General features: G+C 37.7%; 1 protein-coding gene across 12 annotated transcripts; it reads right to left on the bottom strand.

Moving 5' to 3' along the window:
- Positions 1-4,059: 4,059 nt before the first annotated feature.
- LOC131037288 (sterol 3-beta-glucosyltransferase UGT80A2) lies at positions 4,060-120,956 on the bottom strand. 12 transcript variants are annotated; one of them, XM_057969358.2, is made up of 17 exons: positions 120,797-120,864; positions 120,395-120,463; positions 119,893-119,964; positions 119,657-119,810; positions 89,613-89,712; positions 89,277-89,416; positions 89,025-89,095; positions 84,283-84,364; positions 51,857-51,958; positions 51,561-51,616; positions 35,471-35,505; positions 35,120-35,357; positions 31,967-32,215; positions 31,762-31,821; positions 31,611-31,650; positions 5,017-5,235; positions 4,060-4,839 (listed from the first exon to the last, which is right to left on the bottom strand). In XM_057969358.2, exons 3-17 carry the CDS (start codon positions 119,904-119,906, stop codon positions 4,765-4,767), a joined length of 1,635 nt encoding a protein of 544 aa, XP_057825341.1. In that variant the 5' UTR covers positions 119,907-119,964; positions 120,395-120,463; positions 120,797-120,864; the 3' UTR covers positions 4,060-4,764. The 12 variants fall into 12 exon arrangements, with proteins under 12 accessions (XP_057825341.1, XP_057825339.1, XP_057825349.1 ...); XM_057969356.2 differs by lacking the exon at positions 120,395-120,463 and having other exon boundaries at positions 120,797-120,933; XM_057969366.2 differs by lacking the exon at positions 119,657-119,810 and having other exon boundaries at positions 120,797-120,861.
- Between the last annotated feature and the right edge of the window lie 23,223 nt (positions 120,957-144,179).

A 144,179-nucleotide genomic window follows, 5' to 3' on the forward strand; every position in this document is an offset into this window, starting at 1 on the left:
GTCTTATCAACAAACCTTTAATCTGGTGTCTGGTGAATTTGGAGGATTTTAAGTGTGTCGAACTTCTCAATTGGTCCTTCCAAACCCTTGGAATACTTTGCTATGTGAATTTTGGATCAGTTTGTTGACATTTCTCTCTTCAATCTGCTGCCTTCTCCTTGCTTTGATCAATTCGAACCCTGCTTGGTAAATAATGAAATCTTTGTTGAAGCAACACCTTGTTTTATAGCTTCCTAAGCGGTTTCTAGAAGCTTTGTGCTTTATTCCATACTTGAGAAGTTCAAACTCTTTGCTTGGCAAATAAAGAATTAAAACCTTGTCTTATAGCTCCTTAGGTGGTTTCTAGAAGCTTTTAATTTTGAGAAAGTTTTATTGTTTTATTCTATCCTTAAGGAATTCGAACTTAGAAGAGTTTTTATTGGTCTTCAAAGGACATGTCAACATGTTTTATTTGCTTTCTTTTATCTCTTTGCCTTCTCATAGAGTGCAAACTTAAAGAGCTTCTAGAATGTGAGTTTTAGAAGGAAAGCTTTATTTATTTTATTGTTTTATTGCTTTCTTCTTGAAAATTTGAACTCTTTACTTTGTTCTAAAAGAAATCCATTCAATCCTTGCAAATTTAGAAAGTTTCTCAAACATGTTACTTGCTTCTAGAAGGCGAACTTGGGAAATATCTTTATTTATTTTATTGCCATGTAATATTTCCACTTCAAACTTCAAGTGAACCCTATGCCATGTCATAGCTTTATTGTCAACTTGGAAGGCTTCTTAGGTGAGCTTTATACTTGTTATGACAACTTCAATTTTGCCTAGGTCGACCCTACATTGCCTTAGACATCCTTTCTTAGCCTTGGCAGACTTTGCTCAAGCTTGGACATGTTGCCTTGTACCTAGGGCAAACTTGGAAGACACGATGCCAACTTCGTTTGCTTGACCATAACCAAGGCTAGGAGTTTGCTTGACCCTCACCATGAGTTAGCTAATTGGAGGTAGGAGTTTACTTAGTGTCAGACAACTTCCCTAGTGCATGAGGCGACTTTGAAGATGCTTGCTGAACATGTCCAAGGTGAGATTGGAATGTAATATCCCTTGGCTAATCTGACCCTGTTTTGCTTATATGAACACCAAGGAATATTGTCAAACATTTGGCATACAATGTTTGAAGCCGCTGTAGTGAATTCTTTATTTGTCTTCTTTGGGTTTGTAGGCTGGTATTTCAATGGCTGCCTTGATATATTGGTTTGATTCTCCTCACATGCAAATCCCTTGTCAAATATATATAGCTATTCAACCTTTTTAAATCCCCTTCTATAGAACTCAAACTATTGTAGTGCACTGTTCACGGCACTGTTCATGCGCACTGTTCACAGCACTGTAGCAGCAAGAACAAACTTGCAATCTGCTCTTAAAACCTTGAATAATTTGTTGATAATCTCTCCCAACAAGAATGATATAACTCCATGTGCCAAAGAAGGATGATTCACAACCAACTATAAATGTTCTTCAACAATAAACTTCAAACCCTTGTAGAAAACTTCACCAGTTTGCACAAATGAAAGAACTGAAGTATTCTTTCCCACAACTGCAATAATTCAGGTGTTATTTCACACCTTCAAAATTGCTATCAATAGGAAGTTTTCGTTTCCTATGATCAAAAAAGAAAATTGCGAAAGCCCTAGGCTCCACAATAAAAATCAATCAAAATACTATTCATCAACTGGATGCCGAGAATGAACTCTTGCCTTTCCTTTTATTCTTTCCTTAAGAGAGCTCAAACACCTTCCTGGCCAATGTGGGATAAAAGATTTATTCCCACATTAAATTATTCACTTAACGCACTTTATTATATTAAAGTGACTTTATTATTATAAAGTTACTTTAGAACTTTATAATAATATTAAAATATTAAATAAATCACTTGAGTCACTTAAACTTTAATATCTCTTGATGTACTTGTCTGATTGCTAAGCCGTCTGAGCCAGGAGTCGACTCTCCCTGTTCTCCATGTGATTGGATGCCTGTGTAAAAATAGAAACCCTGAATAGTGACTTACTATAAATAGTAAGTATGTGGAATTGAGTCTAGAAATAGCTGCAAAGGCCCAATCAAGGTCGATACTGCCAATAAGCTCTGCTCAGGTGTCTTTCTATTAATAGGAACCCTGACTCTCCCAAAATAGTAACTTACTATAAATAGTAAGTGTGCCAATCTGAGTCAAAAAACCAGTGCAAAGGCCAAAACCTGAATCCAGCTGAAGAGTAATGTCTCTAATCACCAAGTAACTGCCACACGAAGCCCTCTATCAATAATTGTTAGCCTACGAGGGTCAAATGATAGGCTAATTCTTACAAACTCTGATGCTCACAAAATGGGGACATTACATGGAAGGTCTGATGCTATGTATGCTAGGGTGGACTTCATGTCTTGCCTGCCATCCTCCTAGACAAACTTGACATCCTTGGGCAAATCTATTTGACCATCTACCTTTCTACTTGTTTGACTTTGAGCTTGGGCGAACTTGTCTAAGCATCTGCGATTTTTACTTCTCCAACTTGTGCGAAATTTTCAATGTGCCATATCTAAATTTTTCCTCCATACTTGATCAACAATATTCATGGCTTGTTGATGCCATGCTGGTTCATCTAGAACAAAAACCCTAATTTGGATTTCCGTTTTGCTTTTTGCACTTGGAGACCTCATTTTCGAAATCTGGGAACATGGGCACTAATAATATGGCTGATGTTTTGGAACAAAACCCTAACTAGGGTTTGCATTTTGCTTTTTCCCCTTAAAGACAATTTTCAAAATTTGAGAACATGGGCACTAATAATATGGCTGATCTTTTGGAACAAAACCCTAATTAGGGTTTGAATTTTGCTTTTTGCCCTTAAACACATAATTTTCAAAATTTGAGAACATGGGTAGTAATAATTTGGCATGGAGATCAAAACTCTAATTCTACAAAAAATAAAAAATTTCAATCCCTTACTTTTTATACTCGAAGGCAAAATTTCTCGAATTTGAAGACATAGGCAAGATTAAAATGACCTAAAGAACAAAACCCTAATCTTAGATTTTTTTTTTTTTTTGCATTTAGAGACAAAATTTTCAAATTCAGACAAAATGGGTAGTAATGAAATCATTCAAGGAACAAAACCCATATGCCACTTTCAAAAAATCAATTTTTTTTTTCTAGTTGTCAAAAATGACCCAAAGAAATTGCGATCCTCGTCCTTCAAACCTTCTAAGCACTTTGACAATATTCACACGACTCTAAGCATGATTTCTCAATTTGGCTTGAGATGACCTCAAAAACTCCAACTTAAAACTCTCTCAGAAAATGGACTTATGAAAATGCAAAGCTCAAGACAAAACTCTAGAAAAAGCAAAAACAGGGGGTCCCCATCTGCGATGGGGTGATGTGTGAATTAGGTCACAACAGGTCTCTTATTTTCCTAGGTTTAAATCTGCATGCTGTTGCTTTATTGCTACTCTTGATTCCATAGAAGGTTTGATCTCGTAAATATTATTAAAATATTTCTTTCATTCATTCAATATTCCACAATTTGAAAATGAGCACAAGTGCTAGCATTGGTAATAAATTCCCCTAAGAATAAGAAACCTCTTGTCCCCTCCCCCTCATGATCATTTCCCGCCCTTGATATAGGAGGAGCCCACCCTCCCTATTTAGTAGAGAAGCATACAAGACAAGCATAGATGACACACCTCTCCAACCACAATTACATGATTGCCATGATTGTTAGGGCCATCATTCTAAATAAAAGTAAAATTTTATATTGAGGTTTTTGTTTTAGACCATATTCAAGTAGGAATTTCTGATAAGCTTAAATTCATGTGAATTTGGACGAGAACTGCATAATTAGGCTTAAAGTAATATTATTTCAGAAATCACAGCAATAAGTAACTTATACCAAATAAGTTAACATAATTTAATTGGTTTTGAATAAATAGCAACATTAATTTAGTCTCCATTTAACCTCAATAGTAGTGAACGCAGGCTTTGGTTGTTACATTAAAAAAGACAAATTGCATGAAATGTCATAGCAAAGTAGCAATAGAGCATATATTTGAATTCCGTGCCCAATTTGAATAGCATTGCAATATAAAAATGATGCTTATTGGACAAGAACTAAATACAATTACAAAAAAACAATGCATGCAATTTTACTGACACAGATGACAGAAGAAGAATATAACTTTATATGGTCTGCCTTTAGTTCAAGTTCAACAAGTCATTTGCTTGAGACCTTAATGAAGTAACCTCATACACCTTTTGATTCATCCTTGAAAAATGATTCATTTGAGTCATTAATGAAGCAGCCTCAATCTTCACAACAGAGGTCCATTGAAACATAGACTTCTTTTGTAAGAATATCAATGGCATTTCTAACTCCATCCTGTAATTTACACGAGCATAACGAAAATAAATGCAATAGATCTTTGGCAATCTAACAAATAAATTAATGAAGCAGCCTCAATCCTTGAAAAATGATTCATTTGAGTCATTATTGAAGCAGCCTCAATCTTCACAACAGAGGTCCATTGAAACACAGACTTCTTTTGTAAGAATATCAATGGCATTTCTAACTCCATCCTGTAATTTACACCAGCATAATGAAAATAAATGCAATAGATCTTTGACAATCTAACAAATAAATTTAAACATCAACACTGGACAGAAATCTAACAAATATTTGATTCATCCTTGAAAAATGATTCATTTGAGTCATTAAAGAAGCATCCTCAATCTTCACAACAGAGGTCCATTGAAACACAGACTTCTTTTGTAAGAATATCAATGGCATTTCTAACTCCATCCTGTAATTTACACGAGCATAATGAAAATAAATGCAATAGATCTTTGACAATCTAACAAATAAATTTAAACATCAACACTGGACAGAAATCTTTATCTGTAGAACATAGCAGCATCTATTATAGTTTTATGAATAAAAGAACAATAAAAAGGAAGACTTGTTTCACTTGTGTGACTACCTCAGAGCAAATTTTGCCTGCAAGATCGGCTGCACGGGTTCTCATGCCAACACTCAGAGCTGTGTTTAATGCATCCAGGAGGGCATTTGCAGCTTCCATTATACTATCTTTATGGTTATCTGGGATAAGATGTTTCTTCTTTAGGGGTGGTGGTGCAACCCCTAACCATCCCATTCTCTCCGCCCAATAGAACTGATCCATTGTGAAAGGGCAGATTATCTGAAAGAATTTCAACCAAATACAATTCATCAGACTTTCACCTAGTAATGTTTTCTTCAAAGAGTAATCAGCACTATGTTGTCTGCTAACAATCCGGATAACTTCTTTGGGCTTCTGAAGGCATAAACTACAGAATGCAAGGCTAACTAAACATATAAGATGATGTTCAGAATTAGTAAGAAATTCAGTAGCAATATAATCTAGCTTCTACAGCAATATGTCACTAGCACTGAGCAGAATGAAAAGAATGCAAATCTGAAAGGTCTAAAAACAAATCTTATAAGTTCTTGCCCACACAAAAGCTACAAATGCTCTCGTACAATTATTTCAATGTATATTTGTAAATCTTAAAGTTTAGAAATACCGAGTTGTTTTCACAAAATATTTTTGGAAAGATTCCATTGGTCTGTTAGCTTCACATTGATATGAATAATTCAGATCCTATTGTTGCATTATTTTCAGAACAATATCAAATTTTCTTTCTTTCTGCTAGAGTTCCATTATATGACTATTTTAAAAAAAAGTTGCGAAATGATATTTTTATAAATGGATCAATTTTTTTCATACCATGGCCTTAGTCATTGTCCATTTACAATTTATAATAGTAAGTGTAATATGGTACTTAATAAATAAAATAAAAAAATTTATTGTCACAATATAGCCTTATTATCTATGTTATCAGTTCTTCTAAACATCCCCACCTTACTCGTGAGAGTACAGTTCTGTTCCTTTACTGGTTACCCACTGGGTTCTCCCACCCTTGGGCATCAACACATTTTCCACGTCATCCCATAAACAATCACCAACTGCTCCATCACATCACTTACCTTCATTATTGACCATCCTAGCCACATCTAACTCCACAACTTGGTATATCACTTCAAGTTACCAACATTGCATGCAATATCATTCAGCATCTAATGTCATGCCTATATGCCGCCAATCTTGTCATTAAGATTTTCTCAACTGATCTCTACATTTATTTCTATTTCATTCGTTTAATAGTCGTTGCCTTGTTTTTATATCTATCACATTAGTAATTATGTCAGTGGTACTTATTCAAAGATCAAATTCTTCCACCCTTCACTGTCTATTCAACATGTGTGGTCACACGTCAATCTTTAAGCTAGGGGGAGGGATAGTTCTAGCAGCAATTTCTTTTTGGAATTCTAGCCAAAATGCTTAAAAATCTGAAATATCCCTGACAAGAATCAACTGCCAAAATATATCTCACCAAAAATCTTTCCAGAATTTTTATATTCAAATGGCACATAAGTTTAACCTCAGTATGACATTTACCACTTCAATTCAGAAAGCCATAACAGTAGATTCTGATAACCAGATTCAAGATATAGGAAACATAGATAACTTCCCACAGTAGTATTAAATAGTTTTGAAAAATAACGTACAATGATATGTAGATGTTAATGTTCAGATAATTATCTACGTTACCTGTATACTCCAATGCTCAGGAACATTCGAACCTTTGATTCAAACAACTGTATGCAAGAACAGATTTATGACTCCCTTTTAAATGAATCGAAATGAGCACAAAATTTTAATTCATGCTTGCCAAGGACTGCAAGAGCTGCTGTCTATTTGTCTCGTAGTCTCCAGGTGCATCAGGGAATAACCCAAATCTTTGTTATATGCATGCCAAGCCTCTATAGTAAATGAATCAGGCTTCTCTAGATGTTGCAGACACATGCAGCTTATCTTTGGATTCCTCCTGAAAATTGTCCCTGCTTTGTTGGTGTGACTAGACAAAGGAGGATGAACTGTTGGACCCTGAGAGAGCTTGTGAGCTTCCTTGTTACCCGTAGCTCATCAATTTGCTGAATCACCTTCACCTGCACTTGATCTGCTTCAATGTAGGTAGTTGGCCAAAACAAGGCAGGACAATGACGTGGTAGGGGGATTCTTCCCACCTGCTGTTGTGTGTATAGCACACACGCCCCGTCATTGACAGAGACCCCTTGTGTTGTGTCTGTCTGCCCGATAGGAGAGAAGAAGGCCTGTGGTGATGCAAAGTTTGGCCAAACCAGTTCTTCTATAATGTCTTCAAAATTGCCCTCACAAGCCGAAATGAAGGAAAATCGCACAAGTTCGTCGAATCCCCAATCTGCCCGAAAACTCACAAAATATCTTTTCAGGCCGAAAAAGGAGGCTAAGTGTAAATTGCGTCAAAGTTCGCACAAGGGCCCTCAAGCCTGAAAATGGTCAAACTCGCGCAAATGCCTTTCAGGCTGAAAACCTCAACAGGGCGAAATGTGAGAAGAGTCGCGCGAAAAGGGCTTCAAAGAGCCGAAAAACTTAGAACTCACAAAATAACCAATAGGGCCGAAAAACACAAAGGCCCCGAACTTTGACGAAAATAAAATCGTGAACTTTACATATTCCATCGCGCGTTATAATCGCATCCTCAGTTTGAATCCCGAGTTTGGGCGTAAAAGCAAATGAAAATTTGTGAAAGTTTTAAAATGAAAGTTCGCATTTTATGCTTTAAGGCCGAATTAATATATAAAGTTTGCAAAAGGGCCTCGTGGGCCGAAAATCAACTGCAGTTTGCAAATTTGGCCAGTAAGCCGAAAAACTTAGGAGAAAGCAAATCACTCATTCCTCAAAATATCAGAAGCAAGAAAGTCGTGGAAAAGGAAGACAATCGTGCAAAATACCTTAATGGCCCGAAAAACTTAAGGAAGTCGTTTTAACTCCAAAGGGCTTCCATCGTGCGTTATACTTTAATGAGCCGAAAAAGCGAAGATGTTTGAAGTCTTACAAATTGGCTCTAAAAGCCGAAAATTAGTTAAGGCTCATTTGGCCGAAGAACACCAAGGAGTTCAAATCTCACGAAGTCTAATTTGCCGAAACTGACAGAGGGAAGAGCTCATAAAGTAAGCTCTTAGGCCGAAAAGGGGCAAAATGACTTAAGTTTTAAAAAAAAAGAGGCTCACTTGGCCGAAAATCACTAAGTTCACAAAAGTATCAACTAAGCCGAAAATGGCAAAGGCGTGCAAAACGTGTTTCTAGGCCGAAATCAGCTAGTGAGCTCAAAAATAGGAAAGGGTGAAAATGATAACAAGCTCACAAAAGGGGCCTTCTATTTGAGAATCACCAAATCAAGAAATCGCGCATTTTGTGCAAAAGGCTCGTAGGTTTTGTAAAACTTAAGATCATTTCACATTCTAGTCACATAGGCCGAAATTCGCAAGGGCCGCATTGCGATTTGAAACAAATCATTCACCTACCAAACAAAATCGCACAGAGAGGTTAAATTTGCCATAATTTGAAGGGTGGCATTAAAATGGAGTAGTCGGCCAGAGGGGAAAGCAAAAACATTTAAAAGATACATCTCACAAAGAGCTTCTCGAGCCAAACATTAAATTTTTTATGTTTGTTAAATTAATTTTAATTTTTCAAATTGATTTATTAAAGTGAGATTGATTGTTTGCAAGTCGAAGGCATCGTCTTGAAGAACCAGGAGAAGGCCTGAAACGTCAAGGAGCCAGGCACTGAAAGCTGAAGAGGAAGATGCAAGAACCCGCTGCAAGAGCGCGAGATCTGAACCGAGCATTGGGAAGTGTGCCGCTGAACAACAAGCTAAAGTTCACCACCGGGACCAAAGACCAAAGAACACTCTGAATGCTACAAGTCTATGCATTCTTGAGAAATACACAGCTAGATTTAATTCCAGAAGTTCAGTTTCTGAAAACTGGAACTGTTTTATTGTAAAATTGCCTATGGGCCCCACTCAAGATATTTTGAAACAAAGGGGAAACAGGTCAGTTGTGGATAGTTATGTCCAACCACCGGATAGACCCAAATTGAATCCAAACAGTTGTAGGCAGCTAAGGGGAGTGGTTGGGTAGATAACTAAGAGTTTAATGAGCATGGGTTAAAGTGAGCATGGGTTAAAGCTGCAAATTGCAGCCCTTGGATGCAGTTAATCCTGGCCTCTGATCCATATTGTAAAATCTATAAAAGGCAGAGGCCTTTCTTTTGTAAAGGGTTAGATAGTTAGAATTTTGTAGTGGGATTTTAGAGTTAGAATAGGTTAGATTATAGGAATAGCATAGAGATGCTGCAGGAATTGTTGTAATAGGCAGCTGAAATCAATATATGGACATTGATTTGGTGTTTATCATCTTGTTTTTAGCAGTTGGTTAAATTTTAGAGTGCAGGGATTTTAATGGTGAAGTGTAGAGGGGTATTTGATGCATTTCTGGTTCATACCATTGGGGGTCTGCTAATTGTAGGTCACCGTGCATGGTTAGTCTGAACCCAAACTGTGCTTAGTTCAACTGCAGGTATTCGTCTTAGGCTGCACCAAAATTGGGTGCCTAAAACGAGTGTCTCTGGTCTAGTTGTGAGGGTGTCTCTGGCAAAAACAAGAACTGGTTTATCGAAATCTGTCTACTTGCTGCATCAACCGTTATCTTCTTTGTCCTTAGGCTTCCTGAAACCTTCTCTTTTGATTTTATTTCACAGTCCGATGTTGAGACATGGACCAGCTAGGACTCGAACCTAGGACCTTCCATACGCTGCTGGAGTGCTCTACCATTGAGCTACTGGCCCCTTTTGGACCAGTCCATCGTCGGTCTGGGTGTGGCTTATTTCCAACACCAACATCTGAGAATCAGATGCTGACTAGCTTGTTGCAAAACATAAGACCCCTTGTGCTCCCAACAAATCACATCGACCGTTGAGTTATCCTGCAGTCAAGAACTAAGATTTGGAACCTTGAGGTTGTCCCCTTTGATCAATTAAAAACAGCATTAGGGCTTCCTTATACAAGAGAGGATAGGATACTCGGCGAGATCATTCTATTCTGCGTTGGCCGGATGGAGTCATAGTTTCGCGATTTTAGCCACGTCAACACCTACGAATCTCTGAGTCTGAGGTTTTCGTTTTAGAGCACCCAATGTTACCTAAGCGTGTTGTTGCAAAATATTGCATGCCATTATAATTAAAAACTCACATATAAATACTAATTCGATCCCACAAAGAGAATAGGTCGGTGAAAGGTAGAAGTCAGCCTAGACCTTGATGAAAACAAAATTTATTTAATAATATCCAATTGCTTTTGCTATTTACCATCACAGGTTGGCCCAAGCCCAACACATTACAAGGTCGGCTCATGGAGCAATTATTTAATAATTACATTTATTTATAATTATTAATTTCTTATTTAAATTTAAATATGTAGGCTGACCTTCTAAAAATCCGGGACATTACAAAATTGGCCACCTTTTTGAATTTTGCTGCAACACTTCATGATTACAACGAACTTTTTGAGTATATCTTTATGACAATTCCCATTAAATCTGGCACTTTTGTTTCCACTAACCATCAAATGGACCTCCATCTATTTAATCCCCACGTAATAAAATTGAATACATGCTATAGATATCCATAGCAGAAATAGAGCCAGATTTGGAGTTATAATTCTATGCAGAGAAGAAAAAGAAGAATAAAGGAAGCGCAAAATATAGAGAAGAGCAAAGAATTTGGAAAATGGGTGGTGACCCTATAAAAAGGGAGCCAACAGATCATGCTATCATTTTGGATGATGTAGAATGCTTGATAAAATTTGAAAATGCAGTGTAGATAGACTATTTCCAACGACTAATAGGGTATGATGATGAGGTGGCCTATCAATTTGCACAAACATTAAAAGATAATGCAACCACAATAAAGGGTATGTGAATTGATGTAATAGTGCTTGCCATAGCTTAAGTCACAAGGTTTCCAATGCAAGAAGAGGGTTTTCCAAAACATCACAATTGTTGTTGTGTAGCTAGGTCGGATTCCTTCTAGGGCCAACCTAGTGCACAAAATGCCAAGTGGCTTGTCGGCCTGGGCATTTGGATATCTCAATTGTATGAGTCTAATTTGGGGCAGGCCCTATTTGGGCAAACCACTTGTGTAACTTGTGATTAAGTTAAATGTAACTTGCAACTAAGGGAGACTCATGTAACTTGTAATATATAGGTTTGACCCTATCATTGGCGCCAAAAGTATATGGCCGACTTGAGGTCTATTAGGAGGTATTGATTCATATATATGCAAGGTCATGATTGCATCAATAGATATGAATTCAATAACATGAAGGTCATGTAGTGTGCTCGGGGGTGATGATAAGAGCTTATCGTCTATGGTTGGGAAGGCAATAGATCTGATGTTTACCTGTGGTTAACAAGCACTACCATAAAATCAACATGGTATCAGAGCCAGGTCCAGGCTAGGAGCCCCAAGCACACGAGAGGTGTGGCTTAAGGGGGGGGTGTTGGTGTTGGAAATAAGTCACACCCGGACCGACAATGGATTGGTCCAAGAGGGGCCAGTAGCTCAGTGGTAGAGCACTCTAGCAGCGATGGAAGGGCCTAGGTTTGAGTCCTAGCTGGTCCATGTCTTAACATGGTATCAGAGCGGGTTCCTTCTAACCGCTTGAAGGTAGATCCTGTGCTTTTGAGGGAGTTCAATCAAAGTAATTTGCAAACTGAGAAATCTAAGTGCAGGCAAAAGTCGATTACCGAGCCTCTCAACTTAGTCGTGAGCATCGCATATGCTCTGCGGCGAGTAATGACCGTTGAGGTGCCAATGATTGCCATAGATCTGTCGTTAGTGCTCAATGATAGATTCAGTCCGATGCCTTGGCGTTGAAAATCGCCAAGCCTAGTATCGAAATGCTGATGGTAAGTGGAGTCGCTATGGACATCTCTGTCCGTTTTAACATTCTATATTCTTCATTCTTCATTTAGGGAGAACATGTTGTGGCGGATTCTCTTCGGTGATCGTAACATTTCACTAGCAAATGAAAGCGATGGAGTTCGCTCGCTTCATGACGCTCATGGCTAGAGACATTGACGAGGTGGCAGCAAGCATTCTGAGGATTCAACGAAGTGATGCGAGTCGGTACGCGTGCTATCGACTGCTCAGTATAATGGAAGGTTGAGATTGAGTAGCAACATAGTGGTGAGTTTTGTGATGATCACATTAAGCCGTACACAAATGTGAAATGTGTGCGTATGGGGATGAAAGCGAATCAAGGTACCTAACGATCAAGAATGGTGGAGAAGGTCTCTGTGCAATAAAGCCTTGCAATAGCTCTCACATCATCCTAGAAGCTTCGAGAGTCACATGAAGCATTCGTTTCGCTGAAGCCTGCATAGGCATTGGATGATATTGCAACTGAGGGTCCAATTATTCGAGTTCTTACTTATGTCGCTCTTGAAGATCATTTGAAGTTTGTCCTAGGATGGGCACTGCAGCTTAGCATTCTGGCACACCTTGCTACAAGTGGATTTTTGTCGCATTTATGTGGTTGGTCCATCACTTTGTTGTGGACGGTATTAAAGGCAGCTCTTCAGATGATGCTTAAGCTATTGCTCGGAGCAGATATTGTGGACATATGATGAATGATGGCGATGGCCAAAGGCTACACAGCCATCAGATCATCACTAGGTGCTTCGGTGTGATCAATCCAAGTGAATGGAAATTCCATTGCTAAGCAAAATTATAAAAGATAAGTACTCTTTATGTTTGAATAATGCTACATCATTGAATAGTGAATCATGTATTGACATTTCCCCTGACTATCATTATCTCTCTTTGAAATGCTTCCAGGACGAATCAAAGATTGCATTTAAGGAAGGAAGATTGCTTGCATTTCTTCATAGAGGAAGAATCAGCATTTAGAGGGAGTCTGACATATCGTCAAAAGTAACCTTGGACGAAGAGATCAGAAGGTTGATATCTGCTTCAGAGGGAGCTTGACATTTCAGCTTCAGAGGAAGCATGACATTTCAGCTTCAGAGGGAGCTTGACATTTCAGCTCAGAGGAAGCCTGACATTCCAGCTTCAGAGTGAGCCACGTCATCATGAAGATTTGGTTAATGCATTTTTCTCTGTGATGGAGAAATTTGAGGTGAAAGCCCTTGTTAATGAGTTCTTCTCTATGAGGGAGAAGATCGAGGTGCAATCCCTTGTTAGTGAGTTCTTCTCTGTGAGGGAGAAGTTCGAGGTGCAATCCCTTGTTGATGCATTCTTATCTGGGAGAAGTCTGAGATTAAAGCCCTCGTTCCACCCTCTACGAGTAGGTATGGTGGATCCACCCTCTGCAAGTAGGCATGGTGGAGATGCATTCTTCTCTGGGAGAAGTCTAAGGTTAAAGCCCTTGTTCCACTCTTTGCGAGTAGGCATAGTGGAGATGCATTCTTCTCTGGGATAAGTCTGAGGTTAGAGCCCTCGTTCCACCCTCTGCGAGTAGGCATGGTGGTAATGCACCCTTCTCTGAGAGAAGATTGAGGTGAAAGCCCTCTTCCACCCTCTGCAAGTAGGCATGGTGAGCCCACCCTCTGCGAGTAGGTATGGTGGGTATCATGGAAGAAATTCCATGATGTGCTTGTTCACCCTCTGGGAGTAGCTATGGTGAACGTATTATTCATGGGAGTAGCCATGGTCGTAGTCACTATGTGCCTTGGTTATTTAGAAGGAATCCTCCCTAGCTAAGAGGGAGTGTTGTTGTGTGTTGGTGTCTATTTTATCATCTACCAAACATTAGAATAGGATAGTCGAAGGTATTCTATCCTCTCCTGAAAAATCACTACTGATTCCAAGGTCTATATGTGCGAACAAGTGACTTTAGTGGAATAGCTTCTTGGGTAGTGTATGCTGAAATTTCAAGGGGGACTTACGTTTAACAAGTATCTTGAACTGCTAGACTTAGATGGATTTAGCAATTTTAGGCTCTTCTCTTTTTTTTTTTTTGATTTTACGAGGGTTTAGACTTTCAAAAGAAAGGGAAAAAGGGACAGGGTTTGAGAAGGCTAATCTAATCCTACGAATTCTAGAGACGGTATCAACTGGGTGCTCTCGAGAAACCAAACCTTGCTTCACCACACTAGGGACAACTACACAAGGCCGGTGCAATCTTCAATGGGTTGTGCTTATGATCGAGATGTTGAGATGCACAGGGGATGGGCTCAGACTAACTTTGCACGGTAGAATGGAAATCATCCATTTACCAAAAGTATGAGCGGAGATACAACATCAATTGATACTTATCAAATCCTTCATTCAAATTAACAACAATGAAAGCAAATCTAGATTAATTTTAACTAAGTGTTGAGGCAATTGAAACCATGCAAATCATTCAAATAATAGAGATTACAAAGCAGTGCACATGCAATATATTATTTGGAAATGACCTTAAGCAACAATACATCAAAAACCTCACCCTCTCCAAATGAGAGGAGGCAACCTTATATAGTTTTTCAAAATGAATGAATGGCCGAGATCAAACAGCGATCAAGGGCCAAGATTGAAAGTCTTAAACCCTAATTAGGGTTTCCCGAAATACTATTAGTTCAAACAAATGGAAGAGTGACACGTGGCACAGCTGCTAATTTCACTGGGGTGAGTGGCCACTTTCTTCTTTCAGAGATTCAACGTATCTGGACACAATGAGCTTGACCTCCTCCATGGTGACACTTGGCAAACCGCCAATCTAGAAGTCAACGAGGTCCACATCATCGGTACATGTGGCAAGGATGCCGTCCCACTCAACTGCTTGGGTGAGGAAGGCATCATCGATGGAGAGGAAGTTTGCAATCTTTGAAAGATCGCCTTTGTCAATAATCCTTGAATCCCGGAAGAAGCTTGCCTGAATCTTGGCTCTCAGGTTCTCTGCTTGTAAATGCTTCTCCCTTAGGCTTTCCTTCTTCCAGATCTCTGACGCCACACATAATACGTTGCCCAGGATCTCTCTAACACTTGCCTCTGTCTCAAAGCACTTGGTCTCGGATTTCTTTAGAACCTCAATCCGAGTGACCAGAGTATAGTACCATGTGCCGAAGTCTTACCTGTCTCCTGTCTGTATGATGCCTGCATCCACTAAGCTTCTCTTCGACATGCCTCGGATAACCTTCAGATGAGGGAGTATTTCATTCTGAATTTCATCCACTTCTTCTCAATTGAAGGCTAGATCCTGGATACGATCAATCAATAAAGAAGTTGCCTCGTGTGTCGATACTAAGTTTTCTACCAGTGTGTCAACACGCACCGAAGCATCTGAAATCCACTCCTTTTCTTGAGTGTACGAGCCCTTCATATCATCATAGTCCTTCATTGATCCCTGCTGAAGAGGCTATGGCGGAGTAGCCGAGACTTCACGGTTGAGTGGGCTGGTAAGATGGAGAACATACTTCTTCCACTCTTGGTTCTCTTCTTCAACTTTCTTCCTCTTTTCCTTTTCATGAGCCAACCTCGTCTTTAGAACATTGCAGGAGTCATCAAAATATTGGATCTCTTGGTCCTGGGTGGGCTTACCCAACTCTATGGTGGTAACCTTGTAATCATCTGCGGTGACATTGTCCCTAGTCTTCCCTTCTTTGGGCACCGTTATCTGGACTGTCCTGAATCCGACATTGTCTCTCTGAATTAGGGAAAACTTCCTGGCGAGTTTGGGTGGTTTAGCTATAGCGGGTTCATTCACCTTCTCCAGGAATGCTGGGGTGACCTCCTCGGTTGAGTGGGCCTCTTTGGGAACCTTGGCCTTTATCCTGGCTCTCAGCCAATCCAGAATGGTTGATTGTTCTACAGTGTTCCGATCAAACTCATCATCTGCCTCTCCTGGGTTTGCTAGTATGCCATCTAAGAAGATTGTAGGTGCTTCAATTTGCTCCCTGTCTGGACTTCGGAAGACCTTTTCCACTACTTCCTCAACTGGCTAGGAAAGCACTCTTACTTCATCATCAATCACACAGATGTTCATCTCTTGCTCCCCAATTGCACTCTGATCGGGCACAATGGATGCAACACTTAGGATGAAGTGACTCTTGCTGGATTCTCTTCTCTCACCTACAACCCTTTTCCCTATGACCTTTGTGGAGCTTCCAACCAATTCCTTCCTCTTTCGAGACCCAACACTTTCTGGATTTCGAGCATCACCGGCGGAAACTATTTTGTCTTTTCAGACGCCCACCACCTTGAATACTCAACCACCGACCTCATGAGGTCTGCTAGATCTGATTTCTCTCCCTCTGTCCAATCTATTAAGACTAGGGGGTCATTCTTCATCTTCTCAAAGCCCGACTGCTGAAGTTCTAGGCTTTCTTCTACCTGATCGGCAACTCTGAATACTTCTGTTGCTCTCACCATACCCAACGGGATTCTTGACCAGAATCTCTTCCTGATCTCGAAGCTATCGGCTGCATTAGCCCAGTAGTCTTCTAGATCCAGTTTGTGCTCAAACGTTGTTCCTTGATCTTCTTTATCCTATGGAATGGATCGAAATCTTTTCTTGCCTTGTATTGATAGAAGGGATACCAGGCCAGCTCCTTCTCAACGGCGGCAGCAGCTTGTGATGATGGACATGTGTCCAACCCATTACCAATTGTAAGTGAGGACGTCCCTGCCGTCTTCTGCTTATCCCTTTGAATCACTATATACTCCTCCAATTGTCTCACAACCTCGAGCAACACCACTCGGTTGGTAGGGTAAGCTGGAAGCTTGTATGGAGGCCCGGAGAATCTCTGAATTCAGAGGTAAGTGAATTTTGGATATTGGATGTACCAACACCCGAACCGACCGATGAAGTCCATAGACTCTTGAGAGAGCCTTTGGTGCAGGCCACCTTGAAGTGTCCGAGTAATGTGCATCAAGAAGGTATCATTCACCCTTTTGAAATGGAACTTCTCCTCCATGTGGAGCTGGGGATAGCAATCATATACTGGAAACTGGTTCTCCTTGTTCCCAACTTCTCCTCTACAAGTGAGACCTTTGTACTTGTAGGTCCTGGCCAAAGAATAAAACAAGTAAGAACTCATGAAGAAAGTCCTATTCGTCTCCAGGTTCCTTAGCTTGCTGTCTAGGTTGTTGCTGATCATCCGGGCCTAGTCTATCCTTTTTACTCCATTGATTATTTCATTAATGAAATAATACATCTAGGGTTTGAATGGAACTCCTTGAGGATTTCCTATTATTCTATTGAGTAGGACAATCATGTCCCCAATGTCCTCCTTGAAGTATGCTCGCACTAGGCTCTTTCTCTGGAGTTTGGAGGCGCCCTTCCTCGGCTTGTCTAGCCAGGAATGTACTCCTCCAATTGTCTCACAACCTCGAGCAACACCACTCGGTTGGTAGGGTAAGCTGGAAGCTTGTATGGAGGCTCGGAGAATCCCTGAATTCAGAGGTAAGTGAATTTTGGATATTGGATGTACCAACACCCGAACCGACCGATGAAGTCCATAGACTCTTGAGAGAGCCTTTGGTGCAGGCCACCTTGAAGTGTCCGAGTAATGTGCATCAAGAAGGTATCATTCACCCTTTTGAAATGGAACTTCTCCTCCATGTGGAGCTGGGGATAGCAATCATATACTGGAAACTGGTTCTCCTTGTTCCCAACTTCTCCTCTACAAGTGAGACCTTTGTACCTGTAGGTCTTGGCCAAAGAATAAAACAAGTAAGAACTCATGAAGAAAGTCCTATTCGTCTCCAGGTTCCTTAGCTTGCTGTCTAGGTTGTTGCTGATCATCCGGGCCTAGTCTATCCTTTTTACTCCATTGATTATTTCATTAATGAAATAATACATCTAGGGTTTGAATGGAACTCCCTGAGGATTTCCTATTATTCTATTGAGTAGGACAATCATGTCCCCAATGTCCTCCTTGAAGTATGCTCGCACTAGGCTCTTTCTATGGAGTTTGGAGGCGCCCTTCCTCGGCTTGTCTAGCCAGGAATGGTTTACTATGGCATCATATTCCTCTAGGTGGTCATGGTACAGACTGTCAGCTTCGTCCTTTGTCATATACACTGCATTGTGGTACTCAGGGATCCTGAAGGCGTCTCTGATGGCCTCATTGCTGACATTTGCCAACACTCTTCCATCAGGTGCAACAATGTCCTTACTCATAGGGTTGTAGTGTTTGGCACATTCGACTACTAGTTCGTTGCACTGCATGGTAGGGAGGAAGCCGACAGCATGCACAATACCACTCTTCATCATCTTTCGCACAATGGTGGTAGGCACAAGGTTGTCCAGACCAAACATTCGCTTCTTAAATTCCCTCAGGTTGATGTGTCCGAGGTTGGTGTCGCTGATGTTCTTCCACTTTGAAGTCATTCTCGACTCTGGAGGAGCATCTTTGTCTACCTGGAATTTCATAATGTCCAGGGCTTGCAAGCAAATAACAAAGTTTTAAAGTTAGAAAATGATTTGCAAAGTTTTGAAAATAACGGGGCTGCGAAATGGCTAAGTGTTGGAAAATTTTCCATTTTTTATTCTCACACTTAGCCATAAAAATCGAATTTTCACCTTAAAACCCCCAGTCTTAAGGCTGGTTGTGGTTACCACCAAGTGTCAAAACTTTCAAAAAAATTTCATACTTAGCCAAAAAAAATGATTTTCTTCCTCCAAAATTTTCGAAAAAATCATTTATTAAATTCTGGAAAATATTCAGAAAATTCACAATTTTAATTTCACCTCTGACTTGGATAGAAGTAAGGCTAGAATTCTCTCCAGAATACTCAGAAAATTCAGAAAAGTTTAGATAATTCTTCCTCGTGCTAGTTGCCTTTCTCCAAAAATCTGTAAAACTTTTGCCCACAAATATTATTCAACTTCTAGCAATATCTAGAATTTTCTCCAGATGATCTTCAAACTGACATACTTTACTAAACTCTCCTTAGTAACTTTGAACTTCTTGGTGTAATAATGAAGTTGATAATGAAGTATTTGTAGACAAGGTTAAATCTTCAAGTAGAAACCCTTAAATCATCCAACTCATACTTCTAATTTGAACTTCATGTTTCCCAGTTTTAAGACAATATCTCAAAAAAAACATTCCATTTTGATTTAAGTTTGAAGATATTTATCAATTCTCCGATATTCCCTTTCAAAAAAACTTTCCATTTTGATTTAATATCTCAATAAGCTTTCAATATTCTTTTCCTTAAAAAAACTTTCCATTTTGGATTTATTTTGAAGATATTTAATAATCCTTAGATATTTTCTTCATTTTGGATTTAATTTTGAAATCTCTATGGATTTCTGTGACATCATGTTGACTTTGTTTGACCTCCCATGTGTAGGTGGACTTTTGGAAGTTTATCTTCATCTTCTCCAAGTTTTGGCGGACTTTGGAAGGTGCTCTTGGGTGGACTTTGGTGGCTTCTCCATCATTTAAAGACCTTGGGCGGTGTTTTGAAGGTCTTCTACATGTCTTGCTAGGGACACCAAGGGCTACTAAGACATGGCAGAGTTTGAAGAGGGCTCAAGGCATGGCTCCCACCTTGAGCGGACTTTGGAGACACCTCCTAGGGCGGACTTTGGTGGCTTCTCCAACTTATGGCGGACTTCAAACACCTCACCTCATGGCCTAGGCGGACTTTGAAGGTTGCTCCCAACACTTAAGACCTTGGGCGGACTTCAAGCACCTCTCCTCATGGCTCTCTAACCTTTGGCGGACTTTAGACTTGGCTTCTCCATCACTTGGCATGCTTGGGCGGACTTTAGATTGTTGGTCTTCATGGCCTCCCAGCCTTGGTAGACTTTGGAGAGTGCTCCCACAGATAGACTTTGGGGAGTGCTCCCACATAGCTCCCAATGCATACATGGCGAACTTTGACACAACCCCTCATGGGCGGACTTTAGAGTGTTGGCCATCATGGCCTCTTCAACACATGGCGGACTTCTGGATAGCCTCATTTGTACCTGCAAAAACCCTTCATTAGCCAGACTTAGAAGATTTTTAAATTCAAAATTTCACAGCTTAATCAAATTTAACTGGATTAACTTGAAATTTGAAATCCATGCTTAGGTGGATTGTTTGAAGCGGCAAAAAGCCTAAAATCTAGGGATTTAGCTTTTTTAGGTCAAACTTGGAATTTTCGATTTCCAATTGAAGTTGGTTAGTGGTGCAAGTGTAAACCCTAGGTTTGCATCCCGAAAAAGCAAAAAGCCTAAAATCTAGGGATTTAGCTTTTTTAGGTCAAAACTTGAAATTTTCGAGTTCCGGTTGAAGCTGGTTAGTGGTGCAAGTGTAAACCCTAGGTTTGCATCCTGAAAAAGCAAAAAGAAGACATCCCTAAAAAATAGGGAAAACTTTCTAAAAATAGCCATATCGGGGTTTGGGCTAAAAACGCCAAAAACAAAACTTCCTAAAAAATAGGAAAAAGCAAAAAAGCAAACTTTCTAAAAATAGAAAGTTGTCCAAATTCGTCCAAATCAATCGCGATTTTCGTCCTTTGGCCTCTCTAAGCACTCTGGGGGTGTTCACATTTCGGAATCACATAACTTGCAAAAACTAACTTTCAATTGTCAGGGCCTGAAATGCTCTGAACTGGACAAGGCTTGGTGAAATGGCAGCAAAAGGTCACAAGACACTAACAAAACCCTAGAAAGCAGGAAAAGAGAGGGCCCCCATTTGCAATGGGGCAATGTGTGAAAAAGGTCACAACATTGTGTAGCTAGGTCGGATCCCTTCTAGGGCCGACCTAGTGCACAAAATGCCAAGTGGCCTGTCGGCCTTGGCATTTGGATATCTCAGTTGTATGAGCCTAATTTGGGGCAGGCCCAATTTGGGCGAACCACTTATGTGTAACTTGTGATTAAGTTAAATTTAACTTGTAACTAAGGGAGACTCATGTAACTTGTAATATATAGGTCTGAGCCTATCCTTGGCGCCAAAAGTATATGGCCGACTTGAGGTCTATTAGGAGGTATTAAAGTTACCAGACTCGAACTGGGCAAGGCCGACTCGACTCGTGACTCGGCTATGACTCGACAATGACTCGGCAAAATAACGATTTAAAACTTGTTTCATGCACCCATTATTGAATAAAGCTTAAAGGCACTATAACATCATCAAATAGAAGCTAATTTGATCACATACATAAATATACATCCATCACATGCGTAGAAATGTAAATTGTAGCTGAAGGAAATAGAAAACATAGATATGTAGAGTTATAAATGTTGTCAAATGTATATAAAATCCATGACATCAAATGTTCCCAAACATATATGTAACTGTAAACAAAAACAAGTCTATGGCTCAGGCTCTAGCTCATCCTCAGCCTTAGAGGAGTCTGTCTGCCTCCTACAAAGGCCTAGTCTCTGCCTGTGAGATGCCACAATGATCAACATCAGCTGTGCCTGTGCCGGATCGTGATCTATCCTCCTCCTCTGCCATAGCCACAACCTCAGCATCTCTATTCGCTTGGTCAACCCACTCATGGTCTTCCTCAGTGAAGACAGGATCGGTAGACTCAGTGATCCACTCAGACTCTGGATTGATCTCCGCTAGAGTGATCGGAGAGGAGTTAGTGTCGGCCTTGGCATTTGGATATCTCAGTTGTATGAGTCTAATTTGGGGCAGGCCCTATTTGGGCGAACCACTTATGTGTAACTTGTGATTAAGTTAAATGTAACTTGCAACTAAGGGAGACTCATATGTAACTTGTAATATATAGGTCTGACCCTATCCTTGGCGCCAAAAGTATATGGCCAACTTGAGGTCTATTAGGAGGTATTGATTCATATATATGCAAGGTCATGATTGCATCAATAGATATGAATTCAATAACATGAAGGTCATGTAGTGTACTCGGGAGTGATGATAAGAGCTTATCGTCTATGGTTGGGAAGGCAACAGATCTGATGTTTGCCCGTGGTTAACGAGCACTACCATAAAATCAACAACAATGTCGTTCCTACTCATCCAAAACTCATTGTGAGAGGGGACCCACCATTGTAGTCCTCCTCTGAGGGCACCAAATGTCTCTCTCTTCCATGGAAATGGGCTTGTGCTACCATTTATGTTATCATATATTTTACTTGTGAGGGGAGGCATTATTTGCTTTACTCAACAAATTCTAAGCTGCTAAGTCACTTGTGGCATTGTCAACATGTCAATGTCCTAGACTATGTTTGCCACCTCCTATCTTGAATGGCTACTCAATTTCAGTAAGGTAAGGGTATTGCAATTTCTCACCATTGTTTAATCAGCTGCTGTTGAAAAAAAGTGCATATTCAATTTCCAAGTATGTCTCGGGAAGAGTTTTTAGCAATTAAGAAAGAAAGGAATGTTAATGTGGGACCTCAAGGACAACCCTTGACATTCAAATGTACTGCAGGGATGGGTGTCCAAGGGAAATAACAAAAGGTAGGCCAATTTAGCAATCAACCCAAAGATTTTGCATCTCATTCACTTAATCCCTCACAAGAGGCAACCCCTGAAGAGTTAGACTCTTCAGAGTCTACAACTTCTTCCAATAAAGACAAGTCAAAATATTGGCACAAGCCTCTAGCGATCCAAGGAAAGGAAGTTATATTCTTCTCTTGTATTGAAAAAAAAGAAACTTGTCTCTACCCCTAATTTAGAGAAAAAGAAGAAACCTCTTCCCCTGCTTTAGAGAAAAAAAGTGAGTATCTTCTCTTCTCTCAAGGAAAAAGAGAGCACTAGTCTTTTCTCGTGTTAGAAAAAGAAAGAACCCCAATCTCTTCCTCTGCTAGGGGATGAAAATATAACCAAAAGGAAAAAGACTTCCTTAAAACCCCTAGGAAATCTCATCGATTGAAGAAAAGGGGATGGCCAAGAAAACTAAACCTCTTGGCCGAAATATACTTATTATTAACTCCAAAACTAGCTCTAAAAGAGAAGCTGTTTGTGCAACGAGAGCATCCTCCTTAGGTTGAGGTGTCAAACTCATTTGATACTGATATGCATCCATTTGATAAGATGATTCCTAATTGTTCCGAGGAAAAAAAGTCATAGGAGATTAAGAAACTAGGAGGAAAATAGGAGGAATAGAGAAAAGTTACCCTTCATACTCCCCCTAATATCCCTTGTCCAACAATTGTCTTGCAACTATGGAACCGAGTCTTGCAAGAACAAAAATGGAAAGAAGAAAAGGAAAAATTGTAGCAGAAATTTGATGAAAAGATCCAGGCAAAGGATAGGAGATTAACAAACTGAATAATAAGGTAGACCAAATGGCTGCCATGGTGCCACAACTCATGCATTGCAGGCCACTTGCAAGAGTCTATGCCTTGTTTTTAAGAGAAAAAGTTCTTAGTTTCCAGTTTATGCAATTGTATTGTGATTTGCCTTCTTCCCTAGAAACCCCTAGGCAATTCTTCAATGTTTTTGAATGATCTACCCTAGAACTCCAGAATTCCCTCTGTGAGTTCTATTTACACAATTATCAATTATGCAATGCCATATGACAGAGTGGAATCCCCTCCTTTATGTAGGTAATTTACAATTAAGAGATTACAGCCAGAATGAACCTAATAGGGGGCAGCAGATGAGAGATTACAGAGAATTGGAGAAAGCAGTAACCCTACCCTTAAGGTCGGAGTCTAATAACCCAAATCATATCCTAAAGACTTGGGTTATACTTATGAGCAGACCAAACATTCAAAGGACGTAATGATAAAAAGGTGGGATAGTTACATTATATTTGGACCACTAGCACAGACGACAAGGAGCTCTGTCTTCAGATTTCTTGCATCTAGATGGCATGAGTTAACAAATGAGCTGTAAAGAAAGGAGCCACATTCCTTATATTATTTTCATGCAGCCATACAAAGAGCTATAAGATACATGAGACTTGCTTGGGACCATGATGCATAGTAGATACCACTTTTATTCTAGGCACCACTACAATGGTGGCCTATTCCACATTGGCAAGAGGATACCATACAGTGAAGCAGAAGATGCTAGGTGTAACAGATTGGAAAACGCAAGAGGGTTCTACTAAAATCCACTAACTCAACACACAGGAATCACTACCCCAGGGGACTTCAAAGAGCCGGCTCTAATGCAAAACCAGATGCCTTCTTTTGCTTGGGGACAAGAAGAAATTTGAGCTGGGCGGAATGGTGGGCTTATTTTATTGTCTCTTTTATTAGTCTGGTAATCTTCTATTTCCTATGAACTTTTACATTGAAACCTCAATACTTTCGTAAGTATTAAGACTAATTGATAAGTACTAAACATATTTACTCATGAATGTTAGATATTCATATAATATATGTGCATGATAATTGATGAAAATGTGATAAAATGAAGTGATTATTGTTATGAGAAGTGTTTCCAGGAACTAACAGGTTGCAGCAAAATGGTCAAAAGCATCATGAGGATGTCATGCAACCAAGTAATTGCAGAAGCAGCAGGTGTTCCTGCAATTGAGTAGCATGGGTTACAAGAATGGGCATTAGAAGCACTAAGGTGTCCACCAAAGCATCAACATGAGACTCCTAGCTTCAACAAACATCTTTAGAACCTAAGATATTTCTATCATAATTGTCATCAATAACTTCTGTTGTGTTTTCATCTTAGTTATTAAAGTTCCTCTTTATGATGGATATGGAATCCAATTAGGACTCTGTTTTGTTTTGTGTCTCTTAGTTAAATAATCCTCTTCCCATATATTAGGAACGAGTGGCAAGTCAAAATAAATTTGTTGGAGTAAAGTCAAGTCTATAAATGCAATGTAGAAAATGATCCAAAGATCGACAATTTTGTAAATATCCTCTATTTTCAGTAATACATAATTTCTGTATTTAGTTGTCTTCATGAATAAGCAAACAAGAGAATTCTTGGCATAGCAACTTCATTCAACTCTCAGTGTAGTGAGCACACCTACCTAGATTAGGGCCCCCTTGAGCTAAGGTGCCACTTGGTGGTTTATTTTTTAGTATTTCTGTGATTTAGTTTGCTAATTAGTTTATATAGTTTCGTACTTTCTGATTCTTGCAGCAACTAGTTAAATTGCATAATGTGGATAGTTTAACAGTGATTTGTTATTTGCTCTTTAGTTGTACTTAATGAGTGATTTTAGCTGTGATTACTCTTTAACTTGTGACTATGAAATTACAATTAGTAGGACTGTATATTCTTTCAGTGAAACTGTAAGTTACTTAACTCTTATATTGCAATACAACCTAGGCATCTCATAGTGTACGCATAGTACTGACCCCATCTCGAGTTTACAAACATAGTTGATAATTTAATATACCATATGGTAGTTGATGGTTTCTTAGCATAGGATGATCTCATCCTTAAGTTGCAGAGGTAATCTATTTAGCCTGAATTATTAGTTAATATAGGGAACCATACACTCAAAACATAGAAGCTAACTCCAAATGGCAATAGTTGACCCACCAAACACTGCCCTTTGACCTGGACTAGTTGCATCTAACCCTATTATGAGATCTAGGACACATAAGAGGTTTGAATCTACTCGAAAGCTTCTCTATTCTAGAATTCCCATTCAAACATATTCTGAGTTTCCTCACCTCTGCAAAATTCTCTAGTCTAGGATATTTTGGGTATTTCCTCCTTGGATCTTGCTCACAAGATTTAGAAACATCCAAGACTTCCTACCTGTTAGCACCCCCACAATTTTCCATTTAGAATGTCCAAGCTTGCAGGTTTCCTTTCTGGTGTCTCTATTCTTTCGGGTCTTTTGTACCTCTTCGTTTTGAACCTAAACCGTTGAACTTTAAAAACAGTTCAATTGGTTCAAGGTTCAAGGCGCTTTTAGGTAAATGTCTTTAGTGGCCTTTATCTCAACCAAAGCAAGCGCGTTATTGTTATGCGTTTTGAACTTTGAACCCGTGAACCTTTTTTTGGTTCAAGGTTCAAAATGTCTTTTTGTGAGTTGCGGCTATGTAATGTTATTTAACAAGCGGGTGTCAATGTGTTTTAAATCAGTTTTGAACTTGAACCTTGAATCAATTGTCTTTTCGGTTCAACAGTTCAACGGTTCAAGGTTCTTGCTTGTTAGTCATGGTTATTGCTCGTTCCCGGTATTGTTTTGAGTTGCTAGTTCACTATTGTTCTTCCCGGATGAACTTGAACAAATGAACTCTTTGTAAGATGGTTCAAGGTTCAAAAGGTTCACTTCAAACTGATTCTAAAGACTTTGTTAACATTGGAAGCGACGCGGCAAGAAGGAATATTCTCGGCATCTAACAGTTTAAAATTCTAAATTTGGAAAGTAATCATGGAAACATTAACTATTTGTGCGGAAGTGATGGGCAATTAAGAAAGTGTCAGGTTTTCAGTCATTTCACTATTACTTCACATGTTTAAATGAATCATTATGAAGCGTCTTTAGTTTTCTCGGTTTTTTCCCGTCTGTTAAAAAAAGATATATGAATTCATCTTCATAATTTGTAAGGGTTGCAGCTGCTATAATTGAGCGAATTGGAAACGCCGAAGGTAAATTCAGCTCTACTTTCCTGAGAAGGTTTCACAGATTCATGGTGGTAACAGGTAAGTTCAGACGATTTCCCTATGCTGTATTTCTTTAGTTCTGAAGATTTATCAGTGTAGGAAGAAAATCTTTAGTTTGTTGGAGTAGAATTCTACCTTGTTTTAGAATTGCTTGATTAAAAGTATAGATAGGCAGTATGAGGCCGGTATTGCCAAAGCTTGGCTAGACGTCATGTTTAGCGAGCATATTACCAGAACTAGATGATACTTCCTTGGCTCAAGCCAATCTAGGAGATTTCTTAGAAAGAACCAAGAACCCTCAAGCTGGTTCAATAATGGAGAAAATAGTGAGAAGTGGTCTCGTTGAAGCCGCTGCATTTCCACTTGCTGCACCATGTCCAGATTTGGTGGTAGCTTGTATGAATAGGTATGATGCCAAGAATAGATGTATAAGAACCAGCAATGGTGAGTTGTTAGTTGGTATCAACAGGGAAACAGTAATGGTGGTGATGGGAATCCCACACAAGGAATCATATGAGGATTGGTCAATTGGGACCTCATACGCCTTCTTCTCTAAGAAGAAGAGTGTGTATAGAAGTGTAATTGCAAGAAATTGGCTCCTTAAAGTTCAAAAGGGAGGGTCACGGCTGCCGAAGCCTCTTACCAGAGAGCACTTCATCACATAAGTGTGAGACATTGTTATACTGCTAAATAGGCTAAAGGGGAATTCACACTCCTTTTACTGGGAAGATTGGATGTATTTTTTACATTCAGGTGCTATTATCCGGTGACAAATATCTTGACTGGGCCCAGGTAATTGCAGAGAGACTCCATGAAGGTTTGAGTAACTTTGTGGGTATGTCTAGTTTTTATATGTCCTCTTATCTTTTCTACATATTAGCTTGTACCAGAGATTGGCCTAATTTGCTCAATGAACCATGGGTGGATCGCATGAAGGTTTATGATTACTATCCTTTGTTACAGTAGCAGAAACATGTAGAACATATTGCCAAATGGAATGGTGTCTTCGCAGGGAGACTTGCTTTTGAACTATAGGGTGATGTGAACAAGAGAATGTCAGTTGAAGCAATGGAGTTAATAAGTATATACGACAACTTCTTCGTTCAATTTCCTAGGTTCACCTATCTTCGGGTAGGTGGTTTCGAAGGCGAACCATTCAAGCTACCTAGGTATGCCTTTGATAGCTATGTAGTCATAGAGGTGAGAAGGCAACTAGCTCATATTGATAAAAGGTTGGGGGCAAAAGGCGAATCTGGAGTTGCCTTTCCTATTGAACTTGGATACTATAGTTGTAAGTCCATATTCGATGCTTTAAATTTGGAATTGGAATTTAAGAGGATGAATCTGCAGCCCTATGTTGCTAGACGCAGGTTTGATAGCAGAGGTTATGCCATGAAAAACCTAAATGTGGACGACCACTTCTGTCATGAACCCCAGTTGGAAGATTACTGGGAGAATTGCAGTGATGAATATGAGGTAAGGAGGAGACTGTAGTCAAGATTTACTCTGTAGCAGATAATCACCATGAAGCTTCCTATCAGTGTATCCAGAGTATAGGAGGAAACAAGGGAAGATGTTCTGGATCTTGAATTCAACAAGGAGGTTCAAGGAAAGCCAATCCCTAAGATTGACTGGAATAAAAAGGAAGATGATAATATCCAAGCTAAAAATTTTGATGTTGTAAGGAGAACTAAGAAGTGGTTGAGAGACCAAAAATTTAAGAAAGGATCGCTTATATCCTCCCATGAACTAAGAGTTGATTCACATGCTGTGACTCAACTTGCTATTTCTTCCACTAATGAAATTATTGATATTGCAGGTGGTTCAAAATCAATTGTTGAAAAAATCCAACCTAGGAGATCAAAACGGTCACCGTTAGGTTCTACAGTAGCTCAAGTAACTCGGTCAAGGAGCAAGAAAAAGAGCAAAAACCCAACATTGAGCCAGATTGTTGTGGACTTGGATCCAAGTGAAGAGGTTGAAGTAATAATGAATCAATAGGATTTGGGTGAACCTGCAGTACAAGAAATGGAAATAGGTAAAGAAACAGAGGGTGAATTGAATCCCATGAACACTTTGGTTATTGTCAATTCACCAAATACTCAAACAACTCCATCCAAAGAACCTGCAAACACACCACGATGGTTAGAAGCTGCTGTTCGGAAGAAACGTAGTGTGGTTCCAATTACAATCCCTGTAGAAGATATGGTCAGCAAGTGTCTTGGAAAGGTATCCAAGTCGAAAAGACTCAAAACACAGACAATGCTTGAGGTAGATGAAGCAACAGGTCATTGGACGACCGAGATAGCTAAGCCTATTCCAGATAGAGACTCAAACAAAGCTACCGAGGATGACTTCACAGTAGAAACGATCAATTTGGGGGTTGCTTCGCGAGCCGTTGATGTTAAACATTTGGAGTCTTCCACGAAGAGAATGATTTCTAGATCATGGAAGGACGAGAAGGATAAAAGGGAGTTGAAGCAGATCATCACTAAAATGGCTGAGTACATCAATGCCATTCACCATCCAAATCCTCAACCCTTGTCACAAGTGGCAGTATCATTTGATTCCAAATCTCCAGCAAATCAAAAGATGTTGGATCAAGTTCAAAGAAACAGAATGGTCGCGAAGATGTTCAATAAATGGCTTGATCTCATAATACAACAAGGTTCAGACTATATCGTCAGTCTGGTTAAAGTATATGAGGATGTTGTGACTGTGAGAAAGGAATTGGAATTAGAGGCCATTGCCTGGGAGAAAGAAAGGACCAAATGGGTGGTAGTTCTTGCACAGATGAATGATATACAAAAAATTGGTGTGATGAAGTTCTTGGCTGAAAAACCTGTGGAAAGCTTGGATGACAATGTATTATATGTATCAAGGAAAAACGTGGAGTGGTGTAATTCAATTATCAAATAGGGCCACGAAGAATCCACTAAACTGCTAAAAGGATTGACAAATTTAATTGATACAATGCAAAAGGATCTCAAATGCATTGACATCCAACTTATGAAAAATAATGCTCAGACAATCGAAGCTGCCTCAGATATGACAAAAATCTTCGAAGAAAGGATACTGTTCATTCGGAAGACAAAATCCTTGACTACGGATGATTTTTCAAAAGTAGCCAGGATTGAGTCAATGCTCATGATTTGTTCCGATCATTTGGAAGCGCACAAGGCAAGGGTGACACAAGTAAATATGGATAAGGAGGTCTGGAAGCAGCGAATTCAGCATATTGGACTCCCCTATTTTCAAGTCATCCTGAACTTTTGGGCGGCATATTTAGAGTGGCGTGGCATGCGCAGTTTTGCGGCGAAACAGGATAAACCAGTAGCTTCCTCTACCATGGTGGAGTCATGATCAATTAGGGGATGAGCTGTCAGCCTTTCTGTGGCTGTTATTTTAGTTTCTCTTGTTTTTAACAAATAGTTTCTTTAACCAATGGTTAAAATGAAGTTTTAATTTTTATGTAACAAACTATGAGCCTGGAGGCTATTTAAGCTAGAAAGTAAGTTTATGTTAAGGTCGGAAAAACTGTGATTTTTCAGGGAACAAACATAAATCTGTTTTCTGTAAATTTCTTAAAACTGGAATCACTGGTTTATCAATGAAATGTTATCGTGTACAGTCTTTGAATTTGTGTGTTTGAGGATTGGCGATCTTTCTTGAGAAATCAGCTAATGTGCATGATATCATTTTGTCATCAGTTATTCCTATGTTTTCTGGATTCATTGTCACCATTATTTGCAAGTAAATTCATTGTGGATTGAGTCGTGCTGATCCCCCTTGTCTTGTGAGACATGAGAGAGAATCGATTAGAGTTCATACTGCTATGCATTTGCTTTTGCTTTGAATTTATGAAATGAACATGTGTGGAAATATGAGTCTGTGAGCTCTTATTTGAAATTGATTGTCAGAATATTCTCTTAGTTTATTTTAAAAACATTCCTTTGTGTTGATAGACGAATGCTAAAGCCTTTTCACGCTTTCTGGTTAAAAGTGTCTTCATTTCAAAGTTTACTGCATAAAATTCATTACAAATCATACGAGGAGCTGCCCTCTAATGCAGAGGATGGATTTTTAATTGGTTCATCCAACTGTTGGTTTATTTGTTTCCTTTCATAAAGGGGCATATAAGAGTCATATTATTATTCAAAGAAAGCAAACATTATAATTTGAAGAAAGGGACAAATCTATTAACCAAGACTACCCAAACCCCAGCTTGTTCTACAAGAAAGATTATAGTTAAACATTCAGTTTTCTCCTAAAGACAATACCAAATCCCTTCTACATTGTTTTAACTTTATCTCCATTATATTCTCTGCATCAAATTGACACTGTTTTATATGCTTGAGCAGCCTTAAAAAACTTTTTCTAGTTTCACACATTTTTATTGCCACTCAATCAATGGTTGCTTCTTTGGTTGTTCCTATTCCTGTTATCTCTGGCAATTGTACAGGAAAACAGAAAACAAAAAAAACTGCAGTTGTTATTTCATGCTAAAAGTGAAAAACTTGGGACAATCCACAGTTTCTTCAAACACCTGCATTTGAACTGCAGTTTTTTTCAACTGTGGGGTTTTCCCAAGGTTTGGCCCAGGTTTGACCTAGCATTGATCAGTTTTTGAAAGAAATGAGTATGCCAGTTTGAACTAGCATAAGTCAACTGCAGATATTTTCCCAGTTATTGCTACTATACGTACACCTATTTTGGTCATTGAATAACATTACAATTTCACTTTCAATTTCTGATGAGAACTCAATTGACTAGTATGAAAATTCTAGACTGCATGAGCTTTAAGGGCCATGGAACCAATGGATTGCTGACAAATAACAATAGCAATTCAAATTCCACAGGGTATGGCTAACAAAGCTATGCCTATAACTACTAGTGTACTAGGACCGAACTGATTCTATATCATTGGTCTTGGCATGGCAAATTCTAATGTTTTTGAATATATCTGCGAGCTTTCTAAGAAGATGATTTTTGTAACTGTGTAAGCCATATAATAACAATCAAGAATTTTATAACTTAATGAATCTATTCCCTTCTTGCCTGTATGCATACTTATAAAATTTGAAGAAATATAAAAATAGCAAATTCGCAATAAAATCTGAAACTGACCTGTGGTAATCCAGCAGATAGAGCTGCTGCAGTTGATCCACTACAAGGAGAGCAGATTTTTTTTTCAAAATCAAATATACTACAAATCATTAAGGTGAATTTAAGAAGCGACTAACGTAAATCTAATAAATATAATAAAGAAAATTCACACCTGCCTCCATGGTGGATTATTACAGAACATTTTGGAAAGAGCCAACTGTATGGTATGGAACTGTGCTACAAGACAGGTAAAAAGACAAGTATCATTAATCAGTGACAGCTTTTATAAAAAAAAATTTCAAACTTGAACAGCACTAAAATACAATTTAGAGTTAAAAAAAACACACCTGAAAAACCATGGTTTCATGATATCTTACCCAGCATAGCAAAGGAGTCTATTATTAAGTAGTAGCTGTCCATCTTCACCAGTCTCTGAAATGCCTTGGCAATCACGGGCACATGAATCTGGAAGTTTGCAAGTCCCCTGAAACTCCCCAGCAAAATATTTGATGGCAGTATCCAAAGGTGGATGGCCAGCTGTAAGAAAGATAACTCTGTAGCTTGTTTCTTCCAGAATTTTTCTCAATGATAAAAGCATACCTTCAGGATTTTCGATATATCCCATGCTAAGTACCAGAAACAAAACATATGTCAGAAAGGAAATTTAGGATTCCAAAGCAATATGCTTATGTTAAAATGTCATGGATCAACATCACCATTGTATGAATGTTGGAAACTGAACCACAGAAATACAATCTTTCATTTCATTAAGCATTCCAATAAGCTTTGACATGATTTGGTATACTTTGTAAGTTACCATTGCTAACAATTAGCGATTCTGTGACTAACTAAAAATCCAGAAAGTTAAATTAAAATATGTATATAGTATCTAGCACCTATATTAAACTTCTTTAACATAAGTTGCTGCTAATTGGTGACAAAAGAATAATAATGTTGAGTTGATTTTAGTTCAATCATAAACTATGACAATAAACCCATTTTAGTTGTACGCATTTTAATGCAACTTTTTTAATAAAACAACCAGTTACTTCCTCAAACATCTGAATATTCTCTGTAAACAAGTGATGGTATTAAAAACATACAAATTATCATGACTTCCAGTTAAGCGATGCATTGTTGCAACTTCTGCTAACTGCTACAAAATTATGTGAAAATTAAAAAGCTTTCAAGTTGTTTGCTAAGTTCAGATGACCTCAAATATATATTTCTTGTTAAGTTTTGATTAGATTATAATAGGTAGGTAATCAGGTAATTTTAAATTTTAACTTTGATCTCAGTTTGATATTAATTCAACCTATGTAAGATTCAAATCTAATCTGCAGAATATAGATTGAATTTAATGTGAGTGAAGCTCCTGAACTAATATGTATATGAGTCACACTTGAATGTGATTCTATCTGTTGTAATCACTCAGACTATAGATCACACACTGTTGTAATCACACAGACTAAGTATAATCATGAACTGTGTCGAACTGTATATCTATATTCACCGACTGCAGAATATTATCAGGCACTGTTATATTGAGTCGAACTGTATCTCTACATTTCTTATTGTATTGCTATCACTGTCTGCTTGTTATATCTCCGCCTTATCGTATCCTATATATATTGCTGTCTTCTGTGGGCACTGTCATTTCTCTTAACACTGTGAATGGGTATATTATATTTTTCTGATGACTCATACAAATGCAATATATATATATATATATATATATATATATATATATATCATACTTCTGATTTGATAGGTTGTATGATATAGGATACCCGAGGTCGTGACTCTACACGTAGGGATATGATACTTTGGAGGCAAACAGATACATTAATATAATCGGTATTTATAACTAAACTAATTTAAACATAATCAGTTGTGCAATAACACACATCACCGATAATTAGACAATACGGTGATAATAAAGATTGATAGTCGATTATACATATCAACAACAATCATTTGCTAATGTTTTTCATATCGATTATATATATAGACATTAACTAATATCGATTTTAATATTGTTTAATATATTAGGCATATAGTATCGGTTTTCATTAATAGCTGGTATACGTAATTGTCTAAGGCCGATAGGCCAATTAGACAATTACGTTGTCTCTGTCGGTCCTAATAGATTCTGACAGTAGCTATTCTACCATCAACACTCCCTCTTAGCTAGGGAGGAATCCTTCTTAACCTTTATAAGTTGCATCACCTCTTGTGATGATATAAGTAGCCTCACTATATGTGTAAGAGGAAGATATCACCTCACTGTGATATCAAGTATTTATGGCATGTCCATGGATATCAAGTCACATGATATCCACCATAAATGTTTCTTTAGATCATATTCACCATTATGGCTTGTCCATGGATATCATGTCTCATGATATCCACCATCATGGTATATCTAAAGAAATTACTGCATGGCATGTCCACGGACATGAAATCCACCATGAATATCTCTTTATGTAATATACACCATTATGGCTGGTCCACAGATATCATGTCTCATGATATCCACCATTATGGCATATCCACAGATATTACTACTAGAGATGTAAACCATTATGACATATCCATAGATATCACATCTCATGATATCCATCATAATGGTATGATCAATCAATATTGTAAGATCGTCACCTTACGATAATGATTAGATGTACAAGTGTTCACAATTGAGAGATTGTGACCTCACATTAATGTTCACGGGGGCTTATCAAGCACTGAACCAAAATTGTCATGGAGTCACACACATGACATCTACCATGAACCATATCAGAGGGTGTTGATAAGGGCTTTCTCCTTAAGTCTTTCTCAAAGAGAAATGCAATCACAAGAGTTTACACTTTAAAACATCTTTTCAAAAGAAGAATACATTAGTGAATAGCATACCTTTCCACCATGTCTCTAACATAGTGATACTTGGATCTCCACATGCTTTGACCTTTCATGAAATACAAGATTGGAGTCTGCATCACTCTTGGTGTATTCCAAGCTCACCAAGTATTCATCTATCCAGGAATATCATGACCTAGAAGTCAGCATAAAGGCCTTCCAGCCTACATAAATGGGACTCCATCTTATGAATCATAGTCCTTTGACTGATCACTATAGAAACCATCTTGACATGGTCCACTCCCTCTGAACCAATATAACACACATCACCGATAATTAGACAATACGGTGATAATAAAGATCGATAATGTAATATAGATATCGATAGTCGATTATATATATCGACGACAATCATTTGCTAATGTTTTTCATATCAATTATATATATAGACATTAACTAATATCGATTTTAATATTGTTTAATATATTAGGCATATAATATCAGTTTTCATTAATAGCTGGTATACGTAATTGTCTAAGGCCGATAGGCCAATTAGACAATTACGTTGTCTCTGTCGGTCCTAATAGATTCTGACCGTAGCTACTCTATCATCAACATTTCTTGTTAAAAAAAATGTAAAATTTGGAGAATCATACAGAGAGCAGGAAAGCTACCTCCCAATAGAGCTTAGTCCTATAAAGATGGGTTTGCAGCTGTTATTTGAACTCTCGGCAAGGAAATGTCTTAGCCTGACTGGAATAATAGAAGGATTCAGGCACAGTTTCATGGGTTTCATACTTTCTCCCTCTGCAGGCTCCTCAACAGAGTTTTCAGAACCCTTTTGTTTTGGTAGCTCCCATTCTGCTGGTGGAAACCAAAACCCACATACATATACATTTGGTGGCCAGTAGCCTGCCATTAATGGAAACACAGCTATTTATAATTGTAGTTATTCAAGTTATGTATTCATTAATTTGCCTTGTAGAAAGTAAAACCAATAAAAACAATAAAATATTTCCACATACCTGGGCATTCAACCACTTCTTTGCTAAAACCATACCTGCAATACAGGAAATAAAATAACCAGTATGAGATTTGATATGATAAATTTATCTAAATCATACATCATCTAGGAAGTAGACCTAGTTCTTGCCCTGATATCAGAATGCTCAGAATTAAAAGCCTCACAGTGCCAACAGTAAAGAAGTCCTCAATTACCATTCGCAATTGTGCTCACATCATAAATGCTCCAATATTATACTAAGAAACCATAAACATCAAAATGGTTTATGCAACAGTTGTTGGTAAATCAATTATGTATATCTTCAAACTGATATGAAACTCTTCAAATCATAGGTGAAGAAAAATACAACCAATAGATTTGATAATCTACATATAGCATACTTTCTAAGACATGAATTAAGCATTTTCATGCAAAGATAGCAAAAAAAGATATGCAGATAACACCTTATTGCTAGTATCATGTGCAAGAAATATGATATAATGACCTATGGGAGAGAGAGAAGTTTTCAAATTCAAAGCTTTAATTGGAATACTCTCCCTTGCGCATTAGAAACAAAGGGTTAAAGATACCATGGATAATATTATGGCTACAAGATCATCACCGGGAGAATTAGCCTTGTTTCTGATTGCAATGCTTGATCATTCGTGGTCAAAAAACTTACAAAAGAACTGAAGACAAGACCAAGCTTTCTTGTTACACTGGCTCTTTATTATCATCTTTGCTTTGATGCCTCCATTGAGCAGAAAAGTGTTTGAAGGCTTCACAGTAAATATGTACTTCCATTTCGCAAAAAAGTATATAATGGGTACCTTGCATAGATTTAAGTTGGAAAGAATATGAAAGAACAAGCTCAACAGGTAGCTAGCCGCTGGAAGGAATTTCAATTTACAATTAATCTGTAGCAGTAGAGCATATCCCATGATTGTCCTTCCTTGGCCAGTCTCATGTGTGATATGCCAAATTAGAGGATGATGTAGGGAGGTCCCCTAACTCTTAACAACACACATAAACAACTCAGAAAGGCAAAGGAATAGACAGAAAAACTTCAAGACTAGGTTCTTGCTTTCTATTTAAATACTCCTGAAAATGGAAATACGATGCAAATCTGAAATATTACGGTGTTTTCAGCCTTATAGGCATGTACAATAATCTGAAATATGATGTAAACTAGTTACATATGCAAGAAGAAACTACAAGGAAAAACTATCTCCATCTTTGTCTTCTTCTCTAAGCTAGCTTCCCAGATCTTCAAACCTGCAAAAGGCTCCAACTGCCAATTCAAGGCATCAATTTGAATTGAAATGTGAGAAGGAAAACCACTTTGGTTTCTCAAAACCAAGGGTAGAATACCACCCAAAAATCTCACGCTCAATGAGAAGTTGTAGTTTTAACTTAAAAAAATTCCAAATAATGCTAATTTTGACTGTACATGGACTCCCACCTGTGATGTCCCCATCAAATTAATACCATTTGGTGGCATTAATTGTGAATAAAATGAACTTTCCTTATTTTATATTAGTTCAAATGATGACTAATATATTATAATAAGAGTTCAATATTTGATTTTTCAATAAAGATTAAAAGTTAAATATTAGTTTTGTTTAATTATTTTGCCTAACTATTATTTAATTATTTAATCCTTGTGGGAGTTGGTTTTCCTATGGGAATTTTACCCGCTATTTGTTTTTTAAATAAGGATTTGGCAAACCAGAAAAGCTATGAGATTTTATTAAAAAAAAACATTGTGGAAGATATTGTTCTCGAATTCTCTAAGAGAGATATTCTGGAGTTTCACAAACCTTTCGTCAGTGTCTGCACTGTCCTATTGGTCTTTATCCGATAAAAGCCTGGCAGTATTACGGATTGTGGAAAAAGCAGTATGGGCGGAGAGTAAGAATTTTATTGCGTGAGACATTCATTATTCTGGCCGCTATATTATTCACGGGTTCGTGAACGTCAATGTTTCCTACATGTGCGTTCAATCATTCATCACTTCTGCTGTTTCCGTAAACGAATTGTTGGCAAGAGTTCACGGCGGAGTTCACGTGCGTGGATGATATTCAAATTTCAGTTCCGCGAAAGACTTTCTGTGCTGTATTCCTTGTTTGTAATTTTAATGGTTGCATCTTCTGTAAAGGATTTCTGACCGGTGACGGATGGGTTTTCATTGTGAATTATAAAATATTCTGGCAGTATCGGGTCTCCAAATCGGTTGTATCGTGGTGGTCATTCTGCAGGATATATGTTATTTATACGGTGTTCCCACTGATGCTTTGACTGTGATATTTCCAGCAGGGTTGGAAATTTGCAGATTAAATACAGGTGCATTAACATTCAGTAAATTCATTATACAGAATGATTTCTTGCATTCGCAGAGTTTAACAATTAGTGTGTGAAAAATCTATTGTTTGCTTTCCTGTATAGTTGAATTTCTGCAACTGTAATGTTGCAACTGTTTTACAATATTGTGAATTGAGCAGTAAAAGGCGTTTCTGGGTATTTTGTTCCCTTGAGTTATAATAATTTCTGTGCCTTCCAAGTAAGAATTAAACTTACCATGAGATTTCAAGTTATTTACAAATAAGATTAGTCAAGGATTATTGCACCACCAGCCATGCCAAGATTGGAAAAATGCCAAAAAGCTGAGGAAATGGCATGTAATGCTCCATAAATAACTTTCCTTCCCACCTCCACAAACATTCTAAATCAAGAGGTAGTTATGACACTCCATAACTCCACCTGGGACCCAAAACTAGAAACTGCAAAGCCACTAACTCTTGGATGCCCATTTTGAATGTCAAGCATTAAGGGAAGATTCTAGGAGTTATGACAAGTTGTAACTCCCAATTTCCAGTCAAGAAAGGCATATTTGAATGTTTTTCCTTGATGCCACTAAAATGCATCCAAATTACATTAAGGCTGAAACATAAGGATGTGACCAAAATTTTTACTAAACTATTTGGCCTTGTCATATCAAATTATTCACCTACAACATTTATTCCTAACATTAGCAACTAAACTGTAGGAAAATTAAAATAAACATTTTTTTAGTTGATGCAAGATAACCCTTACACCATGGATGCTCCTGCATCAGAGGGACTTCTATTGTTTGCTGGAGTCGTAACATCAGATCCATAAATGGCTTTTACCTATATCTCAATCAATTGGGTATCAACATTTTAGCAGAGAACAGAGGGATATGGTGGGGTCCATGGCTCTCAAATAGTGGCATTCATTATTCAGGATATCTTCACTGTTTGGACTCCATAGTTGCCCTTGACAAGCATCCCAAATATTTCCAGCTCTGGACCAAAATATGGCATTCCTATAAGCCTCTAAGGTTGATCATTTATGTGGATCACATCCCTTCAACAGCTTTACAGGCTAAATTTGAGAGTTTATCTAGGATTTCTCAATTTTTCTTCATAAGAGATGCTGATCTATTAGGGGATTTCAATTTTTGAGCAAACAATAGGGAAGTTCCTGTTCAAACACACTGAGGATGATTTATAGTTATGCAAGCTTGGTGTTCAGATTTGGATTTAGTTCAATGCCTTCAGGCCAGCCAACATATTGCAGAGTCAAACATTTTCTTGCCTTTGGTGACCCTAACAGCTTTTTCTAATCGAATAATATTTCTATGTTTAAGGGTTCAATAGTTTAATCTATTATCCTCATCAACAGGGAGCTACCATTGTTCACCATTTTCCTAGCCTCTCTTCTACCACATTTCTGTGATTTCCATGGTTCAAGATACCTTTTCTTTTCCTGATCATGTTTACTTGGACTTTTAGCTTGCTGACCCTAGTTTGACCCTAAACACCCTTCCTATTGTCCATCCCTTACATATCTATTGAGTTTGATAGATTCTCTGCCATTGTATTCTTCACATGATATAATCATCTTGGCCAAAGGAAATGCAAGGGGAAACACTTGTGTGCAGGAAAATGTTCCAGGTAGAGAAATAGCTCAAAACCTCCAATAGTCATTTCCCAATTTAAAAATGGCACAAAAATGATTTGAGATCATTTCTAATACATATTTAAGGCCCCCATTCTAAGATAGTCGTAGGAGTTTATGGTTCAACTTTCCTTGCGACAATGCACATATACACTTCGGTGAAAATTTTGAAAAGACAGCACAAAGAAAATTTGAGACCAGCTAAATACCAAAGGTAGCATGGTTGAGTTTGTTATAACTTGAGTATTTCTACGGAAAATTAACTCAATTCAATCCCACAGTTCAAAGATTTATCTGAATTCTAAGAAGGAGGTTGGATGAGGTTGCAATTGGGAAGCTCACTAACGCTTTTCAGGAGATTGTCAATCATTAGAAAGAAGGCCTCAATAATTCACGCATCAAAGGGCTAAGCTTACATGGATGTTGTCATTTCCACATTGTATGGTCACAAAGAAATTTGAATCTTTAGATTGGCACATAATTCCTTGGCAAAAGATACAGCATCCCAAAAGAAAGGGTCCAAGCTTAATATACAGTTTCACATAATTGATCAGATTGTCAAATAGCTTGCTTGTTTTTGGATTACAAAATATTTTAGGGACTTTAATTTGTTTGTGATGTTTGGAATGGAGATAGTTTATGCTGATTGATCAATTGCTAGGTAATGGAAAATACTGAATAGATTGATCACTTGCTACAAATGACAGTAAACAAGAAGGATAGCAAATTGATTCATATAAATCTGTCCTTTTTATTTGCAAAATATTGAAACCTAGTTACATGCATAGTTGAGGCAAGGTTTCCTTTGATATGTTGTTGGGAATACATATGGAAAGTACACAGCAAATACACCAATCTCAAATAGCAGATAGAAATCCAAGCAATAGCTTACAATAATGGACAACAAATACATAGGGAATTTTGCAATCATATAAGCACAAGCTGGAGCTGAATATACCTCTATTCCTCATGCCTGGCTTCCACAAGGTCCCTCAAGTCTATCTGACCTGTTCACACTATTGCTACAACCTCCGTACCTTCTCTTGGAGTCAAGTCAACCCTCACACAGCAAGAAACCCACAACAAGGAGAGTGTCTTACCAAGTTAGAGAGCCACACCACAGATACAACTCAAATCGACTTCTAATATAATCACAATGACAACAAATGAAAGAGGACGCAAGCAACTCTAGTCTTATTCCCCATGCCAAGGACACTGATAATTGACCTCCCAAAGAATGTCAAAAAGGGACCACATCCAACCAAATAAATCCCCATGCAGCTCAAGACGGATTAATGCATAGAAAAAGAGAAGTCCATGTTTCCATGTCCCTCCTTCAAACATCCACGTCCTTGTCTGAAATCTCACACCATGACCATAGCATTCATTACTCCACAACTTTTCAAACCAATCACCCAAATGTATAAATAAAATCAAACTTAAGCAAGGCCTCTAGATTGAAACTCTAATATAACTCAAATAAACCTAAAACTCTATACGTTTGTCTCGGAACAAGACTTCACAAATTTGATGAACTTATATGTTGAATACACTATGAAATCTCTAGGTGAAATCTCCAACAACTAGCTAGTGCAGATAGTTTGAATACTGAAACCAACAATCCCTTAGGGTTTTCATCCTAGGGTTTCAAGCTCCAAGAAGCTCTCCAAAATCAACAAGAGAAAATAATCCAATCATATCTCAAATGAGCCTCGAAATGCTCTTTTATATCAATCCAGGAAGCTTCTAGAAACACTTCTCATTTTCCAGTACTTTTAAATATTTAAGTTAGCCCAAGGAAAAGACTTTATTAAATTCTTCCTAAATAAGCCACTTAAGTCACTTTATAAAGCTTATTAAAGTAATCAAATAATATTACCGATAGAATAAGTTTTTAAGGATAATATTAAATAATTAAATTAATGAATTCCCTTTTTCTGGACTTTAGCCTACGAGAATTAAATAGGCTAATAAGTCCTCCTAGATTAGTTTGTGGAGGACATTACAACCCTCCCTTCCCGAAATTGCTTGCCCTCAAGCAATTGTAAATTAGGATGCTGGAGAATTTGTTCCTCCTCCCAAGTGGCATCCTCAAAGGGCAAGTCTTTCCATTTGATAAGATACTCCTTGATTATTCAGCTCAATGTTCTTTCCCTGACATCCAAAATCTCACCGGGTACCAAAGCCAATCTACCCTCCTCATCCAAAAGTGGTAGCTCTATTAAAGAAGTAATATGCTGCCCTAGTGCCTTCTTAAGGCACGATACATGAAGTACATTATGAATCCTGCTATTTTTTGGCAACTCAAGCTCATGAGCCAACTCCCCCACTCTTTGAAACTATCCTGTAGGAACCATATAAATGTGGTTTTAATTTCTTGGCACCACTTTTCTTCAAAGAAGACTGTCCATATCGCTGCAATCGTAAGAAACCAAGTCTCCTACATCAAAATTACGCTAAACCCTATGTCTATTTGCATACATCTTCTATTGATTGTGAGCACTCTGCAAATTATCCTTAAGGTCTTAAGGATGTCTTGAATCTCCTAAATCCAATCCTTAGCTTTCAAAGCCCTGATATCACCAAAAGCCAAATCAGAAAATGATGAAGCATCATATCCATGCAAGAATTTAAAGGGAGTCATTATGATCAACATATGATAGGTGGTGTTATAGAAAAGCTCTCCTAAATGCAACCACGTAATACAATCTTTTTGTTGCCCTTTGATAGTTTTGCAAATAATCACGAAACCAACGCCCAATCCTAATTTGAATGAACTTGTCGAAGCATATGAAGGCTTGACCCTGAAGTCAAGAGAAGCATTCCATTCATAGTATATTGTAAGGCTGGGACAATAAGTACCCGTAAAAGGAGGAGAAATCAAACTAATAAAAACTTACAATACAAAAGGCAAATTGACCCTCCCTCGCTTTGATGGGTCAGGTAAGGTCACAGCCCATGCATGTATCCAAAAATTAGATACTTATCTCTTAACCCCATGTTAGGAGAAGACGCCATTAAATTTGGCATATTGCATATAGAAAGTCTTTTCTTAGTTAACAGTTGAACTCAAATTTTATTATTTTAAAGAATCCAATCATATCTTAACCTTGCATAAAATCCAATAGTGTAACATCCCCATTTTCCACCTAAGCATTCAAAGAGAAAATAATTAAATTAAGTTGTTTAAATTAATATTTTGGAGCAACTTGTATTTAATTAATTATATTTATAAGATGAATATTTTATTGAAATGACTTACCTAGGGTAAAAAATAAAACAAAATAAAATAAATATTATAAGACACTTTCATGAGTAAAAATAAACTAATATTTTTAAACGATTTTATAATTTATTTTTGGCAAGTTCCTTTGGGTTTATAAAAGGAGGTTGACGAGAAGGAAGGAGATTCATTCCGAGTTTGATAATTTTCTCTTTTTGAGATTTGTGCCTGTGGAAAATTTTTTACCCATGAGACAAAAACCCAGAAGGCAATGCGGTTCAAACAAGGATCAATGATATGCTAAAGATTTGGGATTTGGGGACAAAAACCCTTGGATTTCTGCTAGATCAGTTTTATACCAAAATTGCCTTTGGACTGAAAGTTCATGATGCAAGGAATTATTCGATAACAAATATCTTCTTCATGCTAGGTAATAAACTTATATCCTATGTTACCCTGAGTTTCTGGGACGGGGATGACAGGGGACGGCAGGACGAGTTTTCGGGATGGCAAATTTTTTTGCTAATTTTGGGGACAGCGGGGGGACAGCAAACGGGACGGCTATACAAAACATAGGGAGAATTTAAAATATATAGAGAAATTTTTAAATGTTCATATGAAAAATATATAAAGCATGTATATACACATTATATTCATATGAAAACATGGATAAAGCAGGTATATGTACATTATAGAACCTTAACATACCACATTTGTGTTCAAAATTCATTGTCAATACTCAATATGCATTCAAACAAAAGGATTCTGATAAGGAATTCCAGGATGATCGTGTTGAGAAAAGTGCCTTAGTAGTTATTAATGTTGGTTATCAGCTTGTTGAAAATTTTAGACCAGCAACTTATAATAAGCAGTTTGGAAATACTTTCAGTAACCACTCAAGCATTGACAATTATAATATTAGTAGAGAATCGACATTCTTTCATAAGAAGCATGGGGAACAATTGTAGATCAAAGGTATACAAATACTTTCACTCAAGCTTGTCTATGCCAAAGAATATGGGGTTATTAGAAGGATTTAGTAGTGTAGTTTTAAAAAGATGTTATTTCACAATTGCATCAACACTTTAAGTCAACGTGGAAAGAAAACTTTCATATTAATAACATTTTGTACCTTAATCACATATATATAAGTATCAATCACCAGTACAAGATCCACACACAATGAAATTCAAAATGATTTTTTTTAGAAAAGATATTATAAATGATTTATATATTTTCCTTTTTCTTATCTATATAGTTAGGGTTCTATTGGGGGCCATCCACAAAACAAGAGGAAAAATTACTACATATTGTAAGACCAAGAAAACTTATTCATACTTCATATTGTTAATGCATGACAGCTTCGGTAAGATAAATGATAGAATGAGAGATAAATGAAGTCTCTCACTCAATCATTTATCATATCGATAACTATGATAAAACCTTCAAGCAATTAATTCCTCTTTGATAGTCATTCTACATTTGCATATAAATAACCTATTCAGTTCAATCATACTATATCTTTTGTTTATGTTCATTGATTACTAAATCTTGCATTCCGATTTATATCGACTAACATAATTGATAATAAATATTATGATTAATCAAAACACCGATTAAATATCGGGTTGTATATGCTTCAATATATCGGGTGGCATGATAGCCAATAGTTATCGGATGTTAAGCCTACACCGATAGTTATCGGTTGTTAAGGCTAACATGCTGATAAGTATCGACTATTAGTATTGTGCAAACATCGATAATCATCGGCTGTTAAGTATTGTGCAAACACCGATAATCATTGGTTGTTAAAATATTTACACACCGATTGGTATTAACAATGAACATGCATTTGTTTGTATCAACAAAGAGGCACGATCAAGTAATGTCTTGATCGGTCATGACCGATCAAGGCATTGCTTGATCGCACCCCATTTGTTATATACTTATATTGAGTGGCATTCGTGAGATAGGACATAGAAAATAATAAATGCTCCTCTCACTTGCCATACAAAAGAAGATAGTCAGATTTATATTTTAATCAGTAATACATAGAACAAGATAATATAAAATAGAATATAACTTGCATATTGTATATGTAAATTGAACATCTTTTACATGGTATCAGAGCCAGGTCAAATCGAACCTGAGGTTGTTCAATTTTGTGGAAAATTCAAACAAGCATATATTCAACATCAAAATTCTTCTAATGGGTAGCGCCATCAGATTTGAAGATCCTATCAGATTTGTTGAAGCAATCAGACAACTCCTCGTCTAGGTAGGAACTTCTTTGAGCGTGGTGATTTGGATATCCCGATTGCCTATTCTAATGCAATCTGGATATTAAAGGAGATCGACTCTACTCTCAGGGAATCAACTGCAGTTTGTACATTAAGAGCCAAGTTCTTTGTGGAATCACCAGGGAGCGATTTCATGTGAATCGAACAAGGCAATAAGGAAGGTTGCAAGTCAAAGTTTGATGGCGGATATGTGTCTCTAACTGTCCATAAGATCACAGGAGTAACCAGTGCACTTTGGATGAACACTTGTTCGCAGTGCCTTGTTATCATCAGACAACGACGACTGTATGATCAATTGTCGAGCATTCCTACCATGAGACAAGATTATCTTGTCAAGTGCCTTTTTGTACGAGGATGGGTTCGAACATGCCGCATGAAGAGGTCTATCACATTCATAGAGTAATGAAACATAAGTTGATGGATATTATCGCAGGCTGTTTTTGCAGAGGTGATGACATAGTACACACACCCCATGAACACAGTTACGGATACAGTTGCGCTACAAAGATGATAGAGTATGTAGCGTCAAAATGCGGGAGAGATGATCTTCCAAGCAATGCAATGTGGAAGAGCAACAACCAGATCGGAAATTATGATCTTCTAAACAAGATTCTAATCGTTGTAGCCGGTGGCCATGCTCCTAGTCAGTTGGAAAAGAAGGCAGGACATGTTATATTGGCAGTAATGAGTTTATTAGATTGCAGAGCTTGGGTTGGATCAGTCTATTTAATAGATAATGCATTGACAACCCTAGATGTTGTAAGGTGTATTGAAGATGATGCTATTATAAAAGTTGTAGGATTTTTTGTTGGAGGAATGCGATGGAGGAAAACAGTTGATAAATACTCCAAACAAATATGAAGATGGAGAGACTTCTCTTCATCTTGTTTTCTCGGTAGGGTCATGCAAATACGCTTCATTTGCTTTTGAGAAGGGAGCTGAAGTAGACGTTCAAGATGATCGGAAACAGACACCTCTAGACGATGCAATTACATGTAGACAAGATGCAGTCACAAATATCTTTATGAAACTAGAGCAAATTGCCGAAGTAATAAAAAGAAAAAGAAAAAAAATAAAAAATTGATCAACAACGAAAGTTCAAGGGAGGCAGCAAGATCTCGATCTGACATAAATCTGATGGATTGTATGTGTATCGAATCACTTAGCAAGTTTTTGTGATTGGTAGTTCCATCTATTGAATTGGGCATTAAGGTTTATCTTTAATGTTGTTTGGCACTAGTGCCACAACATTGGAAACAATACTCATATATTTGCTAGTCAGAGAGCGACATGAGAAGCGACGGTCTTATTGTAGACAAAACCAATTCGATGCTCTCTTTCCATAGCATGTACAGATTTGCAGAGAAGGGTCTTCATTTGAATGCATGGCTGGGAAGATTATTGAGGAAGATCGACGCCACATTGATACTGCTAAGTGTCCTGTGCGTGGCATATGGGCTGAACACAACAACTAAAAGTATGTGTATCAAAGAGCAACCATCAAATGAGATCTAAATCTTCAAGTGCAAAGCATCAGGAATGAACAATTGTTGGATTGCGAGGAAGACTAATAAACAAAGAGATAAGTAATCCATGTTTGATTAATGGTCACAAATTTCATATGTAGTTATTAATTCATGCAATTACATTATGCGTGTTATTTGTGAATCAACATTGTTAGTAGGTGTCCGCACACGATAAGCTGCATTTGAATATCTTGTTTCAATTTCTTCAATGTACCATGAGAAACTTGCCCCTTACATGCAGGACATCTTTAGAATCACAACAAAAGCAGTTAAAAGTGATGAAGAGCTTGTTGCTCTTTAGGCTATAGAGTTTTGAAGTACTATTTGTGATGAAGAATTTAGGAAGAATATGGAGGGGACTTTAGTGGAGATCCTGAGATTTCGCATTTCCATTCTATAAACAAGTATTTGCCTGCACAAGTGCAACAGTCCATGAGGAAGCAATGTTGACCTTAGGGGCTCTTGTTTATGCTACTAGTGGTGAATTTGCTAAGTACATGCTAGAGTTCTATAAGTCATGTTTTGTAGGTGATCTTTCGAGATAAAGAAAGGATAGACCAAGAAGCATAAGAGATTTCATTCAAGGGAGAAAGAACTCGATGCTTGCAGTCATAGGATTGAGTTGATGGCGGTAAGTATTTATCGAAGAAGAAGAATCCATACAGTTTGTCCTTGCGATTTGGTTCTTAGAAGAGGAGGTCAGATGGTTGATATCAGATTCAGAGGGAGTCTAACATTTCATCAGAAGCAACCTTAGACAAGGAGGTCAAAAGGTTGATATTAGGTTCAGAGGGAGCCACACCATCATGAAGATATGCTTAATGCATTCTTCTCTGCGAGAGAGAAGTTTGAGGAGCAAGCCTTGTTAATATACTCTTATCTGTGAGGGAGAAGTTTGAGGTGAAGGCCCTTGTTCCACCCTCTGGGAGTAGTCATGGTGAACGTCATGATGAGATGAAAACATCACGTTGAGCAACTCTGTGATGGGCACTTGTGTTCATATGCATTCTCATACATGGGAATAGCCATGATGGATGTCATCATGTTGAGTATTGTGATGAATCGTGTTCCACCCTCTAGGAGTAGCCATGGTGGATGTCATTTCATGACTATATTATTAACAAGGATTCCTCCCTAGCTAAGAGGGAGTGTTGATGTTGTAGTGGCCACCCTTGTGAAGGGACATATGGTGTCATTGAGGACCGACCCCTTGTGAAAGGGTGCGTCCCTCATATATATAGAAGATGCAAACTCATTCTCTGATCCATTCAATTTATATGAAGAGCAGTTTATATATTAGTTAGAGCAGATCGATCCTGTGAAGAAGGCCAATCAGATTTGTTCTTGTGAAATTTGCTTCAAGGAGTGGAGCAACATATATTGGGCCTGGATCTTGCATTATTGCTAGACATATTTGATATATAAAGAAGACACGTTATGTTGGGTTTTTCTCCCTCGAGTAGGAGGGTTTTCCCTTGGAGATCAAACTGCAGATATTCTGACTAAGCCTCTTTCCAGAGCGAAGGTTGATCACTTCAGAAAAGGTTTAGGTATGATAGAAAGGTAATTTGCTTTGTAATCTGTATTTGCATATCAATAAGATGTTTAATGTGTAAACTTCTTTGTCATGAAAGGACATTTTGGATTTTATCCCCTGGGTTCATATCTAAGAGGTGACAATCTCTCAAGATAATGAACACTTGTATGTAGACATTATAAGGTGACGATCTTATAATGTCCAGACCAGTTATCATGTTGGATCTCTGGTGTGTCATGGATGTACCATGATTGTGTTGTGGTAAAACATTTGTATAAGGTGTTTTGTGCACATACCACAACTTGGATAAGATGAGAATTTAAATCTTTCTCATATGATAATCCTTAAGTATTGCATGTTTAGGCAATACTGATATCACATGCTTAGGTGATATCCTGTCATCACAAGATTGACGTGATGGACATTTGTATCACGTGTTTAGGTGATACTTCATATCATGTGATTAGGTGATATGATTTTCTAAGATGATAATTTAAATCTTTCTCATATGATTATCCTTAAGTATTGCGTGTTTAGGCAATACTGATATCACATGCTTAGGTGATATCCTGTCATCACAAGATTGACGTGATGGACATTTGTATCACGTGTTTAGGTGATACTTCATATCATGTGATTAGGTGGTATGATCTTCTAGAATGTCAGATTGAGTAAAGAATGCTAACTGTCATTTGAATTGTGATGATTGAATATAATTGTTTACATTTATCTTACCCAGCTAAGAGGGAGTGTTAATGCATGACGGTTTCTGTAAGATAAATGATTGAATGAGAGATAAATGAAGTCTCTCATTCAATCATTTATCATATCGATAACTATGATAAAACCTTCAAGCAATTAATTCCTCTTTGATAGCCATTCTACATTTGCATATAAATAACCTATTCAGTTCAATCATACTATATCTTTTGTTTATGTTCATTGATTACTAAATCTTGCATTCCAATTTATATAGACTAACATAATTGATAATAAATATTATGATTAATCAAAACACCGATTAAATATCGGGTTGTATATGCTTCAATATATCGGGTGGCATGATAACCGATAGTTATTGGATGTTAAGCCTACACCGATAGTTATCGGTTGTTAAGGCTAACATGCCGATAACTATCGGCTGTTAGTATTGTGCAAACACCGATAATCATCGGTTGTTAAAATATTTACACACTGATTGGTATTAACAATGAACATGTATTTGTTTGTATTAACAAAGAGGGACGATCAAGTAATGTCTTGATCGGTCATGACCAATCAAGGCATTGCTTGATTGTACCCCATTTGTTATATACTTATATTGAGTGGCATTCGTGAGATAGGACATAGAAAATAATAAATGCTCCTCTCACCTGCCATACAAAAGAAGATAGTCAGATTTATATTTTAATCAGTAATACATAGAACAAGATAATATAAAATAGAATATAACTTGCATATTGAATGTAAATTGAACATCTTTTACACATATAATACCTAAGACACTCGTGAGAACATTCTAAACCATCCAATTATGTAGTAATTAGCATTACCTCCTCAAAGCCAACATAGAGAAATAAAAACTTCAATAAGCCTAACAGGCTCAATAAACAACCTCTATCATAGAGGGAAACTCCATCAATTTCCAAAGATTGACTAGCACCTTGCAAATAATCTGCCTCAAGAGAGCACTAAAGCTGATCACCCTCCCTTGCAAGACAAGAAAGCCTCTATGGTCCATTGGGATCCAATGTCTATTGTTGCACTTCCACTGCAAGCTTTCCACTTCAATTTTATGCTCTGTGCACTTCTCAGTCTTGTCCCATGAGAATAACTTTTCCAAGATCCCAAGATCCCCAAGCTTTCCAAAACTTCCAAAGCGGAAGGATGATTTGTAAACGAAAAACCCTCATTTTTTGAAAGTAAAACCCTAACATCTAAGGGCAATCCTAAATCGACTTCCTGCTTTTTAATTGCACCACATCAAGATCTCAATGATCTGCATCCTGTCCTCCATAGTAGATGATTTGATAGTGGTTCCAACCCTATTTATAGACTCCCCTAGAATCTTCCTAGAAGACTCCAAAGCAATGTGAGACACACCATCCTCCCAAGCCACTATGATACCCCCACAAATCCTCATCTAATTTACCAACTTTCAAGATCATTTTTTGCAACTAAATAGCATTGGATCTAGAGATTTAAGAAGACTGGCACCTTGCAACCTTGTCACTAATCTTACTGCAATGAAAGCATCTAAAGGGCAATCTTTGAAAGTTCACATATTGAATCTAGGAACCTTGGGCAAACATAATCCAAAGGGATTGAAAAACAAATCAAGAAATGTCTACAATCATGCATACCATTACAAAATTGTTCCTAGATCCTTCTTGCTTCGTATCAACCCTAATTAAGTCACCAATCTTATTTTCTGACAAAATTATCATTTTGGAATTTCTCATAACCAAAGTAAATTGTGAAAAATGAACCCAAAGAGGAACCCTAGCAATTGTATCAACCTCCAAATCAAAATAAAGCTTCCAAGGGCACATTTGAACTCCAATACTTCCACAAAGTCAAGGGTCATTGTTCCAAATAAAATCTTAATCCTCCACTAGTTGAAATTAGATTTGGAAGAAACCAATTGATAGCAAAGAAAGTTAATGTCATATTATACTGCTCCAGGTACATCCCATCCATTCAATAATCTATGTGAACTTTGGTCTTCTGCCAATGAAGCTGCAAACAAGAGATATACCTACCTAATTCCTTAGATATTTGGTCTAGACTCTATACCATCATTTGGGAAAATTTAATCTGGTTCCACATCAGCAAGTTTGACCCGGATGTCTCTCAAGGACAGGGGAACTGATTCCAATTGTTCCCCTAACCCAGAGAGTAAAGGACTCCCAGGTCACAGCCCTATTGAGCTCCTCTCCTGATTCTCATCTGGATCAGTCCCAACACAAACCTCACCACCGCTATTTCCCAATGGAAATTTCAGAGGCTGATCCTTTGAGGGAAACACCTCTACTAGAACGAGAGAGTCTATACCTGTGTATCTCCCTCTTAAGATTTGAGTATTTGACTTGTAGAATCTTTTTTAAATCCATTTAAGGACAAAAGGATCAACTTTAGCTTTTCCACGACCTGCATCCACTACATCTAGTGTGCCCTTAAATGATTTCTCCGTATTCTCTGCAGTAAACACGCCTCTTCACAAATCTATCACATTTTTTCACTATTTTTTATGACAAGCTGACTAGGACAAGTGGCATGCAGTGCTGCACTGCCAACACCAGCCACATCATCTTCTTCTTTTGCACATTCTCCATCTGTTGCTCTGGAATCAATCGCCATATTATATTATACTATATTATTTAATTTTAAGATTATAAGATGTAAACAAAAAAGTGAGAACCATATGGAAAAAAATTACATACATTCAATGAAACATGATAAATCCTTACAAAAAACATGAATCAAATATTTTGCTGCTAATACTTAGAACCATACCAAATAAATTTTACCCTACAAGCACTTACAAAAGTAATGGAGATTTGGGCCAATGATGTGATATAGGAAGCCCTGTTACTGGATCCTGCATTGTTGTTAAGAAAATACACGGTATCATAGACATGTAACAACCATCATACAATCATCAGCACTAAGAATGCACAAAATAGTGTCCGGCATTCTATTTTTGAAACAGACATGTTATAAAATTCTGCAGCAAAAAATACTAAAAATGCTCCTTAATTCATAAGATGTGATATTCTACTACATATAATTTGTATTTTAGTAATTCTCAATTTCCTAAGAAACGATTTCCCAAGCAGACCGTTAATGGACATGGGCTAATATGTAAACAATCTTCCCGCCATGAAGACCAACGCTCCGTGAAAAGTGGCCACATCCAATGCATCACATCCCTCCAACACACCTGCAAATAGGAAGCAAGTATAATGACTACCACTTATATATTAACATAACATATTAAAATATTGGGGTTGGGTCCATTTTGGGTGCATCTATACACAAAAGATGTAAAAATCATAAATGTGTATTAGCCTAAAAAGCAGGAATTAAGTTCAAATAACCACATAAAATGCATAGAATAAACAAAACAACAATTAGATACTACTACTTTGATGCCAATTTGTAAAACTCAAATGTCATGATAGATATTCAATGCTCAATACTAAAAATAAAATAATAAAATCAAAATCCATCATGTTTGTTTTCCTGTTTTAAATTGTTTTGAGGTTAAATATAGGGTCTAGGGTTATTTTTTTCAGTTAACCGGTCAAACTTGAGGACCAAGAAACTATCAAAAAAGGAAACAAAAACACAGTAACCTTGACAAATAGCCCTGAAGTATAGTTTTTATCCCAGAATTGCCCAAGTACATCCATGGAAGTACTAAGCCTCAAGCAACAGTATCCAGAATGATCCTACAATGTTTCTTACCCAATTCCCACCCTGGGATGATTTGTACCTGATTCTAAGGGTTTTAGGGATAATATTGTAGCATGATCTAGAATTTAAAACAAATATAACTCACAAAGAAAAGCAATTTTACTTGTCAAAAGAGACAAGCAAAGTCAGCATAATTTCCTTTTAAGGTAAAGATAAAACTCAAATATGGATGTTGCATTAATCCAAAGCTATCCAAGGTAAGTATGAATCATTACCCTCATGGTGTTATGATACTTGTACTTAATGTATGATAAATAAATGACTAATTATAATGTTTTTGTCAATATTTTGATTTAAGTGAGAAATAACGTTCCTGACAATGGATAATGGAGTGTGATTTGAAACACTAATTGAAAAAGGTTTATGCAGTCAACCCCAAAAACATTCAAGATCCAATAACATTCCTATTTCATACCTCTTCACCTTTCAATTTAATTAAACTTTACACATATAACATATTTCCTCAAGGTTCGCATGATGTCATAGTTGTTGCAAACAACTAAAGAGTGCAAATGACATGTTTTATAGCTTCAATATTTTTCAATCCACGTCATGATTGCATACCTGCCAAGGAAAAATAAGCAAACTGATTGGGTGCATCCCCAAAGATCTACTCTCCTTTTGCAAAGGTGCACTGGACCTCTTCCCCCAGCATTTCTCACACCTTGCACCCACTTTTGACATCTACTAAATTCTCCTCAGCTGCATATGTAGGCAGTCATGCATCAAATGATATTTCAGTGAGTTCCATGAAGGCCTATTCAAGAACCCTTGGTGGATCATGTATAACACCCAGGAATAAGATTTATGTTGCCACTTGCAATTATGGGGTCAATGTTTCATAGCGAATCCCTTAGATCATAAGCTCAATGTGAGATCCTCTCCATTGTGGAATTTGGAACAAATGTTTTTGAGGATGAAAAGGCACAGAGAACACACTTCGATTTGCTAGTTGCATAACTTTTGGCCAACCCAAGCTGAGCTTAACAAATGTATCTCAAAAACTTGACAAGCATTCCTGGAAGAGGAAATTTTCATTGGCCCTTCTGTCAAAGGGTTTCTTCCTCATAATATGCAATTCCATTTCATATGTGGACTTGCTGTTCCAAAAGTGGTCTTTGTCTTAGGACAAAGCCTGTATTTATCTGAAACCTTGGTATCTAGATTTCATTCCTCTCACAGAGACTTTCTCAAATATTCCAATTTGGATTCGGCTCCCTAACCTTCCACTGCATTTTTCTCTCTTAAATTAGAAATGCCATTGAGCTTCAATCTAGTTTCAGAGCTCTGATTCTTGTGAAAATGGATATTTCCAAACAGTTACCAGCAAAAATTAGGCTCAAGGTAGGCTCCATGAGCCCAAAGTTTGGAAATAATTATTGAATCATGAAAGAATAGCATTCAGGAGCAGATTATGTTATGCTAACCCACCTTCTACAAAAAAGGCTAAACCCATGAAGGAAGCAACTTGGTGGATAAAGGCTGACACAAGCCATCAACATGTTTATCCTAATGATAGTGAATAGAATAATGAAATTTCAAAACCTGAGGATATGATGTTAACAAATCTTAAAAATTACTGCTGGGGCCCGTGGCACCAAGTAGTGGCCCAGCCCCTTCAGTGGCTGAAGCTGCTTCAGCCAAGACTCCAAGGGAGAAGGATCAAAGAAAGAAATCTCTTCCACTTGAGGATCCAGTACAGAATTTTGGACATGAGAGCATTCACTCTTCAGAACATAATTCAAATCAATAGACTACAGTTAATCAAAAAAGAAAAAATCCTCTTGGAGATTGGACAAGGATCAATGCAAAATGACTCTTCTCCCATGTTAAGAAGGGATAGCTAGGGATTTTAGGTTTGATGGTAGAATAGGATTACCGATTAAATTATATAGTATGCTATAGCTTTTAGCTTGTATAGCGAATAGAAAATAGACCCCTATATTTAAGGTTGTAAACAGTATGCTCAGATTTTCAAGCTAAAAGCTAATAGAAAATAGACCCCTGTTAACATGGCATGCAAAAACTGATGATTTTTACATATATTTTAAGGGCAAGAATCCCAAGTCCCTCAATTTACCAAATGATAAAAAAAAGTACAAATGGCATGTCACAACTTAGCTCTATTATTCAAAGTGTTAATACATACAAGCAATGGTTTCTCATGCCAATAATTGTTTAGGCCACGAGTTTTTGCATTCCCAACATTGTTATTATCAGTGTTACTTGGGGCCTAGAAATGCATCCATGAAGTTTTGGGGATTAAAGGTTACCCATCATCCCCCTTTTTTATCAAATATAAAATTTGGGTGTCCCCTTAAATAGAAAACACAATTATTATCAGTGTTACCTGGGGTCTAGACATATGTCCAGAATGTGGTGTATGGAGAAATGGTGGACGGGAGGTCAACCCATCATCTCCCTTTTTTATTATATAAAATCCAGACCTCTCCTAAAAAGGGGGATGTACCTTGTTTTTTTTAATGATGCCCTAGCATTCCTGGGATAGCCAAGGGATGTTATTCCCAGGGACATTAGGGTGTATCCCCATGAACTTCAAATTTACGTAATTTGGTATTTTTAAACATCCAGGCCAAATAATCATCCTGACCTAGATAATGGATGGCTGTATGAGATACAATCGACATGCCCTGTTCAATCTCAGAAAAGTAAACTAGAAAGAAAAAACAACAAAAGAATTTCCAAAAAACAGGAAATGTCAGTTGACTTATTTTAAGTGCATCTCTTGTTTAACCAGAGCAACAAAAGGCCTTGACACTATCTTATTCCAGAAGCATTCTAGTTTTTCTATGTGCCTACATTCAGAATTTTTTCAGGAGTTTTATAGATCTAATATCTTCTCTTTCCTTAAATGTATGTATTTTCATTTATTACTTTGTTACTTCTTTGTTCAGCATTAATTTCATGAACTTGTACAAGTTTTTACATTCTTTATCCAACCAACAATTACAATGCATATGTAGGAAGTTGTTTTGAACTATCTTCTTACATTATTTTTCTTCTGAAAGTTGAGTATTAGAATTTTGGTGTGTATTTTTGTATGATGTTGTATTATCAATCATCATTCTAATTTAAATCATGCGTTCCAGCTTTTAATCATCTGTGTTGTTTCAGGCTCCCAAATTTCCTTATTAGAGTTTGCTTTTCTGTGGATGTTGGTTGTAAGTAGAACAAGAGGGCAGATTGATTCAAGTAATTAGCCCAAGTAAAAAACAAGGCCTACATGCACATACTTGAACATTCAATGCATTATGTGGCATGCTTCCAACATAGACTTGTTTCAGATATTTAAAAATAATCACAATCCACATTATGATCATCAGATGGATAATGTAATCAATGGATTATTATTGCATACTCATCGCATTGTATTTGGTAATTTTAAAATTTCAGCTTCTTTTAAACATTTTAAGTTATTTTTTATTAATTTATATTTTAAAAATTCAAATTTTATTTTTTGAATTTTTTTTATCAGCCATCCCCAAAACCCAATAAATTTTTGCCACCCCTGAAACTTGAAGAAATGCTGCTTATTATGAGTGTTAAGCACTATCTTATGGTTGCACAGTTCAGGAATCTTCCATATTGATTTTGGCAAATAATTATGCCAAATTAGTCAGATCTACCCAAAACTTAGTAACTTCTTGTCATGTATGTGAAAATATTTTGAAGCTTATCATTTTTAAATAGAAGAAAGAAACCAAAGTAGTGGATCCAACTATTATGCTAAGTAATTGGTAAAAATTAGATTGTATATTTATAGAAGAGATCGAGTCTCTTATAGAATACAAGATTTACAAAAAAAAATGGCAAGTTTCTAAAAAGTAACTACACCAAGATGCCCCTTGAATTTAGCAAACTTATTTGGATTTGTTGTGACCTTTTCACACATCGCCCCATTGCTAACGGGGGCCCCCCTCTTTGTCGGCTTTTTGCGTTGTTAGGTTAGGGTTTTGGCTGCTTAGTGGGCAATTTTGCGTTTCTCATTCCCGAGTCTCGGAGTTTTGATCATGCCTAGTGCCGTCTAGGGTTTTTGAAGTTATAGGGTCAAGTTGTAAAACGTTGATATTTTAAGGATCCTAAGTTTTGTCCAAGTGTTCGCCCATTTGAGCGTTAACGTGTTTTTAAACACGCGCATCAGTGATTTTAAAGTGCCAAGATATTCACAAACCCTTTTTGGAGTTGTTTTCTCGCTCCTAAGGTATTATTTAAGTTGGTTTTGCACTTTATTCCAATATTTTCCTAGCATTTCACTCATATTTTTGGAAAATTAGCCTAAGTCCAGTCAAATTTAAAGTTTCTAAGTGATTTTGAGTGGTTAAAATGATAAAATCCTAAGGGAAATTCATATTCCAAGAGTTAAAGGGTCAAATTCCATGCTAGAGGTGCTTTTCCCCTCACATTCCAGACTACCCAACCCATTCCCCCACTCAAAATCCATACTACACATGGGTTTCCCCTGAAATCCATACTGGCTACTATTTTTCCCCACTATTTATCCAGACTGCCATCGAATTTCCCCTGGAAGTGCTAAAATTTGGCTATGTGTCAAGATTTATCCAAATTGCCATCGATTTTCCACCAGGAGTGCGAACTGGAGTGCGGACTGAAGTGCGGACAAAGTTAAGGATGATTCCATGCCTGGGTCGATTTTCCACTAGGATTTTTGTGACAACTAAGTGAGGATTTTTGTTCAGATTTCCATCCAGACAGGGATCAAATTTCCCCTAAGAGCATTTGTAAGAATTTTTGTCCAGATTTTCATCCAGACAGGGATCGATTTTCCACTGGGAATATTTTGAAGAGTTTTGAGTCCCAATTTTCATCCAGACTGAGGTCGAAATTCCACCAGGGAGGTTTTTTCCAAGTTAAGTGAGTTTGGAGTGTGGATTTTTCAATCCAGACTGCCATCGAATTTCCCCTGGGGGTGATTTGTTGCAACTAGAGTGGATTTTTGTCTCGATTTTTGTCCAAATTCACATCGATTTTCCCGTGGGAGGTTTTTTGTGTGCATTTTGATGAAGTTGAGCATGGATTTTTGTCCAAGCATGGGTCGAATTTCCCTTATGGAGAATCTTTGACGATTTTAATGATTTTTGAAGGGATTTTTCAATCCCAACCTATATCGATTTTCCCTTGGAGGCTTAATTTTGGATTTAAATTGCAATATTTTAATAAATAAGCTCCATTTAATTGCTTTTAAATAATTATTAATGATTATTTAAAATTTAAAAGCAAAATTTAATAACTTGCAATAATCAATTAATATTTGAACCTTCTAGAAGCAAGTTAGGTTTTCACCAAGCAAGTATTTATACAAGTGTTTTATCCCACATTGCTTGTGTGGTGAAAGTGAGGTGAAAACAAGTATATGAGAGGAGACTTAGCATTATTTTATTATTATTTCTACCAGGTGTCTCCATGAAAGCGATTTTTCTCCAAGTTGGGAGAATTTTTAGCAAGGCGTTTTTGTGAAGTGTGGGATTGAGGATTTATTTTCCTCCATTTTTTCCAGCTTGCTGATCTATTACTCTTGGCTGCCATTAAAGACCATTTTCAAAATTTCGATTTTGCTAAGTTTGGCGATTTTTTCAAACTTTAGCATTTTTTGGTGAAAATTGACAATTTCATGTTTGGAGACTTAGGCGATTTTTCCTCCACCATTTTGCTTGTTGTTCAGACCTTCATTGCTGTAGATCAAGGCTGCCATTAACAACATTTTTCAGAATTCTGAAAATTTCGATTTTTGCTAAGGAGGGCGAATTTTTGTGTTTGGGGTATCCAATCCCAACTTGGGCGATTTTTCCAGATTGCTGCCATCCTTGCTACTGCAGATCTAAGCTGCCATAGACATCATTTTCAGATTTCCATTTTGGCACCATACTTGGAAAAAATTCGATTTTGCTTGGGAGGTGATTTGGTGTCATATTTTGAGTGATTTTTATTCGTGCTTGGTGTCTGCCATCATTTCCAGCTTGCTGATTCGCTTCAGATCTGAGGCTTGCTTCAGATTTTGACCTCCATTAATGGCTGCCATTAATTTTCAGACTTAAGTTTTTATTGCCCAGCCAATTCTAACTTAAACATTTAGCATTCGGAGGTGTTTTATGGAGTTTTCTGTGCATTTTTTAGACCATTTTATCATTGTTGCAGGTCTGAAACTCCATTGTTAGGCGGTTGTCCTCAGAAATTTTCATTTCCAGCCACCTAACCAGTTTTGGTGAATTTGCTTGTGGCTGTTTCCTTAGCCATTTTTCATCATTTTCAAAGATTTAAACCACTTTGCAAGGTGCTGGTAAGTCTGAAGTATCCAATTTTCAAACTTGTCCTCAGAAAACTAAATTTTACCAGCCATGCTTACATTCCAGAAAATGATTGTTTTGATAATTAGAGCTGATTTTTATCAAGATTATGCACATTTTGAAGATTACAACATGTTTTAAAAGTTTGATTTTCAAGTTGTCTTCAGAATTGTTGACCTCCATTGTTGACTGCGGAAGGTGTCTTCAGACATTCATTGTGTGAAAACACAAACCTTTCACACCTTTCCTTAGTCATCATTTATCCGGTATACTCCTTTGCATTTTAGCTTGCATATTTTCTAAGCATAAGGAGGTATTAAATGAATTTTATGGAAGGCTCCATGCCTTAGTGTTGTCACACTTTGAACTTAATTGCTAAAATTTACCAAGTGTATGGATTATTTTCCTGACTCCATCCTCTAAATTAGCTAAATCTTTAGAAAGTCAGGAATTTTATTACGAATATTATTTTCCTAAGTCTAACTTCGAGCTTTGTACAGGTGCGATGTCAAAGTCGGGATATAAGGAAAGGAAAGAACTAATGAAGACTGGATTTTATCCAGAGTTTAAGATTTCATCTAGATGGAAGGAGATCGCTGACACAAACATGCATTTCCTGGACTTCGACCAGATGCAGAGTCGGATGTTCGGAGTCAGTGATCAGGTTCCTTCCCCAGCTTATGCGAATATTATGAAGAGTGGCATTTTCCATGCCGCTTGATTTCCACAGTCCATACAGTGCAGTGAGCTTATCCTGGAATGTGCACAATGTTACGATCCGCTCACAAGAATGATCAGGAATCCTAAGGGTGTTGTCATCACCTACCTTGCTGAGGATGCTATTGCAGAGGGGTTCGGAATTCCACGCAAAACAGACATGAAGGATGTGACCAAGGAGGATTATGCGGAAAGATACACGAAGAAGATAGGTGTATGCAAGAATTTAATTAACAAAGAGTGGATGATTGAGCCTAGGTCTCATCATTCCAAGGCTCCCAAGACACTTATGTGCATAGATTTTAAGGAGGAATATAGTGATTTGATATTCCTACTCAACAAAGTGATGGGGATGCCGCAGGGAGCAATATTTGATGGATGGATGTTCTACTTCATCCAGGATTGTCTTAGAGGAACACTAGTGAATTGGTCCAAGATTATAAATGACAATCTGGATTTTCAGCTAAGGAATGTAGAGCGGTCCAAGTCATTCGCCATGACTTCTTACTTGGTGTACTTGCTTGCATGATTTGTTTCATAAAGAGGATTAATATGCAAAGGTGAAGTCGGGAATGGGCAAGGACAATTCAAGAGTTATGAATGCTACCCCCAGCTAAGCATGCATAGAATTGAAGACTATAAGAGAGTGAATGATGCATTCACTATGTACATCACACGGATGCTGCAAGGCGGAATCCACAGAAGATTGTCCAAGGAGGCAACAGAGTTAATAAAAAAGTATGGATCATGGTATATACAGTTTCCCACTTTCACATACTTCAGGATTCATGGGTTTCAATCTAAACCCTACAGACTTCCTAGGTATCCGACCGACATAATGATATTGTTGGAAGTGGTAAGACAGCTTCTAGAGTTCGATGTTATCCAAAGAGAGAAGCACAGGACAAGAATGACATTCCCTATTTCAGTTGGGAAGACGTCAGAGGTTTGCCAATCTGCCATAGCCGCCAACACTGCGAGTGAGGAGCTTGCATTCTACCGATTTGCTACCTATAAGAAGAGAGAAAGATTTGATCCAGACAAGAAGGTGTTGACGTGTATTTTGTACACAATCATACACAGAATAAAATACCGACAGGCATCTTATCCTCTCTTGAGAAAATAGTCTCTAACTGCTGAAGATCTGCAAAAAGGATCAGTTAGATGGACTCCAAGGTTCTTTTAGTGGGGTCTCCACGTGTGGACAAGCTTTTTTAGTGGTATGATGTGATTTGCTGTTTCCTCCAAGGGGTCTTACGTATTCAAAGCTCGAAGATTTTACTAAACTAAAAGGGACTTTCAAAAAAATGGCAAAAGGACCAGGGTTTAAGGAAGTCTAATCTAGCCTAACCCTATGAACGACTTAGCATGAATGAGATTTGGCAAGACTCAACTAACTTCAATTTTGCCATAAGGTAACAACTCAATTGAAATTAGTGCGATCTTCTAAGGTAATATAATGGTATTCAATGCATCAAAGACCAAGGACACTACTACGAAGGTACATATCCTAGATGCGAAAATGCTTGAAGGTTAAGGACTCAAAATGTTTTCCAGTCGACCACGCAAGGCGTTCCTACAATCAGCAAGAAGCTAGTGGTTTGGATAGCGAATCCTACCAAATATCAAATCTCACACTTAGCCTTTCAAATTAACAAACTACTTCGATTGAGCGTGATTCAAGTACATCCAACAACCATGAAGATAACTTAAGAAATTTGCAACAAAACACCATAACTTCAATATTTTATTGATTTCCAAGTCATCATATACAACAATTGCTTGAATTTCTCTCTTCAAGACTCAATCTTGCTACAAAATAAAAATTGCTTACAACTCTAATCTCTCTATTTCACTCTTAACTCTATTACAAATGAAATGAAAAATGGGGGTATAAATAGCATCCCCAGTTACAATGAAAGGTCCAGATTGAAAGTAAATCAATGGACAAGATCATGACACCTAAACCCTAATTAGGGTTTGTTACAAATGACCTCCTTTTTACTGAACAATATTAAATACATAGCCAAATATTAAATTTGGCACAAAAATCTAGGAGGTATCAACCAATGAGAAATAAGATGTCATGTCATCTGTAACAACCTTTCATCTAGAATCTTATTCCCTTTCCAATTCTCTTTCTTAGCATATGCAATGAATTTTGTCACGATTCCTTCGATTTCTGTGCTTGGAATCTCGGGAAGATTCTTGATACTCTCTTCTAAGTGGATAACCTGATCAAATGCATCTAGAAGAGCTGTGTCCCAAGTAGGTTCAAGTTCCTTCGTTCTATCAATCAGGAGCATGGTAGCATACATCTGATCATACTGCTCATCTGTAACATCTCTGTCCTTGCGAAAGATGATCTTGATTCTATCTTCAAATTCTTGTAAATCCACATCTGTCTCGACCTCGATCCTTCTGCCAAGAATGGTACGAAGTACCTCAAATACTCTGTCCTGGATCGGATTGATCACCTCCTCAACTTGACCACATCTAACACTGATGTCCTCAAAGAGAACACTCTTTATATGGAGTAAGGTTGACCACTGAAACAAACTGTGAGAATCACCTTCTAAGATCTTCTCTTGTGCTAGAATTCTTCTGGATGTATGTCTTATAACTTTCAAGACAGGGATGACAACGTCCTTGGTATGGGCAAATGCAGCTACTGTTGCCATCAATCTGTGAATAATCTCAAGAACTTGGATAGCCTGATGGGTGATCTTCGACATCCTTGTAACAAACTCTATGGCCACCGTGTGAGATCTATCCATCCAACTACATGTACGCTGGACCATATTCCTGAATCTTTCTGCTTCATTGATTGATTGAAGGGGCAATGCCTGCAATGGTGATCTAACTGGATCCTGACGTCCCAAAGGTTCATTGATGTGACTGAAATATGTCCTCCATGCACCGACCTCTTTCTCAAGCTTTCTATTCTTTTCTACTTCTTCTCTAAACTTGTCCTTTAATGCCTCAAATGTGTCGGTGGCATCATCTAAAGTCTGCTCTGTTGTGGATGGTCCTAACTCAATAGTCTGTATATGATAGTCCTCTGCTAGGATCTCACCCTCATATTTGTCTGCTGCCGGTGTAGCTATCTGCAGTTTTCTAGATCCAGTCTCATCTCGAACCATCTTGGACATCTTTGTAGCCTTCTTCTTCTCTGTTGTCATATGTGAACGTCCAACAAGGCTCTCTAAATCAATTGCGCTGTCCTCGTCCTCAATTACGATCACCTTAGTCAATCTTTCCTTCAATCAATCTGGGATATTTGATCTTGTCTCTTGAACTTGAATTTCTTTATGTACTGTTTCTTCTTGTCTGGGAGGAGATGTTACTTCATTATCATTATCTAAATCATAGTCTTGGAGAGATCCATCGGATGAAACATGCTGTGCCTGTTCTTCTTCCTGTCTGTCATTCTGTACCATCGATTCCATGGATTCTTCCACTCGAACTGCTCTATCCTCTGGCCTGGAAGAAGTACCTGGTGTTTGATCTTTGTTAGCACCTTGCTCTTTCTTGGAAGGCTCTTTCTTTTCTGATCTTTCCTTTCTCTTTGAACCTCTCGAATGGAGATTGCCCTCACTGGCACATCGAAGGTTACCTTCACCTGAATTCCTAGGATTAGGATTGCCTTCACTAACACTGGCTCCACCTTCGGCTGGCTTTTCTTCCAAAGTAAAAGACATGGCTATGCCTTGTTCTCTCAACTTCTGATGCTGAACGTCTACCCACCTGCGAGTACAAGACAAGACTGGTGCCATCAAATCATCTAAATCCACGGCCTCGGGCTCATTCCAATTCAAACTTATTGTTTTGCTTTCTCTATCATATGAAGATTGGATGTGCCTGCCGTTGTCCTGAGCTTGGTCGGCTACTCTGTAAATCTTACATTTCCTGATGAAATCCAAAGGCAATCTAGAATGTATCTTTCGTTTCACTTCGAGATCATCTAGGAGATTCATCATAAAATCTTCAATTTGGTACTCATGTCTAAATCTTCTACCGACCGTCTCCTCTAAATGTCCATGTGGATCAAAACTATTCCTCCAAGCAAAAGATGAAAAAGGATACAAGGCTAACTCCTTCTCTGCGTCATCCATGGCTAAGACATTAGGACATACCTCAACTGAATTACCCAAAATAATAGGTACCTGAACTCCATTCTGATGTCTGTGTCTGAATGCCTTCACATATGCTGCCAACTGCCTTGTTACTTCAAGTAACACAATTCTGTCTGTCGGGTACCTCGGCAACATGTATGGAGGTAAAGGACATCCATACACTCTAATGTAAGTGAACTTGGGAAACTGAATGAACCAAGCACCGTACCTCTTGATGAATTCCTGGGCATCCTGAGATAATCTGTTGTGAATCCCTCCTTGCAACGTCCTTGTGATGTTCATCGTGAAAGTATCATTGATTAACTTGTAGTTCTTCCCTGGTGGATGATGCAAGTAGGTATAGGATTCACAAACTCTGACCTCGCCGGGTCCTCTTCCAATCACTCCTCTGTGAGGTAGTCCTGCGTACTCAACGCTCCTGATTAAGGCATAGATGACGTATGAACTCATGTGGAAGGACTTAGTGGCCCTGAGTCTTCTCAACTGTACGTCTAAGCAATGGCTAATTATCCTAGCCCAATGTATTGTACCCTTTCCTTGAACAATCACCTGGATGAAGTAAAACATCCATTTCTCAAAATAGAAGGCATGAGGTGCTCCTGTAACTCTGTTGAGCATGGTGATCAAATCTCTGTACTCCTCTTGGAAATCAATCCTGTGTGGTGTGTTCGGTACTTTGCTCAGACGGGGACGACTCTTAAGTAGCCAGTTCTTGTTGATTATGCTTAGGCAAGCATCTGGATCATCATCGTACACTGATCTGGCTCCTTCAATGCTCTTGTATATCATGTCCCTGTGCTCTGGAAGATGGAAGGCTTCACTTATGGCTTCCTCTGAAAGGTACGCCAAAGTGTTTCCTTCGTTGGACACAATTGTCCTGGACTGTGGATTGTAATGACGGGCACACTCGATCATCAACTCGTGGCACTGAATGGCTGGAGGAAAACTGGCCGCCTTAATGATGCCACTCTCTATTATTCTCCGGGCGACAGGTGATGGCTTGCCGATGTAAGGAACCTCTCGGAACTTCCTTGTGCTAAAGTTCCCCAAGTTGGTATCTCCAATGTTGCTCCACTTGGAAACGATCTTGGTCTCCACTTCTTCGGTCTTCTGATCTTCTTTCGTGAGAGCCGAGCGACTGGTGGATGCTCCCGCCTTTGGGGTCGCCATACCTACACAACATTTCATTATAAGAAATAGATTTTGCAATAAATAACGTAAATAAGAGAGATAAATTTTAGGAAACCTCATGATAAGTCTCTAGAGTTATCATTTCCTAAAATACAACGATTGAGCCAAGAGATATTCAAGAATCAAAATCTCAAAATTTGAAATATGACGATGAATGAATAAAACAATAATAGTTAAATCGCCATACCTCGATAGAGAGCTAATTCTAGAATGCAAAAACAAAATTTGCCTAGGCAAAATTTGAGGTATGAAGTAATCTTCAATATGATCCCCTCAAAATTGACTTCGCCACCTCTGGATAGAATGTGATCTTCACTTATCGCCTTGGACGTGGTCTCAAATGGATCTTCAAATTCGCACCAACAAATCTCCAAGTCCTTAGCAAATTCCCCTTTGGCGTGGTCTTAGATGGATCTTCAAATTCGCATCACCTTTTGATTGCTTACGCCACCTTGGATGGAATTCGCACCTCTCCAAACACACTTCGCACTCCACGCAAGATGATACTAGCGCCACCTTTGGTTTGAAATCGCACCACCTTTGGATGAATGAAACTCGCACTACATTCGCCTCTTCTCAATTCGCATGAAGGAAGGTAAAATAATGATGTAGAAAATGATAATTCTACCCCCCTTATATAGCGCATTCATCCTTCACCCCTTAGGCCGACTTAACAAAAATAAAACCATTTTAAACGATTTTTAAATGATTTGCAATGACATGACAAGGCCGACCTCCATATATGAGCGCTCCAATTGATTTTTTATTAATTAATTAATTAATTATTTAATGCCTTGCGTTTTTTTATTTGAGAATTTCGATTTTAAATAAAGGCAAAATAATTAATAAATGTCTAACGCCATATTAAATGCCAATTTAAATAAGATTTTCAATTTTTAAATCGATTTAGCATTTAAGGAAATTCGAATTGTTTAATTTGGCGCCAAAAATATGAAAATAAAGGGACGTACCTCATCGCTCTGGTCCCTTGGAGAGGGACAGGAGCGATCCATGATTTTGGTCTAGATTCTTGCGTTTTCAACGTTTAACTCCTTTACTTCCACGTCCCAAATTGATCATCTGGTGGTCCTTTCGAATTTGAATGCCTTTCTTGTGCGAGCAAATGCATCTCATGATCATTATCGCCCTGGTCCCTTGGAGAGGGACAGGAGCGATCTCCATGTCTTCATGTTCATCTTGTATCTTTGACCTTCGAAATATCAGTGTTTGTGTTCTTTTGCGCTTATTCCCATTTGCTTTTATTATGTGTTTGGATGTATTAAAGGGACCATCGCCCTTGTCCCTTGGAGAGGGACAGGAGCGATCCATTATTTCTCCTTGATCTTGGTGATTTTTAAACTTCGATCTCCTTTGCAATGTCCTTCAAACGTCGTCCTTCGCACTTCCTAACCTCGCTTCGCCTTGATCTTTGAAGGAACGTGAGTGTTTTGATAGTATCGCCTTGGTCCTTGTCCAAAGGACAGGAGCGATGTGGGGCCTTTACACGATTTGGCGATGTTTGGACGTTCAAAACTCTTGTTTATCACCTTGTTATCATACCATGGACCCTCCAGAACATTGCAATATATTGCCCTTACGTGAATTTTGTATGAAATGATCAATACATCTAATATCGCTCTGGTCCCTTCCTGAGGGACAGGAGCGAAGTTCATCATTATGTGCTTGTTCTTGTTTGTACCAACTTGCAATCAACTTCATTGCGTGGAATGACGTCCTTTCGACCTTCTTGGTTGCTCGAAACTTGTTTGCCTTTTGAAATCTACGCCATTATGTAGATATCGCTCTGGTCCCTTCCCAAGGGACAGGAGCGATCTGGGTCTTTAGAGCGCAAATCCTTCCATGTGATGACCTTTACAACCTTGCGCTTGATGGAAATGCCTTGAAATGTCTTCGCCACCCTTCGTCTTGACTTGGAGCGGTCTTGAACTTTGGAGGAACGACCTTGAACTTGCGTAGAGAGTATTATCATCATCATCGCCCTGGTCCCTTGGAGAGGGACAGGAGCGATCCTTCCCTTGTGGCCATTATCTCACTTTGCCTGGTTCCAAGTTTATATTCAACGGACTCGTCCTTCTTCCCTCTATTCGTTCATGCCTTGACATCATTTGTAACTTTGCAAGAAAAGCAATTATATCAAAAATCGCTCTGGTCCCTTCCTGAGGGACAGGAGCGAACTAGGCATTTAGCACTGGTATGGACGTCCAAAAAATCTTCAAATTATATTCAATGTGTTCATCTCATGTTTTCCCTTGTTTTTGAACGTAAACTTGCCTTGACCCTTGTCTGGATTTTGCAAAATGGAGGAAATCGCTCTGGTCCCTGGGAGAGGGACGAGAGCTACAAGGTACCTCGCCCTGGTCCCTTGGAGAGGGACAGGAGCGATTTAGTCAATATAGGTCATTTTCCTTCGTTTTTGCATCTCAAATTATATTCATTTGGCAAAGCATCTTCCCTTGGACGTCCTCAAATTGCTAAGTCATTAAAATCTTGCAAGGACGAGGCGAAATTTGATTCGTAGCTCTGGTCCTTCACTGAGGGACAGGAGCGATTTTCCTTCTGGAGGCCTTTCTGTGCTCATGAAAATCTTCAATTTATATTCAATGGAAAGATCTCGTCGTTCTTCATCACTTCAAACGTAAAATTTGTCTGGACTCTGCAAGGATGATGAGATATTTGAAATTGAGCTCCCGTCCTTTACTGAGGGACAGGAGCGATTTTGCTCCTACAGGCCAAAATAACAAGATTTTTCACATTTTAACACTTCACGAGGCGAAAACGAATCAATTCCAATGCCCAGGATCGAACTTCAAAAAAGTCAAAATTTGGTCAAAATATTCAATCAAACAAAAATTCACATTGACGGTCAACACTTAGACAAGTTTAAGCTCTGCATGAACATTCCAATTGAAAATTAGACCATTTTGGCGAAATCATTGCATTCAAAATTTGCATTCCAGAAAAGGAAGCTCAAAAGCTCTCAAAAACGACTGGATTTTGGCTTGAAAAGGCAAAATTTAAAACCCTAAGGCTTAGCCCTAAATCCAGACAACTAACTGACTAACAAAACCCTAAAAACGAAAGCGAAAATGAGCGAAAAACAAGCAAAATGAGGGGGTCCCCATTTGCGATGGGGCGATGTGTGAAATGGTCACAACAGAAGGTCAGAAGGATCAGAGGAGAGAAGTTCACTCATAAGATTGACATAGAAGATTATTGGGCTAACCTAATGGACGAGCAAGCAGTAGCAGAAGAATGTGGTCTAGAATGTCAGTGGATTTCGTGAGGAAGTGTGGACTTTTCCTCATTCCTGATCAAGTATTAGATGATAGAGATCATACACATCCATAGTATGAGAGTGAAATGAAGAAGGCAATCCTATTGCCTAATTGGTCAGAGTCAGAAGAGGTTGACTTGAATATATTGATGAGAGAGGTCTTGAATTTCTCCCGCCTATGGGTGCATATACAAATGAATAAGTTAGTTGACATGGGTGTTCCCTTCACTTATGAAAAGATGAAGCCGAAAGAGTCTACTTCCGAGGATGATCAGAGGACTGTCAGTGATGTCAGGATTCATGCAAACGAGGAGAGTCAAGCTCCCAAGAGAAGGAAGAACACACCAGGAGAAGTCAAGGCCAGAGGGAAGAAGATTGAGGATGTGAAGAAGAAACGAAAGACTATCATTCCTCCACTCATCATTCCTTCACCCCTTCCCAGTGTCTCATCAATCGAAGTGATTGAAGTAACAGAGTAGAATAAGGAGACTCAGCAGTGTTCGAACACAGGATACTACCAGAGAATATTCAAGAGTTCCATGCCATAGCGACATCTGCACCTCCTGATGAGAATAATGATCAGCCGGAATCCCCTACTGTCCTTTTGGAAGTTAGTTTGCAAAATGAGGTATATGATTGGACCAGGGATAATCCTAATGACAACGAGGATGTTATCTCGGCATTGAAAGGACTTGATTGAGAAATATGTCTCGATGATGGTATGGAGATGGCCGCTATTCTTGAATGGCTGATGAAAAGTATGGAAAAAAGTAAACAAATGATAGAGGTGCAGCCTATTGATGATATTGATGACTATCTAGCTAGGAGTTCTAAGGGGAAGGAGCCCAAGAGAGCGGAGATTTTGTCGCACATAGCTAGAGATGAGACAGGAATGCGGATTGCGCAGAATGATGTTCCTATTGCAGGCGTGACAACGGACATTGCTACTCCTATGGATTTCCAGATCACTTCAGTTGCCCTTGGTCGTACATCCAGAAAACAAGAATTCCAGGAGATTGGTGAAAACCTCCAGGCAATCAATGCAAGGTTAGACAGAGCGGTTGTAGAGAATGAAAGGTATAGAGAAGAAAATATTAGACTCAGAGAGTATATTGCAGAGACAAGGTGTGGAGATCCCACCCTTATTTCCCCTATCGCAGTTGACCATGGAATACATTCACACTGCGAGGTAGCGAGAGGTACACACTCAGAGGTGGAAAAGTGGATCAGAAGCACAAGAAAGCAGGCAGATGATTTCCTCACTTAGTTTGTCCATGCATATGATAGGACAACAGGGTTTGTATTCAAAATCTAGTATTTGGAGGGAGTTTGGGAAGAATTCCAGCCTATTCAAGACAAGACTATTCCACGCCTCCAGGCATTGAAGAAGATTCCTAATTCCACCTTGGTTAGCGAAAACATTGTGCACAGTGGAGATAGATACGATTTCCATGGCTAGTATTGTTCACTAGCCGTGAAGAAATCAACTTATGAGAACGCCCGGTCGACTTGTATGGAGATGGAAGGATTAATTCAAGACATTCAGATGAAGATCCTTGCCTCGATTGAGGAATTATTGGGTGTTGATGTTAGTGATGCTAGTGGTTTACACTTAGCCGAATTAAGAGACAAGATGAAATTTATGTATTTTTACCAGTTGAACTCTTTGAAGAAGAGTCAGATAGATGACTTGGTCTCTTTGTTGATTCATGTTCATAGTTCGCAGAAGCTCATGCCAGAATGGGAGAACACTTTGAATGCTTGCTCGGATTCACTGGACGTGATTGATTTACAGCAGGATACCTTGCCTAGCATTTCCATGGAGGAGTTAGATTCAGTATTGGCTAGATTCTTGGAGTATGCTAGGAGAGAGAGAGAGATGCAGGGAGGAATCTTCTAGAAGATTCCCTATTTGATGACTAGGTATCTTTTCATTGGGCCATATGTTGGTGGCACCATTTTTGATGTAACCCTAATTAGGGCAATTCTACGGTTTTGTTGGCATGATCTCGGCTGTTGATCTTAGATCAATCTTGGCCATCCATTTTGTAAGAGACTCTATATATGCCTCCTTGTCTCTCATTTGTAAGAGAGTTTTTGTAGAATTGTTGGTATATGCTACAGCTATTTGAATCCTAATCATTGTTCAATTGTTGGTGATTTTGCTCTTCAAGTGTTGTATTTGCATTCATGGTTCTCAATTCTTCCAAGTTAGATTAGAATTTATTTTCATGTATGTTAGATTGAGTGGAAGATTTGTTGAATTTATTTGTGTGGAATCCTTAATCCATACCACTAGCCTCTTGCCGTTGGTAAGTGCGCCTTGTGTGGTCAACTGGAAGTTAAGTAAGCATAACTTCAACTATTACGCGTCCGTTGACAAGCATCAACTTGGATGGTGTCTACGTTTGATGGTGATAGCCTGAAAATCTTTAAGTATACCTTAGACGATTGCACTAAGCTTGTGTCAATACCTGATTGTGAGACCTTGCCTGGTTTGATTCCAGTAAGTCTAGAGCCATATTGATTAATCTTAAGTTGTCAGCACACCTATTCCGCATCATTGATGATAATCCAAACATTTGCGTAAGTCCCCAAGTGAAACACAGCAATTCACATCAAACCACTGAACTTACCCACTCATCAAGACCTGACATGTAGAAACCTTGGAATCATTTTACTTGATCTCATTCTTAGCATCTGAGGTGATTTTGTTCAAGAGGGGGTAAATTATCTTGGTAATTTATTATGTATTGTTATGTGCATAAAAAACACATCAACAGGACTAAGCGACTTGGTGAGAATATCTGTTGTCTGCTCCTCTGTTGCAACATACAGGAATTGAACTAAGCCGTCTTCAACAAGCTTTCTGATTAAGTGACAGTGAGTTTCCACGTGCTTGGTTCTTTCATGGAAGATGAGATTCTTGGCAAGTTTGAGCACTCCCTGATTATCACAGAACAAGGGAGTCGGACCTGCTTGAGATAATTGCATATCCGCAAGCATCCGGTGAAGCCAAACTGCCTCACAAGCTGCCTTAACTACTCCTCGATACTTTGCTTTTGTTGAGGAGAGCCATTGCTTGCTTCTTTTTACTAGTCCATGTGACTGCACCAGATCCCAAACTAAACACACACCCAAATGTTGATTTCTTGTCATCAACAAAATCTGCCCAATCTGAATCTGTGAAACCGCTGAGTCTAGGATCGTGACTCCTAGTGTAAAGAAGTCCATAATCAGAAGTGCCCTTCACATAACGGAGCACACGCTTTGCTGATACCCAATGATCAGCCTTGGGGGCTATCATGAAGCGTGAAATGTAGCTCATTGCAAAACGGAGATCAGGTCTAGTGGAAGTGAGATAGATGAGACTATCCACTAGTTGCCTGAATTGTGTTTCATCTATAGGAGGAGAATCAGACTTGGTTGACAACTTTAGTCTTGTCTCCATAAGTGTGGAAGCAGGTTTACAATCTTGCCTTGGAAACTTGTCAAGCAAGTTCTTGGCATACCATCAGTCTGCCAAACCTCAACACCTAAACAATAATGGAGAAGCCCTAAATCTATCATATCAAATGCCTTGCACAGGTCCTGTTTGATTTCTGCAATCAAATGTGCTGAACTAGCAATAATGATCAAGTCATCCACATAGACAACAAGAAAGAGAACATTATCACCATAGTGTTTGATATACAAATTACTGTTAGAAGGACTACGTTGAAAACCATGAGCAACCAAGTACTGATCAATCTTGATGTACCACGCTCGAGGAGCCTGTTTGAGTCCATAGAGTGCTTTAATGAGTGTACATACTTGATGTTCTTTGTCGGCCACCTTGAAACCAAGAGGCTGCATCATGTAGGCTTCTTCCTGCAACTCACCGTTGAGGAAGGCACTCTTAACATCCATCTAATGGACTTTCCATTCCAAACTAAGCTACAATAGCGAGAAGAAGACGAATGGTACTCATCTTGGCAGTAGGAGAAAAAGTCTCTTCATAATCAATGCCCTCCTGCTGTGTGAATCCTCAAGCAACCAATCTGGCCTTGTATTTATATAAGGTACCATCTGCATGATACTTGACCTTATACACTCATTTGCAACTAATGGGCTTCTTCCCTGGAGGAAGATCAAAGAGAACCCAAGTGTTGTTCTTCAGAAAGCTCTAGTATTCTGTGTCCATTGCCTGATCCCACTCTGTAATCTCTTTTGCCTCTGTATAGGTCTGAGGCTCATAAATGCTGTGAATGTTGGCCATGAGAGCAAAGTTAACTGTATTTTGCTGCTTGACCTTATTTTTGGAAGATCTACCCTCAATGAGCTCATCAAGAGGAAGATCATTGATGGTCTTAGCCCACCATTTAGGCCGAAGAGTAGAGGTACCAACATCAGATGCAGGAGGAATAACTGGAACTAGAGGTGGAACAGGTACAGGTGGAAGATTAACATCATCTGAAGGAAATTCAAGTAGTGCATCGTCAAATTCAGAATCTGCATCATCCCTCCCATCAGGTGAACCAAATGGAAGACAAACATCCAAATCAGAAGCCTTCAAAGGCTAATCCTCAAAATTCTGCTCAGATGAGAAAAGCTGAAATAGTCCTCGGTCTTCATCAAAGACAACATCACAACTAAAGATGAGACGATCAGTGTCTACATCAATCAGCCGGTAAGCCTTATGGTTGTCACTCTACCCTTGGAATCCAACTTGGAGCGCTTGGCATCTGGAATCCATACATATGCGAGAGAGCCAAAAACTTTCAAATGACTGATCCTAGGTTTCGGACTAGTCCAAGCTTCCTCAGGAGTCTTCCCCTTAACATGTGTGGGAGACCTATCAAGGAGATAGATTGCAGTAAACATTGCTTCTGCCCAATATTTCTTATGAACATTTATGTGTCCTAGCATTGACCTAGCCATTTCTGTAATGGTGCAGTTGCGATGTTCTACAACGTCGTTTTGCTGAGGGGTGTATGGTGTGGTTAACAGACGTTTTATGCCATGTGTATCACATAAAGTGGAGAAAGTAGAAGAACAAAACTCCCCCCCCCATTATCAGACCTAAGAGTAATGATAGAACAACCAGACTCTTTTTCTACTACGGCCTTAAATTTCTGAAATACAGGAAACACGTGATTTTTGTCTAAGAAAGTACACCCACATTTTACGTCTGAAATCATCAACTAAAAGTAAGAAATACATGCACCTAGTAACAGAAGGAGTAAGCATTGGACCACATAGATCAACGTGGACCAACTATAGTACCTTTGAGGCTCGCCAAACCAAAAAATTGGACTCAGACTCAGACTCATGAAAGACTCGCGAAAGACTTGGCAAAAAAAAACGGTAGTTTTACAAAAAAAACATAAAGAAATTAATGCATTTAGAGAACATAAGAGCCATAATTGAAGTATTACACATCATATGATCTACAAACACTCAATATTTGAAATTTCATCATTCATACTCATAGTTTCAAACTTTAAAATGTATAATAGCAGCATAAGTTTATAAATGTTTACAAAATTACATATAATGATACGTCTAGATCCTGGGGGAGAGAGGAGAGACTGAGATATTGAGTGGTAGAGAGAAGGGATAGAGGAAGAGTGATAGGGAGATAAATAGGTCTAAAATTTGGGGCAGATAAAGTGAGTGAGATAGAGAGGGCGAGAGAATGCTAATAGGAGCTTACTGATTACTGAAATTTGACTGTCTAAAAATTTAAAAGATCTTCTAAAACCTAAACCTAGAATTTGCATTATAATTCCTAGAGATCTGAAACCACTCTCAAACATCTTGCCAATATATACATGAAATATAGCTTAAAGTATAAGGAAAATGACATATTGAAATGCCACTTATATTTAAATGTTATATTTAATGTATATATTTTGATGAAGAGAATGAGATTGACTTGGAAAAAAAAAGATTTAGATAATTTTTTGACGTGTTTTTTGGGTTGCACGAGTCTAGTCAAAAGACTCATGAGTCCAAGCGAAAGACTCGCGCGAGTCAATTAGAAAGACTTGCGAGTCTTTCAAAAAGACTCACCATGAGTCACCATCCTTAAATGATGTCTTGTGCTGCTTCGTAGCTTGACAAGCTTCACAAACTCGCTGATTCTGAGTTTGAATTTCAGGTAGGCCATGTACTAAATCTTCCCTATGAGAATTTGCCAAGATCTAGAGGCAATGGAAAGCACAAATAAGAGAGACAAAATAGATGATAGGAATAAATTGTATTCTATCAAGATGAAAATACTGATCATCTGGATCATCAATCATTCCAATTGTTACATACAATGAATATGAGCCTGCTTATATAGGCAAGGCTATATGGATAAGTGAGCACACAAACATGACATGTGGCTCAATAAGAAACAAGGGTAGGTAGGAAATAGGTGTGGTAGGTAGGAGAAATAATATAATATTCCACAAGAGGTGGATGACCCACCGAATGTTTAGTGTAACAACAAGATAAGACCACAAAAGGTGGAATTTCTCCTACAAGCTACATCCCTATGTGCACACTTCCCTAAGTGTCTCATATCCAAACTACGATGAGATGCATTATCCTAAGTTAACTTAAGTAAGGTGTAATTATATCCTATAAGAATAAATAATTACACCAACATTCCCGAACAAGCTGAGCAAGGTAATGAATATTCAGGTGACCATATCACTGATGCCATATGACTACCATATCCTCTTCCTCCATTTTCCGACCAATAGCTTCAAGCTGATCTCGAATGTCCTTAATCTTCGTGAGATGATCCTGTAAGGACATATGTTCATCCATCCTAATGGAGAACAACTGGTTCTTCAGGAAGAACGCTCAGCTTTTGTCGGATGTCTTGTGCAATTCCTTCAAATGCGTCTAGATTTGTGATGCTGATTTACTAGAAGGAATCTAAGGTAACTGGTCATCTGTGATAGAGAGCTTAAGGAGCATGACGGCTTTGCGATTGCTATCATCAAATTTGTCCTGATCTGATCTGGCTGCGGTAGGACGAGATTCTTTTCCCAAGACAAGATCATCAAGGCGGCAATATTCGAAAATAGTTAGCATGCGTTGCTTCCAGGTGTTATAATTTTTGCCATTAAATTGCTACTGCCTTCCAACATTAAGTTTCTCAATGACGCCATTATGCACACTTCCCAATGCACGAAAAAAAAAAAATTGAAAAGGCGTGAATCTGAAACCGAGGCAGAATTAGGTACTGTTGTGACCATTTCACACATCGCCCCATTAAAATGGGGACCCCCTCTTTTTGCTCGTTTTTTTTGCTCGCCTTTCGCTTTGTTTTTTTAGGGTTTTGGTAGTTTGACAGTTGTCTGGATTAGGGTCAAGCCTTAGGGTTTCCGTTACTGTGTTTTCAGGCCAGAGTCCAGTCAGTCTTGAGAGCTTTTTGAGCTTCCTCTCGTAGGATGCAAATTTTTGAATAAAGTAAATTCGCCAGAGGCTAAGTGAGTTGGTCTATTTTCAATTGGAATTTTGAATAAATTTGTCTAAGTGTTGATAAGGGAATTGTGAATTTTGTCCAATTGAGTGATTTTGACCAAATTTTGAAAATTTTGATATTTGATCTCGGGCATTGGAATGACTTGTTTTTGCCTTGTGAAGTGATTAAAATCGTAAAATCATGATATTTTGGCCTGTAGGAGCAAAATCGCTCCTGTCCCTCAGTGAAGGACCGGAGCTCGTTTTCAAAAATCTTACTGTCTCTGCAGGATCAAGATGATTTTTCGATTGGAAGTGGTAAAGGGAGGCATGATCTTTCCGTTGAATATAATTTGAAGAATTTCATGAGCACGGAAATGCCCCAGGAGTAAAAATCGCTCCTGTCCCTCAGTGAAGGACCGGAGCTTAAAATCAAACATTGTCTTGTCCTTGCAGGGTTTGAACAACTTGACGATTTGAAGAGATCAAAGGAGATATGTTTTATCAGTTGAATATAACTTGAAGTGCCTTCGTGAAGGAAAATGGACCAAAAATGCAAAATCGCTCCTGTCCCTCAGTCAGGGACCAGGGCGAAATTCAGTGTAGCTCCCGTCCCTCTCCCAGGGACCAGAGCGAAATTCCTCATAGTGCAAAATTTGGGTGAAGATTGAACAAGTTTCAAGTTTGAGGCAAGAAAGGAGAATGAAATGAACCCGTTGAAGACAAATTGAAGATTACAAAACATCAATAGAAGACTCAAATTGGCCTAGGCGCTCCTGTCCCTCAGTCAGGGACCAGAGCGATTTTTGCCTTAGGTCAATTTCTTGCCAAGTTTGAATGAATTCCAGGTCATGGATGAATGAAATGGGGCACTACAAGACCGTTGAAGATAAATTTAGAAGTTGGCAAAGTGTGATGGAGCCTACAAGTACAAATTCGCTCCTGTCCCTTAGTCAGGGACCAGGGCGATATCTTAGTTATGTTGCCTTTCCTCCAAGTTTAAAATCACTCCAAGTCAGAATACAAGGTGGCAATGACGTTGGAGGTATCTCGACAAAGAACGAAGTATCAAAGACAGCCAAGGATGACGGATTTTCACTATATGCTCAAGTTCGCTCCTGTCCCTCAGGCACGGACCAGAGCGAAATTTTCAAATGAGGCCAAATTTAAGTTGCCATTCACATTTTAAATGTTTGAAAGGGAGTGAAAGACATCGTTTTGCACTTTGAAGACAATTACAAGTTAATATGATGAAGATTTTGTACTAAATGCCCTAGTTCGCTCCTGTCCCTCAGGCAGGGACTAGAGCGAAATCTTCATGAAGGCCTAAATTTTGAAGGTTTATCAAGTATCAAGTGTCCAAGAGGGATCAAAGGACCTCATTCTACATGGTGAAAGCAATTGCAAGTTGATGGAAGCGAGGATGAGCCCAAAACATTGAAGTTCGCTCCTGTCCCTTAGTCAGGGACCAGGGCGATAATCATCATACTAGTCAATTCCTCCAAAAATCGCGCCAAGTCAAGGTTGTACAAGGTTGCACAGGGTCTAAGGTGTCTTAAGAAGATGATGTGCAAAGAAGCCAAACGTTAAAAGGTGATCAATTTGAACAAGGAACCTATATCGCTCCTGTCCTTTAGGCAAGGACCAGGGCGATTTTCACATAATCATTCATTATCCTTCAAGATCACGTCAAAGCCAAGGTACACAAGATCAAAGATATCATTTTGAAGGCGACAAACGAAGAGCAAAGGTTGAAAGATAGCAAATTTTGGCTAGAACATCAGGATCGCTCCTGTCCCTCACCAAGGGACCAGGGCGATATTAGTCACAAAAGGCATTCATTTACAAAATCAAGTCACTCAAGTTCGAAGTTCCTTGTAAACATGCCACTTTCAACATGGAGATGATGGTTTCAAACGTCAAAGGTACAAGAATCAAGATCAAGGTGATAATTCGCTCCTGTCCCTCAGTCAGGGACTAGGGTGATAATGGTTTGTATCCTTACCTTTTCTAAATTTGGCGCTAACAAACATTTTTTGAATTTATTTTAAATGCTAAAAATCGACAAATTTAAAAAATTCAATTAAAAGCATTTAAAAATAAAGCATAACATTTAATTAATTATTTTTTGCCTATTTAAAATCGAATTAATTAAAAAAAACGATGGCAATAATTAATTAATTATTAATTTAATTAAAAATCAAATAGGGCGCTTGGGTTTTAATTTTCAATTATTTATAAAAGTCGGCCCTTGTTATTTATTTAAAAATCATTTTAAATTGCCTTATTTTGGCAAAGTCGGCCTAGAGGTAAATGAGAGGTGAGTGTCTATAAAGGGGAGGTGAAAATTTCATTTTCACATCATCATTTATCATCTCTCACATGCGATTTGGAGAAGGCAAAGGTGTGCGAATTTCTATCCAAAGGAAGTGCGAATTTAGCAAAGGTGGTGCGAAACATCTTCAAAGGGGAGTGCGAACTTGAAGTTAGAGTTAAGGCGAACTTGCCAAAGACATTGAAGATCACGTGAAAAGGCTTCAAACATTAATTTTGCCTAGGCAAATCCCTTGTTTTGCATTTTAGAGTTAGCTCTCAAGAAAGGTATGGCGATATGGATTTATTGTTTTATTTTGAACGTTGATCGTCATAGCTTCAAATTTTGAATTTTTGAAATTTTGAATTCCAGTAGCCCAATCGTTTTTTAGGAAATGATAACTCAAGGACTTATCATGAAGTTTCCTAATCTTTTATCTAATCTTGTTATTCATTGCAAAATCTAGTTACTTATTATGAAATGTTGTGTAGGTATGGCGACCCCGAAGGCGGGAGCATCCACCAGCCGTCCAGCTCTCATGAAGGAAGATCAAAAGACCGAAGAAGTGGAGACCAAGATTGTGTCGAAGTGGAGCAACATTGGAGATACCAACTTGGGCAACTTCAGCATGAAGAAATTTCGAGAGGTCCCTTACATTGGCAAGCCATCACCTATCGCCCGGAGGATAATCGAGAGTGGCATCATTAAGGCGGTCGGCTTCCCTCCAGCAGTTCAGTGCCATGAGTTGATGATCGAGTGTGCTCGTCATTATGATCCTCAGTCCAGAACGATCATGTCCAATGAAGGAAACACTTTGGCGTATCTTTCAGAGGAAGCTATAAGTGAGGCTTTTCATCTTCCAGAGCACAGAGACATGATATACAAGAGCATAGAAGGAGCCAGGTCAATGTACGAAGATGATCCAGATGCTTGCCTAAGCATCATCAACAAGAACTGGTTACTCAAGAGTCGTCCTCGCCTGAGCAAGATCCCGAACACACCGCATAGGATTGATTTCCAGGAGGAGTACAGAGATTTGATCACAATGCTCAACCGAGTCATAGGAGCCCCTCACGCCTTCTACTTTGAGAAGTGGATGTTCTACTTCATCCAGGTGATAGTTCAGGGAAAAGGAACGATTCATTGGGCTAGGATGATTAGCCATTGCTTGGACGTACAGTTGAGGAGACTCAAGGCTACCAAGTCCTTCCACATGAGTTCATACGTCATATATGCCTTGATCAGGAGCTTTGAGTACGCAGGACTACCTCACAGAGGAGTGATTGGAAGAGGACCCGACGAGGTCAGAGTTTGTGATTCCTATGTCCACTTGCATCATCCGCCAGGAAGCAACTACAAGCTAGTTAATGATACCTTCACAATGAACATCACAAGGACGTTGCAAGGTGGGATTCACAACAGATTATCTCAGGATGCACAGGAGTTAGTAAAGAGGTACGGTGCTTGGTTTATCCAGTTTCCGAAATTCACTTATATTAGAGTTCATGGATGTCCTTCACCTCCATACATGTTGCCGAGATATCCGACAGACAGAATTGTGTTACTTGAAGTAACAAGACAGTTGGCAGCTTATGCGAAGGCATTCAGACACAGACATGGGAATGGAGTTCCGGTACCTATCATATTAGGCAATTCAGTTGAGGTATGTCCTAATGCTTTAGCCATGGATGACGCAGAGAAGGAGTTAGCTTTGTATTCTTTTTCATCCTTTGCTTTGAGGGAAAGCTTTGATCCACATGGATATTTAGAGGAGACAGTCGGTAGGAAGTTTAAACATGAGTACCAAATAGAAGATTTTATGATGAATCTCTTAGATGATCTTGAAGTGAAAAGAAAGATGCATTCTAGATTGCCTTTGGATTTCATCAGGAAATGCAGGATTTACAGAGTGGCCGACCAAGCTCAGGATAGTGGCAGACATCTCCAATCATCCTATGATCGAGAAAGCAAATCAATAAGGTTAGATTGGAATGAGCCCGAGGTCGTGGATCTAGATGCTTTGATGGCTCCAGTCTTGTCTTGTACTCGCAGATGGGTTGATGTGCAGCATCAGAAGTTGAGAGAGCAAGGCATAGCTATGACTTTCACTTTGGAAGAGAAACCAGCCGAAGGTGGAGCTAGTGTGAGCGAAGGCAATCCTAATCCTAGAAATGCAAGTGAAGGCGACCTTCGATGTGCAAGTGAAGGCAATCTCCATCCAAGAGGTTCGAAGAGGAAAGAGCGACCTGAAAAGAGGGAATCTTCCAAAAAGAAGCAAGGGGCCAACCGAGATCGTTCATCCGGCACATCTTCTCGACTAGAGAAGAGGACACTTGAAGTGGAAGAGTCTATGGAGTCGATGGTACAGAATGACAGGCAGGAAGAAGGACAGGTACCGCAAGGGTCACCAGATGGATCTCTCCAAGATTATGAGCTACATGAAGATAGAGAAGATAACGAAATAACATCTCCTCCCAGAGAAGAAGAAATATTGCATAAGGAAATACAGGTCAAAGAGACAAGATCGGCCATCCCAGATTGGTTGAAGGAAAGATTAACCAAAGTAATCGTGATTGAGGATGAAGACAATGTAATTGATTTGGAGAGCCTTGTTGGACGTTCTCAGGAAGTGACAGAGAAGACGAAGGCTACCAAGATGTCCAAGATGATTAGAGATGAGACTGGATCCAGAAAATTGCAGATAGCTACACCGGCAGTGGACAAGTATGAAGGGGAGATCCTAGCAGAGGAATATGATATAGAGACATTTGAGCTAGGTCCATCCACAGCCGAACATACGATGGACGATGCCATTGATTCATTTGAGGCCTTGAAAGACAAGCTTAGAGAAGAAATGGAGAAGAATAGAAAGCTTGAGAGAGAGGTCGGTGCATGGAGGACATATTTCAGTCATCTCAATGAGCCTTTGGGACGTCAGGATTCAACAAGATCACCCGTACAGGCACTTCCCCTTCAATCAATTGGTGAGGCAGAAAGATTCAGGAGTATGGTCCAGCGTATGAGTACTTGGATGGACAAATCTCATACAGTTGCCGTAGAATTTGTAACAAGGATGATGAAGACTATTCATAGGGCTATCCAGGTTCTTGAGATAATCCACAACTTGATGATAACAGTAGCCGCTTTTGCTCATACCAGAGATGTTATCATTCCTGTCTTGAAAATAATCAGACAAACATCGAGGAAGGTCTTAGCACAGGAAAAGATCATGGATGGAGGACCTCACAGTTTGCTTCAGTGGTCAACCTTACTCCAGATGAAGAGTGTTCTCTTCGAGGACATCAGTACTAGATGTGGCCATGTTGAGGAGGTGATCAACCCGATCCAGGACAGAGTATTTGAGGTACTTCGTACCATTCTTGGCAGGAGGATCGAGGTCGAGACAGATGTGGATTTGCAGGAATTGGAGGATAGAATCAAGGTCATCTTTTGCAAAGACGCTAATATCACAGACGAGCAACAAGACCAGATGTTTGCCACCATGCTCCTGATTGAAAAGACTAAGGAACTTGAATCAACATGGGACGCAGCTCTTCTAGATGCATTTGATCAGGTCATCCACTTGGAAGAAAGAATGAAGAATCTTCTCGAGATTCCAATTGCTGAGATCGAAGGAATCGTATCAAGATTCATTACATATGCTAAAAAGGAACATTGGAAAGGGAATAAGATTCTAGATGAGAGGTTGTTATAGATGACATGGCATCTTAATTGTTATTGGTCTATGTCTCCTAGGTTTTTGTGCCAAATTTAATATTTGGCTATGCATTTAATATTGTTCAGTAAAAAGGAGGCCATTTGTAACAAACCCTAATTAGGGTTTAGGTGTCATGATCTTGACCGTTGATCTGCTTTCGATCTGGACCATTCATTGTAATTGAGGATGCTATTTATACCCTCATTTCATTTCATTTTCAAAAAATTTTAGATGTGAGAAGAAGATTAGATTATTGATGTATTAGAGAGATTAGAAGCAATTTATTTTTGTAGCAAGATTGAGTTTGAGGAAAGGAATTCAAACAATTGTTGTACATGATGACTTTGAAATCAATGAAATATTGAAGTTATGGTGTTTTGTTGCAACTTTCTTGGTTATCTTCATGGTTGTTCAATTTACTTGAATCATTCTCAATCAAAGTAGTGTGTTAATTCGAAGGACAAAGTGTGGGACTTGATCTTTGGTAGGATTCGCTTTCCAAACCACTAGCTTCTTGCTGATTGTAGGAACGCCTTGCGTGGTCAACTGGAGATATTTGAATCACTTAACCTTCAATCATTGTTGTATCTTGGATATGTACCTTCGTGGTAGTATCTTTGATCTTTGATGCATTGAAAAATCATTTGTTACCTTAGAAGATCGCATCAATTTCAATTGAGTTGTTAGCTTATGGCAAAATTGAAGTTGGTAGAATATTCTTAGGGTTAGACTAGATTAGACCTCTTGCAAACCCTACTCTTTTGTCATTTTTCTTTAAAAATTTGTTTAGTTTATCAAAATCTTCGGTAACGTAAGGCCCCTTGAGGACACAGCAAATCACAACGACCACTGGTGCTTATCCACACGTAGAGACCCTACTAACCAGAACACTGGAGTCATTCTAACTGATCCTTCTTGCGAATCTTCAGCAGTTAGCGACTTTATTCAAGAGAGGATAACATGCCTTTGGGTATTTTATTCTGTGTATGATTGTGTACAAAATACACGTCAACAGGTACATACTTTGAAAAAGACCAGTTACGACCAAATTTTTTCCAGCTGACCCAAAAAAGCTATTGAAAAACCCACAAAGAATCTGTGATTAAAATTAATTTCAGCAAGAATTTGAGAGTTTTCTGCAAAACCCTAGCAGAAATACACAAAAGTTGTGAAAATTCGCAGGTTAGATGAAAAAATCCAAAGGGTTGGAAAACCCTAGCCGTCGTTGGAAGAAGACCGAGAAGATCTCAAAGATATTCAGATCGCGCAAAATAGAGATCGTGGCCAGCCCGGATGTTTAAAAAACTGCCGAAATCCACAAAAAATCCGTCGCCTAGGGCAGAGAGTCGCGATAGAAGAAAAGAAAAAAATAGATCGTGCAGAAGGAAAAAATGCAGGTCGCATGCAGAAAATGCAGAGCCACGAACGTAGAAAGAGACCTGCAACAGAAGTCGCGAAATAAAAATGCGGGAGGTCACCATGAAACACAATCGCAGAAAAAAAAAAAGTTGCGTTGCGTCGCCCAGAAAGAATACAGAGGTCACAGTCTGCACAAAGAAATCGCGAGCTTAAAACAAGAATCACACGAGTTGCAGGTCGTGGAAGAGCCATGCGGGGCACACACCAAGAGGTCGCTATTGTTTAAATCACGTCGAATCAGAAACCCTAGCCGTCGATCTGAGGATAAACGACACTTGCAAAAGGGTTTTAAATAGGCCTGAAAAATCTTTTTAAAAACTTTGAAGAAAAAATTTCAAAATTTTATTTCGGCTCTGATACCATATTACACTAAGTAATTGGTAAAAATTAGATTGTATATTTACAGAAGAGATAGAGTCTCTTATAGAATACAAGATTTACAAAAAATGGCAAGTTTCTAAAAAGAAACTGCAAAAGATCATAAAATGATCTTATCGACTATATTACAAGAATATTGAGCATTAAACATTATAAAATATTATTTTAATACCAACTGGAAGGTGATTGGTAGAAAAGTCTTAAGATGAACTTCCAAATCATTTAATAAATTTCATGTCCCAATATTTAAATATTTCTCACATTATTCTGAACTGTACAGAAATGACTTCTATTTGTACTAGCTAGTTTTAAACAAGCTCTTAGCATATGCAGCTCTCTAAATGCAAGGGAAATCCTTCCTATTATACATCCGTTTGAATGTTTAAGGCTTAAGCTTTACTCATATTGAAAGCAACAAAGTACAAGTACATACATAGCAGCACAAGTGCAAGTACAAGAGCAACAACCCAAAAATAAGGTCAGAGAAGTCAAGAATACCTAGAATCACAGCATCATAGGCTATTACTAGTTTGTCTCTATCTGCCACAAACAAGAATTAAACTCAACAACATGTGGTCGGCCTATAAACCATTCATTAAATGTGGAATACTTCTTATGTGCTTCATGTGCAATTTCAAATAGAAGTGGGTTCACATTATTCAAATTTCATCAGTCACCGTGTTTCCATGTTTTGTTTCCTATACATAACGCACTATATGCAAGATACATTGTAGGAAGTAAGAAAGCCTTGGACTTCTTTCTGAACTCCAAAAATATTTTTAACTTGAAAAAAAAATTAGCATCAAATGAGTTAGTATAATATCTAAATGATAAGTTCAAGTTTATAGAACTACCTTATTAGGACTATCTTCTTGAAGTTGTTCATACAATAATGGATGTGCAATTTTGAATCTGCGTTCAAATGATGATGGAGAACTGTAAAATGAAAAAGAAAATGTTATTCTCCTCATCCTGATAATGGATCGTTGAGCTTAATACCCAAAATATTTCAAAAAAGACAGTTGAATCCAAAAGCACTTTCAATGAGCATATTATCTACAGTCTACAACTCAGGAAGGAAGAGATGGTTTACATATTCAGAAAATGAGAGACAAATGTCAAAGAAACAAGCAATAATGATCAAAGGCGAATATAATAATAGAAATAAAGAAATTATAATAATATCCACGGATAACTAAAAGTAGGTCACTGGGACTCAAGAGAACAGAATTATACAATAGAAAGTTCAAGGAAGAGAAACCTCGAAAGGCCCCACCAAGGGAAAGAAGAACAGTAAAAAAATTACAAAACAACAAGAGACCACCCAAAAAAGTGGTCAGGAAATAGGTAAAAACAGCCAAGGGGAACAAAAACCCAAAGAGCAAAGAGCAACCACAGAGGAAAACTGAAGAACATCAAGTACCACTGTCTAGACTAGAAATTGCAGTCACTAGTGCCATTGTCAATGAACATTAGGATGATAAGTCAAGAACCTATGTTATTATTTGATAAATCCATCAAGAATTAAGAAAATATGGTACACGGACTTATGATATTGAGTTCATAAATAGAATTTTATTACTCAATGATCCTATTACTGTAACGGTCAAATTCATTACATTTCAATTTGCAATAGTTACAACGTACACAATTTAATGTTATAAGTTTACACAGAAGAAAACCTTTTAAGCCAAAATGAAGAACCAGATGTAGCAAAAACAGCTTCCTTATAAGAGGAAAAAAGATTAATGCTTGGAATATGCATATCATCAACATGAATAATAGTATACAATAAGAGACATTAATCCAAAAAAAGACTTGGTAAAATAGCCTTCTGTTCATCAAACAGTGTGCATGAGCAACATATGCATGGTAACTCAGGCAGGCAATCATTGAGAATTGTGATATTGCAATATGACAAGGTGTAAAATAGAAAAAGTCTCCATGTCAGTAGTTTCTCAAATACACCTAGCTAGTGATAAGACAACCTACCGACTAGGCAATTTGTGCCAATAATTGTTTCATGTCTTTTGCATGTGATTAGCTTCATGATTTTGACTTCTGTGCTGAAACAAGCTTAGCATATGAGTCATTGTATTAATTATGTATAATTATGATGTTCTATAAACATCGAGTCAAGGAAGTTGGCAACCTACCCCACCCTTTAGGTTTTGTATCAAGAACTGCAACCCAATTACCTACCACTAGCAGCTGACTCCCCTATCTACAGGGAGATCTTTCAAAGCGCTGGCTCCCCTATCTACAAGGAGATCTTTCAAAGCCACTATCAATGACGTTCAATTTCTACACGTACTATATTACATGCCATACAAATCACATTCTCTTTTGTACATAGACCTAGTCCAATTGCTTACAAGACAGTTGATGTTCAATGATACTGTCTATGCTACCATGTTATAGAATATAAGTGCTCCACAGGCTTCACTTTTAACTTTGATCTTATAGCATTACTACTTAGGTTTCCACTCTTCCCCTACATTTTATTTACCTGAGCAAGGCAGTACAAAAATCATTAATTGCATGTTGAACTGGGGTTCCTGCTATTATCTTTATATTATTCAAAGTTCATTCTACTATTATTTCTTCGCAATTTAGCAGTTCCATCTCAATATTTATTAGCTAGTACATTTTGTTGCATACATAAAAAAAATTCAACACCTCAACATTCCTTTGAACATTTATTTTCTGCTTTCCACAGGGTCCTCAGGACTAACAACAGAGCACAATTTTGCTAACAATGCCACTCATTCATGTACTCACTTTTTGGTCCCTACCCTAGTTGGTCCACTGAATTTAGTAGACCAATCTTGATTCTAGATTTTTGTAGGAGATACATTTCCACAGCTTTCTTTATTTGATTGCCAACAGCTACTATTTTATAAGGATTCATGTCTATCATACTTGTTGCAATCTTGTTTATGTCATTTGTTTTCATCTAAGTCATCTCTTCCACGCAGACACTCTAGACTGGAAAAAATAAAAATTCCAATTCTTGTCAGTTACACCTATGCATATAAGAAGATTCCTAACACATTATGTGCCATATCCATCCACTTCTTCAAGCAATGAGGAAAATGTAGATTCTAGATTATACTTGTTGAAACTTAGTAGCTTCGGTAAGATAAATGATTGAATGAGAGACTTCATTTATCTCTCATTCAATCATCTACCTTATCGATATAACTACAATCTAAATGTAGACCTCATGATTAAATAAATGAACTTGTTATAATCATCTTATATGCATAATCGATCATACTATGATCATATTACTCATGCTGTGATTGTAATAAGATCAGACCAGATTTATGATAACTATCATAGCTATCATATGATAGCATCGATTGATGATATCATATGATAACTATAATAGTTATCATCCTAATCTCACATTATACCGATCAGTTATCTGATGATTATTATTTGACATAACCCGATTGTTTATTGGGTGATTATATTACTTGACGTGACTGATTGTTAATCGGTTAATTATACTATTTGACGTGACCCGATTGGTAATCGGTTTAATATGTTAAATGACGTGACCGATAGTTATCGGTATAACAATTAAGTGAAGCGGTGCCTATGCACTGATCAAGAGCATGTCAAAGACTCAAAAGACATGACCGGTCAAGGCATGCCTTGATCGGTGGGCATTTTCTATAAGTACATGTCAATGAAATGCTGTAGAGGCATAGAAAATAATTAATGTTATCTTTAGCAACCTGTGACATAAGAAGCAACAGAAAATATCAGTAAAAGAATAACAATATTATACAACTTCAGATTTGAACATAAATTTGAATATCATTTACAATACCAACAGTCTATCACATTGTAGGGCAATACAAAAGTCAAGACATATCATGCACATGGATTATTTGACATATTAATCATTTATGTAGACTTTTAAAGAGAAAGTAACAAATAGCTAACTGACCCAACTATCTTTGGCAAGCAGTGTTTAAATGTTATTTAAGGGCATAGATGCTATGCGCTACCTTCATTTAACCACATATCATAGGGTTAACATATCAAATAAATGAAGCACTGAAAACAAATGAAAGATTAATCTATAATTTTAAGGGGTGGGAAAGCATATGTATGTACTGTGTACCCTGTATGATGCATAAATGCATTCTAGTGCGTGGTTGTGGTAGGTAAATTTCGCAATGCTACCCTTTCTGAACTTGTCGCTCAAGCAAAGACCAGCCAAGGATGTATTATTTTGGCATTCCATTTTTGTCATTTTGAATTTTGTCACTTGTAGACTCCAGTTGAAATTTTCAGACCCTTTGTAATTTGAACTTTGAAACTTTGGAATGCAAGGCTACTATGATATTCATATATAGCAGATTTATTTTATGATTTAACAGTTAACATTGTTATCAATTATCAGCTGTAGTGTGTTCTCAATTCTGTACGTTGTACATTTTGTGTAAACTATGGTTATTTTTATATATTTGTGTGTGCATGCCCATGTAGACAGAGAGAGAGAGACAGAGCAGTCCCCCTGCCATCCCCAAAATTTAGGAAAAATTTTCCCATTCCTGAAACCTTGTCCCTGCACTCCTACACTCTATCCCTGAAACTCGGAGAAACACTGCTATTAGACAGCAAAAATTATGACTCCAAAAAGATTACAACAGAAAAATACACAAGGATAGAAACCAGCAAACTGAGAAATATCTATATATGCCCGTCTTATAATATCTACATTTCATTTAACAATACAAAATTCTGCATACTGACTCCATTGACTGAACTGCACACCATATCAGTCAAAAGATTGCATTTCATTGCTGCTAATATTAAAGTGAACAGAAGAAATTACAGAGAAATATTTATGAAACCCAACGTTGCATGAAAAAACCATTGAGTATTAAGATAAGACTAATTTATCTAAGATCTTCAACATTGTACTTCATGAAACCAGGTACAACAACAACAGGTTTGACAATATTGTCCAGTTTTACCTTCCATGTACACCTCTTTGCTGGATATGGAGGGGAGATGGTTAAGGACAATATGCTAATGCATTATCTCCTCTTAAATTCAACTCCGTTTTCTGGTATGGGCTAGATGCCTACATGTTCCACAATTGGTTGAGGAAGGTCTAGGCATCCTCTTCGTGGGGTTTACCGGGCAAACATCCAACGGACATCCCTTAGCCATCAACTTGTGTTTCAAGTCTGTCAGGGATTCGTGGAGATTTTTTTCAAGGTGTCATCCATCCCCAAAAATATAGCAGGGTCAAGCCCCCAGTGACATGCTTAAATGTATGAGCGTTTTGGAGGAAAAGAGACAAATATTTGCATTTCTTGAAGAATAACATTGTTGAAAACACAGACTACAGTAGCAACGGTAAATCCCTTATAAGTTTTCAATTTCCTTTCCTTCCAAGTTTTAGGTTGCCCATATAAAGACTAGGTTTTTTTTCTCATTTAATAAATATGTTTGCAAAAGTTTTCTTCTCCTATGAAACAGGCATTACTAAATGCACAAAACATTCTGTAATGGCAACACAAAAGAAAGATCATGACTAGAAAACGATGTATTTTTAATCAAAGCCAACCTGTAGGGAACAACATATGGAGCTGCGACAACACAAGGTACTTGAAAAAGCTCGGCGAGATGCCATCCTTCCTGCAAAATGAAATAGTAAATATGTTACTCTTTACATGTAACATGAACTTTCAAGTGATACAAGACATGTAAGCGAAAAATTAAAAACTGCAAGCCTTTAATGCTAATAGTTTGCCTTTGAATGCTAGCCTACATATTTTTCCAGATGAAATAATGTGGGATATAGGAATTGAGGGATAACCAGAGCAAAAAAGTTAATTGCTATAAAATCGCCCTGCACTGAGTCTTTCCCAAATATATTCTCCATGGCGGCAAAGCACTCTTTCCGATGTTGATGCTCGAGAGCTTGTTTTCTGAAGTATGGCGAGACACTTTGTGTGCCTGACAGTTAAAGATAAATTATGCTGATTTCTTTTTTCTCAATCTCATGAGCACATGAACAAGGTAATGTACATACGACATGCTGGCAGAATATGGAAAACTAAAAGCTACTAAGATTAAAAAAACACAGCATCATTATTTTTACAGAATTAGAAAGCTAAAACCATCACAAATTTGAGAAATACAGATGACATGCCTGTTTGAACTTCTTCATTATTTGTTTGTAACACAAGCACTGGAGCTGTTGAAATAGCACAGAATGAAACATCTGCTGCTGCCATGTGTAAACTCAAATACTGCATAAAATCCAGCCTGAGTTCTACAGGATAGAAGCAACCAATAACCATTGAAGGTTGAAGATTTCAAATTTAAATTGACAGTTTCCAATAAACCATGAGGCAAGTTACCAAAATGACATTAAAGAGCACCAAACAAATATTGTTGTTATTGCTTCAACTCATATTCTAAAAAATTCATCCAAGAACAAGGCAGAGAAAGTTCTGAAGTCCTTTGAGGAAGATGAATAGTCAGCCTCCATTGTTGGCCTTTGCTGCTCTCCATCTGGTCCTTGTCTTGCTCTTTGTGCTCTTTGCTGCTCCAAAAACCTCAGTCCTTTTTCTCACTATGTGGGGTGGCTTTTTCGGTGTCTTTGTTTGTTTCCCTTTGTTCTATGTTTTTAATTTTATTTTTTTTGTATTGGCTATAGTTATTTTCCTGCTAGCCTTAGGTGCCTGGGACATACCGGGAATTATTGTTAGGGGGTGGCGATGTAATGGAGGGTCATGAGTCAGAGCCCTTGAAGGAAGATGATATTAATGCTATTGTCAGTGATGAGAGGGAGAAAAAGTGTTTTCGTGATGTTTTGGTAAGAGATGAGCCTGAGAGAATTCTAGAAGAAGCGAGGTTCAAGGTTTTGGTGTGTGGCAACGGAGTCTTTGCAAGAGAAGGAAGGTAAGTTGCCTCCTCCTCCCTTGAAAACCTTGTTTGTTGAGCCAAATAATTCTATGCTCTCAATTGTTGCTAAAGAGGAAGCTAGATTAAAAAATATTGCAGTTTCCTTTGTTGTTGTTGAAAGGGATAACCTCTCTGGTAGGAAATTTTTTTATGAATGGATATTTGGGGCAAAAAATTAGGCCTGCATGCCTCATTCTATAGAATTATTCATAAGGGTTATTTGTCATATATTTTAATAACCATTCTATGCAGAAGAGGGATTTAAACAAACAATTTTGGAATGTGAGAAAGCCAATTTTCAGAATGGTTTCTTGGTCTCCAAATATTTTAAATGAAAAAATCTTGGCCATTACGGAAGAATCCAGAGCTAATCTTACCCATTTGGATGTGAGAGCTCTTGTATCGCTCTCTCCTAGAGTTGAAATACCCAGACATTAAACTAGGTGGAAGACCAATAATTTGTAAAATTGAGATCCTAGGTGGTCTAAAAGCTTGTTTTCTTTGTAAAACAAAAGGGCATTTGTTAACTACACGAAGTTTATCCCAAAATTTCACAATTTTTTCAAGACACAAAGAGTTTGGTAAGAATATTTGCAATCTCAATTAAAATGTATTGCAACATCATTGACCATCTTCTACAAGTTGTCGTATGAAATGACAATGAAGCTCCACATGTTTCGTATGCTCATGGAAGGCTGGATTCTTGGCCAACTTTAGCACCCCTTGATTGTCACAAAACAAGAGTGAAGGACCTGGTTAAAACATTTGCATGTCTGAAAGCATCCTTTTTACCCATATTTCCTCACATGCTACTTTGATAGTTCCCTAACACTCTGCTTCTATCAAGGAGAGAGCTACTACCTACTGCTTATCGGTCCATATGACTACAACCATACCAAGACTGAAAAACATACCCAAAAGTGGACTTTTCGTCATCAACAGAACCTGTCCAATTTGAATCTATGATCCAAACAAGCCTAGGATCTTTGCTTCTACTATACAGAATGCCAAAGTCAAGTGTCCCTTTCACATCTTAGAAGCCTCTTCATTGCAACCCAATGTTTTTCCTTAGGTGTTGTCAAAAATCTGGAAATATAACTCATAGCATGGCTCAAATCAAGTCTAGTGACTAATTGATTACTTTTGAGTTTGCTTAGGGTGAAAGCTTTAGCCCTTTCTCCATAGGTGTAGATAAGATCTTAAAATATGTCATTCTAAATTTATCTAGCAAACTCCTAGCATATTTAGATTAAGAATAAAAATACCACCACTTGTTTGCCAAACCTCTGCACCTAGGCCATAATGTCATTACCTATTCTTTTGATGTATAGGTTAGGATTTGAGGGACTTATTTGAAACATCCAAGTATATGTCAATCTTTATGCACCATGGCCAGAGTGCATGTTTTAGGCCATAAAAAAGCCTTTGTCAATCTACATACCTCATGCTCCTTTCCTATAACCTGAAATCCCTGAGGCTGAGTCATGTATACTTCTTCCTCTAAGTCGCCATTGACGAAGGCACTATTTACATCCATTTGATAGATTTTCTAGCAAAATCGTGTTGTCATGGCCAAGACCAAGAGGATGGTGCTCATCTTTGTGTAGGACTAAAGGTTTCCTCATAATCAATACCTTCTCTCCACAAGAATCCTGTAGCCACCAACCATGCTTTGTACTTGTCAAGCATACTATCAACTTTGTACTTTACTATGTACACCCATTTGCAGCCAATGGGTTTCTTCACAGGTGGAAGATCTAAAAGAACCCAAGTCTTATTCTTCATAAGACTTTGATATTCGGCTTCCATAGCCTTTTCCCATTCAAATTTACCTTTCACCTCTGCAAAATCTTGAGGCCCATAAACACTTTGAATGTTGGCAATAAAGAAAAGTTAATTGTGCTCTACTTGCTCTTGCCTCTAGATGATCTACCCTAAATTATTTCATCATCCCGAACATCACCAATGAGTTTTTCCCACCACCTAGGTCTCTTTGTAGAAACCCCTCCATACAAATCAATGTGATCTCATCATGACTTGGGCTTCCTAGTATTATATCTAGATGCTGATCCAGTTTCTCCTAAAGAAAATCTTCAAGCACAGGTTCACGTACCTACCTAGGAGATTCCACATGTTCAGGATCGTTAAAATACCTCTCTTCAAGTGTAGCTAAAGGAATCTAAACACCTAAATCTTTAGCCTTCAGAGGTTGATCTTCAAAACTCTAGATGCCAAAATAGAGCTGAAAAAACTCAACTTCTTCATCAATCACCACATCCCTATTGAATGTCAAAAGGTTAGTGTCCACATCAATCAGTATGCAGGCTTTATGATTGTCATTGTACCCTATGAGCACTAACTTCTGACTCTTGGAGTCGAGTTTGGTTCTCTTGGCATCTTAAATACAAACATATCCAATAGAACCAAAAACCTTAAGATGGCTCACTCTTGATTTTCTCCCAAACCATGCTTCATCTAGGGTCCTCTCCTCCACTGCCTATGTCAAAGACTTGTTGAGAAAGTGCATGACAGTGTAAACTACATCTACCCAAAACTTTTGAAATTTGTTAAACACTTGTGATTTTGCTTTTAGGAAAAACACCTGCATTTTCCTACTATAATCATCTACAAACAAGAGAAAATACCTAGCACTAGTGATCGATGTTGTCTTTATTAGTCCACATACATTTGCATGAACCAGCTAAGGGACCTTTTGTGCTCTCCAAGCCCGTCCTTCTAAAAAAGGATTTTTGTGCTACTTCCCTACCTAGAAAGCTCTGCAAACACCCTATATCTGCTACTGGATCTCAAGCAAAACTTCAACCATATTCTCTTGAGCCAACCTGATGTCAAAGAGTACTAATAGCAAATGAACTCTTTATAGCCAATGCACATTCCTAAACCTCTCCAATGTCAACATGTCTATACAAATCATGATCTCCTATGCCAAGCGCAATGGTTTTTTTGGACTCCTTGTCAACAATATGGTACTTAGGTGTGCTAAAAATGGCATCCAAATTGGGACAATGGCACATAATACGACTCAGAAAGCAAATTGAACTCCATGCTTGAAACATAGTATATATTGAAGAAAATAAGAGTTTCCCCTCTGGAGGATATATAAACATTGCCTTTGCCAACAACTATATACTCATCACCACCGAAGATCATTGAATCTAAGCCAATCGTATACTCAGTTAACCAATCCTTTATGTGTGTAAAATGATAGGACACTCTACCATCAATGTATCATACAAAAGACTTGGAGTGATCTACAAGTTGTTTGGCCATAAAAGCATAGAATGTTGAATCCTACTCAAAATGCTCTACAACATGAGCCTTTAGCGGAGGCCCTTCCTAGTTGGATTTTTGATCAAACAACCTAGCCACTTGCCTTTGCCCTTGTCCTTGGCTACACAGCTTGTTCTAGACTCAATGAATCATTGCTACTACCAAACTACTTCCATCTATTCTATTGCAAGAGTTTGTTGCACAAATCATCAAGCTGGAGGTCAACACCGGTAGACGTGATGTTAAGTGCTTCTATGACATGCTCATAAAACTGTGGAAAGCTTTGAAGTGTTATAACCAGCATGTCTTCTTATTCCATTGTGTGACCAATAGCTGCTAACTAATCACAAATGCCTTTGATCTTCATCAAATGATCCTGCAAAGACATCTTGTCATCCATTACGATCAAGAATAACATATTCTTCAAGAAGAAGGCCCTCCCTCTATTTGGCATCTCGTGCTGATCTTAGAGGTGTTTCCAAATTTTTGGAGATGATTTACCAAAAGGAATCTCTGGAAGCATTTCATCTATGGTGGATAGTTTAGCGAGCATAACAACTTCATGATTACGTTAGCAAACTTGTCTCAGCCCTTACCTGCAATTGTTGGTCTAAAAGGAAGCTAAGGTGCGGAAAACGCTTCATAACACTAATCTAGTGGGGGAGATAATACAAATTTTCTTACAAATCATAAACTATTATAGAATAAGAAACATATACAAAAGGAGATATACAACATGCAAATAGATTAACAATAAACAGAAGACATCGTGGGGAAAACCCTTTTCGGAAAATAACCCCACAGTTGAAAAGCTGCCCAAAATATTATTCAAAAATCAACAACAGAATGCAATATGCTTGTAGAGTCAGACTTTCACAAGAGTATCACCAACCAAAGATCCATAGGTAACTCAATAACTGTACGACTCTTAACACACAACCTCCATCTCATACACCTAATATATAGGAGATACAATACATGAAAGCGTCAAACAGTATTACAAAACCATGAGCTAAAACCACTCAAAAAGTGGCACCCAACTTATCTCCAATCCAAGATGCCCTATAATGTGTCAACACACGCACTATGTGTAGCTCTATTTTACGACTCATTTATGTGTTTTACACATTTTTATATTTCCTATTTCAAGAGACCCAACTTCTAGAGGCCATAACATTTGAACCAGGTGTCCAATTGACAAACCGTTTGAAGCACCAGAAAGCTTGGAACGTGCTCTATTGAACTACAACCCACCATGTTGGTTACAAACACTTTTGGGCTGTTTCAGAGCCTGTAAGGCCCTCAAAATTGACTCTGAAACTTTCCTTCGCAACTTTCAAAAACAAAAACTTTAATATCTTCATATCTAGACATGATCTTGCAACAGAAAATTACTGGCATGCTTATCTAGCCAATCCGAAGCTTTGTGGAAAATTTCGGACTAATTTGTGTTCAAGTGAAAACTTACTATAAATAGTAACCTTATGCAAAAGCAAGGTTGAGACACCATTTTCCCAATATGGTCGGGTGTTAGTACTGAGGATGATCTAATCAAGGCAACAATACTCAAAAATTGTGAGCATCCTCTATTTCTAGGTATTGTCATTTTTGTTAGTGAACCTCTGGCTGCATTCGAACATGATGTTGGTCAATGAAGTCATCCCTCACACAATCCAAAAACACAGAAAACAAGAAACTTGTTATGTGAAAAAACCACTAAAACATTTAGGATAATTTTGTAAAACAAGAACAGCGAACAAAACCCACAAATTTAAAAAAAAATTCTGCAATATTTTGGAAAATGTTGAAAAAATATGCCCTAGGCACTAAAATTTTGCTAAAAAATCACGATTTTGTCCAAAACTTGTCTAAAACCCTAAGCATTTGGAGAATCCACAATTTTGTAAAAAAAAGTGCAAGGAATGCAAAAAATCACACTCTCAAATCCATTGCCTATCATTGAAAAGAAAACTCATTATTTATCAAAAAAATCATTCAAAAAATAGGATCCCATCGGGAAACCCTAGACAATGCTGAAAATACACAATTTTCGAAAAAAATTGCCAAAAAATTCTTCAAAAACTTGTTTCGGGTGAAAGAAATCCTTGATGTAGATCAGAAGATGCCCAAAGACAACACACGAACTAGAAACAACATGATTTATATAAAAAAATGTCGTGGAGAAGAAGCAGCACCCCTCATAGTTTTTATAGGGCTGGGTTGAATGTGGGAAGGTGTAGGAGCCCAAGCCTCTTCCTTCCGAAGGAATAAAAGGGAAGCCAAGAGGAATTGCGGGTCTCGGTATGTTCGCCTTGGGGTGGGGCTCTACTATTCTATGGCAGGAGGAGAGGTATAGTGGGGGAGGGGTGGGTAAGGTTTTCTCGATTCTATACGTGATTTCTTCACAAGACAACACCATGCAAATTGCTAAAACTAGCATGTTATTTTCTAAGAAGAACAAACCCACAAATTCGTTGACTAAGAAAAAACTTGGTTTGACTAGAAAATGTCTTATTCAAGAATGCTATGCTCAAGTTGATATAAATGATTCTCTCTTTGAACCCTTCCGGCTACAAAGATTAATAAGACACGGTTGTCCACTGGCACCTCTCTTTGTGCTTGTCTCCAATGCTATCTTTTATTTCCTAAGAAAGAAGACAAATGAAATAAAGGTCAAAGGACTTACCCTCCCCGATCAGGACGAACTCTTAAATATTTTGTTTGTAGATGATACTGCAATCTTTGTAAATTTTGAGGAAAGGAATTTTGAGAACTTGATTTGTAAAATTGAATGTAATATACACCCTTGTTTTTTTTGTTTTGTTTTCTATTTGAGTTTGTTTAAAGAAGTAGACAAAGATACAAAGAAGGGCATTGAAAATAATCTAATTTGCAGAAAATAAATAAACAAAATAACTCTTCAAATTACAATATTCAAAAATACCCACAACCAGTAATATTTTAGATATACTTTCAGAATTGGAAATACAATATTTCATCAAAGTGTTTGATATCTAGATTGTAAAATTGTCTTAAAATCACAATGCAAACATACCCATTTGTTGTATCACAAATAACTTTCATTAATGTCTAAAAATCAGCAAACTAGCAATTCAAAATTGGATGTTGTTGTGACGTTTTCACACATCGCCCCATTGCAAATAGGGACCCCCACTTTTTTCTGCTTTCTAGGATAGTGGTAGAGTCTTTTGCTATTAGCCTTTGCGTTGAGGAGGTGTAGTTTCTCAAGTGTCCAGGAGGAAATCAAGTCAAGTCTCTCTCTCTCTTGATTAAGTGAAGTTAGTCAGTTGTCAAAGCTTAGGAAATGAATGATTATATGATGATCATTCTATTTGACCATCATCATTGGCTTGTGAGATATGAGATGAGTGTCTTGAGCGAAATTTGACTAAGTATAGGAAAAATTCCTTTGCCAGTGAAAAAGTCTGAAGTCGCTTCCTTTGCTCTTCAAATGGCTCTTCCAAGGCATTGGCAATCACTTCCTTTGACCTCATAGAAACCCCGATCAACATAGAAAACCTTTTGATCAAGGATGAGCATTTGATGTCTTGTAGCATTCCTTCTCTTGCATTTGAGTGACTAGGGTTAATGTATGACTGTCGATCCAACTGATCAAAACCTAAGGTAGCAAAAGGTTGAATGGAAGGTGTCAAGTAATATCAATTTGAGCAAGATAGGAAAGGAAGTTTGAGAGGTAAGTCCCTTGGATAAAAATTTCACTAAGTATAAAAAAATTTCTTTGCCATCCAAGAGGTCTGATTGCACTTTATAGAGAAGCAAGTTGCATGGGCAAAATTTGGCTAAGTATAGGAAAATTTCCTTTGCCCTCTTGGAAGAGCAACATCACTTCCTTTGCCCTCTTAGAGGCCCAAAATGACTTACTTTGCCTTCCAAGAAGTCCGAAAATGTCTTTGCTCTTCATGAATTATGATTTAGTGCATTTGTCAAGCAGTGATTTTGATCTTTCAACGAGCAACATGGCCTAGAAAACATTTTCCTCAGCATCCAAGAGGTCGGATATAGATGCAAGGAGTCCGTTTGGAGGTAAGTTGATGAACTTAGACGTATGGAGAACAAAAACCTTAAGCAATTCTTGTGCCTCACCTTGAATACAACCTTGCCTTTGCTCATTAACATGGCATAAATTAGTAAAAGGGCCGAATTAATGGAGAAGTTGATGGGAACAAGCTGGAGATGGCGATTTTAAATGACTTCCATTGCCTCCTTGAAACCTTGGCATCACTTCCTTTGCCCATGCAAAACCCCGACATGACTTCCTTTGACCCTCCAAAACCCCGACCCGCCTTCCTTTGCTCATCGAAAGGTCCGAAATTCTTCTAGTTGATCATGGATAAGGATAAGTGTTGGCGCCAAGGTTTAAATTTGCAAGAGAAATGTTCAATTGCACAACCAGGTCGGCCCTTAGGAGATAATATCTTTCTTATTCAAAACACAATCAAGTTGGCTTAGAAAGGTTATAGTGAAAAGTGGTGACCCTTGTGTAATGTCCCCTTCTCAATGATGAGAAGTTCAATTGGCCATTAGCCTATTTTGGAGACCTGTAGGCTAACTGGAAGCATAAATTAGGGTTTGGAGCTGTTTGATTATTGACGAGTTGGAATTCTACAATTTAGATTGTGGATTCCTTTTGGGTTTTCCGAGAGCTTCACAGGGTGTGACATGCATTTAGTTCAGAGAAGTTTTCCGAACTTACTATTTTTAGTAAGTTCGAGGCAGTTGTCAAGATTTTAGGGTTTTTTTGGGTTTTCTGAGTTCACCCACAGGGTCCGAAGAGTAATCTTTTTGGTGATGTTTTCAGGACTTACTATTTTTAGTAAGTACAATATTTGGCAGTACCATTTTTGGTAGTTCAGTTATGTTGCCCCCTTTTTAATTTTGGAACCGCCATCCAAAATTTTTCTAAGTGTTTCCCTATCGCTCTGTTTTTTCAAGCTCCCTGTCGCGAACTTTATGGGTTTTCAAAGTTTTGTCACGCAATGTGTCTCTTCTCCAAGCTTGTCGCAGAGTTAGGAAGTTTCGAAAGTATCTGATCGCTCGATCGCCCGATCTCCCATTGTCTGGTGCTTTGGTCGCTCTAGCGGGAGTTGTGGAAAGTTTGTAAGTCTCAACTGTAGGTTCATAAGTTCATGTTTTTCCGGACTGAGCGACTTGTCAGTCTCACCTAGGTCTTGGGGTGTCGCCTTTGTGTCAAGTTGTTGTATGGACTAACATGTTTGCCTTGTCAGCAGGAACAAGCCGAAATAAAGGACCAGTTTGAAAGGCGAAGTAAATGCAACATTTAAGGCATGTCACATCACTCGAGGACACAGACGGGATGGCGGATAATTTTGAACCAGCTCTCATTTTTGAGTTTTCACAAAGTGCATTATCTAGCTTGTGTCCATGCAGAGTGTGATACAAAACCACTAGGCAGGTGTGTGAGACACAAAAGTAGAACAATTGAACCTAGAGACTTTCCTACAAGAGATTGAAGGAGGGGAGAGAGCTCTGTTGCGGGAAAGAATTCTTCAGTGTGGCTTGGCTTTCGTAGTTGGTTTTCAGACTATCGTGCCTTGTGTAGATTTAATCATTGCATGCTTTGAAAGATACAACCCAGAGACACAAGAAATCTGGGCAGGTGGAGGTAGGGTTGTAGCACGGATTAATGCTGAAAGCATCTCTCGCGCTTTGTACCTTCTTGAGAGAAAATCTTCTGAAGACGTCCATTCTAGCTGGGGAGGAGTATTTCAGAACGCATGGAGACTGGTGTATGAATCGCATTGCCAAAAATTGGTTAAAGTCTGAAAAAGGAGGTAAGTCTCAATTGCCCGCCAAATTGAAAAGAACACACTTTAACGATGAAGTTGCAAAGATTATAGTCCTCCTGCATCATGTTGTAGGGAAAACATGCAATGATTCTTTTGAGTTCTAGATGTGTCATTTTATTCTCCTAATTTGTGCTCCCGGGAGTTTTATTGACTGGGCTTCTATCATTAGCTACCATTTGCATGAACAATTGTGGAATTTCCGTCAGTCCCTTGCCTTTCATGTGTTCATATCTGATTTTCATACTAGCTAGTCTAGAGTCTGCTTGGTCGGGGTTGGAATTGCATCATCCTCTCCCTGCATTTGCACCCATCTACCGGAAATTTCCCCAACTCACCGTGCGTAAGGGTATGCAAGCTTTTTCCCGTGCCAATGATGCATTCTTGATGGGTATGGTTAGAAAATTGGAAGGAAACCTTGGTCTACGGATTTCCCATGACTCTGTTGCTTTTGTGATGAAGTTTCTACACCCAATTCGATAGGTTCACAGACCTTAGAATTGGGAGTTTTGAGAAGGCTCCGCTGAAATTGCCTCAGTTCCCATTTGATTATATTGTTTTCCTGGAAGTTTGTCGTCAGATGGCTGTAGTGAATGTTAAATATCTGAACATGGGAAAGAAAGAGTACTCCTTCCCGTTGTCCACACCTCATTTCTCCTGCAAAACAAATGGTGCCGCTAAGGTTGTGGGAACAATTCTAGAGAAGTTTCATTTTCAATCTCTATCATCTAGAAATAGTTTTGATAGCAAGGGATATGTGAAGCATAATTTGTATGGAGCCAAAGGTTACATGTATCGACCTGAGCTCGAGGACTTCTAGGAAGATTGTTTGGATGATGTTGAAGTTTTTAAAAGAGGTTTCACGAGGCTTTCTTTGAAGCAAATTCATACTATTGGTGTTTCTTTTAACGTTCTTGATGATGTGATTGAAGATGAGGTCATTTTGGACCCAAAATGTCATACTCTTGCCAATGTGGCCCCCACAGAAGTTGATTGATCCAAAGAAGAGGTCTCAGACCTTATGGTTCGCACTGCTCCAGTGTCAAGAAGAACATTTGACTGGTTAAATGGCAAGTGGAAACAACATGTCAGCTCCTCACAAAGCCAAAGGTCATCATCCCATAGAGAGCAAGGAGCAGTTTCCTCTTCCCCTATTCCAGCATCAACAGCCAAGTCTGTAGATAGGTTGCCAACCCGAGGTTCTCAGTCAAGTGGTGATAAGGAGAAACCTGAAGAAACCACTGCTAGACTAAAATCAACTTGTGAGCAGGATGATAGAATTGTGCCACCCAGAGGGAAATCTCCCCTTGTTGATTTTGAAGGTATTTATCAACAGATAATTGATGATCATTCTTTTTTTGATTTGCTTGAAATCCCCTCCTCTCCTATGCAAAATACCCCCAACACTATTAATAAAGAGTCAAGGCTTGAAAAAACCTGTCCAGCATGGCTGAAGACAGAGGTAGAGAAGAAAAGGAAAGTGTCCACCCCTGTTTCAAGTGAGATGGATACAATTGCACTGCTGCTACAAAGTTCTCACAAGCCTAAAAAGACCAAGCGAATGTCTCAGATCATTTCCGATCCTATATCTAGTCACCAACTCCTAGAGATCGTTGATCCTATTAAAGATGTAAATGCAAGTGACATAACAGAAATGGATTATAAGATCAGTCATGTGGATATGGGACCTTCTACTTTAGAAGGGGATGTTTACCATGCTGACTTTTCAGTCCATGTGTTGATTAAGAGGGCTCAAGAACAGAAGAAAAAGAACCTGGAGCTACAATCCCAAGCGCAGTCATTGAAGGATTTCATTTCATCTATTATAAATCCTGCAATTGGGGAGGCTTCAGGTTCACATGTGCAAGGACTCGATCCAGATACTGTGAAAAAGATCAAAGGTACTTTAGGATATTGTAAAGCTGTCATTGAATGGATAGATGAAATGTATAGAACTGGTGTCAGTTATATTACTAAGTTTAGGGTGTTGTATGTGAATATTTGGAATAAAAGAAAGGAATTGTTAGCTGAGCTACAGCAAGTTAGGAAAGAACATGGGAGCATATTTGTGCTTTCAAAGGAGGTTACAGAGCTCACAACATTGAACCCTGCCATTCTGATGACCGAAAAATTGGTAGTACATCCTAAGGAAATTGATCTTACTTGGCAAGAATCCTTGGAATGGAAAGAAAGGATCTACCGTGATTATATCAGCGACATTGATGATGCCCTAAAACACTATTTGAATGATATACTGAAAATAAAGAATAATCTATGTGCTCTAGATGTTGAACTTAAGGATAGCTTTGAGGAGAATGTATGAGAACTTGGTGAAATGATGGGCTAGTTCAAGGAGAATTATCAGAAGAATATCAGAGACCCTCAAAATATTTCTTTGCAATCCTTTAAGGGATTGTGTCACTTGCAGATGCACACTATTGCCTTTGAGACTGAGATGGATGAAATGCACAAAAACATTGCCACTACTAATGGGTTGACTTCAAAATGGAGAACAAGACTGCACATCATAGCAGTACCAGAGGACCTGAACTTGGAGCCGATCATGAACAGGTACCGTGAGTATAGACAAAGGCTTAAGGCTTAGGAGGTGGCATGTGCTGATCAAGAGGTGGAGATTGTTGGCAATAATGAACCAGAAGCTGAATAGGCGGGGGCAATTTCATAATTTTACTGTTTTATTGCTTTTCTTGAATATTGGCTTGGAAGCAAAAAGACTTATTTTAAAATAACGGTTGTCTTCAAGAAACCATTTCTCTAAATGTTTTAAATACCTGGACTTATATTCATTTTGGGATCTTTTCAGCAAACTTTGATTTACTCTTAAGAGCCAAAACTTCTTTAAGCATTTTTTTTTTGGTTTACTGTTTTGAATATAGAAAATTTGCTGGTGGCTTCAAATATTCGTAATCTTTGAATTATGATGTGTGGATGTTTTCTATTCTTTTGAATGGTTATCATTGAATGGATTTATATTTGAGTTGGTGAATGGTTTCAGTTTCCTGTTGCTGCAAAGATATTATCTGTGAATAGTATTTTGTGGCGATCTTGTTGATTTAAAATCTTGAAAAATCTAAAAAGTGTTTGTATTTTATGCATACCCCTTTCAAAGCTTTCTGGTTAAAAGCATTTCAGTTAGTTTCCATTCATTGAATATCATTCGAAGGTAGCTGCCACCTTGTAAAATAAGCAGAGAATTAGTCAGTAAATAGTTTGTTCAGACTCGTTCAACTGTGGTTACATTTGTCACCTTTGTGGACATGAGAATATAGAGTTAGGTGATAAATCTGTTAACCAAAAAGTTAAGTTTTGGTGATTCTCCAACTCAATTTGGCGATAATCAGTATTTGAGGGGAAGGTATTTTTAATATATTAATACCTTAGGCATAAGGTTTTAATATTTGATTTTTTTTTGGATGACTTAGGAAAGGAGGAAATAATAATTTTATCCTAAGTCTACTTGGGCAAATTATTTCACTCCTGTTAGATGCCAAAGTACAAATGCTTTATACACCTTAAGTTATCTCCAAAAGTTCGACTTAAGGAGAGGGTCATGTTGGACGCCATTTGCTAAGGGAAAAATATGAAAATGCAACGCCAAGTCTAGAAGGTATCATGAAATGAAAGTGAAATGAGGGGAATTTGGGCGCCATTTGCATTTGAATTTGAGCCTTAAAAATCTATAAATATGAGTGTTGGCCTCTTATTTGGGATCTTTGAGCAAATATTATAACAAAGTGTTGTCAAAATGCAGAGTGAAGCTTCGGGGAACGCTTACCTCCTAGCCATTGCTTGATTTCTTGCTTGCATTATGGCAACTAGTCAAGCCAGAGTCTGCTCTTCATCTCAAAGGAGTGGATTGAAAATAATGTCACAGTTTTCAGTATTGTTTTCTGATCTTTGGGAATGTTTTTAGAGTGTCCAGGTTGTTGTTCGTGTGGTGTGTTGAAGGTTTCTCTTTGTAAGTCTCTGTGTGTTATTCTTCTCGTTCTAGGTATTTCCTCTATCTCTCTGTCTAGTTTAGGTGATTCATTTTGTGAGTTTATAGAGCTTAAATTGGTGTCTTGGACTTTATTTTAGCAAATCGCCCCCTTAGCTGGTCGTAACTTGTGGCTGAGTGCTTTCGAATGTGTGCATAATGTATTTGGGTCAATTTGTTGTTCTAGGCTTGATCGCCTACCTCCTTGGAGTCATATGCTTTCAGTCTCATGTCATTCGGTTAAGAATTGAGAGAGTTGTGAGTGTTTTAATGGGATTTGGCGTTGCTGGTCTATGTGCTGGGAGTTTATCAGATTTTGAGATTTCTAAGTTTGGAGTGTTTTTCTTGTGTGGAGAGTCCCTTGTACCTTGTGGAGCTGATTGAGCAATATGTGCAGTTGTATCCAGTGATTTACCTTGATTGCTCTTCATTTCCCACTGAACAAGTGGAAGAGGTTGGCCTGCCCCCTATATCTTATTTTGTATTACTGTCCTCCTGCTGCATAAGCAGTAGAGTTGATTGTTAATTTCATTCCCAGTCCACCCATTGGATAAGCGGTTGAGTGATTGTTATTTCAGTTTCTTGGCTTGTCTTTGGCCGGTTTACCGCTAGGTGATTTCTTTAGTTTTCTGCCACCCGTTGTATAAGCGGAAGGGGCTAGCTTGCTGCCCAAGCATTGTAATATTTTCAATTATTTGTAGCTAATGATTCCCTCAACACTGTATGCTCTCACCTTCCCATATTGGGCACTTGGTGATCAGAAAGTGATAGGATTACAATTTAAGCATTATTGTATCTTGATTTCCTAACCTTAATGGGTTCTTGTTGTGATTGTAACTGGAAATAAATTGGAAAAAATTGTGGGGATATTACACCTTGGCTCTAAAACACATATATAAGAAGGGGTTCAGATTTCATTTCAAACATAGTTCACCATTCAAAACAATTTCGAATTCTGATCTGCACTTCCAGACAGCAGATTTCATTAAGAGCACGATTTTGTATTTAATTTTGATCATTTCATTTGATCAAAATTACATTCAAGGAAGGTGATTTTGGAAGACAATTTGGAAAGGAGACATTTTTCTTTACTTTAAAAGGAGAATTCTGTGAAAATCCACATAGCATTAGATTAGAAATAACTTGATGCAAGTCTAATCCACAAATCAGACTTAAGATAGTCATTTACAAGATTAATGTTTTCTTTGTTCCTGCAGGCCTAACACAACATGAAGAGGGCAAAACCCCAAAGTATAAAGGAAGATCACCATTGTGAAGAGTTCATCACATTCAAGGGTCCATCAAATATCAAAGATTGAAATTAAAAGTTAAGATGGAGGTGAATAACATCAGCATCAAGAACTTAGATTCAGCAACAAGAAAACATCAAGGCAAGATTCGCGCTACAAGGAGGTGATGAGAAATCAAAGATTCCACAACATGAAGTCAAGAACGACACGAAGGAATGACAAAATCAAGACTATGAATAAGAAAAGATCGATCATCATCACATTGAGAAAACTGAATAATGTTGAGTATCAAGAGATATTACTCAATACTCATTCATGATGACGAATCGAGTCTACAAGTGCAAGTTGAGGTGGCATCCTAGTCATCACTTCGCCAATCAAGAGGTTCCATGTCAGCATGTCTAAATGCAATGCACCTAACTCATCATATGGAGGCACGAACTTTGGCTACCTACCCTCAAATTATATTGGTTAACATTCAATATTGAACCTAAATGTAAATTTCTCATTGGCCAGAGCAAGTTGTTGTAACAAACCCTCATTAGGGTTTTGATCTTGTATCTTGGCCATTGATCGTGAATTGATCCAAGCCATTCATTGTAAAGAGCTATCTATAAAAGGCTCACTCTTCTCATTTGTGAAAGTTAATAGTTAATAGCAAATTAATGTTAGAAGAATTGAAGAATAGATAGATTAGAAGTAAGAAGTTAGAATAGAGTAGGAGAAGAAGAAATTGTTGCTAAGACTTGTAAATGGAAGTACTCTTTTCATTGAAGATATGGTGAAATGTGTTATTTCAACAAGCTACATGGTTTCTACTTCTCATTTGCTTTCATGTTGATTAGATGAATGGAAGAAATTGTGAATGATCAATGATGGAATTCGTATATCCATACCACTAGCAATTTGCTAATGGTAAATTTGTCTTGTGTGGTCAACTGGAATTCTTAATGAGCTTAACTACAATTGCTATTCACACATTGATATGCATTGCTTTGATGGTGTCTTTGTTGTTGATAGTAATTTGAACATCATGTGCCTACCTTAGGAGATTGCACTAGCTTTGTAGAGTTGTTCGTTGATGGCAAAGCAAAGCTTAGTTGAATTTCACCTAATCGTTCATTGTCTCTTGCATTTTTAGGAGTAGCGTAGTCTTCCTAAACCCATCTCTTTTGCTCTTTTTTTATTTCCAAGCTAGTAGTTAGAATCTAAGTTCCAGCAATTCAAACATTCAATTATTCACCGTAAGTCCCCTTGGATTACCAATAATCACATCAACCATTGAGCTTATCCACGGGTCATGACCTGACAGCAGAAACCTTGGAGTTGTCTCATTTGATCGCGAAGCATAGCATTTGACAGACTTTATTCAAGAGAGGATAAGATACCTTGGTATTTTATTTTATGTCCGATTATGCTAAAAAGCACCTCAACAGATGCCAATAACACAAATCTGCTCCATAGTGCATACAATAAATGTATTCTAATTCCAATGCCCTGACACCTCCTTCCAACAATAAACCAACACCATAACCGAAGTCCCCAACTTCATCAGGCACCCTCGTCCTCTCCCAACCTGGGTAGCTAGCCAGAAATACTACGACCAACTAAGGAAGGGAAATATATATATATATATATAAAATTCTCCAAATCAGTTTCCAAATCTCCTCCAAGGGTTTGCCTTCTCAGTTAAAGATGCAATCTAGAAATACAAGCTGAAATACTCTTTGAAATCACCAATAAATCCTCCATCTTAGATCTTTCACTAACAAAGAGAATGTTCTTTGCATTGGTTTTCAGTCTCACAAAAGCAAACGAATGAACAAGTTCAATCCAAACAAATGTGTTCCCAAAATATCAATCCAAGCGTAATACAAAATGGCCTCCAAAACTCACACCCACTTTAGGGTTGCATTATTTTAATTATTTTAAACCACCTTATGACCCCCAAAATTGGCACCCATATCCCAAAGTTCACTTTATTTAATTTTTTTCAATTACACCTTATAACTCTTAGCGCCCACTTAGTCACTTTATTAAATTAAATAATGCTAAAGTTGAGTCTTTAATTCAACTTAATATTCTAATGTTATTTAAAATAAATACTCTATACCACATTAACTACCAAGTTATCAACATCGAATGCATCCATTAACATTCCCAAAATAGAAATACTATCAACTGACCAAGTTAGTGTCCAGCCTATCACTTACTAAAAATAGTAAATATAGACAAGATGCTTGAATCCACTCTAGAAAAGGTCCTAATGCAACTCTCAACTGATTGAGCTCAATGCAATGCTTGTCATCGCCAAATAAACTGGATTGAATAGTCACCATGAGTCCCCTAACCCTAACTCATTAGCCTACAAGAACCTGCTAAATAGGCTAATGGTCTCCAAACTGAAAGTGCTTAAGAAGGGGACATTACAGTCCTACCTCCCCAAAATTGCTTGTCCCCAAGCAATTCCAACTAAAGATACAACAAGATTTGTTCATTTTCCCATGTTGCATCCTCTACCGGCAAATTCTTCCAGTTGACCAAATACTCTTTGATGATCCTCTTTTGCACAATAGGCTCCTGTTGATGTGCATTTTGTACACGACCAAACACAGAATAAAATACCCAGAGGTATCTTATCCTCTCTTGAGTAAAGTTCCCGAATGCTGAAGATATCGCAGAAGGATCAATCGGAGAAACTTCAAGGTTCTGTTATGTAGGGTCTCTACGTGTGGATAAGCTCTTCGTGGTATGATGTGATTTGCTGGAATCACAAGGGGACTTACATTCGATTGCCTGAGCGTCTAATTTGCTTTGAATATTGCTGGAACGTGAGATTTTACTGGTCCTAGATTTTGAAAAAGGAAAAAAATTATAAGGGCGAGGGAAGGATCTAATTTTAACACTAAGAATGTAAGAGCAATGAATGACCTTTGATGAAATTCTAACTAAGTCTTGCTTTGACATCCCAGGACCATCTCCACAAGGTTAGTGCGATCTTCTGAGGAAAGCTTTATGATGTTCAGATCACCGCTATAGGCATGGACACCATCAGGCTAACGCATATCAATGAAGAAGCGACAATTGAAGTTAAGCTTACGCTGAATGATTCCAGTTGACTACACAAGGCAAGTCTGCAATCAACAAACTACTAGTAGTATGGATGTACAAATTTCACCATCGATCATACACATTTCTTCCACTCATCTAATAACATGAAATCAAATTTGAGAAGTGTAGAGACCATGCAAATTGTTGAATCGACCCATAGAATTCACCATTTCTTCAATGAAGTTTACAAATCTTTTACAACAATATCTTGGCAACAATCTTTACCTTCTCTTTCTATTCTACTCTAACTATTTCCTACTCTTTGACTATTCACTATTAGCTAACCTCTATTAACCAACTATTAACTATTAACTAGCTATTCTCTATCAACCCACTATTAACCTTTACAAATGAGGAGCCAAGGCTTATATAGAGAAACCCTTTACAAATAGACGGCTCTGATTGATTTAGAATCAATGGCTACGATTACAAGATAGAAACCCTAATTAGGGTTTTTTACAACAAACTTCCCTAGACAATTAGAAAATTACATTCCAAGGGTGAGGACCAATAGGAAGCAGGGATAGGTGCCTCGAAGTTTGTGTCGTCCCCGATGAGTCAGGTACATTGAATCTGGACACGCTAAGGTGGACCAATCCAACTGGAGGAATGATGATTGGGATGCCACCTTGTCTGACACTTGTAACTTGGTTGATGTTGAATTTGATGATGCTGAGAAGCTAGCTTTGATTAACTCTTCTGAGACTATCCGCTTCTTCAACTGACCCTTGCACTGACCTTATTTGATTCTCCTCTGTCTTTGACATGATGGATGGGTGGTGTACCTTTCTTTGAAATGCTGGAAACGCCTTTCATTGGCATCTTGTGGTTCCTTGGTGTGGCAAAGTGAAGGTTCTGGAGGTAGCTGGCAATTCCTTGAACACCTTGAGTCTTCCCTTTTGCCTGTGGAACGTCCTTGACAATGATGGACTGGAATTGGTCGTCCTTGATGATGCTGGACTGGAATTGGTTGTCCTTGATGATGATGGACTAGAAGAGGTCGTCCTTGCCCTGGCCTGGTTTTCTCCATCTGCAAAATAAACCAAAAGGTGATTAAGTACATATGACATGTTCATTTCAACAAAGCATTTTCCACCTTAAATCATCAACAAGAAGACTTCAAAATAAAGTTCGCTCAAAATACTTCCCAGGGACAGGCCCTATAAGAATTTCGCCCTGGACCCTTTGGAAGGGTCAAGAGTGAATTTTGCATTCCAAGATAATTCTATCACTTGTTTACTCCAAAATTCCTCTTAAAGGTGAGCATATGCTAGTTTTAGTTCAACAAAGCCTAGGGATTCAATTCTTTAGCTTCTAACATGGGCAAATTAGGAGATGATGAGAATTTCGCTCTGGACCCTTCGGAAGGGTCAGGAGCGAAATTCCTTCTTTAGGTCAAAACTCACCTTTGTTTCATTGACTATCTCTTCTAAGGCAATCTCTAAGGTCCATTCACCTTGATCACTGACTTGGCTCAACACTATCTTGAAGAAAACATGACATTTTGTAAATTTCGCTCTGGACGCTTTGGAAGGGTCAGGAGCGAAATTCACCTTTTAGGCTTAATTCTTCATCTTCTTCACTTCAACTCATCTTGCAAGGCTAAATAACCTTACTCCAATCTCAACCACACCCTAGGAATCAAAATCCTAACTTGACACAAGGAGGAAATAGTGGATTTGAAGAATTTCGCTTTGGACCCTTTGGAAGGGTCAGGAGCGAAATTCACCTTTTGCTTGTTTATCCTCACTCAATTCCATTCTTTTCACTTTGTTTCCTCTAGACTTCCCTTTTTGAATCCATTTCTCTACTTGGCAACATTTGCTTGATCCTCAAAAGCCTTGAAAAGGAAAATTCACTCAAAAACCTAGCCAAGGACAAGACCTATCCAGAATTTCGCTCTAGACCCTTTGGAAGGGTCAGGAGCGAAATTCTTGTTTTAGCTCAAAACTTGCATTTTTTGATGATCAAAAATCATTCAAGGGCAATCCAAAGAGCTTTTCTCACCTAGGCCTAGGCTTGACTTCACACAAATTTTGGAGAAAAAGATGGTTTTAGGGTTTTTCGCTCTGGACCCTTTGGAAGGGTCAGGAGCGAAAATCTTGTTTTGAGCTTATTCCTCCATCCTTTCAACCTCAATCAAGTCCAAAAGGCAAGAAAACACTTCTTCACACCCATCCAAGGTATAAAAACCCAAAGTTTGACTTGACTTGCAAGGAAAGTAGGTGATTGTAAAATTTTCGCTCTGGACCCTTTGGAAGGGTCAGGAGCGAAAATCTTGGTTTTGCTCAATTCCTTCAAATTCACGGATCACTAGCAACTTGAAGTCATTCTTAGGGACATCTCCTTCTTGAATTTACCTTAGTTCACACTTGATCTAGCACAAAGTTAAGAGAAAAGAGTGGTTTTGAGAAAATTCGCTCTGGACCCTTTGGAAGGGTAAGGAACGAATTTCTCATTCTTGACTTGATCCTTCATCCTTTCAATCTCATTCTTTATTACAAGATAAAATTTCATCGTTTCTCACCCAAGGAACAAAGTTTTAAGCCCAAGCAAGGTTAAAAAAATAGGTTTGCAAGGAATTTCACTCTGGACCCTTTGGAAGGGTCAGGAGCGAAATTCAAGTCTTAGGCTAAAATCCTTCACATTCTTACATCCCATCACTTCAAAACTAGAATGTAGGTCCAAACAAGGAAGGAAATGAGGTTTATGGGAAATTTCGCTCTGGACCCTTTGGAAGGGTCAGGAGCGAAATTTCCATTCTTGGACAAAACCCTCACTTTTCAACACTTTCAAACATTCCCAAAGGCAAAAACATGTCCATTCTTCCTCTCAACATGCCTTGGATATTAAAATTTGATCAAACAAGGAAGGAAATGAGGTCTAGGCAGATTTTAGCTCTGGACCCTTTGGAAGGGTCAGGAGCGAAAATCATGTTTTGAGCTTGATTCTTGATTCTTCCAAATCCAATCCTCTTTGGGAGGCAAACATAGACCATTCTTCTAGCATCTCCACCAAGGTCTTGATCTTGTCTAAGGGAAAAATGAGTGTTTTCAAGAATTTCGCTCTGGACCCTTTGGAAAGGTCAGGAGCGAAATTCACCATTTAGGCTAAAATCCTTCATTTCGTCCACCTCTAGTCATTCCCTTAGGCAAAAACATGTCAAACACTTCCATACATGCCTTAGAAACTAGGAATTTGGCCTTGACAAGCGAGAAATTGAGGTTTAAGGAAATTTTCGCTATGGACCCTTTGGAAGGGTCAGGAGCGAAATCCCTACTCTTGGCTAGTTTCTCACCTAAGTTCATCTCATTCTCCTTCGAACTTGATCAATTCAACTTCCTCCTATCGCAATCAAGACAATCCACCATCCAACTGGCTCCAAGCAAGGTCAAACTAGGTCTTTAAGGCCAAAAGAAGGCTAAATGAAGGATTTCGCTCTGGACCCTTTGGAAGGGTCATGAGCGAAATTCTCCTCCCAGGTGTATTTTCGCCATTTCAAAGTCTCAACCTCCTCTCTAAGGCAAACATGCATCAAAACCTTATCAATTATGCCTCAAAAGTCAACAATCTTGGTCATATCCTTGAGCAAAGTGGAGGAAAAGTGGATTTCGCTCTGGACCCTTCAGAAGGGTCAGGAGCGAAATTCATGTCTTGGGTCATAATCTTCATCCTTTAATGCTTTCAAACACTTCTTAGGCAAGAACATATCAAAACCTTCACCACATGTCTAAGGAACAAGACTTTTAGTGCAAACAAGGTGAAGAATAGGTGTCTTCTTGGAATTTCACTCTGGACCCTTTGGAAGGGTCAGGAGTGAAAATCATCCTCGGGCTCAAATCCTGACTTCATTTTCACATTTCTTCACTCCAAATAAGTGTTTTGCCTTCACAAATGCATGGGAATGAGCTAGTTCATGACTTTGGGCAATGTAGAATGCCTTATGGAGAATTTCGCTCTGGACCCTTTGGAAGGGTTAGGAGCGAAATTTGCTTTGGACCCTTTGGAAGGGTCAGGAGAGAAATTTGACATTTTGGTCTCTCCGTTAGGATTCATGTATGGAATATAACATTTTCTTCTTTCTTATACTTTAAGTTATATTCCATATATACTGTTAGGATGTTTGAGAGTGGTTTCGGACCTCCAGGAGTTATAATGCAAAATCTAGTTTTTGGAGGATTCTTCAGTTTTCCAGACTTAGTCAAATTTCAGGATCAAGAAGACATTCCAGACAGCCAAATTTCAGGGCATTTGAAGATCAGGATGACATTCCAGACTTCATCACTCACCAACTTGACCTAGCTCAGACCATCAAGGATGATACTCACTCACCAAGCAAGACACAATTAGCAACAAGAGCAAAACCAGGCCCTAAGGAAGACTCTCAAAGAAACCCTAATTCTGGGGCCTCGTGGACTCACCCTGGCTCAAGTAGAGCCTGCCATCCTAGTGATCCCTCTGGCAACACTCAGCATGCAAAGGCTAACAGACAAACTCTAAAAACCTAGAAAGCAAACCCCAGAAAGCAAAAAAGTAGGGGTCCCCATTTGCAATGGGGCGATGTGTGAATACGTCACAACAGCTCCCTATAGTCAATAACGGCCTCTGGAATCAAAATTAACTTGCCCTCCTCATCTAATGGTGACAGCTTTGATGAAGGAACCACATTATGCCCAAGTGTCTTTTTGAGCCTACACACATGAAACACATTAAGCACTTTGCTACTAGTCGGTAGCTCTAGCTCATAAGCTACTTCTCCAATCCTTTTGGAGACTTTGAAAGGACCATAGAACCGAGGCTTAAGCTTCTTCGACCCACTCTTCTCGAGAGTGGATAGACTGTATGGCTAGAGCCTTGAGTAAACCATGTCACCCACCTTGAAACTACGCTTTGTACAATGCTGATCAGCTACAACTTCTATGGAATCTATGTTTGCTGCAAATTTTCCTTCAACAATTTCATGATAACTCTCACCTCAAGCACTCTACTATCCCCAAAGAGAAAATCAACAAAATTAGGTGCTTCGTACCCATACAATGTCATGAATGGTGAAATCCTAATAGACACATGATATGTCAAATTATAGCAATACTCTCTGAGGTGCAGCCACTTAACCATGCTCTCTACTGTCCTGAAATACAATTCCTGAGATACCCTTCCACCCACTTATTCACTATCTTTGTCCCACTCAATCTAAAAAAAGTTTTGCCAAAAGAGAATCGAGAACTTGTTTTTGTGACTGAGTATTCTCTTGGGCATCCCGTGAAGTCTAAAAATCTTCCTAAAAAACAAATCAGCTACATGTGTTATAGTGTATGTTGCAGAAATGGCGGAGAAGTGTGCAAACTTTGTCAACCTGTCCACTACAACATAACTTTAGTCCTTACTCTATACCTTAAGTACCCTAATGATGAAATCAATGGAGATACATACCCGTTTCTGATTTGGAATGGGTAGGGGCTAAAGCAAACCAGCTAGATAAGTATGTTCATTTTTGTTCTGCTGGCAAGTGGGGAACTCTCTGACATACTTAAGGACTTCATTTTTTACTCTTTTCCATGTGAATAAATCTACGTGTAACTCTTAAAGAGTCCTGGGTGACCAGCCATAGGTGCATCATGGAAAGTCTTTGATAACTTCACTTTGAGATGTGAATTAGGTACCAAATAAAACCTCTCCTTGTAAATAATTAGCTCATTAATCAATGTACCTGTCATTTTGAATAGTGCTGCAATGATTCTTGCTGCCCAAGAACCCGTAGCATATTCTATTGAAATTCTCTCTCTCGAATCAGCAATGATCTCAACCAACAAGTACAAATGAGGTCTCCTGGAAAGCGCATGAGCAACCACATTTTTCTTTCCATTAACATACACAATATAAAAGTCGCAAGCATATAGTCTGCTCACCCATTTCTGCTACCTATCATTGAGATCTTTCTGATTCATGAAAGATTTTATGCTATTATGGTTGGCCCCAAACCAAGTAAGTTTTGAACTTGGCCAATGCATGCATGATAGCCAACATCTCTTGATCATATGTAAAGTAAATCTTCTCCACACCTCTCAACTTCCTACTTTTGAAGGCAATTGGGTGCTTCTCCCGCATTAGTACAACACCTATCCCCCCTCTTGAAGCATCACACTCAAGCTCAAAAAGTTGAAGAAACTTGGAATTGCCAAAATGGGGCATGTAGACATACCTGTTTGATGTGATCAAAACACTTCTGAGCTGTATCAGACCACATGAAAGCCCCCATCTTAGTTAAATCCATAAGTGGGGCTGCAATCTATGAAAAGTACTTAATAAATCTCCTGTAGAACCCACATAGACCAAGGAATCCCTAACCTGTGAGAGAATTGTGAGTGTAGGCCATTCAACAATTGCCTTGATAATTTCAAGATCAACTCTCACTCCCTCCAAATTGATGATATGACCAAGGTATAGAAGTTTTGTCATGCCAAAATCACAATTAGATTCTTTGGCATACAATGACTCACTCTCCAATATGAAAACCTCCTCAAGATGCCTTATATGTTCCTTCCAAGTTTTGCTAAACATTAGGATATCATCAAAGAACATTAATACAAATTTCCTTAACTGCTTCCTCAAAACCTGATTTATACAAGACTAGAAAGTGGTTGCTGCATTAGTCAACCAAAAGGCATTACCAAAAACTCAAAATGACCAAAATGGCATCTGAAAGCGGTCTTCTCTACATTCTCCTTCCTCATCCTAATATGATGGTAAGCTGACCTCAAATATATCTTTGAAAAGTAACAAGCACCATGCAACTCATTAATCAGCTCATCAATCCTAGGAATAAGATACTTGTTTTTTATTGTCTTTTTGTTTAGAGCCCTGTAGTCAATGCACATTTGCATCGTGCCATCCTTCTTCACCAACACTTATATTGAAGCAAAAGGGCTCTCACTAGGTCTAATGCGCCCCATATCCAGTAATTCCTTAACGGTCATTTAAATCTCATCCTTATGCCTCTTCAGATGCACGTGTAGTGTAGTGATTACTGTTTTGGTACCCTCCAACTTTATGACATGCTCAATCCCCCCCCAAATGGTACTCTAGGTGGTATACTATTGAACAACTTGCTATACTTAGAACAACAACTTCTAAATATTTGGATGATAATTGTTCTTTTGTTGTTTTGCAACTATGGGCATTATAAGACACTCTGCTGCCCACTCCACCTGATCATGTCTAATCAGCCTCTCCATCCTCTTAAAGGATACTACTTTGGGACCCCCATCTAACATACCTCTGAGTACTATCTACTTCCCATTTGATTCAAACTTCATCTCTATCTTCTGTAAATTAAAAGTAAACTCCACAAGTGTTTGCATCGAGTGCATCCCTAAAACCACATCAATATCCCCTTTCTTTACCACACAGAAATCATCCTTCAACTCATAGTCCCCTAACTGTATGCTCAAGTTGGAAATCTTGTGATTACAAGTGAGCTTATATCCATCTGCCACTGTCACCTTGAAGCCTTCATGTTCTTCCGTTTGAAGTCCTCTCTTAGCTACAAGGCCCTCAACAATAAAATTATGACTAGCACCTGTATCAATGAGAGTTATTATTCATTTCCCCTATAGAACACCTCTAATCTTAAATGTTATTGCTTTTCAAAAACTATAGAGTTGGGCAATAGTACCACAGTTTCCTTGTTCCTCTTCTGATGAACTTTCTTTCTCACTATTCTCTAAATCAGATTGCTGATCTGATTTTTTTTTAAACTAATTCATCTACTGAAAAGTACTCTATTTGCTTTACTTTTGCCTTGACATTGCAATTATGAGATTGATCACATGGCTCCCTGCAATGAAAACAAAATTTCTTCTTCCTGATCTCATTCAATTGACCACTATCTAACCTGTTTGACTCATTCCTTGACTTATTTGATTCCCTATGAAATTTCTTTCTATCCTTCTTTTGTGGGAATCCCTTGGACTGAAATTTGCTCTTAGAAGTAGAGGTCTACATGTCCCTAGCCTTCTTAATGGCTTCCTGTAATGTGGGTAGATTGAGTGCCTTAATACAACACCTCAAAGGATCTAATAAACCATCTATAAACAGAACACTAAGCCTCCTATCTGAAATATCTGTAACCAACATTGATAACCTCTAAAAATTAGCTACATAAGCATCCACCGAACCCCATTGATTCAATAGAGCCCACTCGTTGAAATGCAGCTCTAGATCCTTCTTATTGAATATTTCATGAAGTCTCTCTATGAACTCAACATATAAAGTGATCTGATCATGCCCCATAGTAATCATCCCATGATGCCACCACTCCTGAGCAATATCATCCAAGTGAATAGTGGTGTTGTGACATTTCCACACATCACCCCATTGCAGATGGGGACCCCCACTTTTTGCTTGGCTTGGCTGTCTTAGTTAGGTCGTCTCAAGCTTGGCAGTAACCTGGATGTTAACCTTTGCTATTGAGAAGAGATTCATTGTGTGAATGACAGAGTTGAGGTCATGTTGCAAAGTTGCTAATGCTGTCATGTGTTGTCAAAGGGTGTTAAAGTTGTCAATGTTGTTTGAGTGTAGGAGGTGATTACGAGTAAGTTGAAGAGCATGTAGTGGTAAACTTGCTTGTAGTTCCTTCAGGAACTGGCACATAACCTTAGAGCCTTGAATTGCAAGATCATATTGTGTAGCACCTAGGAGGAAAAATCATGAAAATCTGTCTAATTAAAATTCAACCCCCTCCTAGTATGCATAAAGTTGTGCAAACCCCTCCTTCATATGCACTCTAGCATTCTTGAGTAAATCAACGTGGCAAATGCACCCTTCTTTAGGCATGCTTATCACCCACTTCATCATCCTTTGTGAATAGTAACCCTCTTATGCGCTCACCCTTGCACTTGGTAACTTTTGTGCAAACACCATTACTAAGTGTGCTCATACCTAGCATCTTTATTCATACAAGGTCTCAAATCTAACCCAAGAGGAAAAAGAGATATGAAAATTTGGTTAAGTAAAACTCAGCCCCCTTGCTTCGGTATGAATTTGTAAGTGACTCCCTTAAACCCGCCATTGCATGTTAGGGTCTAAAATGCACTCATGCAGGCCTTCCCCTAGATTCGGCCCTAAGTATAACTGTCCGTGTATGACCCTTCTAAGCACTCAGCTATATCAACTTCTAGCCAGTCTTACTTGTGGATGCTAACCCTTGAACCCCGCCATTCTATCAATTCATGCATGCCAACCCTTCAATCCCACCATGCATCCACACACCTCATGTGTGCTCAAGACAATTTATGCAGAGGAGCCCTCCAAATCTGCCAATGATGCTCATGCTTTGCATTGCCTTGTGACAATTTGGCACTTGCAAGAAAATTGCTGTTTGACCCTAGATTTCTGCCAAGGTTAGAAATGTTGTTGAAGGTCTGATTTTTCTTAGCAAAATTGTTGATGAACCTTCAATCTCGCCAATACAAGTCCCCACTTCAAATGCGCTCATCATGAGTAGGATAAGGATCACTTATGAAAGCATGCCTCAATCATGCGCTCATCAACCCATATCAAGCTCGCTGTGCATCGTAACCTCCCCAATGCACTCGCTTATCACTTTGTGCATACCTAGACTCTAAACCCGCTCAAGGCTTAGGTAATGCAAGCAAGCCCATTAAGTGCGCTCCTTTCCTTCCATGTTTTGTCTTGAACTTTATGCAAGCTGGGGTTCCATATGGACTCAAAGGCAAGGTTTTTGTCAAAGTCTCATCCAAGCTCGCCCTGCTTAGCTTGTGCATTGACCTCTCTTACTTGCGCCCTACCTATGTTTATGTACTTAAACCTTCTAAGTGCACTCATGCATTCTACTTGTGCACACAACCTTTCCAAACCCGCTATGCCGGGCAGGGGTCCATTTGCACCTAGCAAGATGGTTAATCAGGCCTCACAAACTCAAAAATAGCACTTAAGTGAGGGTCTCAAACCTGAAACGACAATAAAAAATCAGACCTATAGTGTGAATGACCAGATTTGCAAAGGAAGGCATTCGGTCCTAGAAGACATAAAATCAGGGAATTGGACTGGCACCTCAAAATCAGGCTTAAAGGAATCAAAAAATTAAGACCTAAGGACTTGCATGTAACACATCTAATCCTACTTTGCAGGTAGGTTTAGCAGAGCAGAGCAATAAGGCAAATTCTGAGTGGTGTTCAAGGTGGATGATTGTTTCCTTCTTATATGTGCTCAGTCAGTGATCTTAGGGCAGCCGACTTGACTTATGTAAACAAACAAAGAACAAATCAAAATGCATTGGATTAAAGGTAAAATTGAAAACAAAATCTGCAAATGGAACAGACATTATCTCTCCTTCTGGTAGAAAGTAGATATGTCCAAAAAAATTGTCCTCCTATAGCTTATATTATGCTTCAATATGGTTGTTTTGCAGGTATCAAGTGAATGAATTCAGAAGGGAATTAGGAAATTCCTTTGATCTGCTAGGAAAGGAGAGAAACAAAAATCTACTGTCAAATGAGCATGGTGTTGTTTAGACAAAGAGAGTGGTGGCCTTGGGCTAAAAGACTTGAGATTGCAAGGAATATCCCTTGCTGCTAAATGGATTATTAAATCTTTCATTGGCAATGAACCCTGGAAATTTTTACAAGGAACAACATTCAAATGGCTGTACCTAAACAAGCCAGGCTTTGGAAGGGTTTGCATCCTCATGACTCCTTGTTTGGCAAGTTTGTTACTTCCCTTTTCGGCTCTAATGTCTTTAAGAGTATTTGGAAGGCAAGGAAATTATCAGAAGTTGGATCAAAGGGAATAAAACCTATGATAAGGAAGAAAATCAACTGTGTAGCTTCAGATCGATATGGTGGAACCTTCAGTGGAAGAATAAACCCTTGGCTCTCCTGCAGGGCTGTTCTGGTAAGAATTGGGATAGTAAAGGCATCAAAGAGTTCAGCAACATCATGTCTGGTAATAAAATTAAATCTTGGGCTTCTCTTAGAATTAAGTATGGTCTGCCACTTTATCAGAAAAGAACATACTCAGTCCTAAAAAAAGCCTATGAGAACATTCATTTCCAGCCCAGCTTAGATTTGAAACATAAATTTATCATAACCTGAAATGGAGAGATGAAACTGCACTCCAAAGGTTGAACTCCAAAAGGATCTACAACTCTCTTTCAAACCCATATGAGGTTATCAGACAGCTTAATGATTGCTGGCATTTCAGCTTTAGTCATGGGCGATGGCTAAGATACTTAAGCACTCTTGATCCTATGCGATTGAACCAAAGAAAGCATGTTTTAAATGGCTGCTTTTATTAAAAAATTACCTGTCAACTTGAGGCATGTTCAACCTGTTAATAACCTGTTCTACATCCAGAATCCTTGAAACTGCAAAGTGCGAACCATAATTTTTTTATTGTTTATTTGCTAAAGAAATTTGGCTTTTATTTCTTGCTGATTTTGATGGGTGGGTTAGCAAAATTAAATTTTCTTGGCAAGAAATTTTAATTGGTTGTGTCAAAGGTGGAAAGCGAGAAACAAGGAATGTTTCCAAGGTAGAGAGAGGCAACTTGTTGAGTCTTATAGAGGATTCATCTTTCACTCTATTGCCATGAAGGTTTCGCTAACTTTGGAGGTGACTAAAGAGAAGTTTTGGTAGCTTTTGACCACAAGTCAAGTCAATGTCCTGAGTTCTGAAGTAAAAACAGCCAAATATTGGCCCTATGATAGAGATGGAAATGATCAATTTGTAAAGAACTACTTGAAGTTTCTGGAAAGGCATAAAAAATATACATATGATATGCTCCTTGAACACAGGGGTCTCAAAGAAAAGCAGAAGACTACAGAAGATGATCCCAGGCAGGAGGTGGATACTGTTCTTCTATGTAACTTTTTGTATCTGTATTGACTTGTTGTCTCCTTGTGAGCATGAACTGTACTGTGTAACCTGCTTTTTCATTGGTAATATATAATCAATTCATAAAAAAAAGACATTATTAATTTCAAATAATGAAACTCAAAGCACAAACCTCGTGAGCAGCATGTGTGACAAATGTTAGAAGGTAATGTTGATGATGTTTTGCGAGGGCTGATGCAATTGCCTACAAATCATGTTAAAAAATGAAGTTATAGGGTGGTTTCGGTATATGAAACTTACCTTTTACTAGATATTCAAACTCTTTTCCAGCATAAGAGAACATAAAAATGATTGATATATTTGAGTACTAACATAGTTCTTAACATTGATCTGGCATGTACCTAGAGTTATCCAAAAGACTCAGACATGCCAATACCTATGTTCTTCCACTTATCTTGTGGTAGAATTGCCATCCCAAGTCTTCAGGGTATCTCTTGGTACGTATCAAATTCATGTTGCAGCTTGAATGTGCTACCTTCTTTAAGGGATTTTTTAATTATTTGTGGAGAGAACATATTTTACAATCCACATGAACTCAAACTTTTCTAATTAAGATTTACACATCTATAGGAATTTCAGCTTTCAATGTTAGGCTCGCATCCATTCACTCATACACGTGCAAGCGTTCAAGTTCGTGTGGGGTGTAAATGTGCCTCTCCCCGAAAATTATTGAGCATTGTCACCTGCAAATGTGGGCGTATCACTATGGGAATAGGGACGCCAATAGAAACCAGGGTACATGAGTAAATGAGTGAGTGTAAAGCTGCGTTTATAATATTTACCAGAGCATGTATTTAGAGATGGCAAAAGGGTCCTTATGCCAATACTGGAGTTTCCCGTTATTTACGGGTATATTAAAATATAAAGAGTCACAGATCAAACACATGATGCAATTGGCAATCCCTACAAATCTTTCATTCACCAAGAAACTCCGTTGAAGGAAAGAGGATCCGTGCACTCTAAACCCCGAAGAATTTATGACCATTTATTCTAACTTGCGAAAGGTAGAAACTTACAGCGACAGGTAGAACATCGCCCTTTGTGCCGAACGCTATGAACACGGCTCTGGGTCTCTTCTTTGTGTGACTTTGAAACTCCATTGCCACCGAATTGTGCAACTGATACTACATAAATATATCATTCTAAGCTTATGCGAAGCTACGTCTGGAATTTGATGGTCTCTAGACCGTTTTTTCAATTTCAAATGTATTTTACAATTTTTAAATTTATCAGGCCGACATTTTTTTATAGAACTTTACAAATGAAATTTTGTAAATATTTTTTGGAAAAGGCTTGTTATTAGTATTAGTCTAATCTTTTTGATGTCACGTTGCTTCTTTTTTAAGTAGGATTTGGTATTGTTTTCTATATTTACTATTATAATTTTTAGGCTATTATGTCTTACGTTTTTTGGGGGGTTCTATAATAAATGGTTTCAATATTTCATAATTCATAATTCAGAAGTTGTTTTTAGAGTTAAAGGTTTGGTAGTGTATAAAAATTGTTTCTTTATTCAAACATTCTTAAAAAATTGTTTTTAAGGGTAGAGTGAGAAAAGTGAACTTCCATGGAAGGATAACTATCTTTCAAGAGCTCAAATTCCTACAATATGCCCAAATAAATCAAAGGTAATCACAACCTTCAAGCATACCAATTAATTGTGAAATTATTGTTTAATTTAGGAAATTTTATGAGTTTCCATTTATATCTTTAACATTAAACATAATTAAATTGTAAGATATCTAGAAAACAAATGTGGAGGCGATAGGGACTTTCTGGACAACCAGTCGATCTCTCTATCCTAGACATTTACATGGCATGTTGTCGTCCCATACAGATAGAAAATGGAATTGTTGTGAAAAGGCCTACGGACCTTGCACGGGTTCTAAGGATAGAAAATGCTAAAATGTGACAAAGTGAAGAATATTAACTATTAAGTATTGAAAGGAGAAATTGAATGACAAATTGAAAGAGAAAGGGAAGAAATCACCCTTGGATCAAAAAGTTGTAGAAGCTTCCATAGGACAAACTTCCTCTAAAACTTGCATACAAAATATTAAAGAGAAAGGTTGGGCAACTAATTAGGAGCTTGTTGTAGTCAAACCCTCACTTTTTGTTTCTGCCTGTATGGATAGCCAAATTGGATTAGAATATAAAGGACATGAGAGAGAGAGAGAGAGAGAGAGAGAGAGAGAGAGAGAGAGAGAGAGAGAGAGAGAGAGAGAGAGAGAGAGAGAGAGAGAGAGAGAGAGTAATATGTTCTAAGAAAGCTTCAAAATTCAGATCATCAATCTCCCAGCTAAGGAAGGCAAATTATCTAGAAATAGCTTTGTCATCTCACAAATGCCACAAGAAAGTAAGAGTAACCCCAAAGCTTCAATGTTATTATGAATATGACAATAAGATCTTCAAGAGGACAATATACTATTATACATGAGAGAAAAGCAAGAATGCAAGAGTGTGTTGGATAAATTGTGTGAGAGATTGAACAAATGAAATATTAGAGCCAAAATAGAGGTTTGAAGTTCAATATAGTAGGTTTGGATTCATCTTCGATATTCGAATAAGGTGATAGAGGTCTTACACTACTAAAACATAGGAAGTGTAATGCTCCAACAAATAGACTAGTCATGGATTTTCAAAAGATATTAACACATTGTGTAGATGTCTACACATAACACATTTGTCTAGGGAAAATCGGACTAAGGGATTAGATATGGACCTTGTTTTATTAGATATGAACATGTTTAATCAAATTCACAGTTAGATTGTAGAATTTTCTTTTATTAATCTAAAGGGGAGATCATTTATGTGATATAGAATTGCAAGGTATGCAATTTATGTCATTGTGTTTTTCTTCCATTTTAGTGAGCATATGTGATCAGATAGATGTGTGAGCTAAAGTAGTGAAAGAGTTAGAGAGAATTTTACCTAGAATACAAAGAGGACGTAGAGTCTTTTGTCCATGTATACTTGCCCCTAGGGAAGAGACTTGTATTGATCTTGCGTAAAACCTTATGCTAAGTTGTAGGTTTATCACAAACATGTTAGTTGCAAAAAAACATATGAGGCAAAAAATATACATCAAAATCTCTTAGACACATAAAAGATGGTGATACGTATGGCTAGCAAGTTGGGTTATGCTAAAGACCAGATGACAATCTAATCAGCCCATGACTACTACAAACTATGTTATAGGACAATCATGAAAAAGCAACAAGACAGATATAAAGATCCAAAGTCTAGCAGGGTGTCCCCATGCTAAACTATGCATATGTGCATAAGATAAGATTAAATTGATATAATTCTAAAATATAAAAATAAAAAATATGATAATGATATACCTCTTAAAATAATTTGTGCCACTTTGAGGAGTGAAAGGCAATTTAAGGATAAAAGATGTTGTATCATGAAATACATGATGATATGTATCCATAGAATGTTATCCTACAAAGTATAACACAAAAAACCCACAACATCAACAAGAACATATATAATAACACTAGGGGATCCAAGTATTCGAGGTCAGTATGATTCATAATAGGTAACGATCTATATGTAACTCTATATGAAATGCCATCATATCCCCATATACATTGAAACAACAAGTACTAAAGAAGAAGGGTCACATGAAAACAAATAAAAGTTTGGGTCAATATGGAAGAGGCCTAAATGTCTTGACACCTTGTATCATCTTTGAAGTAAAAAAACAAGTCAATGTACAACAAAATGAGAATGATGATACGAATAGAAATATTGTCGATAACTTTTCTCCCCTGTATCTTGGTACCTACACGGGTAGTCTAGGCCCTCCAAGTGAGATTACAATCATAAACAAGTATTGGGGAACGGGATAAATAATGTAAACTCTAATCTAAAGACATGAAGGGTACTACTTTAGTCAATTATGTTTAACAAATCTTTTGCCTCTCAATATAGATCATCGTAAGGGGGAAGGGCGTCGAGTACATATAGGCACAATGGCTAGAGAAAAACTAGGTGTCTTGCTTGTAGCAAGAGTCAATGATGAAGTTTCCTCAACATCTTCATACACTAGTTCTTGTGAATCAAGTGTCAACAATCTTGTAAAGATAATTGATAATGTTGGAACATCCTCTAGATATTCAAACATACACTTATCTAAGGAGGATTGTGGCAACTCAACTAAAGGATGTTGAAGAACAAGAGAGTTGTTGCCAACCTCTAAGAGAGGGGTAGCGATGAATTGCAAAGAAGTGAACTCCTTGACCATGAGAACAGAAGGAGGTAAGCTAGCAAGTGGTGAAGAAGATGTAACAAAAATTTTTCTATGGAAATTAGGGATAGGACCTTGCTCAAACTTGTGCTTAAGTGATTGATATGATATCTTTGCATCAACAGGGAAAGTTTTAGGACCCTTATGAAACTAGGATGAAGAGTACGCTAAGAAGTAGGATTAGCAACAAGAGTTACATTAGACATCACTTCCCCGTGAATCATGTCTATGGGATCAACAAATGATGGAACATTAGGCAACAAAGTAACGAGGGGTGGTTTCGATGGAATGATGAACACCTGCACCCTTTTGGGGTGAGGTTCATCAAGATCACCTGAAAGAATCAAAAGCAAGATAGAAGCAACAAAAGTCTAAGCAACAATAAAATAAAATACTAAAAAGGGAATAGAAACAATAGAAGATGAAGATACAGGAGTAGGAGCATAAGTAGGAGGCACATTCTTGATCTTCCATGAGGAATCTCATTCATACTCAATAACACTTATGCTCGCGCACAAGCTGGTTCCAATGGTGATGGGGTCCAAGAACAAAGACTTGAGAAGACTCTGGAGCACTCTACTCTATAGATGAAACTACATTCATAGTTGATACCACTAGAAGAATAGGCTCCATACATGGGGTAGGAGGTGTTATGAGTGTAAGAAATTTAGTCTCAACAATGGGTGCCTTTCCTCATTTTGCCTTAGGATAGAAGGAGAAATAGAAGGAGCCATTGAGGGTTAAGACACAAGAGATGCACATGAATAACCAACCCTAGAAGAAATTTTTCCCTTGCCATACAAGGTATGTCAAGGGATGGTAGGAAGAAATGGAAGTTGAAAGACTTGCAATATAGACTTAGACAATGCGAGTGCCTTTCTCCTTCCTTTTTCAATCATAGTTGGAGGAACAAGAGGAATCTCTAGAGGTTGTGAAGCCTTGGAATAACAAGGGGGGCTACTAAAAGGGGCATTATCTTCCTTAGCTTCCAAAGAGGAAGGCACGAAGGAGGAAGCATGTTGCAATGTAGGAGTAGATTGAGTAGGAGGAATTACAAAAGGAGAAGAAGGAAGAATAGAAGAAGGTGTTGATCCCCTGGTCTTGTATCTATAATATTATTTATAAAAAAAGTCATTGTGGGGTAACACAACTCTACTAGCGTAGGATAGAAATGATCAATCAAAATCCCCCACACGACACTAATTATTGTTTCTATTGTGTTGGATGGTATGCATGGTGCCACTATAAGGAAGCTTCAAACATTTATGGACAAATGAGGTGATCATGTTCATGGAAACTACCCATAGAATGTTTAGTTTCACATTGAATAAATCAAACTCAGGAATCACAACAAATGTTGCATCCATAGTCTTGGGTCCTACAAGGATCGAAAAAGAAGTAGAACCAAGAGGCTATAGAGAAAGATTGTCATGAGTGTGAATGGTAGCCTTGGATTCCTCATACTTCTCCTCATGGAGATTATTGATAAATAAAGTTTCTTCCATTATAGCATTGACCCTACTAGTAAAATCAACCATAACGCCAATTACTATATTATGGTCTATATGAGTAGGAATGTACAATGCAGAACATTCTCCATTGAAGGGTAGATTTTTTAATGTAAAATATATGATGCAGGAGCATCCCTAGTTATCAAGCAATCCTTCATCAACCAAAAACATTTCCTTTATTGCATTCAAGTTTGTAGTTGTCTCAACACTTTCCTTCACATTATACCAAATATTTATTTTCATGCCTTGTGGACCTAGATTCACACTTTGAATATTTGTATCTACATCATATCCATAGATCTTTTGATTTACATTAACTTATCAAGTCTAAAATTTTAATCATTTGCCGAAACATTTTGTGTCTATGGTGACAGTTCACTTGTCGACCCTTCCCATGGCATGTGGATCTAATTGGAACATCATTCGAGACATTTGGGACCTAGGGAAATTATTTCATGTGGTTTATAATATGTTTTCATCTTCCACAATGTATCATCTTGTATTTTGAGGTGGACTTGCACATTTCATCTTTGAGGTTGATGCAGATCTTTGTCGAAGCTAGAGAAGCATATATAAGATCATCTTGTAATCATTCAAAGCATAGTGAATTAGTTAGATAGTAAGTTTGATCATTAGATTTCATTTGCCAGTCTAGGGGACTATGATTAGGCCAATGCTCCCATTGTATAACTTGTAATGCCTTGGAGCAAGCTTGTGAGCCCATTATTATTCTATATATGGTGTACTGAATGTTGCTAATGGTGAATATATCAATCTTCTTGTTTGTTGAATATTTCTTGATTTATTTTCGTTGTGTTAATCTCTATATTGCATGGTTGGACAGTCCCATCTGGACACTCCATCCATGACTGCACCAAGTGGTATCAAAGTGAGTTTTGAGTCCTTGTGGAATTGAGTCGTTCCTTGTGGTGAATAGATTGTTGACCTGAAGCAGTCTGAAAGTGTTGTCAATGGATCCCTAACTATAAGTTAGTTGAAACCTTGTAGCTAGATCATCAAATTGAGGCAGTTGCATCAAAACCAAGGAAGAGATTTTGCTAGTGAGAATGCCTATTTGTAGCAAATGTTGCTAATAAAATGGATGAAATGATGGAGATGATGAAAGCAATAAGAGTCTGATTGGATGTTGTAGAAGAAGATAGTAAGAGAGGCCTAAACTCTAGATCGAAAGGCAAAAGCGATCATGAATTAGACCAAAACCTGGTTGAAGACAATTCCTGAGAAGAGGTAGAAGAATCATATCAATTTAAAATGATGAAAGCTATTTCAAATATTAGTAAGAGACCTAGAATTGAAATTCAAAATTATGTGAAAAATATAAACCTTAAAGAATTGATTGACTGGATAAATGATATGGAGGAATACTTTGAATATGAGGAAATCGAAGATCCGAAAAGAGAGAGATTTGAAAAAATCAAGTGAAAAGATCAAGTTGATTTATGGTGGAAATAAGTTCAATTGGATATGAATAGGAGAGGAAAAGAGAAAATTTACAAAATGGGATAGGATGGTAACAAAATTAAAGAACCAATTCATACTTGCTGATTATGAACTTGAATTGCTGAAAAAGATTGTGAAACCTAAGACAAAAGGAGAAATCTATGGAGGACTATACTAAGGAATACTACAAAGTAATCATTAGGCTTGGATATAGTGAAGCAAGTAAAGAGAAGGTTGCATGGTACATCAATGCACTGAGAGAAAATATTCAGGAAGAATTGATCCTACTAAGGATAAAATCAGTTGAGGGAGTATATCAATTTGCATTGAAGGTCGAGGAGAAGTTAAAGAAGAAGTTTGAAAAAAGACAAAGGTTTGGAAGAGGTAGATTTTAGAGAGGCAGAATACAATCCAGAGAGGAAATATCCTACACTAATTAAAATAAAGAAGATAGACCCATCTGGAGCGATAAAAAAGAAGAAAATGCTTACCACAAAGGAAAAGATGATATAAACATCTACCACAATGATAGAGGAGGTTACAATTCATTCCGTAGTAATGGATACTAAAGGGAGGGATGTATATCTGAGAGAAGGTCATTCAAAGGAACCTATTCAAGTGTGGAAGTGAGGGATATAGAGTGTTTGAGTTCCATTAGGGGAGTATCCATAAGAGGGCTAAGAGTAATGCTAGAGCATCCTATGTAGAAGAAGAACCTGTTGGATCACCTAGTTCAGTTGGAAAACTAGTTAAAGGTGAATCATTGGTGATGAGGAGAGCTTTACTGCAAGAAGAGATCATTAAGGAGCCACCACAAAGGAAGGATTTGTTTAGAAGCAGATGCAAGTCTAAATGTTGAAAATTCATTATTGATAGTGGTACCATAGATAATCTAATTTTAGAGGAGATGGTGACCAAGCTGAATTTGAAGAGATTTTAGCACCTGAGACCCTACAAGATAACATGGATTCAAGATGGACATAAAATACTAGTAATTGAGTAATATTGGGTGAGATTTCATCTAGGATCTTATCATGATGAAGTGTTGTGTGATATTATGCCCATGGATGTATGTCATTTGTTGTTGAGGAGACCATGGCAATATGGTAGGAAGGCAATTCGTGATGGGAGAAGGAACACCTATATTATGACATCTAATGGCAAGAGACATATATTGATACCTTTGGAGGAAGAATAAGAGAAAAGGTGAAGTGTGTAGTAACACCAAAACTTATTTGGCTGATTGAAAAAAATTCTTAGGAGGTCTAAGACATGAAACATGTGTTTTGCATTGATTCCAAAGAAGTTTGGCAATTCAGATGCCAAGAATCATACCGGAAAGAAGGATGAGCCACCACAAAGAGAAGTAGCAAAGTTGCTAAAAAAATATTCGGACATTATATCAGAGAACATGCTAGATGGATTACCACCAGTCTGGATTATTAGTTATCATATGGATCTCATAACAAGAGCTAATTTGCCAAACAAAGCAGAACATAGAATGACATCAACAGAGAATGTAGAGATGAAAAGACAAGTAGGAGAGTTGTTCAAGAAAGGATTGATCAGAGAAAGCTTAATTCCATGTGTGGTACCTGTTATACTAGCACCAAAGAAAGATGGAGAATAGAGGATGTGTATTGACTCGAGAAATTAATAAGATCATTGAAGTATAGATTTCCATTACCAAGGATGGATGACATTATGGAATGTTTAAGTAGAGCTAAGTATTTCACCAAGATTGACCTAAAGAGTGGATACCATCAAATCAAATTTGGAGAGGGAGATGAATGGAAGACTGCATTTAAGATGAATGAGGGATTACATGAATGGTTGGTGATGCCTCTTGGAAACTCACTAATGCACTAAACACTTTCATGAGATTGATGTATGAGGTATTGAAGCAATTCTTGGGTAAGTTTGTTATTATTTACTTTGGTAACATTTTGATTTTCAGTAAGACTAGGGAATAGCGTTTGTGGCATATTAGATAAGTATTTAAAAGGTTGAGGGAAGAGAAGTTGTTGATAAACATCAATAAGTGTGGTTTCATGAAGACAAAGTTTGTGTCATTGGGATTTGTCATTTTTTTAGAAGGAATGAAGATGGATCTAGGGAAGGTTAGAAACAATTGTTGAATGGTCTACACCAGCAAATGTTAGAGAGGTAAGATCTTTTCATGGATTGGCCACTTTCCATAGGAAGTTCATAAAAAAATTTAGTAGTATTTGTACACCCATGACAAAGACAATTAGGGGAGATGGGAAAGACTTCAAGTGGACATTTGGAGGACAAAGGAAGCTTTGAATTGTTGAAACAAAAGGTAACAAAACAACCAATGTTAGCATTACAAATTTTAACAAAGTATTTCAAGTTGATTGTGATGCTAGTGGAAATGCAATAGGAGTAGTGTTGAGTCAAGAAGGAAGACCGGTTGCATATTTCAATGAGAAGTCAAATGATGCTAGGAAGAGATATTTAATCTATAATCGGGAATCCTATGCCATAATTCAATCCTTGAAGAAGTGGAGACATTACTTGTTGCCTAAGAAATTTTTGTTGTATATCAATCACCAAGCTTTGAAATATTTGAACGATCAAAACCAATCAAAGACATATGAGATGGGTTGAGTTCTTGTAGAGTTGCAAATTTGTGTTAAAGCATAGGAGTGATAAGTCAAATAAAGTAGTAAATGAATTGAGCCGAAGGAGGAATATGTTGACAAAAATGAGATTAGAAGTATTGGGTTTTGAAGAACTCAAACATTTGTATGAGGAGGATCTTGATTTTACAAAAGAATGGAAAACATGTAAAGAACCAGTAATGACAAATAGGAGTTAGTGGTTGGATTATTCAAGTTGACATGTTGTTCAAAGGAAATTAGTTGTGCATTTTGAGGAGTTCAATGAGAGAGAATTTGATCAAGGAAAGGCATAGTGGAGGATTAGCAAGATATTTTGGTATTGATAATACAATTGCTTTAGTGAGTGAACATTTTTTTAGCCATAGATGTGTAAGGATTTTAGGAAGTATGTTTAGAGTTGCAAACATTGTTAATTTTCAAAAGGGAGTAGTAAGAATACTAGATTATACAGACCTTTGACAATACTATATAGACCTTGGGAACACATCAACGTGGATTTCATATTGGGATTACCAAGAACACAAAGGGGTCATGATTCAATATATGGTAGTAGTGCATAGATTTTCTAAAATGACACATTTTATTCCTTGTAAGAAGACTAATGATGCAGTACATGTTGTAGACCTATATTTCAAGGAGATTGTTAGACTACATGGATTACCAAAGAGCATAATTTCATACCGAGACACAAAGTTCATTGAATATTTTTGGAGAACCTTGTGGAAGAAGATGGGGAAAGACTTGAAATCTAGTTTTGCATATCATCCACAAACTAATGGATAGATAGAGGTAGTAAATAGAATTTTGGGTAATTTGTTGAGATGATTAGTAGGAGACAAGATAGGAAATTGGGATATAGTTCTGGTGTAAGCAACATTTGCATATAACAATTCAGTTAAATGAAGCACAAGAAAGACATTGTTTGAGATTGTGACTGGAGTACACCCTAGAGGAGTTGTAAAACTTAGAGACATCAATATGGAGAGTATGAAGAGTGCAGTAGTAGAAGAATTTTTCAAATACTTGGAGATATTACATAAATAGGTCCAGAAGTATTTGGGGGATATGAACAATAAGTATAAGGAGGATGTAGATGAGAAGAGGAGAGACATAAGGAGTTTGTTGTTGGAGATGAAGTCATGATATATCTTAGGAAAGAAATATTTCCAATAGACACATATAACAAGTTGAAGATGAGAAAGTATGGACCATGTAAGATCCTTAGGAAGTTTGATTCCAGAAATGCATATGAAGTGGAGTTGCCAGAAGCACTTGGTATATCACCTCTTTTCAATGTTATAGACATATATGAGTACCATGGAGGATAGTTAGATGGTAGTAGCAATAAAGTTTTTTTGGAGGATCAATTACCACATCAACGACCTGAGAAAATTGAGCAAATCTTGGATACAATAATTGGAAGGAGCACTAGGAATAAGCAATATCATGAGTATTTGGTGAAGTGGAAAGGTAGACCAACAAAAGATTCAACATGGGATATGAGGATGAGGGGTCCGATAGGTCATACTTAGAAGGGACAACTAGAGAACAAATATTGATTCTGATAATGTCTCTTTAGTTAGGGAGGGGAAGGGCTCTCATATCAGAAAGAATATTGTGAATAAGAAAAGGGTTTCCCCTATTTTGGCCAGGAAGGAGGAGACAGGTCCTTCTATTCATAGTGATTTAAGGAATTCTATGCATGATATAAACTATCAGGGTAGAACATCTTTTCCTCAGGATTTGAATGTTGATTCCCCCTTCTTAATTTGGAGTAGGAAAGTCCTAATGATATTTTGGGCATTGCGAGGAATGCAACTATGGATTATTTTTGTATGAATAAGTGGGTGCTCCATGAGATCAAGAATATCAACCTCAATTTATGCTCTATTTTTAGTAGACATGAGAATACGGAGCCCTAGTGGGATGAAAATGAGAGTAGAAATATAGTTGCTTCACTTCAGAAAGTTGTTAAGGATTTTAAGACTATGAAATTGGATTATGAGGGCAAAATCATGGGTTTGGAGAAAAACATGAATCACATTAATGATAATATTACCACTTTGGTTTCCTTAAGCCATAAGGTTGTCAAGAGCAGTGCGAAAAGCATTAACACTATGGTTGACAGACTTGAGAAAAGACATAAGAGCAAAAATTAAGTGGTGGATGTGGACGTTGAAGATAAAGGTAAATAATTGGTGGAAGAGGACTTGGGATCATGCAAATGAACTTGTGGCAACCTTAAGAGGGTAGTGAAGCAAACTACCTAAGAGATCCTGGATTTCAAGAAAATTGCTCTGAATATGACCCAACTAGAAGCTAAAGTTGTTGATCCCTTAAAGAGTCTTAATTAGGTCTCTTTTGTTGGTTCTTCCTTTCTATGTTTTTTTTGTTGTTGGTTGGTTGCCTTTTTACCATTATTATGTTGATGGAAACATTTTGTAATTAGGGTTTTGGGTCACTTCAAAACCTATTTGATACTTAATAAAAAACATGGATTTCTTAGGCTGAGGTAGACCACATTGGTTTTCATCTAGCCCCAACTCAGAGACTCACTTTATTTCTAACCCTAGGTGTTTGATGCAGGAGCATCCCTAGTAATCAAGCAATCTCTCATGAACCAAAACCATTTTCCTTTCTTGCATTTAAGTTGTAGTTGTCTCAACACTTTCTTCTTCATTATACCTGACATTTCTCTTCATGCCTTGCAAACCTAGATTCACACTCGAAACGTGGTCATCTACATCATATCCATAGATCTTTTGATTTACATCAAGTTATCACCTCTATAAGTTCATTCATTTGCCAAAACATTATATGTTTGTGGTGATAGTTCACTTGCAAACCCTACTCGTGGCATTTGGATCCTATGAGAATATTTTCCTATGGTTCACAATATGTTTTCATCTTTTGCATTTTTTCATCTTGTATTTTGAGGCCAACTTGAATGTTTCATCTTTGGGGTTGACATGGATCTTTGTCGAAGCTAAAGAAGCATATATAAGATCATATTGTAATCATTCAAAGCATAGTGAATTAGTTAGATATTAAGTTTGATTGTTAGATTCAATCCAACAATTTGGGGGACTATGATCAGGCTAATGCACCCATTATATAACTTGTAATGCCTTGCGGTAGGCCTGTGAGCCCACATATGAAGGCATATGATGTAATGAATGTTTCTAATGGTGAATATATCAATCTTCTTGTTTGTTGAGCATTTCTTGAGTTATTTCCACTATATTAATCTCTATGTTGCACGGTTGGATAGTTACATAAGGGCCCTCCATCTATGACTACGGAATATATGTCAAGCATGTTTATTTTAAAATCTAGAGGAGAGAGAGGAGTTATGCTAATCATGTTAGTGCACTCAAAACTTGTAGGTGTAGAAGAAGGCTTAGTTACGAAACTAGAATAATAGGCAGACAATGAATCTATGTATATTTGCAGTTATCTATTTGTCTTAGCAACTAATTTGTTTGAATTTTTCTTTTTACCATCAAGAAGGATGGTACCATTATCTATATGTTCTTGGATAATATTTCAAAGATACACATAACTCTTGATGTCATGACTTGACACTTAATGATAGTGGATTTTTCTTTTATGTCATATCAACTAAGTTATGATTTGTTATTAGGGAGTGACCTTATCTCGGGAAGGGTTATCAAATTATCTTTTAGCAAATTGTGGTATGAATTGAATAATTTGGTGAAAAATCTATTGCATTGTGAATCAGATGTGTTTTTCTCATAAGCGTGAGGTATAGTTATGACATTAGAGATAGCTTTATTTTTCTTCGACCCTCTAGAGAAAGACACGACTCTATGGCTATCAGGATGAGATGATGAGTTTAGAACCCCCATACTACATCAAATTTTATTGATAGTCATGAAATGTGGTACATAGGCGAGGAAAAGAAGAATATTAAAATAACTTTCTCCCTTAATGTTGACTAAAAAATTCCCATAAACACCCTCTAGATTTTGAATCTAGTAGAATAGGGGATTTGAGAACAGAGAGTCTGATATCTAGAAATAAAATTAATGAGCTTTTCTTGAGGTCCTTGCTTACAATGTACAAAATCAATGAAAGTGATCTTTGGTCCAATATTTGCCTAGAAGTGTTCAACAAATGAGAAGATATAGTGATTGGTAAGAGAGAAAAACCAATCCAACACAATTTCCTTAAGAACCCATAGGAAAATCTTTGCAAACACATGGTCATGAAATAAGAAATCACTACATAGAGAAGTGAAATAAGACACGTGTTTGTGGATTTTTCTTTCTATTATATTTATCAAATTTAATCTCCAAGCCTTGAGGTATAGGTGTGTTGAGGATGTTCAAGGCTAAATGACTTTGGTGATAGTAGGGTTGCATGGCATATTGAGAAGAAGAATTGATTAGATTGGCTAACCATGATTGCATTTAGCCAGTGTACTACAATAAAGTGTTAAGGACAGGGTTCAATTAAGGAGGATTGGCCATGGCAGTAGATATTCAAATTATGGTGGTTTGAATGTTGGATATGAGGGGATTAGGAATTTCGTATCCTAGAGGAGGTTGAGAGACAACAATATATGGGATGGAAGGAAAAACAAACATGTTGTTAGGATTATTTAAAGAAAGCATAGTTACTATAGGATTAGCATCGACCATAAACACAAACACTTTTGACATCAATATACTCAACTATGTACCAATGATATTTGATTGAGCATTATTAGGCTAAGGTAGGATTGATGTATATTAAGGCACACCAGTCTCAATTATATGGGTTAGTGCACATAGAAGCTCAAGGGGATTGTGATATGAGATGAGATTGTCTCTTAGATTTCCAATGACAAGGGTTTCCTAAGTGTAAAAGTAGTCCCAATTTAGAATGCCCTAAAAATATCTCAAGTTCTCCTCCAAAGATTGGACTTGCTTAAAGGGAATCCTAAGAGTAGTCTCATGATCTATAGTGGGAGGAGATCTAGATTGCATGAGAATCAGGTAGATAATATGGTAATGTTGGAACATAATTAGAAGAATTCAAATTATGCAAGAACATCAGTCCTTATTTGGGATGATTGAAAGTACATTTTTTTCATACATCTTCAGGTTTCACAAGATCTGTACTACATTCCTGGAAGTAGTAGAATGGGTTGTAAATATCATAAAGAGCTAACAAAACACACAATCCAACAAGAGTCAAGGAAAGAGAGACGGGAAAATTTGCAAAAAGATTGTCAAAAGTGTTGGCAGGTTGAAGACTAGGACTAGAGCCAACTTAGGCTACCACATACGATCTTTCCTATAGAAATAAATCATTAGCAGTCTCTAGGAGTTATATCCTTTATTGGGAATTGTATATATGTATTGTAGATCATATTTGGAATATAAGCTAGATATATGTGATGAGATACAAATATATATTATAAATAAGAAATTGAAATCTATATTTTGGATGATGATATATTATATAATGAATATATTATTGGTCCAATTCTATGTGTTATGATTATTTCTTTGTGATGACAAATGGATGGTTTATTATCTTAAAGTTACTTTTGAATATGCTAATTTCCTTTACTATGTCCTCTAGGGTGTAAATTAACTACATGAGATATCTTTGGGGTATATGTCTTTAGACTATAAGTTCCCCATTTCTCTTGCTAACATTGCTTTTGTTTTCGGGACCCTGAGCGAACAATGAAGAAAATTTAGAGCAGAAAAGAAGGAAAAGTGGCAAAAAATTGATTTGCATCGGACCCTAAGGACCACCTCTATGAGAGGGGGGAAGGAAATCAGGGGATGGAAAATGGAAAGGGGGTGGGATCTATAAGGGACCCTAAATGGTAGAGTTATTTAGATTGTGGGAGATGATAATGTGTACATATGTCAAGATATGAGGAGTACTGAAACAAAGTATTATAGTCAAAGGAGATAATAAAACCATGAGAGAGACCAAAGAATTTATTACAGTGAGAAATGGACAAGAATACTAGCAAAAGGAAAGAAAACTAGACATAGGAAAGATATCGTGCATAAGAAATTGAAAAGAGAAACAAACAATGAGTAGAAAAAATAAAATTTTAAAGGAAAAATATAGCATGCCAAAGAGGGAGGCAATTGAGTGTGTTGACGTGGGTGCAACTAAAGATAGAAAGGGGAATATAAAGGAATTAAAAGCCATGAATGCCACAAAAGAGAAAAATAAAGTTGTGAAGGAAAGTAATCTCAATCTTGAAGAATTATTAGAGGAATATGAATTGATGCCACCTATTAATCAAATGTCATCTCTAACATTAAAGCAACACTTTGTATAGTCACCACCCTTAGACCAAGAGTTGTCTACTATGCCAATTACATCATATACAAATACAAGTGAATTAGAATCAGATAGCACAAGTGGGAATAGAATGTGGACAACATACTTCGTGAATTGGGACAACTTAGGAGGCGATAACTAGACAATTAAGTGGAGGAATCTAGGCAACACTACCCCTACAAATTCAAATAAATTTGAAAGTCAAGGAGGGGACACCTCTAAAGAAGAAGATACCATGAGCAAAATGAGGAAGATCCCCATATTTGAAAAGGACACAAGCGATATAGTAGAGCATATTTTCCTATTGGAGTCCATATGGTAGGGTAGAAATGAAACACACAACAACATTAGATTCTTATATTTCATTGGATCACTGATAAATGAACAACTGAAATGGTACCCTAGATCATAGGCATGGAATGACAAATAATGACACGAGGTGTGAAGGGCATTTTTGGAGAATTTTGATAGCTCAAAGCTACCTTTAGGAGTCACTAAATTGTGGGAATTATCCCAACATGAGGATGAATCAATCTTTGAATTCAACAAGACATTCAAAGAAGTGACATGAAGGCTAGAAGAACATCTTAATGACAAGTGAAAGATGGTTTTTGTGGTAACCCCAAAGTTGAGGATGGCTTTAGAAGGAAGATATTTTTCAACATTCTCAAAATTAGTAACATTAGCCTACATGATAGAAAACCAGTCATGGCGCAAGGTAGAGAAGGAAAGAGAGAGTATAAAAAATAGAGAAATTACAATTAGAACTAGGAAAACTATGGTTGCAGCAAGAGATCATGAAACATGAGATATGAATTTAAATGACAAACATCTGGTGTTCAAACTTATTGCAACCAAGAGGAACATGTGTGGAATGAATGCCCTAAGGAAATTTGAGAGAAGAAGGCGAATGCATTAAGGGTTAATATTGATACAATCTAGAAACCAAACTCAATCTATTATGGCACTTGTGGACAATTGGATGATCATGAGACAATGACTATCCTTCCTAGGTATTTTGGGTAAGAGAAGAACCAAACTATGATAGATATATAGCATATGTAAAATGACTAGCATAAAGTAAACTATATGCTCAAGATAGTGGGTACAAAGTACCTCCATGGTAGCAGAACCAAAGAAATGATAACATAATATAAAATATGGACCCTATAACAACAATGGATCATACCATGAAGGAAGAGGCCAAGGTCAAGGCAGAGGAAGGCAATCAAATGCTACATATTTGAATTGTGACAAGATAGGCCACTACACAGTTGTGTTGGCGAGAAAAGAGGAACAAATGTTGATTTTGCAATTAGAAAAACCATGACGACCTATTCAATTGTGCGAAGGCATGCCAACATTACAAAAATGTAACACTTACAACCCAAAGTTATGATCCAAAAAGATCAACTGCAACCATAGGAGCTGAGCTTCCTCAAAAGGTATGAAAGATCACTCTGGAAGAAACAAAAAGCTACATGGCTGGAAAAGATGTAGGGTATACTTCGAAAGAGAGCAACACATAAGATGAATATCGCACGGAACCTAAGCTTGAGAAAAAGAGAAAATTCATAGTGGTCACTAGACAAGGGACCGATATAGCAAAGCAAGTGGCGGTAACAATTGATAGGAGAGTTTGGAGGAGGAATAATAGTTTTGACCAACCAAAAAGCAACATTATTAGATCATTGAACAAACTTGGAGAATAGTGGAACAAGAATAAAATAAGGAGAAGGTGCGTAATAGCTATTTCATGAAACAAGAAATAAAGATCCTCAAGAAAATGGTACAAATGGAAGGACAACATGACCTATTGACAAAATTGAAGAAATTTAGCAAGTACTAGAATAAGCAAACTGCATCACAAGTCAAAACAATTGGGAACCGTTGAAATACAAGACCGATCATGATAGACCTTCAGATTCATCATAAGTGTTAGATTACGTGAGAAGTGAAAACTGAGCCAGGATCTGATGTCAGTTGTGGATTGTATGCAACTCCAAGAAATAGTTGATCGAAGATCAAAACAACTAAATGGAGATAAATTTGAAATGAGAGAAAAATATAAACAAAGAAAGATAATTTTGAGAAGACTCTCAATACTCTCACTGAGCTATCATTGAACTAATGAAGATGAGATTAGAGTGCTAACTATATAAAAAAAAAAAATAGTGTAGACACCTAAAATTGTCCTAGCCTAATTAACTAATTATTTTATTTATTTAATTATCTTATCTTAAGCTTTCTATTAATTAAATAGATTTTTATTTATTTAATTAATTCACTTATCCTTTTCTAGCCTTTCCCCATTTAAATAAATATTTTAATTTATTTAAATTACCCTTTCCCTAAATTAAATAAATATTTTATTTATTTAATTGGTCCCACCTCTTCTATTAATTAAAAATAGATCTTTATTTATTTAATTAATTCACTAGATTTTTCCCTCCATAACACTTCTCATTTATCTCTTAATTTTCCTCTAACCACCCTCTTCATATTTTATTATTTTCCCTACCTACCCTTTAATCCTAGTCGACCATTTATATCCTTTCACCTCTTAATCCTATCCCTCCATTTTCTAAGGTGTCTTCTATATAAGTGGATACTTTCATCTGTATAAACCCTAACTAATGCATCTATCAAGCCTTCAAGCAATAAAGTGACTTCACAACTACAAACCGTTCTTTGTTGAGCTCTTGTACACATACAAAATCTGAGAGCAATAATATCAAACAAGATCAATGGAGATAGAAAACAATGAAGATCAAACCCTACTTGGCATGTGAATGGTGTTGGTTCCTAATAATTCCCTAGTAATTACGAAACATTTCCTTGACTGAAGGGTTCAATTCTCTGCATCATTTGATCACTAATTCATTAATCAAAAGCTTATTCACTTGTCAACCCAGGAATACATACTTGAAACAGGTTTGCACTATATGTGCACTAAGAAACTCATAAGGAATATTAACTTAAGCTTGAAACAACTAAATAAGGAATTAATGGAAAGCATTGAATTCTAGTGTTGGTTCTACTAATATCAATTTAATCTACTTAATATGAAACTTATAACTTTGTACTGAAAATAAATTGACTAGCTGGTAATCATAAACTTTGTTTTCCTTTGGCTGCAAGAACAATCACAGAATGGAGTTTTTGTGGCTACAGGACAGTCAACTGAAAGGTTCTAACCAACAAACATAAGCTTGCTACTCACTCAGTAGAGCGTGAAATTAAATGAATGTGGATGCTCCCCAAGTGGCCCCCCTTGGATGAGCTTCCATAATCTTAAACCAAATCTAAAGATTGCAACATCATGAACACATTGATACTCTTCAACAACAAAAGATGGCAAAACTAAAATATCTTTTATTATTTGTATGAAAACAAAGTACACTTGATATTCAAAAAAGATAAAAATTGCATTACAAACTCCATCCTTAATCGATGGATTTATAAGAGATTCTATAAATAACTAACTACACAACTAATCCACTCCCAATAAACTAGGAGGACGAATTTTATTAGAAATAAAAGCAAATAAAGATGAATCATTCTAGGACTTAGTCTTATGCACAAATATAGGCCAAGCTTCCCTCTAGAGTTTTGTCATAATCATCAACTACTAGCTTGACTGGTTCAACAGTACTATTTGATCATGACCGCAGTTCTTTGAATCGACAACAAATGTCCCTTGTTGACTTGGTCTCACAACCAATTGCATACACAAGGGTTAACACGTACAACATATATTTTCATAATACTACCCTCAATCAACATTTAGTCAACCATTCCCTTATCATTAATATAGATTTAAAATATCATTTATAGGTTTGATCAATAGATAGCAAAGTTCATAGGTTTTAAACATAAAAAGGCTTATATCTATCTCAATCACAATGTATGAGTCACAAAATGACAAATCTAACATAACATAAAGTGGTATGAGAAGAATTAGAAGAACTCTCCTCAAAATGAACACTCTTGTCAATGAACAACTCTGAATTAAGGGATGGAGAAGTCTATATCCTTCGACATCATCTTGATACCCAACAAATATGCAAGGCTTTCTTTGGATCGATAGCCTTGCATTTGTCTATTAGACTATGGGCCCACACTGATAGTTCTGATACTAAATGTAAGTACAGATGCCAAGCTAATAAGATGAGAGTGGGGGGGGGGGGGTGAATCATACAAACTTAATCTTCCATAAAAACATCAGATTCAACCTCAGTAACATATATTTTAGTAATATATCCAAAACTACTAAACATGCAAACTCAAAAGCATATAAACATCATAACACTCATAACACCAGATTTAACGTGGAAACCCAAATAGGGAAAAACCACTGTGGGATTTCGGACCCACTAAGAAATATACTCTTCTAGAGTACGCTTGGTTAAAAGCAAATCCTGTTAAAGATTACAAACACATTGCTAGATGTGACCCGGTTAAGGGATTTCCCTCAGATCTGTTAGGATCTTCACCTTGTTAGAAGTGACCTTGTTAAAGGATTTCAAACACTCAATCAAAATGTCACCTTGCTAGAGGGTTTTACAAATAATACTGTTAAGTCCACTCAGTTAAGAGATTTTCCGTCACTTCACAAAATAATAGTAATAAAAATCTATCAGCAACTTCACATCTAAAATGCTAAAGCAGATTCTTATTTTCTCAATACAATATAGGACTCATCTTGTCCATCTGCTGGGCTCTATACTCTGTTATACAGAACAGGTCTTCAATCTTTAGTGCTCGGTAATCACTATGTAGCATCCCTATGCATACACTTGCCTGCATGCATTGTTTATCAACAGTTCCCTATTTATAAACAATTTTCCAACCACTTAATCTCCTTGATCACATTTCCCATGATCAATCATAGCCATCAGATCTTCAAACTTTTTCCAGGTTCAATGTATTCGCCGATCTGAAAACATGTTACCCCGCCTTGGAACTTGCATACATTTCTTGGAACTTGTGCTAGGGTATTGCGGTTCAATCTAAGCTGTAGATCTTTCTGTTGATTTTCCTTTGCCATAGATTCTTTAACAAACTTCATTCACGACATACCAATCATTTAATCATAGCTAGCTCATCAACTTCCTTCATTAAATAATGCTTTTATTCATTCAATGCATTCTGTTATTACTCTGTTGCAACTCGGTAAACACTAAACTTCATTAGGTAGACATTTCGCCTTCATTAACTGATAGTGATAACCTTAGGGTTTACCGACTAGGTTCCTTAGGGTTTACCTACTAGGTTCTTTGCTCGGTAACATAGTATAGTATTAACCTTACAATCAATAACATATGTATGATATCAAAACAATCTAAACATCATGATCTCATCATTGTCTAACTCGGTAATAATTTCCCATTGAATAACTTATTTCTCCCCTTATTCATCATATTCTTTCTGTGTCTTTTACTGACATCTTTATATTCATCAAATCATACTTCTTAAGATATGGCAACATCATACTGAATTAGAAAATCAATTTCTTGACATCAATGACAAAATAATAATATTAAGACAGTAATCATCCTTAATCAGTTGTATCCATAATTATCAACAACCTTCTCAATATCCTTATTGAAATGCCAATAATCTCTCCTTGTCTGTTATAATGCCAACAATCTCCCCCTTTGGCATTGATGGCAAAACCAATTGATTTGACCTAATTGATTCAGATTGCTGTGAGATTTTGAAATGCTGAAATGCTCTCCTTCTGTCATCAGAATTCTCCCCCATACATTAGTCTTCTCTTCTTTTCTCTTTAGTCTTCTTTTTCTTCAGTCTTCTCCCCCTTTGACAACAATGCCAAAAAGTAAAGAACTAAAACATAATTTCTTCTTGTATAAAGTGAATTCTTGCTGTTATGTATCAACTTAGTCTTGGTCAGAGCATTTTGTCTTCAATTCCTGTTCCCTGTATTTGTTTCCTGCACACCTTTAGAAAACCTCCTAAAGTGTGTAAATCAGCATCAACTCCTAAAGATATTCTGTAGAGTCATCGAATTGATGCCTTCACCGAACTCGGTCAGTGAGTAGAAGATAGGGGTAGGACCCCTAACTTACTTCTGAGATACTCAAAAGTGTCCCTTGGCAGTGGCTTGGTGAAGATATCTATTATTTGTTCCTTTGTGCTAACATACTCCAACACCACTTTCTTTTCTTGAGCTTCTTCTCTAAGATAATGATATTTGATAGAGATGTGCTTTGTCTTAGAGTGCATAACAAGATTCTTTGAAATGTTAATGGCACTAGTATTGTCACAGAATATAGTTATTGGCTCAGTAACTTTCTCTTTTATACCTTCCAACAGTTGTTTGATCCATGCTATGTTGGTACAATTCAATGTTGCAGCAACGTATTCAGCTTCTGTTGTTGACTGTGAAACACATCCTCGTTTCTTGCTAAGCCAACTCACTAGTCTTTCTCCTAAAAAGAAATCTCCTCCACTTGTGCTTTTCCTGTCATCAATGTTGCCTACCCAATCAGCATCAGTATAAACTTTTAATTCGAAGTCATTTCCTTTCTGATATACTAAGCCATAATCCTCTATGCCTTTCAAGTATCTGAAAATTCTCTTGATTGCTGTCATGTGTGTTTCCTTAGGATCTGAGAAGAATCTTGCACCTATACCTACTGCATGTGCTATGTCTGGCCTGCTGTGAACAACATATTGCAACTTTCCAATAATGGATCCGTAAAGTGTCCCATCAACAGATGCAGATTCATCATTCTTTGATAATTTGTAGTTGGTAGTCATAGGAGTACTTACTGGGTTTGAATCCTCCATTCCAAATTTCTTCAAGATTTCCTTTATGTACTTGGATTGAGTAATGAAAATCTCATTTTTCATTTGCAGTATCTGTAAACCTATAAAATACTTTATCTCACCGATTAATGACATCTCAAATTCTTTGCTCATTTCATTTCCAAAGTTCTTACACAGAGAGTCATTTCCACAAAATATAATATCATCAACAAATATGGCTGAGATCAGTATTCCATTTTCATCATTCTTCATGTACATATTGTTGTTTTCACTTGTTCTTATAAAACCAATCTTGATTAAATAAGAGTGTAATCTTTCATACCATGCTCTAGGTGCTTGTTTCAAACCATATAAAGCTTTGTTCAATTTACATACCTGATCTTCATTCTTGTTTTCAACAAATCCTTCAGGTTGTTCAATAAAAACTTCTTCTTCTAATATACCATTCAGAAATGCAGATTTGACATCCATTTGATATACCTTGAAATTTTTGTAAGCAACATATGCCAACAATGTTCTTACTCCTTCTAGTCTAGCCACAAGTGCAAAAGTTTCACCATAATCAATTCCTTCTTCTTGAGCATAACCTTTGCAAACTAGTCTAGCTTTATATCGAATGACCTCTCCTTTTTCATTCAACTTGTTTATGAAAATCCACTTTGTACCGATTAAATTTTTGTCCTTTGGTCTTGGGATTGGTGTCCATGTGTCATTCTTCTTGATTTGATCAATCTCTTCTGTCATAGCATTTATCCAATCTTCACTGTTAAATGCCTCTTTCACTATTCTTGGTTCAAATTCAGATATCAGACATGTGTTCTGTCTCAGTTTGTTCCTTGTCATCACTAGATCATCCTTATCTCCTATAATCTGACTTGATGCATGATGTCTTCTGACATACTTGGCTAATACAGGCTCGGTAGGCTTTGTATGATCTTCTTCATCACTCAGTAACTGGATATTCTCTTCATTTTCTTCAACAGTTCTCTCGGTAAGACTTGTCGGTTGAACATAGACAAATTCATCATAATCTTCTGGTTCCTTGAATTTCCTTCATCATTTCTTTCTGCAAATTCATCAATTTTCACATTTGCACTTTCTACTATTTTGTTAGATGATTTGATCAGACATTTAAATGCTTTACTTCTAGAAGAATAACCAAGAAATGTTCCTTCTTCACTTTTTTAATCAAACTTGCCATTTCTATCATCTTTCTGTACATAGCATCTACTTCCAAAGATTTTAAAATAACTTACATTAGGTTTCTTGTCATACCAGATTTCATATGGTGTCTTCAAAGTACCTTTCTTCAGTTGTACTCGGTTCAGGGTGTAAACTGCTATGCTTATTGCTTCTCTCCAAAATGTTTGTGGTACTTTCTTTTCAATCATCAAGGTTCTAGCACATTCCACAA

Source organism: Cryptomeria japonica, chromosome 3 (assembly GCF_030272615.1).
Source record: "Cryptomeria japonica chromosome 3, Sugi_1.0, whole genome shotgun sequence".
Classification (NCBI taxonomy): domain Eukaryota; kingdom Viridiplantae; phylum Streptophyta; class Pinopsida; order Cupressales; family Cupressaceae; genus Cryptomeria; species Cryptomeria japonica.

Excerpts from the sequence above, each read along its gene's own strand:
- LOC131037288 (XM_057969356.2), bottom strand. Across the intron at positions 89,417-89,612 it reads TAATGAAGAAGTTCAAACAG|GCACACAAAGTGTCTCGCCA; the intron begins GCATGTCATCTG and ends TTTAACTGTCAG. Across the intron at positions 84,365-89,024 it reads CCATATGTTGTTCCCTACAG|TTCTCCATCATCATTTGAAC; the intron begins GTTGGCTTTGAT and ends TTCATTTTACAG.